The 143,273-nt window shown below is 41.5% G+C and overlaps 8 protein-coding genes and 1 long non-coding RNA gene across 32 annotated transcripts in view; 2 read left to right on the top strand and 7 right to left on the bottom strand.

The window, feature by feature from the left end:
- Positions 1–236: 236 nt before the first annotated feature.
- rfx1a (regulatory factor X, 1a (influences HLA class II expression)) lies at positions 237–18,998 on the bottom strand. 13 transcript variants are annotated; one of them, XM_089019572.1, is made up of 19 exons: positions 18,850–18,998; positions 16,708–16,780; positions 16,405–16,593; positions 15,190–15,302; positions 14,499–14,597; positions 13,179–13,276; positions 12,663–13,098; positions 10,091–10,302; positions 8,972–9,091; positions 8,751–8,884; positions 8,503–8,621; positions 8,249–8,355; positions 6,766–6,917; positions 5,728–5,825; positions 5,462–5,611; positions 5,187–5,395; positions 4,011–4,164; positions 3,885–3,930; positions 237–3,805 (listed from the first exon to the last, which is right to left on the bottom strand). In XM_089019572.1, exons 2-19 carry the CDS (start codon positions 16,757–16,759, stop codon positions 3,645–3,647), a joined length of 2,649 nt encoding a protein of 882 aa, XP_088875698.1. In that variant the 5' UTR covers positions 16,760–16,780; positions 18,850–18,998; the 3' UTR covers positions 237–3,644. The 13 variants fall into 13 exon arrangements, with proteins under 13 accessions (XP_088875698.1, XP_088875695.1, XP_088875687.1 ...); XM_089019569.1 differs by having other exon boundaries at positions 12,663–12,952; positions 13,028–13,098; positions 16,405–16,780; XM_089019561.1 differs by adding an exon at positions 17,182–17,218 and having other exon boundaries at positions 16,405–16,780; positions 18,850–18,981.
- A 219-nt stretch (positions 18,999–19,217) lies between these two features.
- Positions 19,218–27,956, bottom strand: lg17h17orf75 (linkage group 17 C17orf75 homolog). The gene is made up of 10 exons (XM_089019577.1): positions 27,634–27,956; positions 26,757–26,831; positions 25,272–25,397; positions 24,101–24,233; positions 23,975–24,031; positions 23,351–23,470; positions 22,111–22,175; positions 21,900–22,039; positions 21,722–21,825; positions 19,218–20,784 (listed from the first exon to the last, which is right to left on the bottom strand). Exons 1-10 carry the CDS (start codon positions 27,774–27,776, stop codon positions 20,575–20,577), a joined length of 1,173 nt encoding a protein of 390 aa, XP_088875703.1. The 5' UTR covers positions 27,777–27,956; the 3' UTR covers positions 19,218–20,574.
- Positions 27,957–28,962: 1,006 nt separating this feature from the next.
- Positions 28,963–34,858, bottom strand: LOC148885292 (zona pellucida sperm-binding protein 3-like). The gene is made up of 10 exons (XM_089018398.1): positions 34,459–34,858; positions 32,801–32,916; positions 32,626–32,729; positions 32,377–32,551; positions 30,987–31,104; positions 30,831–30,913; positions 29,612–29,763; positions 29,378–29,533; positions 29,213–29,314; positions 28,963–29,156 (listed from the first exon to the last, which is right to left on the bottom strand). Exons 1-10 carry the CDS (start codon positions 34,783–34,785, stop codon positions 28,990–28,992), a joined length of 1,500 nt encoding a protein of 499 aa, XP_088874524.1. The 5' UTR covers positions 34,786–34,858; the 3' UTR covers positions 28,963–28,989.
- Positions 34,859–35,386: 528 nt separating this feature from the next.
- On the top strand, positions 35,387–39,352 carry LOC148885293 (uncharacterized). The gene is made up of 4 exons (XM_089018867.1): positions 35,387–35,820; positions 35,912–36,259; positions 37,535–37,641; positions 37,722–39,352. The coding sequence occupies exons 1-4, from the start codon at positions 35,772–35,774 to the stop codon at positions 37,953–37,955; spliced, it is 738 nt and encodes a 245-aa protein (XP_088874993.1). The 5' UTR covers positions 35,387–35,771; the 3' UTR covers positions 37,956–39,352.
- A 497-nt stretch (positions 39,353–39,849) lies between these two features.
- Positions 39,850–83,192, bottom strand: LOC148885294 (trinucleotide repeat-containing gene 6C protein-like). Of its 9 annotated transcripts, XR_016118006.1 has the most exons (22): positions 83,077–83,192; positions 78,681–78,778; positions 77,410–77,431; positions 71,954–72,169; positions 63,424–65,919; positions 60,485–60,676; positions 59,446–59,615; positions 59,286–59,363; positions 58,595–58,813; positions 57,269–57,409; positions 57,034–57,153; positions 56,851–56,934; positions 55,249–55,495; positions 54,515–54,676; positions 54,244–54,420; positions 53,114–53,263; positions 51,668–51,778; positions 50,148–50,366; positions 49,809–49,882; positions 49,551–49,690; positions 47,939–48,389; positions 39,850–47,661 (listed from the first exon to the last, which is right to left on the bottom strand). XR_016118006.1 is itself a non-coding variant. In XM_089018202.1 (21 exons), exons 2-21 carry the CDS (start codon positions 78,741–78,743, stop codon positions 47,999–48,001), a joined length of 5,469 nt encoding a protein of 1,822 aa, XP_088874328.1. In that variant the 5' UTR covers positions 78,744–78,778; positions 83,077–83,192; the 3' UTR covers positions 39,850–47,998. The 9 variants fall into 9 exon arrangements, 8 of the variants coding, with proteins under 8 accessions (XP_088874328.1, XP_088874327.1, XP_088874331.1 ...); XM_089018202.1 differs by having other exon boundaries at positions 39,850–48,389; positions 49,809–49,879; XM_089018201.1 differs by having other exon boundaries at positions 39,850–48,389.
- LOC148885295 (uncharacterized) lies at positions 39,850–86,376 on the bottom strand. The gene is made up of 2 exons (XR_016118007.1): positions 86,250–86,376; positions 39,850–42,952 (listed from the first exon to the last, which is right to left on the bottom strand). It is a non-coding gene; the product is annotated as an uncharacterized LOC148885295 (long non-coding RNA).
- A 1,731-nt stretch (positions 86,377–88,107) lies between these two features.
- On the bottom strand, positions 88,108–139,390 carry LOC148885296 (neuronal-specific septin-3-like). Of its 4 annotated transcripts, XR_016117984.1 has the most exons (13): positions 139,238–139,390; positions 128,795–128,857; positions 108,943–109,677; positions 95,451–95,642; positions 94,170–94,298; positions 93,972–94,053; positions 93,572–93,709; positions 92,430–92,547; positions 92,208–92,303; positions 92,029–92,125; positions 90,783–90,834; positions 90,479–90,680; positions 88,108–88,718 (listed from the first exon to the last, which is right to left on the bottom strand). XR_016117984.1 is itself a non-coding variant. In XM_089017922.1 (12 exons), exons 1-12 carry the CDS (start codon positions 139,257–139,259, stop codon positions 90,536–90,538), a joined length of 1,869 nt encoding a protein of 622 aa, XP_088874048.1. In that variant the 5' UTR covers positions 139,260–139,390; the 3' UTR covers positions 88,108–90,535. The 4 variants fall into 4 exon arrangements, 3 of the variants coding, with proteins under 3 accessions (XP_088874048.1, XP_088874050.1, XP_088874049.1); XM_089017922.1 differs by having other exon boundaries at positions 88,108–90,680; XM_089017924.1 differs by lacking the exons at positions 128,795–128,857; positions 139,238–139,390 and adding an exon at positions 126,304–126,465 and having other exon boundaries at positions 88,108–90,680.
- Positions 103,605–107,640, top strand: LOC148885297 (uncharacterized). The gene is made up of 2 exons (XM_089017925.1): positions 103,605–103,903; positions 105,068–107,640. The coding sequence occupies exon 2, from the start codon at positions 105,069–105,071 to the stop codon at positions 106,527–106,529; it is 1,461 nt and encodes a 486-aa protein (XP_088874051.1). The 5' UTR covers positions 103,605–103,903; position 105,068; the 3' UTR covers positions 106,530–107,640.
- A 1,647-nt stretch (positions 139,391–141,037) lies between the features above and the next one.
- The window catches only part of LOC148885298 (uncharacterized), a 5,371-nt gene continuing 3,135 nt past the window's right edge, over positions 141,038–143,273 (bottom strand). Inside the window, exons 4-5 of the mRNA XM_089017926.1 lie at positions 142,865–142,974; positions 141,038–142,465 (exon numbers count right to left, since the gene is read on the bottom strand). Coding sequence (XP_088874052.1) covers positions 142,379–142,465; positions 142,865–142,974 — 197 coding nt within the window. The 3' untranslated portion in view covers positions 141,038–142,378. The remainder of the gene's footprint in view (positions 142,466–142,864; positions 142,975–143,273) is intronic.

A 143,273-nucleotide genomic window follows, 5' to 3' on the forward strand; every position in this document is an offset into this window, starting at 1 on the left:
AATGACGATTTTTTTGTTTGTCTGTGTTCCGCTGCAATTGACTGGTGACTAGTTCCGGTTTATTCGGTCTTCTTAGTACTCAAGTAGTACACATGCTCCCCCAGTGGTAAAACGATATCCATCAACTTTAAAAATTGCGGTGTCAATTTCTCTTTTCATCTGTGATTTCTTTGCATCTGCATTGCTCGCAATGCTGCAGAAAAAAAGAAACACATGAAGTCGCAGTTGCACAGATTTCCAGGAATACGGCCTGTTGAATTTTATTAGAATTTACTGCGAATTCAAAATGCGTTAACCCTGTGAACGTTTGAGAAAACGGAAGAACAAATGCAATTTTAAAAAGTCTTTAATTAATATACTGTATTTAAAATTAAACATCTGAATTGCATTCTACCACCTCCAAAGGCACAGTCGACCAAATCCATAAAACACTGCCACTGAACATCTTTAGTTTACTAACTTTGTATTTTTTTTAAATAAGAAACAATGCACTTTAAAAAAGACTAAACATTTTACTCAACAATGACATTTCTTTAATCATCTAAACACTGGCGTGATATGTAATCAGCCGGGGTATAGAATTGGGACTACCGAAAAATAATAGATATGCTGGTTTGAGGCTTCCAAGGGCCCTTAAAAACAAATAGGGCCTACTTTGTAGTGATTAAAAAGTCAACGTAAACACAGCACTAGCATCGTTACTGACAGTGTTTCCAAAGATGGGTTGATGAAGCAAAAGTAAGCCATTGGCAGGAATGAAATGTTGTGGAGGATAGAGCAGATACTGCACACTTTAAAACTGCAGGGTGTGTGATGTTCATTTAAAGGACAACCGACGCCTCCGGACAAGTTGTGTCCATAATTTGTAAAATCACTTCGAATGACTTCTACTGAGCGTATTTTACAAAGATTGCACCGTATATAGCTGTATTTTACATTTTAAGACTCGTGCTGAATATTCAGGAAGTCTTGTTTTCGAGTTGGTGACGAGTCCTCACCCTACGTCACTGAAGAAACGCCTCTGACCGAGAAAGCAACACACAATGCATTTCGGGTACTTTGTTTGGTCTGAAAGCTTCGTGTTGATGGCGAAATTAGAAGGAAAACACATAAATAAAGCGATGGTGAAGAGTTGTGTGTTGCACCAAGACGACTATTTGATACTAGTTGGCACAAATTCCCAGCAGACAAATTAGCCCATTTCCAACGGAGCTTGTGCGCCATCTTGTGTATTTTCTGGGACGCTACATTGGAGTCCAGACGCCTCAAAATGACACGGAAGGACTTCTTTAATCGATTACAAACATTTATGCTTTCCTCTTCAGAACTATTTGAATCATATTCATAACTGGATGAGTAAGAAATAAGCATCTTCTCCGAATCTGAAGCCATTGTTTTGATTCTAGAGCAAGGCAAAGACGTCCTGACGTGATGTCACGAACAAGGGGGCGGGACCTTCTGAAACTCGCAATTTCCGGGGTCATTTTGAAGTAGTTTTGGGACACTTTAAGTCATATTTATTGGTGTTTTGCATTTGACTAAAAATATCAGCCTGCATGTTTTGGGTATTTTAGATGCTATAAAACGTTTTTCTGATGTCGGTTAGGAAAAAAAAATGTCAGTTGTCCTTTAAAGTGTGTCACACATTGTACCTCATTTTTCAAAAGGCAATGCACAAAAAAAAGATCTGAAGAGAATTGTGTCAAGACTTGTTGTATGATAAGATGTGCAAAGAGGCGATGTCTTAGCCTACGTGTGGATACATTTTCAGACATGAAAATGGGGATTGATAAAAATAGAACCACACAAAAAAATAATTCACAAAAGGGTTTTTCGAAAATGTGTGACATCACAGCACCTTATACTGCACGACAGGTTCAGTTAGTGACAATAAAATGCAAAAAAAAAAAAGGAAAATTAACAGGGCAATATGTCACTGTTTTTACTCTGGCACTGGGAAAAAAAATCATTTCACACAAGGATAAAATAAGAAAGGTTTGGCACAGATATAAAAAGATCATGAAACGTGAGGACAAAATTAGAAAAATGAGGGCACGATAATGGTTTAAATGAAAAGACAGATGAAGCACTTTGAAGCAAAATCATGTGACATACACTCGAGATTTTTTGCAGCAACACAGGAGAGTCCTTATTCCGCGTCGTGGCTTTATCTGTACAGTACAGGTGAGGAGCATCTGTGACAGGCACTCCTTAGAAAACACCAATGTCTTTTTACAGGTAGTGAATTGAACACGACTCTCATGGGGGAAAAGGAAAGGTCATAAGAATCGCCTTTGAGGGAACAACGAGCCATGACTCACAAACATTTGGCATGATTTCCATGTACAGGTAACATCCGACTTACGACCGAGTTCCGTTCCGACCAAACGGTTATAAATTCTGCTGATACATTTGTTTATGACTGCTATCCCATAGTTGACCAGCAGATAGCTGTGCTTTATTTATCTTGTTGTTGTCACTTCCTGTCCAAGTTTTACTTTCCGCGCTCCTTTATTTCAAGGACAACCGACGTCTCGGGACAAGTTGTGTCCATAATTTGTAAAATGGCTTCAAATGACTTCTACTGAGCGTATTTTACTAAGATTCCACCACATATAGCTATGTTTTACGTTTTAAGATTTTCTCTGAATATTCCGGAAGTCTTGTTTTTGAGTTGGTGAGGAGTCCTCACGTTACGTCACTGAAGGAACGCCACTGACCGAAAAAAAGGACACATTGTAGCAGTCCTTCCATCACGTCAATGTATTTTGATGTACTTGTTTGGTCTGAAAACTTCGTGTTGCACCAAAAAGAGCCAGAAGAGGGCGACAAATCTCCGTGTAAGGAATTAATCAGCCTGTGGAAACGGGCTGATTAATTCCTTACATGGAGCTTTGTCGCCATTTTCTGCCTCTTTTTTGGTGCTACATTCCGCCCCCCTCCCTTTTGCCTCAAAATGGCACGGAATAAATTCTTTAATCGATTGCAAACATGTATGCTTTCCTCTTCAGAACTATTTGAATCATATTCATAACTGGATAAGTAACAAGAAAGCATATTCTCAGAATCTGAAGCCATTGTTTTGATTCTCCAGCAAGGGAAGACGTCTTGGCGTGAGGTCACGAACCGGGGGCGGGACTTTCTGAAAATGCCCAATTCACAGCTCAATTTTTTTGCAGATTTTGGACACTTTGTCATTTTTATTGGTGTTTTGCATTTGACTAAAAATATCGGCCTGCATGTTTTGGGTATTTTAGATGCTATAAAACGTTTTTCTGATGTCAGTTCGGAAACAAAAAAAAAATGCTGTCGGTTGTCCTTTAAGAGGCAGTGTGATCACATTCCAGGTAATAGACACTGCCATTTCAGTAACTGGACAAAATGTCTTCTTATAAAATATACACAAATCGAAGTTAAGATGCGCCTTGCATCTTTTTGTTTTTTTGGGGGGGATCCGTTTCTTCCAATTCACTTATGTATAAATGTAATCCATCAAACAAGTGTGTGTGCGCATGTGTGTGTGTATTTTAACCAGAGCGAGACAAACACTAAGCGGGACAGACTGCGGCAAAAATGTGCACAACATTTACAATAGCTGCTGTATATACTATACACATACGTGTTCAAGTGGTCCTAACGCTGTTTTAGTTGTCAGCTGGTCCGGTAGTGAAGAGAACCCGTTGGTCGGTTCTGGCCAGCTTGGCAGGAGGCTCCAGAGATTCTTCTCCTAACACGACAGCATCCGACGGTAAAGACAACTCCTGGCTTTCCTCGTCGCTTTCTTCTTCTTCTTCGTCTTCTTCTTCTGAACCACACACATAGAAATAAAAATGTTGTTAGAACGTGCATGAGACGCAACTGGATTAAGATCTGAGCGAGGTTACCTTTGTCACCATCCAGCATGATTAGACCTCGTCCTAAACTGGCAAACTAAGTAAAAGATGGAAGATTTCTTATCATGACTTTAGGATTAAAATATTTCTTGTCGTTTCTGTGTGTGTGTGTGTTACCTCTCCCATGACGGCAATGGGGGTTTCTCCTCTAGCCTGGGCTACGCGATGCTCTATCAGATAGTACATGTACTCATCATACAGAAGGCGAATCAGATGAAAGGAGCCAAAACTGGCTGCACTCCGCAGGGTAAGATCCCGAATCACCATGGAACTGGAGAACAGATGGGAGTACAGTGATACCTCGTCTTACGAACTTAATCGGCTCTGAGACAGAGTGTGTAAGGCGAAAAGTGTGTATCCCAAAAATTAATTTCCCATAGGAAACCATTAAAATGAGAATAATCCGTTTCCAGGTCCCCATAAAACATAATTTTCGACTAAATAAGCCTTAAAACTACACAAAATATACCTTATTATTATTATATGTATAATAAATGTGCTATGGTATTATAATTAAAGAAATAAACTGTACTGTATAATAAAGTCATTATATTTCCCTCTGTGAAAAATGATCCCTTGTCGGTGCTTTCTCTGCGATAATTTTACCTAGTTCCTCATCAATTGTGTTCTCTTTAGCTGGGTTGATAGCTTTTTGCATCAAGTGTACATATGGCTTGTGCAGGTTATTTGTGCAGCCTGATTGATGGGAATTGTAACCTTGCAGTTTACACTCTGCCTTTGAACTATCAAAGTTGAAATAAGTCCAAATTTCACTGTTTTCTATCCATTTTGTCACTGTCTCTCTGTCGTCTGCCTGTCTCTTTAATGTTTAAACCACCTCCCCTTACTGCTGCGTTCTTGACCAATCACGTGGCTTTAACTGAAAACTGGGGGCGGGGAAGAGAGGAAAAAAAAATTGTTGGGCGCCATTTACTTTTTGGGAGAATGGCTTCACTCTCTCTCTGTTTGCAAACCCCCCCTCGCTGCGGCTCTTCTTGACCAATCACATGGCTGCAACCGACGACCGGGGGTGGGGAATAGAGGACCAAAACAAGCCGGCTGCCATTTTCTTGTTAGGAGAACGGGCTCGTTCGCAAACGACACATCACTCATTGTGGCAGCTCCATGTGTATCCCGAAAAATAGTTTGTATGCCAAGGTAAAATGTTCATAAATTTAACGTTCGTAAACCGAAAAGTTCGTAAACCAAGGGGTTCCTAAACCGAGGTATCACTGTACTTCAGGATAGATGGTAAATGTAACACGTTAATGCATCTTTTCTAGTGCGCCTTACCTGTAAAAGGACCACTTGAGCAAGAACAGCTTGGCAGCCTTCTGGAAGGTGTGACTGTGTTGGTGCGGTTTCAACACCTGGGAAACCACACCATCCAACCAGGCGGCCCATTGCTCCAAGGAATTCTGCTGCTGGAGGGTCATTTTAAAGTCCTGTTCCAGTCGTTGCACGACGCGGTCTTCACAGCGGCACACCCACGAGGCTTGTTCCTGCAGGGAGTAGACAGGAAGAGGTCATTTGATGGTCGGATCGGATCGAAATGACAGGATGTTCACCTGAACGTTCGCAAAGTCAACACGGTTGAGGTCAGAGAGCATTTGATTGATCTGGGCAGTGTTTTGGAGGACGGCGCGAGCGGCCTGGGCCAGGTGGTTAAGACTGGTGTAGCGCCGCAGGGTTTGGGCAAATGCGTTAGCTGATGTTACCTGACAGAACGAGAAAAAGGTCAATTTGTACGCTCTTGATGCGCATCACTGTATCAGAAGCCACTCATCATTTTCCGTTTCAATCCATTGTCGCTACAAATAGAGTAGTCATGTACCTTGATGCGAACCATTTCCTCGGGAATGTTCATCATTGCGTTGGTCAGCCAGCTTTCCAGGCTTTTGGCAAAGTTCCGAATGGCTTGAGTTAAGGCACCTGAGGGCAGAAGGAAAAAAAAGTATTATTCTAGCCATCATAAAAGCAAGCAGTTAACTCATTCACTGCCAGATGTGCAAAAATGTGGCCATTCCAGTGCCAGGGTTTTTGTCATTGTCACTCAAATTCCAGGACCTACAGAATTTTGAGTTTTAGGACTACATAAACATTCAATGCAGCGTAAGAAATCTTAGACTCTCTTCTTTCATTAGAAAAAAAAATAGTTAATTCCTAAATTATATGGGGTCTGGGGTTATCTGAGCTTGAAATGAGGGCAGCTGTACAAAATACAATGCAATCCATACATATAATAATAATAATACATTTCATTTCTAAGCGCCTTTCAAAACTTTAAAACTTTCAAACGTTTTTTCCGTGGGTGAGCAGCGGCAGCCACATGCGCCATCGTTCAACCCAGAAGTAAAATAACTCAAATAGATAGAAAGCTAGCTAGCTATCCAATAGATAGCTAGTAGCTAGCTAGCTATATAGATAGCTAGCCAGCTATATAGCTAATAGATAATGTACTGTAGCTAGCTAGATATTGGTTTATATAGCACTTTAACAACAGCTGAAGCTGGAACAAAGCGCTAACGTGGCAAAAAGGGAAAGGCTGCCCCCTTGTGGAAGGGAAAAAAACATTGCCAGAGGTCTTGACAGCGCTTTGTCGGCACCAAAACAAGAAAAAAACAAAACCAGAACAAATTCGGGAATGGCGCTTTACGTCATATTTTCAATTCCCATTCGTGAATGGCAGTGAATGAATTAAGAGGACTGTTTCTAGATGAAAACCAGATAACTTCACTAGAAATTAAGGCCATTTGAAAGAAAATACAGGCTAAAACACGAAGAGATTCCTTCCTGGTGATGTCTGTACAGTATTTCAATCACATCGACATCGCAAACTCGCTACACAGCCATTTCTCTTTCAATGTCTTACTGGGGATTGGTCTGAGGACATCAGGGATGAGGATTTCCACCAGGCCCTGATAGAGGCTGTTGTCACAGTCACGGCTCCATCGCAGCACCGGGTCATACTTGCACAGCAACACCAGGCATGATTTCGGGAGACGCTTTTCTGATTCATCGTGACTGGCAACATATGCAGAGCTTTAATTAATATACAGGTAACATCCGACTTACCGGCGCGACTTACGACCAAGACCTCCAGACCCTATTTTAATGTTTTTTATTCTACGCCTGGCACCGCAAAGCGCTAGCAGGCCGGCAACGCGTACGACAATTTTGGCCAGCCAGCCAGCATCTCACTCTCGCACAGCAATGGACCGTGTGATGGCACCAGAGGGCGGAGTTCGCGAGTCATTTAGCCTCAGAGTCTTTATTCAACATTTTGAATGGATTTTGACTTACGACCATTTTGACTTATGACCGTTTGGTCGCAACGGAACTCGGTCGTAAGTTGGATGTTACCTGTATTTCTAAAAAGGTATTTGCACATGTTGCACAAATAGCATCTTAGAATGTTCCCCGTACACCTTATCCTGCGTTACGGCAATCAGTGGTGGATTTGCATCGCAATGCGATTTGTTAATGTGGTTCAATAATCCTTAAAGGACAACCGACACCATTTTTTTGTTTCCTAACTGACATCAGAAAAACGTTTTATAGCATCTCAAATACCCAAAACACGCAGGCTGATATTTTTAGTCAAATGCAAAACAGCAATAAAAATGAGTTAAAATGTCCCAAAACTACTTCAAAATGATGCCGAGTTTCAGAAGGTCCCGCCCTCTTGTTCGTGACATCACGTCAGGACGTCTTGCCTTACTCTAGAATCAAAACAATGGCTTCAGATTTGGAGAAGATGCTTTCTTGTTACTCATCCAGTTATGAATATGATTCAAATAGTTCTGAAGAGGAAATCATAAATGTTTGCAATCGATTAAAGAAGTCCTCCCGTATCAATTCGAGCCGTCAGGATTCCAATGTAGCGTCCCAGAAAATACACAAGATGGCGGCCAAGCTCCGTTGGAAATAGGCTGATTTGTCTGCTGGGAATTTCAACTAGTATCAAATAGTAGTCTTGGTGCAACACAAAACAATTCACCATTGTGTTATTTATGTGTTTTCCTTCTATTTTCGCCATCAACACGGATCAACACCAAGTTTTCACACCAAACAAAGTACCCAAAATGCATTTTGTGTCGCTTTCTCGGTCAGGGGCGTTCCCGACGTGACGTCAGGCATCGTCATCAACTCGAAAACAAGACTTCCTGAATATTCAGCTCGAGTCTTAAAACGTAAAATATAGCTATATGCCGTGGAATCTTTGTAAAATACGCTCAGTAGAAGTCATTTGAAGTGATTTTACAAATTATGGACACATTTTGTCCGGAGGCGTCAGTTGTCCTTTAAATTACTACCCTCATGTAATCAGTTTGGGAGAAGTTTGAACCACTCACACAGCCAGTGTGGCATCTCCAGCCTGGCTCTGACTGAACCTCCAGAAGCTTTTCCAAAGGGTCTCCACAAGGGTAAATTGAAGATTGACCATCACGTCCAGTATGGCCTGAGAAGAGGAAAATAAAAATGAATTATACCACATCCTGAACAGGATCTAAACTACTTAAAAGTGTTTATCCATTTGCAGTTCTTCTACACAACGTTATGAGATCATTCAATCTCTTGAAACCAGTTAGGATCATTCCTTGATTACCTCACAGTGTTCTCTGTAGAGCAGCTGAAAGTTTTTGATGTGATCTAGTTCGATACCCTCGGGCGGGGACTTCCCCTGGAGGTCAATATCTGGGAACTCGGGAAGTGTTCTGGTTGCATCTGACCATTAGGACACATAGCATGAGAACTCAATTACAAAGCTCATTAAAGAAATGGGAAGGTGATTTACCACTACAGTTATATAACAAAAAGGATTCTGTTTTGAGCCACTCATACGAAAGAACTAACCAAGGAACTGCTGGTACTGCTGAACCTGGGTGCTGATGTCCACCTGTCCAGAACCTTGCTGCTGAAGTTGCTGCTGTCCAGCTCCTGAAGCTGTCCCGTTGGTCATTCCCTCCACTTTATGCACAGGCTTCAACCTGATTGAACAAAAATACACGATATCATAACAGCTCAATCACCGAGATCGAAACATTGGGGGATCTCCGCCAATGTGACGTGTGTACCTCTGCTTTTGAGAGAAAGGCTGTTGCCTCATAGCCAGATGTTGCTGATCTTCCATGAGGCGGAGAAGCGAAGAGCCTGCCTTGATTCTTAGACCATAGTAGTGATATTTTGAATTGCCCCTGTCAGTTCCAGAAAATGTCATCAATTTCACAAATTCAATCTCCATTGGAAAAAAAAACGCCCATTATACGGGGCAATATAACTAAAAACAACCTCTTCACTATAAAGAATAACTTCAAGTGATGAAAAGGTTTCTTCGGTCGTCATCTGTACTTCTTTAAAGGTGTCGGACTGATAGAGAATAGACACAATAGAAGTGATCATTTAAAAGTTTCATGCCGCTGAACACAAGGCCCGCAATGGAAGTACAGAAGATCTGGGGTCAATCTGAGGTGAACAGACTGTCATTTTCATGTAGGAGATCTGGCCGTGGACTAATTTAGGACTTGGTAAACTCCTTCACAGGAAGAGGTCATTAGTCAGGTTACAAATCTATCCGTTCAGCAACCAATTAAAATGTCTATGTTCTGTTGTTTTATAGTTGTTGGTGCTTGGGACGTCCAGGGGTGTGGTATTCAAATCAAGAAGACTATGTTTTCCGAATGTATCACTTCAATGTGCATATACTCTCAATAAATAGCTTGGCAGAGGGCTGCAGAAGTTGGACGTCGGTCATGAATGGCTGCGTCCCCTGCCGGCAGTAAAAGACAATCTTCCTGTATTCGAGCCTGTGTTCACAGTGTCCGAACACACATCTCTGACACGGATGAAGTTTTTCGGATTGAGGAGCGAAACTTCAGACACCTTCAAAGAAGTACAGATGATGGCTGAAGAAACCTTTTCATCGATGGACCACTCGTGTATGACTGAGAGCTTACATAGACGACGAATAACTTCAAGTGTTAATTTAATAGATTTACAGAGTCGTTCCTCTGGTGTCAAACTCACAAACCTTCACACATGCTGTGGTTTCATAACAGTCCACATTCCCTCCCACACAAAGAATAATTTCCCAAGGCTTTCAGATGTTGTTTATCTCATCAAGATTGATGCCGCAGTATTAAAAAAAAAAAACAATCAAGGCGCTACTTGTAATCTTATTTGCATTTACATCTTACCGCGTGCCAAGGCGTCGTGTACGTAGTCCCATGAAAACCGATCGAATGAGTTTGCCAAAAGAGGCAGCGTTCACAGGCTCGAGTTTCTGTTCCTGGCAATGCAGCAGATAGTGGCAGTAGAGGGTCGAGCGTGGCAGACTGACTCCTTCAGCAGTTTCGTAGTTGTCCAGCAACCACTGTACCTGACCGGCAGGCAGGGCAAATGCAGGCGACTGATGCAATTAGCAACGATAAACCGGTCCAACGTTCAAAACATGCACATATGGTACTTCTCACAGAAAGTTTTCGATTGGGCTTTTGGGTGAAGGTCAAGTTCACCTTCAAAACTCTATGTTAAGTGTATTTTGGGGTTCATCCGGGAATCACTCAAAAGCCCGTTATCCTTTACTTGTGGTAAGTAGTTGGAGATGGATGTTTTTCGAATACACACTGCATGCACATGTATTTCCAATTCAATATAAAGACGCTCCCCTACTTACGAACATTCAGGTTACGAACAACGGTACATACGAACATTTTTGTAGTAAGATATGTAGTATTCTCTCCAGTTGTACATGTACATATCTTTCTAGAGCATATATTTTATTAAATGTTTATTTTTCAGGACAAACCAATACAGGTTTCTTATACAAGCCTTAATAATAATAACAATAATAATAATACTCATACTACTACTACTACTACTAACAATAATAATAATAATAATAACATTTAATTTCTAAGCGCCTTTCAAAACTCTCAAGGTCACTTTACAGTCACAGGACCAGTTTTTCTGTGGGTGAGCAGCGGCAGCCACATGCGCCATCGTTCACTCAACCCGGAATAACTCAAATAAATAAAAAGCTAGGTAGCTAGCTATTAAATAGCTAATAGATAGGCACCCGTCTTTGTGTTGTCATATTTGTTTATTAGTTTTGTTTTTTTTTACTTCAAGATGGCGCCGCAAGAGTGGCTGCCTTTCCAGCAGCTCCTGTATTTTGTTTTTTTTACTTCTTTCTTTCCTTTCCTCTTCTTTTCATAACAGCTATCTGGCTGGCTATCTATTAGCTATCTATCCCGCTAGCTGGCTATCTATTAGATATCTATTGGCCGGCTAGTTGGCTGGCTATCTGTTAGCTATCTAGCTGGCCTGCTGGCTATCTGTTAACATACTTATACATCTTTACTTTGTATTACCTTAAACATACTGCATAAGCCTTTAGCATATATTCCATACAAAATATAGCACTGAAGCAACTTACGAACAAATTCATCTTACGAACGACCGTTCGGAATGTATCTCGTTCGTAAGTTGGGGAGCGTAAGAGCGGCAGATCATTTTGAAATGGGAACGCAAATATCTTGGTTTTTGCGTGCCGTGGCTTATAACATTGGTATGCAATGAAATTAATGACCTGATGGAATGTCTGCCAGAGACCAGTTGGGCACCGTTATGGAATTCTAAATGACTAGGAATGGCAAATAAGATTTTGGGGCATTTCAGGCATATCAAAGGTGCCCCTGTACATGCACTGAAATGAGATGAAAGCAATGGGGGTCATGATTTGTTGCTGTTGTTTTTTTTTCTTTGAGTTGGAAATCACAATTAAAAATATAATACAGTGATACCTTGCCTTACGAACTTAATTGGTTCCCAGACAGAGTGTGTCAGGCGAAATGTGTGTCTCCCAGAAATTAATTTCCCATAGGAAACCATTAAAATGAGAATAATGCGTTCCCAGGTCCCCATAAAACATAATTTTCTACTTTCTAAGCCTTAAAACTACACAAAATATACCTTATTTTATGTATAATAAATGTTCTATGGTATTATCATTAAAGAAATAAACTGTACTATATAATAAAGTCGTTTTATTTACCTTTGTGATGGTCATTGATGGCTTGATGGAATGGAGTGGCCGGTTTCATCAGCATTAAACACTTGATGAGGAACGTAACCTTCTTCTTTCACCATCTTGAGGAATGATCCCTTGTAGGTGCTTTCTCTGTGATACTTTTACCTTGTTCCTCATCAATTTTGTTACGTTTAGCTGGGTTGATAGCTTTTTGCATCAAGTGTACAGATGGCTTGTGCGGGTTGTTTGTGAAGCCTGATTGATGGGATATTTTAACCTTGCAGTCTACACTCTGCCTTTGAACAATCAAAGTTGAAAGTCTCTCACTGTCATCTGCCTGTCTCTTTAATGTTTAAACCACCCCCTTCACTGCTGCGTTCTTGACCAATCACGTGGCTTTAACCGAAGACTGGGGGCGGGGAATAGAGGACAAAAACAGTCTGCTTTGTTGTCAAGAACGGGCTCGTTCGCGAACGACACATCACTCATTGAGGCAGCTCCGTGTACGAAAAAAGTTTGTACGCCAAGGTAAAGTTCGTATGCCAAGGTAAAATTTTCATAAATGTAACGTTCGTAAACCGAAAAGTTCATAAGCCAAGGGGTTCGTTAAGCTAGGTATCACGATATTTTTAATTGTGCTTTCCACTTGACGACATTCAGCGCATGGCACCAAAATGGTTGTGCAGATGAAAAAAAGAGAATGAAAAGAAATTCCTTCACTCGGAGCCTCTGCATACCTTCTTGTCTGCCGACGGCACGCTACTCTCCTCGCCCTCCGTTATACTCACAGTGGCCGGGGAAGCGCGGGCGGTGTGGGCGTAGCTCTGACTGTTGCCGCTTGACCCGCCACTGCTACTGCTGCTGCTGCTGCTCAACATGTAACCCCCTTGGATCACATAACTTCCCGTAGCAGCGCCATTAGTTCCTGCCCCATCCCCTGACCCATTTGTGGTAGCACCTGCGGAGGCCACCGTAGTCCCTCCCCCTGTCGCACTGCTAGGCTGAGCCACAAACATGGACACGGCTCCTGTTGTGCCGGTGGTCACAGAGACAGTTAGAGGGGTACCAGGGGTGGAAGCCTGAGTGCCTGAGGTCGCCTGACCTTCGTAATACTGCCCAGCAGTAGTCTGGGTATACAGGGCTGTATCAGTATAAGGGAAGGTGCCGGAACGACTGGACGGGAAATAAAAAAAAAAAACATTTTAGAGTAAAAATGTTTTCTTGCTAATGCTAGCTAGGAAATTGATTCTCACATTGTGCTGGTGGTGTAGTTGGTATCACCTCCTTCCACATATTGCACCTGGTTGGTGTACACATGTTGCACCTGCACTGGTGCTAGCTGCTGTTGGACCTACGGGAACACAAATGAATATTTATATATTTCGACAACGCCTATGAGCGCTTAAAAAGTTCGATATAAGGGCCGACCAGTCAAATGAAAGAACAAAATCATAAAAACATTGAAATGTTCCGCCTGTAAATTGTATCTTCATTTTCACAACCATTCACTAATTCACTGTCAGACGTGTGCAAAAATGTGGCCACTCCAGTGCCAGGGTTTTTGTCATTTTCACTCAAATTCCAAGATCTGCAGAATATTGCATGTCAGGACTACATAAACATTCAGTAAAGCGTTAGAAACCTTAGAAATAATAATACATTTCATTTATAAGCGCCTTTCAAAATTCTCAAGGTCACTTTACAGTCACTGGATAAGTTTTTCTGTGGGTGAGCAGCGGCAGCCACGCGCGCCAGAGTTTACTCAACCGGGAATAACTCAAATAAATAAAAAGCTAGCTACTAGATTGCTTATAGATAGCCAGCTAGCCAGCTAGCTAATAGATAGCCAATAGATAGCCAGCTAACCAATAGATATCTAGCTAGCTTGATAGATAGCTAATAGATAGCCAGCTAGCCGGATAGCGCCTTTCAAAGCTCTCAAGGATCTCACAGGATAGGTTTTTCTGTGGGTGCGCCAGCGTTCACTCAACCCGGAATAACTCAAATAGATAGGAAGCTAGCTAGCTAGCTAATTGATAGCTAATAGATAGCTGGCTATGTAGCCAGCTAGATAGCCAGGCAGCTAATAGATAGCAAGCTAGATAGCCGGCTAGATAGGTAAGAGATAGCAAATCGACAGTAAAATGTTTTTGTCAACTTGCTGTGTGCTTATCTGACTTTGTCTGCAAAAGTGGAAAATAATCATTAACTGATGAACACATTTAACTCCATAACTGCTATCTCCCTCGCGTCTCTGACCTACTTGGTTGGAGCTGGTATCAGCAGGCAGCTGGCGAGTCTTTCTCCATGTGCAAAGAGAAGCAGTAGAATGGCTGCTGATAATGAATGTTGTCCACTGGGATCTAGATGACTTTGCCAGTCTGCGATCTGCTCTGAGGCCTAAGATCAGTCCTTACACTGCGTGATGTCTTTCTTCCATAGATACTCCTCCCTGACTAATGCTGTCTGTCACTCCACTGCTAAAAAGGAGCTATAATGCCACCACTTAAGATGATGTGGATAAGACTTTTTAATTTAATATCAAGTTTCACAAGTTATTATGATGACCTTACCTCTGGGCTGATGTGGACTGGCTGTAAATTGGTGACATTGAGTTGTGTGCCCGACGACTCAGTTTTGGTTATCTGTGAGGTGGCCTGGACCACTGACCTCTGTGCAAACAAGGATAAGAGGAGCTTTAGGTGTTGCAAGGGAAAGCATACTGATAGAGAATAGACAGAATAGAAGTGATCATATTTAACAGTTTTAAGGTTAGTTGGCCGCCGAACGCAAGGCCCACAATGGAAGCACAGAAAATCTGGGGTCAATCTGAGGCGAACAGACACACAGCCTGTTAAACTGTCATTTTCCTGTAGGTGATCTAGTCTGGCCTTGGACTAATTCAGGACTTGGTAAACTCCTTCACAGGAAGAGGTTACAAATCTATCAGTTCATGGAAAGGACAACCAATTAAAATGTCTATGTTGTGGTTTTTTTTAATCGGTGTTGGTGCTTGGGATGTTCAGAGGCGTGGTATTGAAATCAAGAAGACTATGTTTGACTAATGTCTCACATAAATTTGCATATACTCTCAAGACATAGCTTGGCAGAGGGCTGCAGAGGTTGGGCGTCGGTCATGAATGACTACGTCCCCTGCCGGCAGTAAAAGACAATCTTCCTGTGTTCGAGCCTTTGTTCACAGTGTCCGACCGAACACACATCTCTGACATGACAAAATGTGTTTTGCACGAGTGACCTGTTCACCTGCTGGGCTGTTTGGACTTGCTGAACGACCTGTGTGGGAACTCCGGTTTGCACGACAGCTGGAGGGGAACTGGAGTCGGATACACTGTCGTTTGAGTGAAGGGAACCCTCTGCTAGACAATGAAAATGTATGAGATGGCAATAAGATGATGTTCGTATGCAAAAGAAACTACCGTTGTACTATTTCTGCGTTTACTGTATTATATTGTTTTAACAGTCATCAATTCTCAATATTGAGCGCTATTTTTAACAATCAACCCGGTACACAGTTTGACCCATATTTTCTCAGTAATGTAAACACGTATTATGTATTTAACTCATTCACTGCCATTTACAAACTTATTCTTGCTGTGGCGACCCCTAAAAGGAAAAGCCGAAAGGAAAAAAAGAAGCTATATATGTAGCTAACTATTAACTATCCAGTTACCTATCTATTAGCTAGCTAGCTTTCTATTTATTTGACTTACTTCCGGGTTGAGTGCGTGTGGCTGCCGCTGCTCACCCACAAAATAAATATCCTGTGACTGTAAAGTGACCATAAGAGTTTTGAAAAGTGCTTATAAAGGAAATGTATTATTATTATTATTATTATTATTCGGGAATTGAAAATAAGACATAGAGCGCCATTCCCAAATTTGTTCGGGTTTCGTTTTTTCATGCTTGAGTGCCGATAAAGCGCTGGCTATGGCCTCTGGTAATGTTTTTTTCTTTTCCACAAGGGGGAGCATTTACAAGCATTTCCCTTTTTTCCATGTTAGCGCTTTGTTGCAGCTTCAGCTTTTGTTAAAGCGCAATAAAAAAATATGTATGTATTGCATTGCAATTTGGACTGCCACCCTCATTTCACGCTCATACAACTCTAGACTCATATAATTTAGGAATTAACTATTTTTTCTGATGAAAGAAGAGAGTCTAAGGTTTCTCATGTCGCATTGAATGTTTATGTTGTCCTAAAACTCAATATTCTGTGGGTCCTGGCATTCAAGTGACAATGACAAAAACCCTGGCCTGGCACTGAAGTGGACACATTTTTGCACGTTTAGCAGTGAATGAGTAAATATATTTGTTGATGTTGATGTACAGAATAAGAACGCTTTTAATAGTACCACAATGGGCAAAAATAAATCAACACAATAGTAGAACGGAAAGGGATTTAAAAAGGATTAGGAGCTGCTGTAAAGATGTCATGAAGGTGTAAAATGTGTGGCACATTACCTGTAACTGTAACAACGATGTACTGAGGAGCACTTTGGCCATTTCCAGATTGTGTGGGAGAGCCTTGGATTTCAGCCGTTACATAATGTGTTTGAGCAGGCTGAGTCTGAGCAGCAGACTGGGTTTGAGTGCCACCGCTGGGCTTTTGAGTGCTGATGGAAGCGGCTTGTTCGGTAGGTGCAGTTTGGGCTGTCGGGGTGACAACGGTCGGGGTAACTACAGTGGTCTGAACCTCAGCCAGGAACTGAGGGCTCGTTGCTGATGTGGAACTGGCATCGGGCTGTCCAGAGGTGACAACGGTACCTTGGGATGGGGCCGTTGGCTGGATTTCGCCGACATAGCCCGAGGTGGCCATTACACTGGCTGCGTAATTACCCTGGAAGCAGGAAACAAGTACATCGAAATAAGTTAGGGACATGTACTGGCTGTTTGGAGTTAAATTTTGCACGAACAAGACAGTATGTATGCTGAACACAGCCAACTTGAAGCTTCTTTCCCTTTTAGTAGCAACGAGTGATCAATAATTAAGTCATGTAGACGAGAGTGCAGTTTGTCAAATCCAAAGGAACTTTTGAGCAATGAGAACCCATTAGAAGGTCATTCCCTTCCCACGTAAAGTCTCTGGAGAGCACGCATTTGAAATACAAGTTTGAGATAGTTGAAGCTGTTTCCCTATTTGTTCCATGCCATTATACTTGTGAAATACTGCTGCTCAATTAATGATACAGCAAATGTGGAAGCTACCAGCGAGGCGGAGTATCAGTAGTGTCTTATTACCTGTAATGTGATCACACTTCCTCTTAACTGTGGTACACTGTCGAAAAACAAATATGATGCATTGCTTAACGCATTCACTGCCATTCACGAATTTATTCAGAATTGAAAATATGATGCAGATTCCCAAATTTGTGCTGGTTTTGTTTTGTTTTTTTTCATTCTTGGTGCTGATAAAGTGCTGGCCATGTCCCATGGCAATGTTTTTTTGCCTTCCATAAGGGGGCATCGTTTCCCTTTTTTTTCAGCTTCGGCTGTTCTTAAAGCAATAAACCAATATGTGTGTATTACATTAAGGATGGCTATATAGCTAATGGATAGCTAGCTATGTAGATAGATAGCTAGATAGCTGGCTGCCTCTATGGCTCTGTTGGCTATCTATTGGTGATCTATCAAGCTTTCTATCTATTTGAGTTACTTCCGGGTTGAGTGAACGCTGCCGCGTGTGGCTGCCGCTGCTCACCCACAGAAAAAAAAACTTTTTCTGGGACTCTAAAGTGACCTTGACAGTTTTGAAAGGTGCTTATAAATGTAAAGTATTATTATTATTATTGACAGCTGTCCTCATCTCAAGCTCATTTAACTCCAGACCCATATAAATTAGGAATTAACTTTTTTTCTGCTGAAAATAGACAGTCTAAGGTTTCTAACACTGTATTTAATGTTTATGTAGTCTTAAAACCCAATATTATGTGGGTCCTGGTATTCAAGTGACAGTGACAAAAACCCTGGCACTGGAGTGGACACGTTTGCACGTCTGGCATGCAATGAGTTAATATTGTGCTTTTGTGTTACAAAAAAAAAAAAAAGAATACATATGGAGGTCCGCTAAAGTAGGCCCAAAGTGGATTTAAAACTCCAAAAATAGGCCACAGTTTGAAAAAGAAGAACAAGAAGAAACAACGTTAGCATTTCAATACAAACGATAGCATTGACTCTCCCGTAAAATGTTATCAGGAAAAAATGACTCCATTTTTATTGTGTGATATAACCAAGCACCCAGCCAGGACACGCTTTCTTTTTGCCACGCCTCTTCAAGCGTCCATGTCCGCCACATGCCCTCGCTACTGCCTCTCTTGACTATTAAGACAATCTAAAGGAAATATATCACGGTCGTTTTGCTATTAACACATAATGGGATTTATTGTTCGGGCGTTCTTCGAAAAATTGGCCATCTTAAACCGGCATCTCTTTGTGTATCTGACGCTACGTTTGTGGAGACGCAGTAGTAGGAAAAGGACGACGATAACAGCGACATACTGCATGGCTAACTGGGAACTCGTCACTACAACTCAGCGTGGCGGGGTTAAAACAACACGAGCCAGAAGTGGTGTGAAGTCTACTGAGGCTAAAATACCTCTGCAACAGTGCTACCGAACGCCTCAACAACCGCCATTTTGTAACTGTTACCTTTCGCTTTTGACATCGCCATAACAACGGCCCGCAGCATCCGTGGCTGCGTCGTCACGGCGAGCAGACTGACAACCCTCGAGACGAGTGGGCTCAAATGGCCGCACTCAGGAAAGCCACGCGACATATTATCGCCATTACGGGTAGTTTGCGGAGTAATATTAGAATCCAGCTGCCTGACATAAACAAGGGTTAAAAAAAGCTCACTATATTTCATCCTGTAATGGGGGTAAAATATTCCACGTGCGCCACGGGGTTCACCTGTGATTCCACGTGTGTAATTCCCGGCGTTAAAAGCTCTTCTTTGAAATTTATGGCCGATTCGGTCGTTGTTGTTGTTGATTCTCGTTGCCGGGTTCTTGTCGCCAGGGCTACCGTGGCTATGGCGCTTCGTCTTCACCAGGGCAACTGTTGCTACCCACCCCGCTCCCTTGCCTCCCCCCATAAGCGGCTCTGATTGGTTGGCTCTGACCAAATTCTCTTAAAGTGACAGTACTAGCACATTTTTACGACAAAGCCGTACACGCCCATTTTAGCAAACTGTCCCCAGGCAGAAACAAGACGATGGCAATGATTGCCTCGCCTATCCCAGCTGTTATTTGGCAGTAGGCTTGTATTGTTTTAAATTAGCCTTTATTAGTCTCACAGTGGAGAAATTTACATTTCACAACAGCGAAAGTGAAGAAAGGAAGAGGAAAGGAAAGGAAGAAATAGCTAAACAAAATACAGGACATGCTTATAAAGGCAGCCACTCTCGCGGCGCCATCTTGAAGCCAACACAACAACAACAAAAAAACTGAACACCAAATAATGTGACAACACAAAACACACAGACCGTCATTCAATCTTAACTCATTCACTGCCATTCAAAAGACTTATTCGGGAATTGTAAATACAGTGATACCTTGGTTTACGAACCCCTTGGCTTACGAACTTTTCAGTTTACGAATGTTACATTTCTGAACATTTTACCTTGGCATACGAACTTTACCTTGGCATACAAACTTTTTTCGTACACGGCGCTGCCTCAATGAGTGATGTGTCGTTCGCGAACGAGCCCGTTCTTCTAACAACAAAATGGCAGCCACTGTTTTTGTCCTCTATTCCCGCACCCCCTGTCTTCGGTTAAAACTATGTGATTGGTGATGCAGTGAGGGCTGGGGGTTTAAACATTAAAGAGACAGGCAGACGACAGTGAGAGAGTTTCAACTTTGATAGTTCAAAGGCAGAGTGTAGACTGCAAGGTTAAAATATCCCATCAATCAGGCTCCACAAACAACCCGAACAAGCCATCTGTACACTTGATGCAAAAAGCTATCAACCCAGCTAAACAGAACACAATTCATGAGGAACTAGATAAAATGATCACAGAGAAAGCATCCACAAGTGATCACTCCTCAAGATGGTGAAAGAAGGTTACGTTCCTCATCAGTGTTTAATTCTGATGTAACGTCACGTCAGGAATCGTTACCAACTCCAAAACAAGACTTAAGACAAGAGTCTTAAAACGTAAAATATGGCTATATGCGATGGAATCTTTGTAAAATACGCTCAGTAGAAGTCATTTGAAGTGATTTTACAAATTATGGACATAACTGTCCAGATGCGTCGGTTGTCCTTTACATGGTCTCAGAGAAGTCACCAGCTGTAGTCATTCAATAATAAAAAAAACAAGAAGTTAAGAGGCCCTGCTATAAAGCTCATTTTGATGACACAACCTTTAAAGTCACCAAAATTGCTTATTCGTGTTGATGTATGTATATATTTTTTTTTTAACCCAGCAGATTTGATCACTTTTTCTCCTAACCCACAGTAAAGTCATACAAGAACCAAACTTCACGAATGTTTTTCTTGTGACAATGAAGTATGTCAACTTTTGACCACAACTGTCGATAAGAAAAAGTAAATTATCCCCTTCTGCCAAAACATATTTAAAAAAAAATGACGGGAACAACAAAAGCAAATACTCAAGTGTCAGAACGGCATTCAGGTCTGCGCCTGCTCTCCGAGGAACTCCTCGAGGACGGCGATGATGCGGCAGGCTTCAGGATGGTCGCTGTGCTCGGAGCGGGCGTTCTGCAGGAGCACGTCGCCGTTGCCGCAGCCCTGCAGGAACTGGCAGCAGCGAAACAGAGCGTAGTGGCTCATCTCAGCCTGACGGACGAAGCGTTTCAGGCTGTTCATGTCTTGGATGGCCTGTGAAGGAAGGTGGGTGTCAGAGATGTTCGATCGGACACTGTGGACGAAGGCTCGGACCCAGAAAGATTGTCTTTTAACTGCCGGCAGGAGACGCAGCCATTCACGACAGACGCCTGAATTCTGCAGCCCTCTGCTATTTATTGAGAGTACTTGGAAATTTAAGTGATACATCAGTAAAACATAGTTTTCTTGATTAGAATACTACGCCCCTGGAACGTTTCTAAGCACGAACAGCAGTAAGCAATAAAACATTGTCTCTTCCATGAACTAATACATTTGTAACCTGGCTAATGAGCTCTTCCTGTGAAGGTGTTTCAAGTCGTAAATTGCTTCGGTGATAAAGGAGTTTACCAAGTCCTAAATTCTGTCCAAGGCCAGATCTCCTAGATCACAGGTGTCAAAGTCAAGGCCCGCGGGCCAAATCCGGCCCGCCACATCATTTTTTTCGGCCCGCGAAAGCAAATCAAACTTGTTAAATTCGATGATGATTGCTAAAATCTGAGCCAAAATTTCATATTTTTGGATGTCAACCACAATAAAAGTCATTATTCTTGACTTCAGATTTAAAAACGAGTTATTCATTAATTTGCTGTGTGCTCTATATGTAATATTTGAAGGGATTTAAACATTCTAATGGGTTCCCCAAATTCAAAACGGCCCTCGAGAGGAAACCATAAATACAATGTGGCCCGCGGCAAAAAATGACTTTGAGACCCCTGTCCTAGATTTAGATGACAGTTTAACTTGCTGTGTCTGTTGACCTCAGATTGACCCCAGGTTTCTCTGTGCTTCAATTGTGTCTTCGAGTCACACATGTTGACTAAGCATATAACAGCATGAAACTTTTAAATATGATAACTTCTTATTCTGTCTAATCTCTATCAGTGGGTTAAGAGAGAGCATGGAGATGGAGGCCTGGTGTGTGTTGTCCCACCTTGAGTTTGAAGTTCTCCAGGATCTGTCTGAGGAGGAAGGGGTTGGCCCGTTCGGCGGCGTTTAAAAAGGCCTGACTCCAGTCCTCGCAGAAGCGGTTACTGACTGCGCAACACAAAATGCACACGGTGGTATAACCGGCGTCCATTGATACGCTTGATGCGTGGAGGACAACGTACCGGTGTTGGTGAAGGTGGGCGGCGCGTCGGAGCAGTCGACCGTCATGTGGGAGTGGACGTCCTCCGACATGGCCTTGCAGAGGGAGGCTACCGTGGAGTCTTGCTGGGACAGACCCTGCAAGCTGGCTGCTTTGATGAACCTGTGCGGTCACGACGCACTCCATTGTTACGCACGTTACGACAAACACAGAGAACGAACAAACCCTCTCACCGAGACACGTCCGTCTTTGTCCTCTCGTCCGCCTCGATGACTTCCACGTGACGATGACTCAGAGCCTGGACAAAGGACAATATATATATATAGCAATGTACATGTACAGTGAGACCTCAACTTACAAACACCTTATCTGACAAACTTTTCGTCTTACAAACGTCAAATTCCTGAAAATTAAACCTTATAATAAGCACTATTTTCATAATACACACCCACCACGGCTGGCGGAGTAATCTTCGGCGGAAGCACACAACCGAACAGCACCAGAGGTTAAGTTACCAACAGTCCTTATGGAAGGTGACTCTCCTTCCACAAGCCATCAACGACCATCAAAAAGGTAAATAAAACTTTATTTTACAGCACAGTTTATTTCTTTAATTACAGTCCTCATGTAATGTGCCTCTCTTTCCAAACAGCAATTCCGTTTGACCTTCGACCTCCAACGCCATTCCATCAAGCCATCAATGACCATCACAAATGTAAATAAAGTGACTTTATGATAACATGCAGTGTATTTCTTTTATTACAATACAATAGCACATTTATTATACATAGAATAAGGTATGTTGTGTGTAGTTTTAAGGCTTATTTAGTTGAAAAGTATATTTTATGGAAACCCGGGAACGGATTATTCCCATTTTAATGGTTTCCTATGGGATTTTTTTTTTTGAGATACACACTTTTCGCCTTACACACTCTGTCTGGGAACCAATTAAGTTCATAAGTTGAGGTCTCACTGTATATATATACACACACACACATTATCTATCTATCTATCCATACACACATACATACATACATATATACACACATATACATACAGTATATCTAAAAAGCTTGTTCCTCACATATCGTATCACAAAATTGGATTTTTCACATAAAAACAAAAAATGCACTCTTAATTAAGTTCATAATAATTAATACGCTCATCTAACCAAGGACAACATATGCACATACTGCTTTTATTTCTTTTTTAAACAAAAAAGGTTATCTTGCAATAAAAATGGATGCCGTGAATCTGACTCAACTTTTGATCATTCCAAATCTGAAAAAAAAAAAAGAAAATATTTGGCCTTCTCACATTGTCGCAAGAGGGAGCACAAAACAATTGAACAGTATAAGCAAAACATAACTATTACATGTGTGCCATCTAGTGACGATTGGTGATACTACGACACAATGACAGCTGACCCCTTTGGTGGATACGCACATCGTCAGATGAAGCGTTAACACTCACGGCATGCAGCAGGAAGCTGATGTTGCTCTGGACCAATTGCACCACGCGGTGAATGTGCATGACCGATTCTTCGTACCAGCGGCTCAGATAGGGACGTAGCTCCGTCTCCAGATTTGGCAGCTGTCACGCACATATACAAAAAAATAAATAAATCAGAATCATATACAGTGATACCTCGGTTTACGAACTTTTTGGTTTACGAACGTTAAATTTATGAAAATTTTACCTTGGCATACGAACTTTTTTTCGGGATACACGCGGAGCTGCCTCAATGAGTGATTCTGAGCCCGTTCTAACAACAAAATGGCAGCCGACTGTCCTCTATCCTTTATTATACAGTACAGTTTATTGATTTAATTATAATACCATAGCACATTTATTATAGATAAAATAACATATATTTTGTGTAGTTTTAAGGCTTAGAAAATTAGAATTTAGAAAATTATGTTTTATGGGGACCTGCGAACGGATTATTCTCATTTTAATGGTTTCCTATTGGAAATTTATTTTTGAGACACACACTTTTCGCCTTACACACTCTGTCTGGGAACCAAATAAGTTCGAAAGCCAAGGTATCACTGTACGAGGCTGGAAGAATCGTTCAAATGTATTTGAGCTTGGTACCTCAGGCGTTTGCAGACTGCTACGCAAGCCTTGAACGTACTTGTCAAGCTCGAGCCTATATGTGCAATCAAGTCAAGGACCATCACCATCAAAATTATTAAAAAAAATATTAATTTTATAAAAAGGATATAAGTTGAGTCCTTTTTCTGTGCCTCCCAAGAAGCAGATGACGTGTCCGTTACTGTCACCATCGGGCTGCTCTGGAGATCGCTCTTGTTCCAGTAGGCAGCAGTAGCAACCCACTGCTTGCTCTGGAAGGCTGCAAAAAAGGCTGCCGATAAAGCACTGGCCAGACCTCTGGCAATGTATTTTCCCTTCCACCAGGGGGCAGCATTTTCTTTCTTCCATGTTTTTTATTGCCACCCCCATTTCAAGCTCAGATAACTGCAGACCCATATAACTTAGGAATTAATTATCGCAAGTTCAGGACCAAGTCTTAACTCATTCACAAATTTATTCTGGAATTGAAAATATGACGTAGACCGCCATTCCCGATTTTTTGGGGTTTTTGTTTTTTTTTTCTTGTTTGGGTGCGGATAAAGCGCTGGCCATGGCCTCTGGCAATGTTTTGATCCTTTCCATAAGAGGGCAGAATTATCCTTTTTTCCATGTTAGTGCTTTGTTGTTAAAGCGCTATATAAACCAATATGTATGTATTAGATTGTATTTTGAACAGACACCCTCATTTCAAGCTCAGTTAACTCCAGATCCATATAACTTAGGAATTAACTTTTTTTTTCCTGATAAAAGAAGAAAGTCTCTAATGCTGCACTGAATGTTTATATCGTCCTAAAACTCAATATTCTGTGGATCCTGGAATTCGAATGACAATGATAAAAACCCTGGCACTGGAGTGGACACATTTTGTGTATATTTTGTATTATTATTATTATTAATATTATTATTATTATTAATAATAATAGTAGTTGTACTATTATTAGTAATAGTAGTATTATTATTACTATTATAATTATTATTCCTATTATGATTCCTATTATTACTATTACTATTATTATGACTATTATGACTATTACTACTATTATTATTACTATTATTACTACTATTATCATTACTATTATTACTACTACTATTACTACTCCCACTCTTACTACTATTACGATTACTATTACTACTACTATTATTCATATTATTATTATTATGAACAAAGGGGCAAGGATATTTTTTTAAATATTTTTTTCCAGATCTTTATTTTTATCATGAACTAAAGAAAAGGCATCAGTAATAAATCATGTTATGTTGCGCAATTCACTGTCAAGGATGAGGGAGTGCGCATCACCTGAGCTCCACGGTGGCGATGTTTCCCATTCCTCCCAGCAAGGCTCCTTTGCTCAACCTTCTGGAGATGTACGCGCGAAGCTCAGGTTCCGCCTCTGCGGGCAAGCTGCTGCCAATCAATGTTAAACTGGAGAGAGTGAAAGGCGCAGTGGTCAGTACGGATACGCGCAGTTATGGGCCAGGAAGAATCCAGGGAAGGCACGAAACAGGAAGCGGATGGAGAAAGCGACACAAAGACACACAATGGAATCCGTGATGTCCCAAAAGCAAAAAAAAATATGTACAGTGATACCTTGGCATACGAATTTAATTGGTTCCCAGAAAGTGTGTGTAAGGCGAAAAGTGTGTATTCCAAACATTAATTTCCCATACGAAACCATTAAAATGAGAATAATCCGTTCCCAGTTCCCCATAAAACACAATTTTCTAGTAAATAAGCCTAAAAACTACACAAAATAGACTTAATTTTTTTGTATAATAAATGTACCTTTGTAATGTAATTCAAGAAATAAACAGTACTGTATAATAAAGTCATTTTATTTATCTTTGTGATAGTTGTTGATGGCTTGATGGAATGGATAGCTTTTTGCATAAAGTGTCTCAAGGAGCTCAGGGTTGTACATCTTGGAAGTTGCGATATTGCAACAGATGCAGACAGAAACTTCATTAATAGCTGGTTCCCTTGCTTGTCCTTTCTCTTCAAATTATTTTAACCTTGTAGTCTACACTCTTCCTTTGAACTATCAATAAAGTTGAAACGAGTCCAAATTTCACTGTTTTCAATCCATTTTCTCACTTGCTGTGTCTCTGTCCCTACTCTACCACGGATCTTGACCAATCACGTGCGCCTTTAACCGATGACTGGGGGCGGGGAATAGAGGGAGGAAAACGCCAGCTGCCATTTCCAGCTTCGTTCACGTCAGATAAAGCTATAAGAACCGGCTCGTTCGCAAATGACACATCACTCATTGTGGCGCTCCGTGTGTTTCCCAAAAAATAGTTCCTATGGCAAGATTATATTCTCGCGAATTTAACATTTGTAAAGCGAATAGTTTGTTTGCTAAAGTGTTCGTAAGACGAGGTATCACTGTATTTGTATTTTCTACTTTGTGGTCACATAACAGTGTTTCCGTTAAATTATTGCTGGTTACTAAAAAATAGAAAAAGCTAGACACATTTTTTTAAGAAGAGAATCGTTTCTTTTTTGGAGTAAAATTGGACAATCGAAGCATGGCCCATCTTCCCAAAGTTGCCCAACCCTGGTGGATTTTCCCATGGAAATCATTCATTTTCAACGCCAACATCACATCTAACAGGTCATTAGAAAACGCCGGAATGCGATGACCACTGAAGAAATAAAAATGCAATGAAAAACCAGATGCAATGTTGCTTCCCATGGCAGCCTGCGGATTTTCACCCAAAAATGAGAGAAGAAAGCGAGACGAGAAGACGGCGGCCGGCAAGGGGCACGCAGCTTCTGGGTTACCTAAAGTCCTCCTGACTGGTTGTGGAATCTGCGCGTCTCTGGTTCCAAGCCACATTTTCCTCAGTAGCCTCCGATCTATGACAATATGCACTCGCATCATCACCTGCTGACTGTATCATTGCACACGTGGCGCTTGTAGATATGGAAGGAAGGCAATGTCAAGTACAAAAAAATGGCCCTTAAAACACCGCGTAGATTAGATTACATTTATATAGACAAAGAGAAACGGAGAAAAAAAAATGATTGAAGTTTACGCTCTTTTTGCTAACACTACAGTTTATAAAGGTGAGTAGGTTGTATTTTTAGAACTCATAGAAGTGGTAGAATATATATTTTTCTCCATAACTGCCAGGTTTCAAGCAAAAAGAAGCATTAGCATATCTTTTTCTAGAGCTCGCAATTTTCTTTCCTAGTATTCAGTGACAGCCATTTTTGATTTCTGACGAAAATCTGCCTGCATTCAATCGTTGATATTTGGTAATTTATATTTTGAATCTTTTATGTCTTATTTAGAATTTCAAAAGCTTTCCAATGGTACCTTACTCGTTATGATCTGCCAAAAATGAAGAAAGTTATGATAGTTTAAACTGTAATGATTTTCATCGTTTTAACTGGCAAAATTAAAAGAAAATAAAAAAAATCCATTATTTCCTTATTTGTCACAGAACACTAATCTATACATCATTTGAAAGCTATTTAAATGCACTTTAATATGGTATTAGAAAATGTGTGATGAATTATTGAAACATTTTGTCACATCCCTAATATAAAGAGGGAGACAGATAGACAAGTAGATAGGTAGATACAGTACGAGGGAAGGATTTAGAGACAAAATAATACATTTCTTTTTGCGAATAAATACAAACAAATAAGTTACCTCGTGCCTTCGTAAAGATAAATAGCATAATAGCAGTTCAGCTGAGTCTTTTGGCCGTACGCAGCAATTTCTTCGCTTTCGAAGTCGTCTTTCTCCTCCACATCAATGGAATCTTGGAATGACGACGTCTGGGATGTAAACATGGTCCTGACGTTGCAGCGGGGAAAAAAACCTAGCAGCCGGCTATACAAGCGTTAGCAAGGAGTTTTTAATTATTATCGACGCTCGGTTTGACCGCTGTGTTGTTTTGAGGACGAAAAATCTCAGATGAGGCAGCCCTATTGTAAATTATAATGGCCGGTGCAGGTAGATTTTTTTTTTTTGTATGCGCATGCGTCAAACGTGTGCGTCCTCAAATGAGTCCGACCGCAACAAATTGGATGAAATTTTAATTGTTCCTAGCTAAAACTGTCATTGAGCGACAGTACTTTGTTGTATGTAATTAGATTGTACATAATTACGATGTATTTTTTTTTTGCATTTATTCGCCCCCAAAAAAAAATACGCTAAATATTCTGAAGCAGTGATTCCAATTATCATGCATGCTGTCCACTTGTCAATGTGATAAAAAGTTTAACACAATGAACAAGGTGGAGGTAAAGTTTTAACCCCTAGCTCGTAGTCTTCCCACAACAGACGAGCATGATTATTTTGTTGTCATTTCTTCACGAGAGAGAACACGTTTATTCAACTTTAAAGGACCCCCAACCTCTAAATCTTAATACCCGAGATAGTTTTGACATGAAAACGTCATATTCCACTTCTCAGACTTGGTCAGAACAAAGCACTTTGGATGCCAAAAAGCTAATGTGTCAGTCAAATCAAGCAATTGAGTTTCAAAATTTGAGTTTCATTACAAATAGTAAAAGAAGCTATTTTCATAAAACAGCAAAATCCATCACTAAATCGCCATGGTGGGGCGAGGTTCAATTTGGATCGTTCGTACAACAGACTTCTTAGGCAACATAGGCTTAGTTATGATGATGAGATGATACCAGAGCTAATGGGGCAATCAGGCCAGTCGTAGACCTCATACTCAGGCAGGACAATTGAAGTAATCAGTCAGGACAATAGAAGTAATTGTGTAGCCGCAGGGAGTGGTCCTCTGCCCCCCCCCCCCCCAACCTGAGAGCAGGGACCAATCATAGCAGAGTCTGTGGCGTCTGGACAGTAGGAATATATATATCGGGCCGAAACTACCAGCACAAGACTTTAGTTTGCTGACGAAGCATCTTAGATAAGAAGCGAAACGTCCGACACCTTCAAAGAAGTACAGATGACGGCTAAAGAAACCTTTTCATCGATGGACCATTCCTGTACGACTAAGAGCTTACACAGATTTCATTAGAAATAGGTTTATTTTCTGTTTGAGTCATTTATAGTGTTTGACGCCTGTGGATCAGTCAAGTTTGAGACCGGGGAGACAGTCACCTCCAGCCCAAGGTAAACCAGTTCCGTGGAGTTGTCATTTTGTGCACCTGGCGGTGTGGGTGTTGATTCAGGAAGTTCACTTTCTACATCACCTAGATCAGAAAATAAAGTGAGACGCTGTTCTTGCATTACAAACTGTCCTGTATACCTTCCAGAGGGATTTCATTTGCGGGTTCAACAAGAAGCACGTGGTCCAAGTCGTCATCCAGTTCTTCGGTGACCATACCAGGAATCCGGCTCTTAGCTGGCTCTGAAGCACAGGTGAGACTTTAGAGTAGAACCTCACATGGTCTTCGTCGAGAACCACACTCACCCTTCAAGTAGTTGAGACCGCTCATCCACCGGCTACCGTAAAGAGCAGGCCTGTTGATCTTTTTCAGCACTGGAGGCAGATCCTCATCAGGAATAGTCTGACTTTTGTGTTCGGGCAGAACCAACATGGGACCCACTTTGGCCTGCTGTTCCCAACCTTGGGGTAAGGAGAAGAATCCATTGATTGATAAAGGAAAATCAATTGGTGGATCCCAATTTGGACGCTTAACCATACCAGTGGCGGGGAGTCTGGTCCTCCAATGAGATTTTCCTTCGGGTTGCTTTCTGAAGCCACGAGGACCAAATTTGGCCTGCTTCGTCTGAACATTTCCGATGTCGCTTGGACAATACCCACACAGGTAGTCGTTGCCGTCAGCTGAACGCCACCTTAAATGTAAGAAATAAAAATGATACCAGAGTTATCTTTTACGTCAACTCGGTAGAACCAGGTACAGTGATACATTGGCTTACAAACTTTACTGGTGCCCAGAAAGTGTGTGTAAGGCGAAAAGTGTCTATTCCAAACATTAATTTCTCATAGGAAACCATTAAAATGAGAATAATCCGTTCCCAGGTCCCCATAAAACATAATATTCAACTAAATAAGCCTTAAAACTACACAAAATATACCTTATTTTATGTATAATAAATGTGCTATGGGATTGTAATTAAAGAAATAAACTGTACTGTATAATAAAGTTGTTTTATTTACCTTTGTGATGGTCGTTGATGGCTTGATGGAATGGATACCTTTTTGCATAAAGTGTCTCAAGGAGCTCTGGTTTATATATCTTCGAAGTTGTGATATTGCAACAACAGACACACTAGAAACTTCATTAATAGCTGGTTCCCTTGCTTGTATGTTCTATTCAAATTGTACAGATGGTTTTTGCGGGTTATTTGTGGAGCCTGATTGCTGGGATATTTTAACCTTGCAGTCTACACTCCGCCTTTGAACTATCAATAAAGTTGAAACGAGTCCAAATTCCACTGTGTTTTCTATCCATTTTCACCATTTCACTTTTGTTTTTTCTCACTTTTGTTTTTTTTTTTGTTTCAAGCTCTGTCGTCTCCCTTTCGTGTGTGTTTCTGTAACCCCTCCCTCCGCTGACTGCTGCGTGTGTCCCCTCTCTCCTCCACCACGGATCTTGACCAATCACGTGCGGCTTTAACCGAAGACTGGGGGCGGGGAATAGAGGAAAAAAAAAAGCTGGCTGCCATTTCAGGAGCTCCAAAAACCGGCTCGTTCGCGAATGACACATCACTCATTGTGGCGCTCCCAAAACATAGTTTGTATGCCAAAATATTCTCGCGAATTTAACATTCGAAAGGCGAAAAGTTCGTTAGCTAAAGAGCTCGTAAGCCAAGGTATCACTGTATTAATAAGTTTAACATTCATAGTTGACCAATTAATAAATTTGGCAACCATAGATAGAAAATGAACAAAGACTTGCCTCCCGTTGACAAAAGTGCACGCTTTGTTGGGTGCTTCCATATCGTGGACGGGTACCGCGTTCATGAGACATGTGATGTATAGCTGAGAGGAACAAAAAAGGGCTCATTTTGATTTTCAAAATGAACAACTCTATTTTCAAAATCAGTCGAATCACCTCTCCTCTGTCTTCGTTGTGGAATCTGAAGGCATCAATGACCAATTGCAGCTTATCATCTTGTGTCCGGGTAAGGAAACGAGACTTTGAGGGCTGAAACTTGGAATCTAACAAGCACCTGTTTAAAAGAAAAATAAAGCCATTGAAATTTTAATTGAATAAAATTGAAAATCGTTTATCCGGGTTTTAAATCATCTAAAGGGCGGCCATTTTCCCACTTGCTGTCATCTGCCATTTTCAGTTGACAGCAAGTGGCAAAATGGCTCATTCAAGGACTACTTTTATTTTGCTAGCTTATGTAGCATGCTAGCCAAGAGATAGATTTGATTGGATTAACCTTTATTAGTCTCGCAGTGGAGAAATTTACATTATACAGCAGCAAAGTGATGAAAGTAGAAAAACAAAATACAGGAACATGTATTGGATTTCTACTTGTGACAATTTTATTTTGAAATCACAAGTTTGACAATAGCCTCATTACCAGGTGGCTTGGTAGCCCAGGAAGTGGCTAGGTGACCAACTCATGCTATTCATGTATTTATTTATGTATTTATTTATTTATTCATCTATGTATTTATTTATTTATTTGTGTGTATGAACTGTATAGTGCCACTTAGCAGTTTTTTTTTTACAACGATACTAGTGCAGCATGTTCTACCGGAAACAAATTCCTTGTGTGTTCTACATACTTGGCAATAAAGATGATTCTGATTCTGATTCTGATTCTGATCAATGTATTTATTTTTTATTTATGTATTTGTTTATGTATATATTTATGTATTTATTCATTCATCCATGTAGCCATTTATTTATCTATGTATCGATTTATTTATTTACTGGTATATTTACTTGTGTATTTACTTGTGTATTTACTTGTGACAATTTTATTTTGAAATCACAAGTTTGACAATAGCCTCATTACCAGGTGGCTTGGTAGCCCAGGAAGTGTCTAGGTGACCAACTCATGCTATTCATGTATTTATTTATGTATTTATGTATTTATTCATGTATTTATTTCTGTATTTATTTATTCATCTATGTATTTATTTATTTATGTGTGTGTATCCATTTATGTATTTTTTATTTATGTATTTGTTTATGTATATATTTATGTATCCATTTATTTATCTATGTATCGATTTATTTATTTACTTGTGTATTTACTTGTGTATTTACTTGTGTATTCACTTGTGTATTCATTTATTTATTCACATCAATGTATCTATGTATCTTTTATGCATTTGTTTATTCATCTATATATCTATGCATTCACGCATCTACGCATCTACTAATTTATTTATTTATTTTATTTTTTTAAGTACACCCAATAGCTGAAAGTGACAGACCCGCTTTATATCAAGACTATTTTCCGTACTATTTCAGCACTTACCCATTCTCAATGAAGACATATCTTGGCAGAGAATGAATGTCAGGCTGCAGCGTGGCCACGCAAGTGTTCAGGAACACTCGCAGGCCCACGTGATGGCCCACTCTGACAGAAGCCTCGAGAAAAATTGGCTGCCCCATAAAGTACACGTTAACAACCCTCTCATTCCGCCAATCATCTGTTAAGATAGTTATGAAACCATATAAATAAAACCAAAATATAAATCATCACTTTAAACAAATAAAGAAATACTTGTCATAATTCTGAGTTTAAAATCCAGCGTTTCCACTGCAGCTTGTGTGGAAATGAAGGGGATCCAAGTGGGTGTGAGGGAAGAACTGGATAGACTATAGCGCCTAAAGACAACCACAACATTGGAATCGCTTCATACGTAGATGTTAACTCGCAGATCAAGAAGACATTTTACCTTGCATAATGACACTCGATTGGAACGACCGCCCCGTCCATTCGGATAAGGCCATCGGGTGACGGTTCGGGAGTGTAGATGAGTAAATTGGTATAAACCAGGGATGTGTCAGTCATCTGTGGACAACATTGAGCGACCAATCAAGAGGAGGAAGTGATGTCAAAATGTGGAGGTCAGCCATATGGCAATGTTTGTCACCTTCCACAAGGGGGAAGCATTTGCCTTTTGTCCATGTTAAACGCTTTGTTCCAGCTTCAACTATTGTTAAAGCGCTATATAAATCAATATAATAATACGTGTACATTTCATTTCTAAGCGCCTTTCAAAACTTTCAAGGTCACTTTACAGTGACAGGATAAGATTTTCTGTGGCTGAGCAGAGGCAGACACACGCGCCAGCGTTCACTCAACCCGGAATAACTCAAATGAATAAAAAGCTAGCTAGCTAATAGATAGCCAGCCAGCCAGCCTGCTAGCCAGTCAACAGGCAGCTAACAGACAGCCAGCCAAGTAGCCAGCCAGCTAACAGATGGCCAATAGACAGCCAGCTGGATAGATAGCTAATAGATAGCCAGCCAGCTAATAGATAACCAGCCAGCTAGTTAACAGACAGACATTTATAAGCGTCTTTCAAAACTCTCAAGTTCACTTGACAGTCACTGGATCAGTTTTTCTATAGGTGAGCAGCGGCAGCTACATGCGCCAGCGTTCACTCAACCCGGAATAACTCAAATAAAAAGCTAGCTAGCCAGCAGCTATATCGCTAATAGATAGCTAGCCAACTCGCTAACAGATAGACAGCTAAGCAGCTAGCTAATAGATAGCCAGCTAGCTGGATAGATGTTAGCGCTTTGTTACAGCTTCAGCTGTTAAATCGCTATATAAACTAATAAGTATGTATTGAATTTTATTTTAGACAGGCGCCCTCATTTCTGGCTCATATAACTCCAGACCCATATAATTTAAGAATTAACTATTTTTTTTCGGATGAAAGAAGAGACTCTAAGCCAGTGGTGTCAAACATACGGCCCGTGGGCCGGAAACGGCCCCCCAAGGAGGTTTGATAAGCCCGCAGGATAACTTAAAAGTGGAAAAAGACGCAATAAACGACATGGAATTCATATTTTTAGTGATGTGCAATTCAAGGACTGTCCACTAGTGATGCTGTTTCGATCAATATAGAAGAAAACAGCAGTTTCAACACACTCATTAGCCAAAAGGCCATTATCCAAACGGAGAAAAGTAGATAAGGAGTGTAGAGTTTTCAATGAAAAATGAACCATGTCATTTTTTTTTTACAGAGATGCATGGGAAACCTTTGTGTTTGGTGATTTTTCAACAAGTCTCGGTATTAAAGGAATGCTATTTGGTTATTTATAGCATGTATGGTATAATTTTAATGGTCCGGCCCACTTGACATCTACAGAGGCCATATGTGGCCCACCATGTGAAATTAGTTTGACATCCTGGTCTAAGGCTTCTAACGCTGCATTGAACGCATCTGTAGTCCTAAAACTCAATATTCTGTGGGTCCTGCAGTTTGAGTGACAATGACAAAAACTCTGAGCGGACATATTTTTGCACATAATCTGGCAGTGAATGATTTAAAATGGCTCCCTCGCCTCAACAAAAGATTAGTGAAACAACATTGAGCCTTACCCAATATTTGGTGCCACAGTCCAGCAACCTGACGAGTATTCTGTACTCACGATCGGAGGACGGCTCAGCACCGCAAGGGCCATTATGGCGCTCCACCCCGAGGCGCACCTCGGAACTGTGGACCGGCAAACCCACGCCAAACAGGTCCGCTTGGACCAGGATTTCCATGGATTCCGGGTGACAGGTCACCTGGACTGTGTCAAGGGGCTGCCGTTTGGGGTCTTTGTGATGGTAACCCGCAAGGTTTTGTTTGGATAATGGAAGTTCACGGCCAGCTAATGACGAGGTGACACCAGACAAGAAGAAAACAAGGAGTAAAACCGCCATTGCTGAGGGGGCTTTGGCCGCAAAAGCTCCTCCTTCACAAACACCTGCGAGCTTCACTGGTCGTCATCTAGGAAGCTTTTTTTTATTGGAGAGCAAGTCATGTGACTTCAGACCTCCGCACCTGAGTCTGATTACCCGCTGATGGCGACCACTCGCATGGACGTGTGATTTTTATGTATTTATTTGGATTTGAGGCGATGATAATAATAATAAATAAAATAATAATAATAATAATATATTTCATTTATAAGCAAATAGATAACAAATAGATAAACACATAGATAGCTACTAGCTAGATAGCTATCTAGATAGCCATATAGCCAGCTAGCTCAAATAAATAAATTGGAAAAAAAATAAATGAGACGATGAAGCGAGGGTCCTGGAAGGGGGAAAAAATAAATGAGACGATGAAGCGATGGTCCTGGAAGTGTAAAAAAACGAGATGATGAAGCGATGGTCCTGGAAGGGTATAAAATTTAAAAAAATGAGACGATGAAGCGAGGGTCCTGGAAGTGTAAAATAAATTAAAACATTAAATGACGATGAAGCGAAGGTCCTGGAAGGGTAAAATAAATAAACGAGACGATGAAGCGAGGGTCCTGGAAGAGTAAAATAAATCAATGAGACGATGAAGCGAGGGTCCTGGAAGGAGGATAAAATAAAAACTAAATGAGACGACCAAGCCAGGATCCTGGAAGGGTAAAACAAATGAGACGATGAAGCGATTTTGGAATGTGGGAGGAAACCGGAGGACCCGGACAAAACCACTCAAGAACCAGAAGTGATATCGTTAAATCATAAAATAAATGTGTTGCAATGCAGAGGACACCCTGCTTTTAACCATTCAAAAAAAAAAAAAAAAAAAAAATGACGGTTGCTAGCGGCTGTGATGTTTCTTCCTGTTTTGCGGGTGAAAGAACAACAAATAAAAGCGAAGGCAGGAAACAGTCACCGTTGCTCCACTTCAGTGTAAAAAAACATCCAAGATGAAGACCAACATTGCGTTCGTTGTCGTCGCCATTTGGCTCTTAAACGGTAAGAAGCGTTGCTCATTTTTTTCGTTTCATATCATGATTTTGGCTCATTTAAATTTTGTGGGTGGATTTTTTTGTGGGTGTGGATGAAGTCAACGCAGATGTGAGCTTCATACGCATGACAGAGAAGCAGTCTTTGGAGCTCTGGTGCCAAATTCAGAAGAACCACAACGGCTCTGGAAGTCTTCACGTGTACCATCGACGCGGTTCCGCTCAGACCACCCTGCTGTCGCTGGTTCGGGGGGGTGACGATGACCTCAGGTTGGATCCCGACTATAAGAAACGCTTGCTGGTGTCCGGAGGGAAAAACATCACACGGGTTAAGGTTATCTTGTCGCACTTGGAGGAAAGGGACTCGGGGCTGTATGTGTGTGAAACGCGAGACGACGGATCAGAGTGGGTTTTCGTCACTCAAGTCTTCTTGCTGGTTGACGCTTCAGGTAAGAAAATTCACTTCCAAAACTAGGGCGTGGAAAATCCGAGTGGACCCTCCGCACCCTGCCCACCACCTTTTCCAGCTAATCTCCTCAGGCAGGCGCAAACATATAACAATAAAGCTATGATTGTATCTATGCTTGTCTGTGACTGTAAAGCGTCCTTGAGAGCTTTGAAAGGCGCTTGGAATAAAATGTATTATTATTATTATTATATTCACAGTCATCAATTCTTTATCCTCTGCAAAGAATGACCCATATTAGTAAGGTAGCCTTGACCGTCTTCAATAAACATGTTCATATTTGTATGATACTACTCCTAGCTGATCAAAGTACACACATATATGCGCACACACCAGGAGTTACATATTGTTCACATATTTATGCTAAGTCGTCAATATGTAGCATATTTTCCGGTGTATAAGGCGCAACCCCAATGAATGGTGCATTTTCAAACTTTTTCATATATAAGGCGCACCTTGAATGAATGAAAAATAATAATAATACATACATACATAAATACAAATCATTTGTAAGCGCCTTTCAAAACTCTCAAGGTCACTTTACAGTCACAGGATAAGTTTTTCTGTGGGTGAGCAGTGGCATCCACACGGGCCAGCGTTCACTCAACCCGGGAGTAACTCAAATAGACAGAAAGCTAGCCAGCTAGCTAATAGATAGCCAATCGATAGCTAATAGATAGCCAGCTAGATAGAAAAGATAGCCAGATGGGCCATATACCTAATAGCTAGCTAGCTACATAGCCAGTCAGACAGCTAACAGATAGCTAAAAGATAGCTAATAAATAGCAAATATGAATTCAGTGTCTTTTGTGCTTTTTTTTCACTTTTAAATTGTCATGCGGACCTGATCAAACCTCCTTGGGGGCCGGTTCCGACTCGCGGGCCGTATCTTTGACACCCTGCTTTAATAATAATAATAATAATAATAATAATAATAATAATAATAATAATACATTTGATTTATAAGCACTGTTCAAAACTCTCAAGGTCACTTTACAGTCACAGGATAAGTTTTTCTGTGGGTGAGCAGCGGCAACCACACGCGCCAGCGTACACTCAACCCGGAAGTAACTCAAATAGATAGAAAGCTATCTAGTTCACTAATAGATAGCTAACAGATAGCTACCTATATAGCCAGCCAGCCAGATAGCTATATAGCTAATTGATAGCTAGCTAGATCATCAGCAAGATGGCTCATAGATAGCTAGCTGCATAGCTAGCTAGCGTGACGTCATTTTCACCCAAAATGTTTGTGCAGGGAGGCCATGTCAGTGCTCTTTGAGCTACGCCCCTCTACTCGTGACCATCTTTTCAGCGACGGGCCTCATCGTGATCACGCTCTCATGGCTTGCCGTGGGAGAATGTGTAAGTAACCCCAAACAACAACAACAACAACAAAATACTCTATTGGGTTCTAGTCGAATAACTTGTAAAATGCGTTTTAGATCAAAGCAAAGCATCCCGTTGCTACCAGACCACCCGCTGTTCCCGTTTATGAGGAAATGACCAGGAAGCAGCCAAAGTCGGACGTCCCCCAAAACAAGCAGGAAGCTCCGGATGAGGTCACGGCGCCATTGTATGCAAACACACTCGCGAGACAAACACAAGACAACTACTACGCCTGCCCGAGACACATCAACCTCGGACAATCATTTATGACCGTTGAACAGCAAATTTAACTAACTCAACACTGATTATGATTAGCTTGATCATATTTAACACGCTGTAATGCGATAAACTAGCCACTGTCATGGCCGCCGAAAGTGAAAGAACTCTTTGTGTTGTCATATTATTTCGTTTGTTCTATTGACTTTTGTTTATGTAGACATTTGTAAGAAATATTGTGCTAAGTCAATTCTCTTTTTCTTTTCTATAATACCGTACAATAGCTATCTGGCTGGCTGGCTAGCTATTAGCTATCTATTAGCTTGCTAGCTAGCTTTCTATCTATTTGTCTTACTATTCTATTTGAGTTACTTCCAGGTTGAGTGAACGCTGGCGCGTGTGGCTGCCGCTGCTCACCCACAGAAAAACTTATCCTGTGACTGTAAAGTGACCTTGAGACACTCAAGGACACTTTACAATCACAGGATAAGAAGAAAAATGTTTTTTTCTGCGGGTGAGCAGCGGCAGTCAGAGGCGCCAGCGTTCTCTCAACCCGGAAGTAACACATATTTACTCAGAATTCCCAATTTTAACTCAGAATTCCGAGTTTTAAGTCAGAATTCTGATTTTTAACTCAGAATTCCAACTTTTAAATCAAAACTCCGACTTTTAACTCATAATTCCGACCTTTAACTCATAATTCCGACCTTTAACTCAGAATCCGACTTTTGACTCAGAATTCCAACTTTTAACTCTGAATTCCGACTTTTAACTCTGAATTCTGACTTTTAACTCACAATTCCGACTTTTAACTCACAATTCTGATTTTTAACTCACAATTCTGATTTTTAACTCACAATTCTGATTTTTAACTCAGAATTCTGAGTTTTAACTCTGAATTCCGATTTTTAACTCTGAATTCCGACTTTTAATTCAGAATTCCGACTTTTAACTCAGAATTCCGACTTTCAACTCAGAATTCCGACTTTTGACTCAGAATTCCGACTTTTAACAAAAAACTCAGACTTTTAACTAAAAACTCACTTTTAACTCAGAATTCCAACTTTTCACTCAAAACTCTGACTTTTAACTCAAAACTCCGACTTCTCACTCAGAATTCCCACTTTTAACCCAGAATTCCCACCTTTAACTCAGAATTCCAACCTTTAACTCACAATTCCAACTTAAACTCACAATTCCAACTTTTAACTCAGAATATTATCAACTTCCCACACACCAAAACAGGGGGAACTTTTGTTGTTTTAAACAGACAAAGGAAGAAAAAAAAAAGCTATTTTATTAATATTTGAAAGAAGCTCCATAGTTCATGAAAACATTTTTTTTTTTTCGGTGCATGTTGCTTGAACAATCACATTCTATGAGGAGAAACATATACAGAGAGAAAAAAAAAAAACATTACAAGCCACTGACTTTGAAAATTATTAAATCTCAGTACAGACATTTTTTTTTTCTGAATACCCCCCCCCCCCCCCCCCAAAAAAAAAAAAAAAACAGCCCTAATTCCAAACACCCGCTGACCCCTCCCCTAAAAAAAAAAAAACAAAACAAACAAACACAGAGGGTGACAGGCTGGAATCCCACAGTGCTTAAAGAGTGAGAGACGCTCATTGTTTTTTTTTTCCGGAATAAACAGCATGGCGATGTAACGCTATGTTGATCGTAATCAGGGGGACGAAAACATCAAAATGAACATTATACATACTAGACCCCCTTGCAATAAATCACCCACACAACCAATATAGGCCATGAAATCGCCATCCTCTACCCCCTCCCACTTGTGCATAGTTTCATGTTCCATTACAACCACAAGCATTCTCGTCTCGTGCGAACAAATATTCCGCAAAAATATTTCATGAAAAAAAAGGTAAGAGAATAATGCACACCGCTCCTGATTCAGTCAGGATGGGACCTCAAGAAAAACTAAACAGCTTTTTACATCTTTTCCAAATTCAGTTTTTTTTAAACAACTTTCAGTTTTGAAATGTAAAGCAATTTTAATACAGTGATACATTGGCTTACGAACTTAATTGGTTCCCAGACAGAGTGTGTAAGGCGAAAAGTGTGTATCCCAAAAATTAATTTCCCATAGGAAACCATTAAAATGAGAATAATCCGTTCCCAGGTCCCCATAAAACATAATTTTCGACTAAATAAGCCATAAACCTAAACACAATATACCTTATTTTATGTATAATAAATGTGCTATGGTATTGTATTAAAGAAATAAACTACAGTATAATAAAGTTGCTTTATTTACCTTTGTGATGGTCGTTGATGGCTTGATGGAATGGATAGCTTTTTGCATAAAGTGTCTCAAGGAGCTCTGGTTTGTCCATCTTGGAAGTTGTGATATTGCAACAGCAACAGATGCAAGCAGACACACTAGAAACATCATTAATAGCGGGTTCCCTTGCTTGTATGTTCTCTTCAAATTGTACAGATGGCTTGTGCGGATTATTTGTGGAGCCTGATTGATGGGATATTTTAACCTTGCAGTCTACAGTCTGCCTTTGAACTATCAAAGTTGAAACCAACCCAAATTTCACTGTTTTCTATCCATTTTGTCACTCTCTCTATGTCGTCTGCCTGTCTCTTTAATGTTTAAACCTCCCCCTCACTGTTGCGTTCTTGACCAATCACGTGGCTTTAACCGACTACTGGGGGCGGGGAATAGAGGATAAAAACAGTCGGCTGCCATTTTGTTTTTTGGAGAATGGCTTCACTCTCTCTCTTTCTGTAACCCATCCCCCGTCACTGCTGCGTTCTTGACCAATCACGTGGCTTTAAACGAAGACTGGGGGCGGGGAATAAAGGACCAAAACAAGCCGGCTGCCATTTTCTAAAAATAGTTCGTATGCCAAGGTAAAACTTTCATAAATTTAACGTTCGTAAAGCGAAACGTTTGTAAGCCAAGGGTTCGTAAACCGAGGTATCACTGTATATAGATTATAACTATATACGTATTTATATATATATATATATAAAGCACTCCATATTCATTTAAAAGTCCATTATTTGGTAATGATGTAACTGCTACGGATTTGGAAAATGTCAGGTATTTTTGCTCCCGCTTCTCAAATCCATAACTTTCAGTGCTTCAATGTAATATTTGTCTTGAAAAAAAAAATGTACATTAAAATGACGTGGAGTGAGTACGCTGGAACCCAGGCCTTCCTGAGACGAGATCCACTTTTTTTTTTCCATGTGTGCAAGATAGTGAGCAATTATCGTTTTTTTTTTGTGTCGTTTTTTTGTTGTTGGTTGTATAAAGTCAAAAATAGTCAACATAAAAACTTAATCCAACATAAAACACACAAGGGGACAACACGGTTCGATCCCAGAGTTCTGAAACACGAGAAGGATTCATTCTGTGTTGCATTTTGAAATATGGAAGCATTTGTCCTCTTTTTGTCATCGTTTATCTATTTTTTTTTTGATTTTATATTTTTATAAACCTGACATTCCCATCGCTTAATTCTTCTGGAAAACAAAAATGTTATGTAAACTGTCAGTGGCCTGATGAGTTACAATGAAAAATGTGAGAGAAAAATAAAATAAAAATAAAATAAAATAAAATAAAATAAAATAAAATAAAATAAAATAAAATAAAGTAGGCACCTCAGACAGCAGAAGTCATTCTACCCTCAAACATCCTCCTTGAGTAACCACGTACACGTGAACCGTCCCGCTTTTTCGGTACTTGTGTCATGTCGTTGGGTTTAGCTGCATGAATGAAACGAACTAAAATGGCCGACACGCTTTGAATGAAACGAACTAAAATGGCCGACACGCTGTCATACATACAGTACAAGCAACCTTGTGCAAACACCCCCAAACACACATACATATTTTATTTTGCCTTTTCAAAGATGATCCTTTTCGCTTAAATTGGAAAATAATATGTTCACATTACATTATTGGCGCTTATTTTGATTCAAGTATTTGTTTTTGTTATTTTATATTTATCTGATATGTTTATGATCTCGTTAATGCTTGGGAGGGTACGTAGTGGGGACACATACGCGTATATTCGCGTATATTCACGTATATTCACGTATATTCATGTACATCTACCCGAGATGCGTCGGAATTTGGATGTGCATATTCAACCCAGCCATTTTTTTTAAGTAAGGGGAACCCTGTGAGGATTTTTTTTTCTGCCATGTCATTCTATAAACAAAGAAAAGCCATTTAGAAAAGCTCCCAAATGTTCTATACAAACACACAATAATACAAATTATTATTTTTTCTTTTTTAAAATTTCTTTTAACCCCTTTGAGGACTTATAAGTATATATATAAAACAGACAAGGTTGCCCACCCCTGCTTTAAATACAGCTTTGCTTAGTCAACTCTTTTTTTTAGGAGCGGTGGGGGCTGTCAGACATCTTGTCTGATCAATGATTGAGACACTTTTTTTTTTTGTTCCAGTCACCTTTGAGTTCGTGCAACAAAACAAAACAAAAAAATCTAACTTTTTTTTTTTTTGGGGGGGGGGGGGGGGTAGACTAAAGAGAGGTAATATACAGTGATACCTTGACTTACGAACTTAATTGGCTCGCAGACAGTGTGTAAGGTGAAAAGTGTGTATCCCAAAAAATAATTTCCCATAGGAAACCATTAAAATGAGAATAATCCGTTCCCAAGTCCCCATAAAACATCATTTTCTACTTTCTAAGCCTCAAAACTACACAGAATACACCTTATTTTTTGTATAATAAATGCGCTATGGTATTATAATGAAAGAAATAAAATGTACTATATAATAAAGTTGTTTAATTGACCTTTGTGATGGTCGTTGATGGCTTGATGGAATTGAGTGGGTGGTTTCATCAGTAATAAACACTTTATGAGGAACATAGCCTTCTTTCACCATCTTGAGGAATCATCCCTTGTATTTGCTTTTTCTGCGATAATTTTACCTTGTTCCTCATCAATTGTGTTCTGTTTAGCTGCGCTGATAGCTTTTTGCATTAAGTGTACAGATGGCTTGTGCGTGTTATTTGTGGAGCCTGATTGATGGGATATTTTAATCTTGCAGTCTACTCTACCTTTGTACTATCAAAGTTGAAACAAGCATTTTATAACTCTGTCGTCTGCCTGTCTCTTTAATGTTTAAACCACTTCCCCTCACCGCTGCGTTCTTGACCAATCACGTGGCTTTAACCGAAGACTGGCGGCGGGGAATAGAGGACAAAAACAGTCGGCTGCCATTTTCTTGTTAGGAGAACGGGCTCGTTCGCGAACGACACATCACTCATTGTGACGCTCCGTGTGTATCCCGAAAAATAGTTTGTATGCCAAGGTAAAATGTTCATAAATTAAACGTTCGTAAACCGACAAGTTCGGAAGCCAAGGGGTTGGTAAACCGAGGTATCACTGTATTTGACCTCCAACACAAGCAGGGTATGGGGGAAGCTAACAAAAAGGGGCAGGGCCCTCAGTGCTGGTGCTGTGCCAAGAAATCCGGGCCACATCTGAGACCCGAAAATACCCCGCGTATCGGTCATGCAGCCTGACCGTCCCACTCTGACTGTGGTTTAAGTCCAGTGTGGAGTAAACAAACAAAAAAAACTAAACAACAAAAAAACAGGCATTAGTGATTGTTTTGTTGAATAACAAGTCTAAAAGTGACTCTGGAAGAGTGGAAGACCCCCCCCCCCCAAAAAAAAAAAAACTCATTCACTGCCAGACAATGTGCAAAAATGTGTCCACTCCAGTGCCAGGGTTTTTGTCATTGTCACTCGAATTCCAGGATCCACATAATATTAGTTTTAGGAATACATAAACATTTAGTACAGCGGAAGAAACCTTAGACTCTATTCGTTCATCAGACAAAAAAAGAGTTAATTCCTAAATGATTTGCGTCTGGAGTTATATGAGCTTGAAATGCGGGCGACTGTCCAAAATACAACGCGATACATACATATTGGTTCATATAGCGCTTCAACAACAGCTGAAGCTGTAACAAAGCGCTAACATGGACAAAAGGCAAATGCAGCCCCCTCGTGGGAGGGAAATACCATTGCCAGAGGTCTAACCAGTGCTTTATCAGCACCCAAACAAGAAAAAAAAAAAATATTCGGGAATCGCGCTCGACGTCATATTTTCAATTTCCAGAATTGGTGAATGGCAGTGAATGAGTTAAGACTTGGTACCGAACTTGAGACGTGTTCCTATTTCAAGCTGGCGCCACCTTCTGGTTGGAGGTCCGAATTGCTCCAATGTGAGGAGACTGGAGGCTTATCAAAACACAGGAGACATGTCTCAGATTTGGAGTGCAGAGTTTTTAAAACATTTTTTTTTGTGTGTATTTTCTATGCAAAAAAAAATATATATTTTGGTTTGTAAAACAGATGTACCCGATAAATAGCGCACAAACTGCTTCTTCCTGGTGGTGGAAAAAAAAAATACAAAATAAAATAAAAAGAGCAGCATGGCCTCCTCCTTCTCTTCCCACCATCCAGCAAGAAGGCATTGTCACATGATGATGATATTTGGATGTCAGTTGGCACTAGACTGAAGGGGGGTCCGGGTGGTTTTTTTTTTTTTTGGGGACGGGAAGCTGCCTTGGTAGATTGAGAGATATTTGGCAGAGGGGGAAATGTTGGGGGTCGTTTCGGTGGTCAATGCGGATGGTTTTGCGAGTTTCCACCTCCTTGTTGTTTTGCATAGAAATGGAAGGCTGCGTCTCAGCGGAGGTGTCTCCAAGTGGAACTGAGTGCTCCCAAGAGGTGAAACATAAAGCACCAGTGTGTGTCGGAATGTGGGTTATCAATGTCCGGATGTTGAGGGGAGCATCTCCACGACCCCTCCCCACCCCCCGCCCATCCGAACCTGACGGACAAAGGAAGCGGGCTCACGTGTGTGTATATGAGTCGTCCATTTTGAAGGAAACTGCATAAAGCCATGATTATCATCCCTTCGGCAATGATTAAAAACAGTGATAGCAAATATCGACAATCATGAAAAAAAACCAAAATGGCTCCATCTCAGAGTGGCTGCGGAGGTTGCCGAGGGCAGCAAAAGTAGTAGTAGTAGTAATAGTAGTAGTACACTGAATACAGGTGGGCTGGTCTCGGGTGGAGGGGTGGGGTGGGGGGTCTGCTTATGGAGCGTCGCGCCATGCAAGCAGGCAGGCACTCAATGGCCACACCAGGACGCGCTTCTCCCGGAATCAAGGCCTTCCAAAAAAAAAAAAAAAAAAAAAAAAAAAAACTCATTCACTGCCAAAATGTATCCATTCCAGTGCCAGGGTTATTGTCATTGTCGCTCAAATTGCAGGACCCTCTGAATATTAAGTTTTAGGACGACATAAACATTCAATGCAGCGTAAAAAACCTTCGACTCTCTTTTGTCATCAGAAAATAAGAGTAAATTCCTAAATTATATGGATTTTGAGTTATGAGCTTGAAATGAGGGCAGTTGTCCTAAATACAATGTAATACAGTAAAGTCTCATTATATCGATATTCTCGGGAGTCTGAAAAAATAGCGATATAACCGGATTAGCGATATATCCGATCCTGCGGCATGTAAATTTTCTCCTTGTGTTCATAGAAATAGTATCGTAATAAGCAGTACTATCGATATAACCGATATCGATATAACCAGACTTTACTATACATACATATTGCTATCTAGCTAGCTATCCAGTTAGCTAGCTGGGTATCTAGCTAGCTATCTATTAGCTATCTGCCTGGCTAACGTTCTGGGGAGCTATCTATTAGCTCGCTAGATAGCTAGCTTTCTATCTATTTGAGTTATTGCGGGTGGAGTGAACGCTGGCGCGCGTGACTACCGCTGCTCACCCACAGAAAAACTTATCCTGTGACTGTAAAGTGACCTTGAGAGTTTTGAAAGGCGCTTAGAAATGAAATGTATTATTATTATTGGTTTATATAGCGCTTTAACAACAGCTGAAGCTGTAACAAAGCGCTTAGAAAGGTATTATTATATTATTATTATTAACATTACTGTATCTATTAGCTAGCTAGATAGCTTTCTATCCATTTACTTCCGGGTTGAGTGAATGCCGGCGCGTGTGGCTGCTGCTGCTCACCCACAGAAAAAAACTAATCCTGTGACTGTAAATTGTCCTTGAGAGTTTTGAAAGTCGCTTAGAAATAAAATGTATTATTATTATTGATTTATATAGCGCTTTAACAACAGCTGAAGCTGGAACAAAGCGCTAACATGGAAAAAAAGGGAAATGCTGCCCCCTTGTGGAAATTAAAAAAAAATAACATTGCCAGAGGTCTAACCAGCGCTTTATCAGCACACAAGCACGAAAAAAAAAAATCAAAACAAATTCGGGAATGGCGCTCTCCGTCATATTTTCAATTCGCGGATAAATCCGTGAATGGCAGTGAATGAGTTAAGATGGCAAGGAAGTTGAGTAGCGGTGGGTGGGTGGGGGGGTGTATTTTGTATTTGTCTCCCTGCTACCCACCCCCCCTCCTACTATCAATATCCCTTCGGTTGTGTTCATTTTGCTACCATGTACAGTCTTGCAACCCCCCCTTCACACAGGGTTCAAATTTAAAGCCACTTAGCAAAGTCAGTCACTTTCCAAATGCTAGCGTTGCTTCTGTTTTTCGCTAGTTTGGTGGCATTGATGGGTGCGAGTGGGCGAGGTCAGCTGGGGGGGCACAGTGGGCGTGGGACGCTCTTGATAAGTGCTATATATGACATACCAGGCCTTTCACATGGACTTCATTCATTTGGGCATTAAAAAAAAATACAATAAAAAAAGGTAAAGAGGCGCCTTTCATTTTGGTTTGATGCCTTTTCTCAACACACACACACATACACACACACACTTGTTGCTAGCTGAGAAGTGCTTTAAAGTGAGTGTCCTTGACAGACAAGCTTGCTACTCTCCACGTACACACACACACACTGGCAGGCGGGGGGCTCGAGGGGGGTCAGAGGGTATTTAGTGGCAGTTTTCGTCTCAGGCTGTTGCAGGAGCGTGGACGGTACAGTCTGTTGTGGCTTATATTGCACGTCGCTTGAAATGGTTTTGTGACAAAAATGGCGGAGGGGATAGGGGGGGCACCCCCCCTGAAGTTTTTTTTCTTCTTCCTGTCTTGAGGTGAAATAAAAACTGCCAGTTGAAGTGCATCCAAGTGTTTGTTTTTTTGTGTTTTTCTTCCTTCTTGTTTGTTACAGCCTCCGTGGTAATAGCAGTGGTTCGTTTTGTTTGTTTGTCCGTCACCCCCCCCCCCATCCCCCAACCCGAACGTGTCTGAATAAAAGTTTTTTAAAAATTTGTTTGCAATGGTTCGAGAACAAAAAAAAATGCACTACAAAAATAAATGGCTTGAACAAGGCGAACAGAGTTGCATCATTCCCTTTGAGAGCGTTTGTGTAGCTGGAGGTGGGGCGGCAAGTGGGGGCAAGTAGGGGCAAGTGGGGGCAAGTGGGGGCAAGTGGGGGCAAGTGGGGTGTCGTTTGAACTGTTTGTAGTTGCGGGGAGTTATGGTTGCTTCCGTGATGCCGCAGCAGCATGTTATACTCTCCTTTCGATTTCCACTGGCTCAGAGATAAGGAGGCGGGGTAAAAGGGTCCATTTGCTTCTTCATTGAGTTGCGGAGTGAGTGAAAACAAAATGGTGGGAAGGAGGTTAAGGCCAATATTAAGTGCGATGAATCCAAAAGAGGACAACCAGTGCTCTGATGTAACTTTTTTGTAGTTTTTTTTAAACACTTTGGGAATGATGCCTTGTCGCGGGTCTTTGAGGTTGTAGTATGATTTGCCTGGAAAAAGGCATCGAGGGGGAATTAAGCAGAATCAAAGATGGCAGCTCGTCACTGTTTCACTCGACGCATGTAAAAAGTAGGTTTTTTTTTTGTTTATATGAATAAAAGACATCTTCCTGCGTCTCCAAGTGTAAAAGCTGTGACTTTTCACTTCACAGAACTGCAAATTGACCCCCCTGATAATCCACTCCCCCCACAAAAAAATAAATGGGGAGCACAGGAAGGCGATGAGGTTGCGAAGATATGGACACGTCACACGCTTTTTTTCCCTCACCTTCATTGGTTACTCCCGTGCTGATTATCTCCATTTTGATTTTCCCGTTCACGTTCTCCTTTATATGGACTCCCCGCTCAGCAGGTCTCCAGGCAGCAGCGTATTGATCGGGCTGGGAGTGCCCATCACCCGCCCCTCCTCACCACCAGGGGGCCCCCATAGGCTGGAATACTGCTGAACGCCACCCCAGAGTAGTTCGCCGCCCGCTTTGGCGCCACCGGAGCCTCCGCCTCCTCCTCCACCGCCGCCGTTGTTGTTATTATTCCAGTGGGGGGCGTGTCCGATGGGGTGAGAGGCTCCCGAACTGGCCCCGCCCATCCTGGTTTGATTGGCGCCCGGAGTGGCTTGCCAGCTGGTCGTCCCGCCGAGCGACTGGCCTTGTGCAAAGAAACGATTGACTTCCTCTTCTCCGGCAAACTCGGCCAGAATGGTGGTGTTCCCGAGCACGCACCTGGACACAATAATAATAATAAAACATTTCATTTATCAGTGCCTTTCAAAACACTCAAGGTCACTTTACAGTCACAGGATCAGTTTTTCTGTAAATGAGCAGTGGCAGCCACACGCGCCAGCGTTCACTCAACCGGGAATAACTCAAGTCGATCAAGTTAGCTAGCTTGCTAATAGATAACTAATAGCTGGCAAGTTCGCTAGTTAGACAGCTAATAGAAAGCAAATGGCTAGCTAGCTAGCAACGGTGAACCCGTTCAATCAGTAATAACTCAAATAGATCAAGTTAGCTAGCTAACTAATAGATGACTAATAGATAGCTAGCTAGCTAGTTAGACAGCTAATATATAGCAACTAGATAGCTAGCTAGGTAGCCAGCAACGGTGACCCCGTTAAACCGGGAATAACTCAAATAGATCAAGTTAGCTAGCTAGCTAATAGATGACTAATAGATAGCTAGCTAGCTAGTTAGTTAGTTAGTGTATTCTTATTCTCCACCAGTTAGACAGCTAATAGATAGCAAATAGCTAGCTAGGTAGCCAGCAACGGTGACCCCGTTCAACTGGGAATAACTCAAATAGATCAAGTTAGCTAGCTAGCTGATAGATGCTGTCTAGATATCTAGCTAGACAGTTAGCTAGTTAGTCAGCTAGCTAATAGATAGCTAGCTAGTTATACAGCTAATAGATAGCAACTAGATAGCTAGCTAGGTAGCCAGAAACGGTGACCCCGTTCAACTGGGAATAACTCAAATAGATCAAGTTAGCTAGCTAGCTAGCTAATAGATGACTAATAGATATCTAGCTAGCTAGTTAGACAGCTAATAGATAGCAACTAGATAGCTAGCTAGGTAGCCAGCAACGGTGACCCCGTTCAACAGGGAATAACTCAAATAGATCAAATTAGCTAGCTAGCTAATAGATAACTAATAGCTAGCTAGCTAGACAGATAATAGATTGCAAATAGATCGCAAGTTCGGTAGCCAGCAACGGTGACCCGTTTTTTTCCGAGACGACGCGCAAGATCAAGTTAGCAAGCTAGCTATCTATTAGTTATCTATTAGCTAGCTAGCTAGCAGACACAAAGACAGCCCCACCCCCAATTAAAAACACATCTCGCGAGGCGCTATCACCACGGATCTGGAAAAAAAAAAAAAACATACATGTGCAGGGACTTCTGAGCCTTGGCAGCTTCGTCCTTGGAACTGTAGCGCACGACGGCGTTGCCTTGTGTCAGGTTGAGGTGGAATGTGATGAGCGGGCCGTGTTGCATGCACAGTGTACGCAGAGTTGAACCGTCAATCTGCCGCAGAGAGGGTGGGGTCAACGGTGCAACGGAACCACAAGCGTGCGTCGAGTGCTCGCAAGCTCAGGGGGGAGGGGGAGGAAGGGGTGCAGGGGGGTGGGGTGGGGGTTCTTACCTGTGGGGTAAGGTTTCTCAGAACCAACCAGCTGCTGGTTCTGGTGGAGCTGTCTGTACTCCATGTGGTTCCTGCTGCAAAAAGGGTTTTATTGCATATAGCGTTGTTATGATTATTATTGTTAGTAGTAGTAGTGGTGGTGGTTGTAGTAGTAGTGGTGGTTGTAGTAATAGTAGTAGTGGTTGTGGTAGTAGTAGTAGTAGTAGTAATAATAGTAATAATAGTAGTAATTGTAGTGGTGGTTGTGGTAGTAGTAATAGTGGTTGTGGTAGTAGTAGTCGTGGTTGTAGTGGTAGTAGTAGTAGTAGTTAGTAGTGTGAATTGTAAATCTTGACATACCCGTGGTATAAGAGCTGCTCCAACCTTGGGACAGACCCAAAGAGTTGCCCCCCCACGTTGAGGACGGCTTGGCGTTGGTGAGGCCGGGCGGTGGGCGGGAGGGGGCTGCGGAGGTGCTCCGGGGTCCCTGTGGAACCTTCCACATGTCATGGGAAAGAGAGGCCTGACTGAGGGAGATGGGACCAGGGGACCAAGTGGATTTCATCTCTGACAGTTTACCTGCATAGACACCCCCCCACCCCAAAAAAATAAATACATTGTACAACAGAACCATCATCAGAATTAAGAATTCAAAATATACAATTCAGTCCGTTTGTGCGTTTTTTTATGTTTTAGTTATGTAACAACAGACAGACTTACTCATATTTCATGCAGATTAAAATGATTCTACCTTGCTTTAATCCACCAAAAAGACCAGGATGTTCAATATTACAGGACAACCGACACCATTTTTTTATTTCCTAACTGACATTAGAAAAACGTTTTATAGCATCTAAAATACCCAAAACACGCAGCTGATATTTTTACTCAAATGCAAACCACCAATAAAAATGACTTAAAATGTCCCAAAACTGGGCAGATTCAAAAAGTCCCGCCCCCCTGTTCGTGACGTCACACCAGGATACTTCTTCACAAACTGCCTTGTTCCAGAATCAAAACAATGGCTTCAGAGAGTTCAGATTCGGAGAAGATGCTTTCTTGTTACTCATCCAGTTATGAATATGAATCAAATAGTTCTGAAGAGGAAAGCATACATGTTTGCAATCGATTAAAGATTTTATTTCGGGCCATTTTGAGGTATCTGGGGGCGGGAAATGTTGCACCCAAAAAAAGGCGGAAAATGGCGACAAAGCTCCGTGTAAGGAATTAATCAGCCCGTTTCCACAGGCTGATTAATTCCTTACACGGAGCTTTGTCGCCCTCTTCTGCCTCTTTTTGGTGATACACAAAGTTTTCAGACCAAACAAGTACAGCAAAATGCATTGACGTGATGGAAGGACTGCTACAATGTGTCCTTTTTTCGGTCAGGGACGTTCCTTCAGTGACGTAACGTGAGGACTCGTCGCCAACTCAAAAACAAGACTTCCGGAATATTCAGCGCCAGTCTTGAAACGTAAAATATAGCGATATGTGGTGGAATCTTTGTAAAATACGCTCAGTAGAAGTCATTTCAAGTGATTTTACAAATTATGGACGCAACGTGTCCAGAGGTGTCAGTTGTCCTTTAAGTCATACTGTTCTGTTTTTCCATGCATAAATAGGAGGGGGGGGGGGGGTCACCAACACCACAGGGAGGCAGCGGAGGGGGTGCACTGCAGGAAAAGGCAAGCTTTTTAACCAGTCCCATTTAATCAAGTGGGATGACTCGACAGGCAGGCTGGGGGTGCTTTCCAGTGAACGTGGTGGGGGGGGGGGGGTTGCGATGTTGTAATACAGGTATTGCAGTTTTGATTTGTAGTTGTTTATCCGCTGCGATATGGGGAGGGGGCGACGGGGGGTGTTATCGGTGAGCCATGTACCTGGTTCGTCTGTCTCCGGGGATGATAGACTGAATGAGCTAGTGTAGGCACTGACTGACCAATCAGAGGAAGGAGGCTGAGCCTCGTTCTGAGATGAAGTGGGGGAAGAGCCTGAGGCCATGGAGGCGGCGGTGGCGCACGAACAAGGACAAAAATGAAACAAAATAAAATACAAAAAGAACAAAAAAAGGGGAGGAAAGCAGCAAAGAGAAAATGGCATAAAAGGAAAAAGTCACGAGAAACGCTAAGAACAGAATTCAAGAGTACAAACAATGATTGGAGAAGCAACTTTAACTCATTCACTGCCGGATGATGTGCAAAAACATGTGTTCACTCCAGTGCCAGGGTTTTTGTCATTTTCACTCAAATTCCAAGAGCCACAGAATATTGACTACTGTCAGAGATGTTTGTTCGGACATGCTGAACAAAGGCTCAAAGACAAGAAGATTGTCTTTTACTGCCGGCAGGGGACTTAGCCATTCATGACCAACGCCCAACTTCTGCAGCTATTTATTAAGAGTATATGCAAATTGAAGTGATAGATTCGGCACCAACATCCATAAACAAACAGAAGATAGACCGTTTAATTGGTTGTCCTTTCTATGAACCGACAGATTTGTAGCCTGGCTAATTATCTCTTCCTGCCAAGGAGTTTACCAAAATTAAATAAATTAAACTAAATTAGTTCAAGGCCAGATCTCCTACATGAAGACGACAGTTTAACACACTGTGTCTGTTCAACTCAGATTGACCCCAGGTTTCCTGTGCTTCCATTGTGGGCCTTGTGTTCGGAAGCATGAAACTTTTAAATATGATAACTTCTTTTCCGTCTATATTTCTATCAACTACATAAACATTCAATGCAGCATAAGAAACCTTAAAAAAAAGTTAATTTCTAGTTTTTTTGGTTCTGGAGTAATAATAATAATAATAATAATATATCTAATTTCTTAGCGTCTTTCAAAACTCTCAAGGACTCAGTCACTGGAATTTTTTTTTTGTTTGTGTGGGTGAGCAACGGCAGCCATTCGCGCCAGCGTTCATGCTAGCCGGAAGTAACACAGCAGCAAAGTTATGAAAGGAAGAGGAAAGGAAAGAAAGAAGTAGAAGTAATATGAGGTGCAAGTATGGGACGGCTGTACAAAATGAAAATGTGGAACCTTGTGGATATGAAAAAGCATTGCCAGAGGTCTAACCAGCGCTTTATCGGCACCCCCTCACAAGAAAAACGAACACATTCGGGAATGGCGCTCCACGTCATATTTTCAATTCCTGAATACAATTCAGGAATGGCAGTGAATGAGTTAAACAGAAGAATGGGCAAGAAAAAGAACAAAGAAGCAAACTAACGGCGCTTTGCAATCGTTAATTCAAGATGGACGATTGAAAAAAAAAAAAAAAAAAAAACAATGTCGATCGACTATAGTGCAAAGTTTCAAATCTCACCTGCACTTCTGTCTCGTAGCAGGTAGCGGTTGACATCTTGGATGTTAGTGTTGATGGTGGGACCGCTTGGGACGCTACCGGGCGTCATGTTAGGATCCGTCTCCGGGTCGATATTCTGGAGACCCTTCCAGGGTACGCCTGGGCAGAACTCTGTGCAAAAAGTCAAATATAGTGATGCCTTGGCTTACGAACTTAATTGGTTCCCAGACAGTGTGTAAGGCGAACAGTGTGTATCCCAAAAAATAATTTCCCATAAGAAACCATTAAAATGAGAATAATCCGTTCCCAGGTCTTCATAAAACATAATTTTCTACTTTCTAATTTTCTAAGCCTTAAAACTACACGAAATATACCGTTTTATTTTATGTATAATAAATGTGCTATGGTATTATAATTAAAGAAATAAACTGTACTATATAATAAAGTCGTTTTATTTACCTTAGTGATGGTCGTTGACGGCTTGATGGAATGGAGTGGCCGGTTTCATCAGCATTAAACACTTGATGAGGAACGTAGCCTTCTTTCACCATCCTGAGGAAATCCCTTGTAGGTGCTTTCTCTGCGATAATTTTATCTAGTTCCTCATCAATTCTGTTCTGTTTAGGTTGATAGGTTTTTGCATCAAGTGTAAACATGGCTTGTGTGGGTTATTTATTATTATTATTATTTATTTTGGAGCCTGATTGATGGGATATTTTAACCTTGCAGTCTACACTTTTGCCTTTGAACTATCAAAGTTGAAACAAGTCCAAATTTCACAGTTTTCTATCCATTTTGTCACTCTCTCTCTGTCGTCTGCCTGTCTCTCATGTTTAAACCACCTCCCCTCACTGCTGCGTTCTAGACCAATCATGTGGCTTTAACCGACAACTGGGGGCGGCGAATAAAGGACCAAAACAAGACGGTTGCCATTTTCTTGTTAAGAGAACGGGCTTGTTCGCGCACGACACATCACTCATTGTGGCAGCTCCGTGTGTATCCCGAAAAATACTTCGTATGCCAAGGTTAAATTTTCATAAATTTAACGTTCGTAAACCGAAAAGTTCGTAAGCCAAGGGGTTCGTAAACCGAGGTATCACTGTATTTGAGCGGGTTGGTTATTTAAGCGGCGACAACAACGTTTTTCGCACCTGGCGGCCAGTTGATGTTGGTCCCATTGGGTATTTTCTCACTACCGCCCTTCCCTTGAGCCCAACTGTCCTGGGCCACGAGAGGACTGGTGGTAGACTCGGAGGTGGACATCAGGTTATAGGGACTGTAGGAGTCATCCAGCTGAGGAGGCTTCCCGGGGGGGCCTAGCGTGGTACCTGTGATGGAACAAAACATGTCAACTTGACTCAAAACGCCAGTTTGGAACAATTACAGCGCGACAATTCTTTAGCGATGGTTCTCATTCCTCACCATGTTTGCTTAAATTGGGCTCCAAGGGTGAGGAGCCCCCAGAGAGGCTTTCCATAGAGTTGGGGTGCGTCCACTGTGACAGGCGAGACTGAGGCTGGGGTGAATCCTTCATCGACATGCCCACGTCCATGCAGTTTACATTCATGTTTGGATTCAGTCCAGCTGGGGAGAAAGAAAGAGAGACGACGTTGTTTTCTAACAATTTCACAATGATTGGACATCTATTAGCTAGCTAGTTAGCTATCTAGCTGACTATCTATCCGGCTAGCTATCTATCTATTGGATATCTATTAGCTAGCTAGTTAGCTATCTAGCTAAATATCTATCCGGCTAGCTAGCTATCTATTGGATATCTATTAGCTAGCTAGTTTAGCTGGCTATCTATTAGCTATCTGGCTAGCTAGCTGGCTATATATTAGCTGTCTATCTATTGGCTATCTATTAGAATTCTGGCTGGCTATCTTTTGGCTAGGTGTCTGGCTATCTATTAGCTATCTATGATCTAGCAAGCTACCTTTTTGTCATTTGAGTTATTCAGGGTTGAGTGAACGCTGACACATGTGGCTACCACTGCTTACCCACAGAAAAACTTAAAATACGTAAGGTTACTAGGTAACTCCGCCCCCCGCACACACATATATGTACAGTGTATATATAAAATCGCACAATTTCACAGCTTTCATGCATCCAAAGTCGCCCCCCCCCCCCCAAAAAAAAAAAAAAAAATCACTTACAGAGCGAATAGGGGCTGTATGTGTTTTGAGTAGATTGTGGCTCTTTGGTCTGCAGGTCGGGGTGGCCCGGAGGTTGGGGGTGGCCTGGAAATAAATCGAGGGTGGATTTGGTCCCGCCGTGATGAAGGCCCGTGTGGGAGTGGGGAGGCTGCTGCTGTTGCTGTTGCTGCTTCATTAACAGAGCCTGCGCCAACTGACGCTGGTGCTGTTGGATTTGCTGCTGCATGTTATTGATTGTACGTGCGACCTGGAATGATCACAGAAAAATATTGGATCTATTTATTTCTAATTCTACATCCACTTATTTCTTTCCATGTCTTTTCATCTATAATAATAATAATAATAATAGATTTCATTTATAATCAGAATCAGAATCAGAATCATCAGAATCAGAATCATCTTTATTGCCAAGTATGTAGAACACACAAGGAATTTGTTTCCGGTAGAACACGCTGCACTAGTATCGTTGTCAAAAAAAGCGCCTTTCAAAACTATTCTCTATGTCCCAGTTTGTCGAGCTAGCTAGCTAGCAAGATAGGTAACAAGAAGCAGTAGATAGCTAGCTAGCCCTATAGCTAGGTCGATAGCTCTATAGATAGCTCAAAAGCTCTATAGCTAGCTCAATAGCTAATTTACAACAGATTATTTTATTACAGAAAGTAAGAAAAGAATCTGTTGTAAATTATATAACAAGTAGACAGTATGAATTTAACACAGTTAGCTCTATAGCTAGCTCGATAGCTATCGCAATCGCTCCATAGCTAGCTCGATAGATCTATAGCTTGCTTGATAGCTCTATAGCTAATTTAAACCAGATTTTTTTCTTACATAGAGTAAGAAAAGAATTCTTTTGTTACAGAGTAAGAAAATAATCTGTTGTAAATTAGATAACTAGACAGTATGAACTTAACACAACTAGCTCTATAGCTGTCTCAATCGCTCCATAGCTAGCTTGATAGCTCTATAGCTAATTTAAACCAGATTCTTTTCTTACAGAGTTAGAAACTAATTTTTTGTAAATTAGATAACAAGTAGACAGTATGAACTTAACACAACTGCTCTATAGCTAGCTCGATAGCTATCTCAATCGCTCCATAGCTAGCTCGATAGATCTATAGCTAGTTTGATAGCTCTATAGCTAATTTAAACCAGATTCTTTTCTTACAGAGAGTTAGAAACTAATCTGTTGTAAATTAGATAACAAGTAGACAGTATGAACTTAACACAACTAGCTCTATAGCTATATCAATCGCTCTATAGCTAGCTCGATAGCTTTATAGCTAGCCGGAAAGCTCGCTAGTCAAATAGCTCTTTAGCTAGCCCGATAGCTCTTTAGCTAGCCCAATTGCTCGCTAGCGAGCCCGATAGCTCTCTAGCTAGCCCAATTGCTCGCTAGCGAGCCCGATAGCTCTCTAGCTAGCCCAATTGCTCGCTAGCGAGCTCGATAGCTCTCTAGCTAGCTTGCTAGATAGCTCGATAGCTCAATAGATAGCCCGATATATAGTTTTTTTTCTTCCCTTGCTTCTCACAATTGAAACGTCTGAGATGTTCACGTGATCAGTGTGAAAATATGGCGACAAACAAAGAATAGTTTCAACTAACTTGTTGCTCTTGTTGTCGAATGGGTCCAGAAACGTTGCGCTGTGCCTGTAACATCTGCTGCTGAATTTGTAAACGCTGGTAAGCCTGTAAAAGTCAACCAGAGTTTCATTCTCGCGGGTAAACACGGAGAAAGTGACGCTTTTTAATCATCGAGATGTATAATAAGTCGAAAATGACGCCCACCAGTTGCAGCTGGTAGAGTTGATTCAGAAGGGTCATATGTTGAGGGTTTATTGGCGAGGTTAAAAGTGCAGGATTCAGACCAATGTTTTTTGCTGCAAACTGTAAGAGCTGTGCTTGAACCTGCGGATCAACACAATCGCCTCACGTTAAAAAATACCAAAAGAACGCACGGCGCTGAGGTGTTCGCGGCGTTTGTGACCGGGAGCTTGTTTTTCAAATATTTCCGTGTATCTACCTGAGGGGAAAGAAACTGAGGCACTTGAGCGCGTAGACTAGGCTGAGAGGAGCCGAGAGGCGGCACTGGCGGCTGAGGAGGCGGCTGGGGCATGGCCCGGGCTTGTGCGGCTCCACCACCGAACATTCCACTCTGCATTTGCTGGACAAACAATTGACGTTTTATGATAGTAATAATACATTTCATTTATAAGCGCCTTTCAAAACTCTTAAGGTCACTTTACAGGATCAGTTTTTCTGCGGGTGAGCACACACGCGCCAGCGTTCACTCAACCCGGAAGTAACTCAAATCGATAGAAAGCTAGCTACCTAGCCAATCAATAGCCAACAGATACCTAGCTAGATAGCCAGGAAGCCAGATAGTGAATAGTTAGCTAGCTAGACAGCCAGATAGCTAATAGATAGCAAATAACTAGCTTACCAGCCACATAGCTAATAGATAGCAAATTGCTAGCAAATAATAATAATAATAATAATACATTTCATTTATAAGCGCCTTTCAAAACTCTCAGTCACTTGACAGGATAAGTTTTTCTGTGGGTGAGCAGCGGCAGCCACACGCGCCAGCGTTCACTCAACCCGGAAGTAACTCAAATCGATAGAAAGCTAGCTAGCCAATCAATAGCCAACAGATACCTAGCTAGATAGCCAGGAAGCTAGATAGTGAATAGTTAGATAGCTAGATAGCTAGCTATCCAGCCAGATAGCTAATAGATAGCAAATAACTAGCTCGCCAGCCAGATAGCTAATAGATAGCAAATGATAATAATAATAATAATAATAAATTTCATTTAAAAGCGCCTTTCAAAACTCTCAACCCGGAAGTAACTCAAATCGATAGAAAGCTAGCTAGCTAGCCAATCAATAGCCAATAGATACCTAGCTAGATAGCCAGGAAGCTAGATAGTGAATAGTTAGATAGCTAGATAGCTAGCTATCCAGCCAGATAGCTAATAGATAGCAAATGATAATAATAATAATAATAATAATAATAATAATAAATTTCATTTATAAGCGCCTTTCAAAACTCTCAGTCACTTTACAGGACAAGTTTTTCTGTGGGTGAGCAACGGCAGACACACGCGTCAGCGTTCACTCAACCCGGAAGTAACTGAAATCGACAGAAAGCTAGCTAGCTAGCCAATCAATAGCCAACAGATACCTAGCTAGATAGCCAGCCTGCTAGATAGTGACTAGCTAGCTAGATAGATAGCTGATAGCAAATTGCTAGCAAATGATAATAAGTTAATAAGTTTATTGCCATGAGCCTGACAAGAAGCTGGATGAGTTTTTTTTTCAATGAGAAGGACGTATATATTTGACTCACTTTATCCATGAAGGATGAGCGGGGATCCGAAGGAGGTTCTTTGGAGAGAAGCTGAGGTCGAGGGCAGCTCAGGGGTTTGTTGAGAAGTCCGTTGTTATAGTCGTGTCCGGCCATCCCCATCCCCCGCTTGTCCAGTTCGGTCTTCTTCTCCAGGAGGGCACTCATGGCCTGGTCCAAGTTCATGTTGTTGCTCTTTAAAGCCTCCTCTGCCGGATCCCGCTGGGGAGCGTGTCACAAGGCGTGTGAATTTCCTCACGTATTTGTCGATGAAAAGATTTCTTCAACCATCATCTGTACTTCTTTGAACCGACACCTTCAAACGTTTCGCTCCTCATCTGAAAAGCTTCGTCAGCGAACAAAATTTGCGCTGGTAGCTCTGGCCAGAGGTGGTCCCTGCTCTAAGGTTCAAATCAGAGGTCTGACACCGCCACCCCTGGCTATTAGGGATGTATATAGGGTTACCAGCACAAATTTAGTTCGCTGACGAAGCTTTTCGGATGAGGAACGAAACATCTGACATCTTCAAAGAAGTACAGATGACGGCTGAAGAAACCTTTTCATCGATGGACCACTTTTGTACAACTGAGAGCTTACGTAGACTCATGCATTTGTGTTCGAGTGGAGGACAGTAAGGGTTCTCAAAAACGAGAATCTTTAAAAGGGATGAAAGCGAATCACGACATTGCCTCACCGGGAAGCCCATGTCTGTGAGTTGTTTGGTAAGACGATTCATAATCCAGGTATCTTCTGCCTTCCCCGGAACTTTGACCTAAAATGTCAGAACATTACAGTCAATAACTACTAATAACAAGTACACACTCGATTTTTTTTTTCCGAACATGTCCTCGTGCCTTTTGTGGGATCTTTTTGGCTGCGTTTCCCCAAGAGTTAGCGGAAGAGTTGCTCTCCTGGGAAGTGGTGTTGTTCCACATGTCCCCGTCCTCCGCATCCCACTGACCTCCGGAGAGGATCAACTCTTCACCGCCACCACCTCCCCATCCGTCTTGCATAGGTTTGGGGGCTGGGGGAAAAAAGGGGTGTTAAAAAAAGGGGATCGTGTAATACATCTGTCGGTCACTAGGGGGCAGGGTAGTTTTGTGGTAATACAGTGAGACCTCAACTTACAAACACCTCAATTTACAAAACTTTTTGTCTTACAAACGTCAAATTTATGAAAATTAAACCTTATAATAACCACTATTTTCATAATACACTGGCGGAGTGATCTTCGGCGGAATCACACGACCGAACAGCACCAGAGGTTAAGTTACCAACACTCCTTATGGAAGGTGACTCTCCTTCCATAAGTCATCAACGACCATCAAAAAGCATCACTTTGCTGCTGTGAAATGTAAATTTCTCCACTGTGAGACTAATAAAGGCATATCCAATCCAATCCAAAGGTAAATAAAACTTTATTTTACAGCACAGTTTATTTATTTAATTACAGTCGTCATGTAATGCGCCTCTCTTTCCAAACAGCAATTCCCTTTGACCTTCGACCTCCAACGCCATTCCATCAAGCCATAAATGACCATCACAAATGTAAATAAAGTGACTTTATGATACAATGCAGTGTATTTCTTTCATTACAATACAATAGCACATTTATTATACATAGAATAAGGTATGTTGTGTGTAGTTTTAAGGCTTATTTAGTTGAAAAGTATATTTTATGGAAACCCGGGAACGGATTATTCCCATTTTAATGGTTTCCTATGGGAAATTTGTTTTTGAGATACACACTTTTCACCTTACATACTCTGTCTGGGAACCAATTAAGTTCGTAAGTTGAGGTCTCACTGTACAAGGTACGGTACAAGAGAATGGCCTTGACTCGACTTGAGTCTTCTTCAGTTTGTCATTTTATTGGGGGGGGGGGGGGTGTACCTGGTTTGCAAGCTGGACCTGTCATGGCAGGGTTGCCCCTACTGTAGTTGTCTTGGGTGCCGTCGCCCCAGCCCGTGGGGCCCCCACTTGCTTTTCCCCAAGCAGATGTACCGTTGTCCACGTTGACTGAATGTGGCGTTTCCCCCCAGGAACTGTCGGGTTTGGTGTGGGAGCTGGGAAGTTCTCCCCAGCCTGATAGATGCAGAAAAATTAATAGTAAAAAAATTCATCGGGGACAAAGTGATTTTATTGATTATACAGTGATACCTTGGCTTATGAACTTAATTGGTTCCCAGACAGAGTATTTAAGGTGAAAAGTGTGTCTTCCAAAAATTAATTTCCCATAGGAAACCATTAAAATGAGAATAATCCGTTCCCAGGTCCCCATAAAACATAATTTTCTACTTTCTAATTTTCTAACCCTGAAAACTACACAAAATATACCTTATTCTATGTATAATAAATCTGCTATGGTATTATAATTAAATAAATAAGCTGTACAGTATAATAAAGTCGTTTTATTTACCTTTGTGATGGTTGTTGGCTTGATGGAATAGAGTGGCCGTTCACCATGAGGAACAAAGCCTTCTTCTTGCACCATCTTGAGGAATGATCCCTTGTAGGTGCTTTCTCTGCGATAATTTTACCTAGTTCCTCATCTATTGTATTCTGTTTAGCTGGGTTGATAGCCTTTTGCATCAAGTGTACAGATTGCTTGTGCGGGTTACGTGTGGAGCCTGATTGATGGGATATTTTAACCTTGCAGTCTACACTCTGCCTTTGAACTGTCAAAGTAGTAACGAGTCCAAATTTCCATTTTTAATATCCATTTTGTCACACTCTCTCTGTCGTCTGCCTGTCTTTTTAATGTTTAATCCCCCCCATTGCTGCGTTCTTGACCAATCACGTGGCTTTAACCGAAGACTGGGGGCGGGGAATAGAGGACAAAACCCAATCGGATGCCATTTTCTAGTGAGGAGAACGGGCTCGTTCACGAACGACACATCACTCATTGTGGAAAAATAGTTTGTATGCCAAGGTTAAATTTTAATAAATTTAACGTTCGTCAACCGAAAATCTCATAAGGTCCGAGGTATCACTGTATTCCTATTTTCTTGCCTAACGCCTAATTGACAACATCAACCAATTTATTTTATCAATTTTTCTCAGCGGGAAGCAATAAATGAATGTTTAGCTGAACAGGATGGTTGACAGAAGGGGGAAAATGGCCATTTAAGAATTGGCACAGCCCGGTCAGTCTTGGCATGACAGTAGCAGTATCGCCAGTGTGCCTGTACCTGTGCCAGGCAGAGTTTCGTGCAGGAAGAGAGCGTGACGTGAAGGCTGCTTCATTTCCAGTTTGACAGAACCAATGATTTGTACAGTGCAGCACATTTAGCACACAGCTGGCTCAGATCCTCTCATAAAGTGGTTTTCCGTTGACTGCAGCTATGCAAAGAGCACGCAGAATTAAGTGCTAAACAGCAGGGGGCATCTGTTCCACCAGGGTTGATCTCAGGACTTTCTCCTCGACTGCTGACTGCTGGGAGGCGCATATACTCTGATCGCGGACTTCCGATAGAGCTTCAAATGTTTCTGGCGATTTTTATTTGGTCAAAAAGCGCTTTGTAAACACCATTCCTGGACTTCCTTTGGCTCCCTCGTGTTTTGCAAGGCAAAGAGGAACATGCCCAATATTGTGCCACGTGAGGAGAAACGCCAAGAAATTGGAGTGCGCCGCTTATCTCATTTGGATAGCTAATTAGATGTAAATCCAAAAAGGGCGGCAAGGTCAAGATATTATCTTTAAGTCTATCACCAGCTTGGAGCTTAACGGCGCACTGCCCTTACCAAGTGACCATCTTTTGTGGTTGACATCTATTGATCATTAAATGGTAAATTAACACAGCATCTGGGAGAAGAAGCCTCATCAATGCCACAAACAATTACAGCTATACCTTGGCTAACGAACTTAATTGGTTCCCAGAAACGTGTAAGATGGGTGTTAGGCGAAAAGTGTGTATCCCAAAAATTTATTTCCCATAGGAAACCATTAAAATGAGAATAATCCGTTCCCAGGTCCCCATAAAAAATCATTTTCTACTTTCTAATTTTCTAATCCGTAAAACTACACAAAATATACCTTATTTTATGTATAATAAATGTGCTACCTTGGTATAATTAAAGAAATAAACTGTACTGTATAATAAAGTCGTTTTATTTATCTTTGTGATGGTCGTTGATGGCTTGATGGAATGGATAGCTTTTTGCATAAAGTGTCTCAAGGAGCTCTGGGTTGTACATTTTAGAAGTTGTGATATTGCAAAAGATGCAGATGCAGGCAAACACACTAGAAATTTTATTAATAGCTGGCTCCCTTGCTTGTATGATCTCTACAAATTGTACAGATGGCTTGAGCGGGTTATTTGTGGAGGCTGATTGATGGGATATTTGAACCTTGCAGTCTATACATTGCCTTTGAACTATCAATAAAGTTGAAATGAGTTCTCACCTTTTCACTTTTGCTTGTTTCTTGTCACTTTTGTTTTTTTTTGTTTCAGGCTCTGTCGTCTGCCTTTCCTGTTCATGTGCAGCTCTGTGTTTCTGTAATCCCGCCCCCCGCTCACTGCTGCGTGTGTCGCCTGCCTCCTATACCACGGATCTTGACCAATCACGTGCGGCTTTGACCGAAGACTGGGGGCGGGGAATAAAAAAAAAGCTGGCTGCCATTTCAAGAGATCCAAGAACTGGCTCGTTCCCGAACGACACATCAGTAATTGTGGCGTTCCGTGTGTTTCCCGACATATAGTTCGTATACCAAGATTATATTCTCGCGAATTTAACGTTCGTAAGGTGAAAAGTTCATTAGCTAAAGCGTTCGTAAGCCTCGGTATCACTGTATTATATATAATGCAAAATAAAATAGGATGTGATCTTACCCTGACCGCTCATGGGGCCCCTGTTGTGCGATGACCCCGACTGGTGCTGCAAAACAGGATCCATGGGCCCACTGGTGGGTCCTGGGTTTTGCGAACTCTGGGGGTGGCTTTGTAAAGGTGCAGGTGGTCCTTGATAAGCGTGTTTGTGAGAATGGGGATGAATGGTGCTATTGCCACCGGTAGGAGCTTTAGCTTTGGACATTCCGGGATTGTTTCTGTCCCACAGGTTGACGGATTTGTTATAGGTACCGGGATCACCCCAGGCGGAGGTGCCATCGTCTATCTCCATCTTGCGCCGGATTGAGGGCGGTGACGGCTCTTCCCAACCTGTCGGTTCAGCAAAGGATTCCTGCTTACTCCCAGTCCAGCCCTGCTTCACGGGGCCCGAGCCACTCCAAGAGCTGATGCCCCCTCCAATACCACCACTGGGTCCATCCTGAGATTTGCCTGCCCAGCCCTGGGGAGGGCCGCTGTGACGCGGACTAACAGGGTCTCCCCAGCCCGCTTTGCCTCCAGCGCCCGGAATCCCTTGCCCCGCTGAATGCAAACCCCAGCCTCGAGGAGTTTCCTTATAGCCCCCTGTTTCTCCCTCCCAGCCAGACGTGGGTGGGTTCCTTTTTCTCTCTTCGGGATCTCCCCAGTCATTTGCAGAGTTGCTCCGTCCACTATTGCCCCAGCTGTGGGATGCTTTAGGCTGTTCTCCCCAATTCTGGTTTGTTGGCATGCCGTGAGAGTCCTCCCTCCCTGTTGACCTCTCTTCACCCCAAGACTGACCACTATTCTTTGGGATGGTGGAGGTTGGAACTCCTTTTGGTAGATTTCCCCAGCCACCTGGAACACTCGGGGGCTTAACGGTGTTGGGTTGATCTCCCCAGCCAGAGTTGGACTGGTTGCTAGCAGCTATATTTCCTCCCCAACCCGAACCTCCCTGAGAAGCAGGCACCTCAGTTTTGATCCCAGTGTCAGTTCTTTGTGGGGGACCCATGTTAGAATTGGAAGGCCCCTGGGGATCAGGACTGGTTCGAGAGTCCCAGGATTCCGTGGCACTGTCATTCTTGGCTTTAGTGTTCTCCATGTCCCACGACGTGTGCTGGCGAACGGGGATCTGTCCCCATCCTGTATTACATAACACCCTGGGGTCAAGATCCTGGGCGGGAATCAGAGGAGCAGAGGTATCCGTGGATGAACGGTGTTTGGACCTGGGATGTCCTTCCATACTGTCACTGCTTCCCTCACTGGCACCGGTCGTGCTCACAGCTCTGTTCCAAGAACTAGTCGGTGGGTCCTGCGGAGGAGAGCCGGGGCCATCCCAGCTTCCTTGGGCATCGTCAGTTTGCTTTTTGCCCCAGTCTCCACCAGTTTGTTCACCCCAGCCTCCAGAATTTCCTGATCCGTTTCCACCCTGGCCCCAGCCAGAGTCCCAGCCAGATAACTCTTTCGATGACGGTGTCTTTGACTCGCCGTCAACTCCCCATACAGAAGAATTATCTTCTCCATTAACCTGCTTGGCCCCTGATGACTGTTGACCCATCGCACCCAGGCCAACGGATGCATTGCCCCAACTTGGCAAGTGGTGAGTGGGACTCTGTAGCTCCTGCTTATTCATGTGATTTGGTCCATCAGTTTTAAGGTTCTGAGGTTCTGAACTGAAAGACACATTTGTGGATGGCGAAGGTTGCGACTCTGATGCATCAGAGGTCATTATGCCCCCCCAGGCACTGCCAATACCCGAGGAGTTACTGTTAGTGTTGGCTGCAGTATAGATGCTGGTCTGGGATGGTGGGGGGCCAGTAGGATTACAGAAGTTTGGTGTACTTTGAGGGAGTGAAACACTGTTGGCTCCCCCTGAGCTGCCTGCCCCTGCTGCACCCACGTCATGGCCCAACACGGGCCATGCAGATGGATTAGCATTAGGGTTCAAGTTCAAGTTACAGTTGGTGTTGGAAGATGACGAAGCGCCCCAACCCCGGCTGCTTCCCCCTCCTACTGGACTGTCATTTTTCCCTTCACTGCTCACTGAGGACTGAGATGGTCCAGACCCAGAGCCCCAGCGATTGGCTGCAACCTGGCTTGAGTGCATGTTGGTTCCAGTATGATTGGCGGGGCTATGTCCAGTGCTGGCCTTACTACTTAGGTGGTTGACAGGGAAGTGGCCTGTCTGGCTATTGGCCCCTGTGGCCATAATCGTACTACACCAACCACGATTAATATTACTACTACTACTACTACTACCACCGTTACTACTGGTACTACAAGTGCTACTGCTGCTGGTCGAGTGACCAGGGTCAGACTCCAAAGAGCATCTTCCTTGAGTGGCCTTATTCTGGCTAAGAGTAATAGAAGGCCAAGCCTCTGTGTCCTTCTGGTCAATGATCAGTTCTTCGCTGCAACTTGTATTCGCGGAAGTTGCAGGATTTGTGGCACTCCTGTCACCTGGCAGGTGTCCCCAAAGGGGATTATCATACTGGGTTCCCTGGCTGCTCTGTGGAGGCAGTTCTGCATTGGAAGAAATAAACAGAAGAGAGAAAGAAATTACATATGATAGGGGGCTAAGGAAGATGCTTCGGGTTAGGTCCATAATCACACCCACATAGGACCTGAAATAACATGGCGACGTAACGAGCCCAGTTCTGTTCTGTATCACAAGCTCTACAAGTAAAAAACACGCAAATCCTGAAACAGAGTCACTGACATTCACTGTCAGACCTTTCACATTTTTCAAAACAATTATTTAAGTGAATCAATGTAAAGATAAATGTGCATGATTTGGCCAATCACATCAAAAACATGCGACTCATTGTCTGGTTTTCTTTCTTCCTTTTTTTCTAATTCCAGCACCAATCATCTTTCATGAGATAGAAATGAACGTAGCAAATTAATGACAATTAACTTGTGGAGACTTTCACCTCAACCGCAACTAAGACAACAATGTTTGAATGTATTTTTCATTTGACACCGTAAGTGCAGATGCGTAGACGCTAGTAATTGGTTTCCGAACTGTCACTGAAATTATCAGTAGCACTAGCCAGAAACGTGAGACGTCCTTAACCTCTTTTCATCAGTAAGGCAGTCAGTCATAATTACCTCAGATTGCCATGACACATGACTTGTCTCTATGCTAGCACGTACACAAGAGCCTCCTTATCTGCCTGTAAAACTGCTCTGACAACTCAAAATAATATTCTGTCAGAATTTCCTCTCCAGAACTTCAGATAGATGCTTACACAAAATAAAGTCTGGTCTGTGCATTGGTCACCGTGACGCCACATCATCAACTCCTTCCCACTCCGACTGTTGCGACTGTTTACGTGCGAGTGAAGCTGACATGCAAAGACGAGCTTTCATCGCAATACGTAGGACACAATCACATTGCACTCTGCGGTCGCATACTTTTTAAAGCCCGCAAACTGAAGTAGGGAGAGAGAGGTAGCGGCGTCGGAGCGAAAAGAGGGCACTGTGTTTCTGAAACAACAGCATGCAGTCTTTCTGTAGCGTCACTCCAAGTGAGAGGAGCAGGACCGCCATTTTCTCAGTCCTGAATTTGAGCCAAACAAGGACTCTGAGCTACCGCCCGCCTCTGCCTGTATGATGTAAAAGCATGCAAGCTTCACACTCCATGTCATATACATAGCACAACGCGTCCCCGCGACACACTCCCGCCGCAAGCTTCAAGACCCCGTTCGTGAGCCGCAAAAACAACCACGCAGCAGAAGAATCGAGGACGGCAATGGAAAGAGCGAGCGATCTTCTGCCGAATACCTGTGGAGAGGTACCTCCCGACCATGGTGCGAGGAACTAGGTTTTGTGCGACATGGGGGCCATCCTTGTCTCAATATGTCTGCTTGCTTCCCCGAGCTTCTGTGGCTCCTCTCTGAAACGCTGCCAAGAAGTTGCATAGCTCTTGCGCGGCATGAGACTCAGCCGCCCCCCCCCCTCCCGCCGATCTACTGCTGCTTGTCTCCCCTTCCTTCCTCGCCCCACATGCTCCGTCCCTCCCACCAATATTGCTTTGACTGGGTCTCGCCGCCTCTATTGCACCCACCATCCCCCTTCGGCTTTATTTATATCATGTTCTATTCCTATCCTGACGACGGATATGGTCCCTCGTTAGAAATGTAAGCCCTTAGAGAAGGCAGGCAAGGGGCTGAGGTGGGGGGTGAGGGGGGGGGGGGCACAGCTGAAGTCATGTGGAGCAGTATTGTTGGTAGATTGCTGACGGACCGCTAAGAGTGAGGTAGTTATACACTCAAATGGCATGAGGTAAAATAAAATAAAGGGGGGTGGTGTGTGCGGTGGGCGGCAGTCTTGGATCTTTTAACCTTTCACTAATTGGCGTCAACTATTTCACCAGAACCGCTCCGTGTGTTATTAGCACCGCCATGCACGATTGGAAAACCTCTTTAATAGTAGGGGGGGGGGGGGGTAAAGAGCAAAGAAGGTGGAATCAAGCAAAACAAATATCACACTGCGTCCCATGACGTCATGTTGGCAATCGATGAATTAAAAAGACATGAATTAAGCACGTGCATGTGGATTCAAATATAGACGCGGATAAGTGTCAAGGGGTTAAATCGGCGCAACACAACAGAGGATGGCGTGCTTGGCAATTAATAGAAGGCATGGGGGGAAAGGGGGGTGGGGGTGGTAGCAGAAAAAAATGGCAGCGGCTCTGCCGGATCAAGGCTGCTATTGTGTATTAGTGATAGCAGTGCCTACGCACCAAAACACAATACATCAATGTTTGGTGGAAAAACAGTGGCTGCAACTTTGTGCCCACCGAACTTCATGCGACACACGGAAGAATCCGCATTCCGTGTGGCATTCAGGAAAAATACGGCGGGCGAGTGCTGCGAAACTACCGTTTGCCATGTAGACAAAAAAAAAGCATAGCTTAAATCGTCTGGGATGATCGTTTATTTTCATGCGTGTCATCTTGTGTTTTTGTGTAATGATCTTAATCTTGGTTTCACTCCCATCTTTGTGACTGCTTTATTTTTGATAGCTGTCCATGTTAAGTTCTTTGTTATAGCTACAGCGGTCGTTAAAGAGCTATATAATGTGTATTGTACATTGCAAGACACGCAGTCATTTATTCTTCAGCACTTTGTGTACCCTTCTTTGTGACATGAAACAGTTCTCGATGAAAGAGGAGAGGATCAAAGTGTCATTTTCAGCAGTGGATCAGGGATATCATGGTGGAATGGGCACGTCTACTACAAGCTAAATGTTGAAAGCAAACACGAAGCTGGAGCATCCATTGATGAAAAGAGATTGTCTCACATCTCCCGTCCCACATAAATCAGCTTCAATTCCAAGCCGCGACAGTTCCACATACGCGTTGGCGCTCAGCGCTGACGCTGATGTAAAAACGAACAGCTTCATGCGAAACTGGGATGGGGTTGGGGGGTGGGTGCATTCGCGAAAGCCCACGTCCATGTTGTCATGCTTTCCACTCCCCCCCGGCCCCTCTACCTCACCGCTGAAAGGATAAACCAGGTCAAGGGCTTTCTCCAACATGCCACTCTTAAAATAGCTCGCTCTCACACGCCTCCTCTTCACAAAAGAGCCTTGGGAAACGTAGTGCGAGCCAAAGCGAACGGCAAACACAAGCAGAGCGTCAGAATCATGGGAACGGCTGACAGACAGACATGTTAGCGACTGCCCGCGGGCTAGTGACGCACTATGATGTTTGTTTGTTAAGGCGGAGATGGCGTAAAAAAAAAATGTGTGCACGCTCCGTAAGTAACTGTAGCGAAGAGAAGATCAAGCGCAGAAAGATTCATTGCGAACGGCGAGTCATTGTTTCATCAGATTCAAAAAAAACCTCCAAACAAGGAATCCTCCAACATTTGCGGAGTCATTAGAGGAGCACGTCAACGCAATCCGGCGTACGCGTTATCCTCTACGTCACAGGTGTCAAAGTCAAGGCCCGCGGGCCAAATCCGGCCCACCACATCATTTTTTTCGGCCCGCGAAAGCAAATCAAACTTGTTAAATTCCATGATGATTGCTAAAATCTGAGGCAAATTTTCATATTTTTGGATGTCAACCACAATAAAAGTCAGTATTCTTGACTTCAGATTTAAAAACGAGTTATTCATTAATTTGCTGTGTGCTCTATATGTAATATTTGAAGGGATTTAAACATTCTAATGGGTTCCCCAAATTCATAACGGCCCTCGAGAGGAAACCATAACTACAATGTGGCCCGCGGCAAAAAATGACTTTGACACCCCTGCTCTACATGCAAGATGTAAATTTGACTGTATAATATGACGCGTTTGTGTCGCGTTTCATTGTGACAGACGCCTTATCCTGGCGTAGCATTCCATTGTGAGCATGCATGTTTGTATTGTTCGAGATTGTATTGTATTGTAATCAGGATTAAAAAATAAAAACACAGACAATAATTGCATTGATTATATTGGGAAATGTATCGGTTTTCAACCAAATCAGGTTTCAAACAGGTTTCTGGAACGGATTATGGTTGAAAAACCAGCATTGACTGTAGTAGAAACCCCAAAATGAAAAATTGCTCCAAAAAAAATACTTGAAAATATTCAGACCCAAGAATGGATTTTCTAGATTGACAGTTAACTTTCTGAGCCAAAGACAAAAAAAAGATAAATCTGATGATCGTTACGGATGAACATACTGATTCGTATTCGAGAGTACAAATACAACAATGCAAATGAAAGAGACGCCAGAATGCTCCAAGCCAAAACAGAAGACCGAATTCACTGTTCACATTTTTTTCCACGCAATCGTCATCTGACCAGTTAGTAGAATAAACACTCTCAGATTGTTTTATAGCGACATGTTGTGCTTCATTTGCACCCCCCCCCCCCCTCCTCCATTTTGTTGAAACGGGACATCGGAACACTCTCAGCTTTTCATAATTATTCCAATGAATTCTGCGGCAAGCACTCCAAGTTTACCGCTAATCAACTCACGATGGAACGTCAAACTTCGAACGTTACGATACGGTACTACTATTCCCTCTATCTGCACGTCTTCATGTCACTGACACGCACAGAGTAAAAGGAGAACCCAGGGAGCCCTATCGAAAAGGGGAGGAGTGAAGCGCTAGCTAGCTTTTTACCGTAAGCTATGACTCACTCCAGCCCACAGCATTGGACCTCTGCCACGCTCGCTAACTCCGCCAATCTTTCGCTTCTTTTGGCTTTCGAGTGATGCCAAGCCAGGCCCACTTAGTCGTCCAGCCAACTCGCTAGGCTCTGTACACCCCCCCCCCCAACCCCCAAAACAGGAAACAGTCAGCAAAGAGCAAGAGGAGGAGGAGGAGGGAATCAAAAGATGTGGGATAACCGTCTCATTGCCATGGCGATAGCGCTGCATTCCCATCACGTTGACAAGAAAATGCCCGAGAATCTGCTTTGGCGGGATATGCAGACACTCCGGAAGCAAGACGCATCAAGGCATACTGTTACGCCAGCTGTGTTTACTCGCCGTTGCCTTCCTCCGGATTCCTTGATTCCCATTTCGAATTCCCAGCCAGACAAGAGGGAAAATAAACAGCGGTCGGACATGCGGGTTACGCTCATCGCATCCCAGAGCTCCAAAAGTAATCAAACGCTCAATTGCAGATCCTATATACAAATATATATGTCAAAGACAGAGAGAGACAGACAGATAGACAGACAGAGTCAGAAAGAGAGAGAAAGAGACAGACAGACAAAGATGGACTAAGACACAGAGACAGACAGACTGAGAGACAGTGAGAGAGAAAAACAGACACAGAGACACAACAAGAGAGAGACAAATACACAGAGACAGAACGATAGTGACAGAGTGAGAGAGAAAGAGAGAGACAGGCAGACAGACAGACAGAGTGAGAAAGAGAGAGAGACAGACAAAGACACAGACAGAACGATAGAGAGACAGAGTGAGAGAGACAGAGAGAGGGAGTGACAGAGTGACAGAGAGACAGACAGACACAGACAAAGACAGACATACAGACAGAGAGAGTCCGACAGACAGAGAGACAAAGACAGACAGAGACACAGAGACAGAACGATAGAGACAGAGTGACAGAGAGAGACAGACAGAGAGAGAGAGACAGAGACAAATAGATAAAGACAGACAGACAGAGAGATGCAGGGACAGAATGATAGAGAGACAGAACGATAGAGAGACAGGGTGAGAGAAAGAGACAGAGAAAGACGGACAGAGACAGAGCAAGAGTGAGAAAGACAGATAGAGAGAGAGAGAGAAACAGAGACAGAGAGACAAAGACAGACAGAGAAACTGACAGAGAGATACAGACAGAGAGAGACAGAGAGAGATAGAGAGAGACAGAGAAACAGAGAGAGACAGAGAGACAGGGAGACAGGGAGACAGGTATACAGGGAGATTGAGGATTTTGGCTGAAATAATTGCTCTCCACAGTAACTTGAAAGTAGTTTTCACAAATCTGATGCTCCCCTGGCACAGACGCATGATCCACGCCAGGCATGACCTCAAAGTCAACCAACACGAAATACAAGAAACAACGAGCCGCTCTACTGACCCGAGTTCAGGTTCGTCGAGGGGGAATCCGATTGGACGGCGGCGTTGAGCGACTGGCCCCTCTTCAGCAGCTGCTTTTGCTCTTGCAGGCGAAAGCGCGGGGGCACCTCTCTGGTCGGATGGCGCTGCTGGAGCGGAGTTTGCGAGGCGGCGTGAGGTTGACCTCCGCCGAGGGCGCGCTTGCCATCGCCGGGGTTGAGCTTGGCGGAGTCTGGCACTTCGAGAGGGGGGGAAGAAAAAGCAGGAATTCGGGTGTCAACGTGATGGAGAATAAGACGTTATCATAGTTAAAAGTTTCATGCTTTTATATGCTTCGTGAACTCAAATACACAATTGAAGCACAGAGAAACCTGGGGTCAATCTGAGGTCAACAGCTTGTTAAACTGTCATCTTCATCTAGGACACAGGTGTCAAAGTCAAGGCCCGCGGGCCAAATCCGGCCCGCCACATCATTTTTTTCGGCCCGCAAAAGCAAATCAAACTTGTTAAATTCCATGATGATTGCTAAAATGTGAGCCAAAATTTCATATTTTTGGATGTCAACCACAATAAAAGTCATTATTCTTGACTTCAGATTTGAAAACGAGTTATTCATTAATTTGCTGTGTGCTCTATATGTAATATTTGAAGGGATTTAAACATTCTAATGGCTTCCCCAAATTCATAACGGCCCTCGAGAGGAAACCATAACTACAATGTGGCCCGCGGCAAAAAAATGACTTTGATACCTGTGATCTAGGAGATCTGGCCTTGGACACAATTTAGGACTTGGGAAACTCCTTTATCACCGAAGCAATTTACGACTTGAAACTCCTACACAGGAAGAGCTCATTAACCAGGTTACAAATTTATTAGTTCATTAAAAAGACAATGTTTTATTGCTTACAGCTGTTCGTATTCTAATCAAGAAAACTATGTTTTTACTAATGTATCACTTAAAGGACAACCGACGCCTCCGGACAAGTTGTGTCCATAATTTGTAAAATGACTTCAAATGACTTCTACTGAACGTATTTTACAAAGATTCCACCGCATATTTTACGTTTTAAGACTCGCGCTGAATATTCCGGAAGTCTTGTTAGAAGGCACTTTTCAATGAAATGTATTATTATCATCATTATTATATGTCGGTCGGATATATTATGAGCGTCGAACACAGTGGATAACCCCCCCGACCCCCCGAGCACGTATTGTTACATAATCTGCACGCTAGTAAACAAGAATGTAAACAGGAAGTCATAAACAAGCTTGTCGCGTCCGCATATTGCCCGAGGAGATTATTGGATGTAAACCGAGAGCCGACGAGATGCTCTCCCACTAACCCCGCCCCTACCTCACTTTCACCGTCATGATAAACAACAGGAGTCAAATAAACTGACTCTCCATGATTTCCTCGTGTGTGCATCAAAGCAATGAATAAATGGCGCGGGCACACACACACACGCGCACACACACACACACACACACACACACACACACACACACACACACACACACACACACACACACACACACACACGCAAAAACAAAGCGTTACGCAACACTGAGGCCCACGCTGGAGGGTTGGGGGGGGGGGGTACAGGATGCGGTCGTAGAGCCTACAGCCAGTCGCTTGTTCACCGACGCGTTTGCTCAAAAAATGGCATCGGCGCTTGCGTTTTGTTTGCCGAGTGCGTCAAATGGAACATTCCCACCCCCCTGCACTGTAACCTTGGAACGATCCGGTGTCCCCCTGCATTTGTTGGCTGAGAGATCAGATGCTGAAGCTTCTAAATCTGATGTCATTGCAGGCCCAGCCACCCCTTTCTTGTTCACTAGCGAGAACCCACCCCCCCAACCCTGGTCACTGTTTTTGTAGCTGCGGACTTTAGAGGAGGCACTTGCATGTAAAAAGCGCTTTAATAACAGTTACGGAGGCCATTTTTAACACCGTCGGGACCGTGACGTGTGACGTTTAGTCTTCTGGAAGCTTTGGGGGAAGGGGAGGGGGATGCTCTGTCAGCCAATCAGAAAGGGGAGATAAAAAAAAACGAGTGAGCGCTAGGAGGGCGGGCGGGATTTATTGAGAAATAGGAGAGCAGATCTACAGGAATGGAGGGAACGCTGAAAAGAATGGTGTGTGTTCAAGACCCCACAACCCCCTTTGCGATCTCCACAGTCCGACTGCCGGAAACCAGCTTAGGTTGAAAATCCGCTTACAATTAGAACACGGCTCGCCGACAGAACGCCACGTTGTTTTGGAGCCTTGTTTGAAAAAGAAATGTGTCAAAGTAGGTGCGATTACGGTTATGAAATTAGTTACCTTGCTAGCTAGCTACAGTAAAGTCTCGTTATATCGATATCGGATATATCGATAGTCCCGGTTATATCGATATTTTTTCGGACTCCCTTGAATATCGATATAACGAGACTTTACTGTATTTGCTATCTATTAGCTGGATAGCTAGCTATAAGCTAGCTAGCTAGTTGAGCCAAAGATAGTGACTGTGGGCACCAGGTAGCAAGCACCTCCATTTAGAATATTAGTAGCCTGTTCTAAAAAAAGTGATTGGGCACCATCAATGTCAACAATCTTAGCTATCTATTAGCTGGCTAGCTATCTATTAGCAAGCTACCTAGCTAGTTGAGCAAAAGATAGTGACTGTGGGCACCAGGTAGCAAGCACCTCCATTTAGAATATTAGTAGCCTGTTCGAAAAAAAATGATTGGGCAGCATCAATGTCAACAATTTTTGCTAACGATTAGCTATCTATGAGCTAGATAGCTAGCTTTCTGTCTAGTTGAGTTACTTCCGGGTTGAGTGAACGCTGTCACATGTGGCTGCCGCTGCTCACCCACAGAAAAAAAATATCCTGTGACTGTAAAGTGACCTTGAGAGTTTTGAAAAGCGGTTATAAATGAAATGTATTATTATAATAATAATAATTATTATTATTATTATTAGCACAGGGACAATTTCGGACCCCGGAAGTGTAGCCCCTGCCCACCTCGAGAGTCAAAAGGGATCAGTCACCTTCTCCGACAGCCTATTTGCTCAAGCAACGTCGGCAGCTGTGCGGAGAATTCCCGCTTCATCAAAAATGCACATCAAACCGACGCCTGCGGGCGACGTGCGCCTCACACGAAGGAGGCTAGCTCAGTTCCTGCTTTCAAAAATAAAAGAATAAAATAAAAAAGGGATCAGAATATTTTATTGATAGGTATTATTATTATTATTATTTTGTCCATATTCGCACTTTGTTCCAGCTTTACCATTATGTATATATTGTATTTTGGACAGCAGCCCTCATTTCAAGCACATATAACTCCAGACCCATATAACTGAATTTTAATTAACTCTTTTTTCAAAAACTCTCATGATCACTTTACAGTCACAGGATACGTTTTCTGTAGGTGAGCAGCGGCAGCTACACGCACAAGCGTCAACTCAACCCGGAATAACCCAAATAGATAGCAAGCTAGCTAGCTAATAGATAGCTAATTGATTTCTGGCTAGGTAACTAGCTAGCTAGGTAGCCAGCTAGATAGCCAGCGAGTTAACTCGATACCTCGCTAGATAGCAATATGTATGTATTACATTGTATTTTGGACAGCCACCGTCATTTCAAGCTTATATAACTCCAGATCCATATAACTTAGGAATTAACTGCACCTTATAGTGCAGAAAATATGGTACTCTTGTGGTGGCTTTAATCTCTATTCCCTTTATTATTTCGTTTCATTGTTTAATTCGAATGAATTTGATGAAAGGGTGATATGAAGTCGTGATGTTATTTGTAATGAAAAGCTGATAAAGGAGGGTTTTTTTTTTGGGTCGTCTGCACTAAAAGTCTCTCGGAGGCGGGGCCTACAGTCTTTAAATACAGTGTCGCATTTATTCGTTTCTAATTAAGTATTTTAATCACCCTCTCTGGTGAGACACGGACGGCACTCTCGTTTGAAAGCCCTGCGGGCACGAAGCCGCCATCCCCTCCCCCACAAAAAAGACATGTCGTCATCTCATCGCATCAATCGTATTTTTTTTTTCTTCTTCACTTTTCTGCATTTTTTTTGTTTATGCACCTCCATTAACTCATTCACTGCCAGATTATGTGCAAAAATGTGCCCACTCCACTGCCAGGGTTTTTGTCATTTTCACTCAAAATTCCAGAACCCACAGAATATTGAGTTTTAGGAACTACATAAACATTCAATACGGCATTACAAATCTTAGGCTCTCTTCTTTCATCATAAATAGAATTAATTCCTAAATGATACGGGTCTGGAGTTATATGAGCTTGAAATGAGGGTGGCTGTCCAAAATACAATGAAATACATATATAGCAGGCGTGTGCTGGTGTTCCGTTGCTATGGCGCTCGGGGTATTCCTGCAGGTGTTTATACCGAAGCCGCAACATCCCTCGTCTCCTAATTAGCTCCCGTCGATGCTATGCGCTAACATCGCAGCCACGCAGGCTCGTGAGGTCACAGATGGACGTTTTTTTTTTTTTTTTTGGGAGGCTCTGTTATATTTATCTCCTTCCACAATGATGCCCCGTTGCTAAGAAATAGAACCGCATCACATTAGTAAATGGATACTAGCTCCAGATATTGATCTCAGCGCTTCTTCTTCTATGAGTTAATTGATCTAGAGCAAAAAAATAAATAAAATGGAAACGGCTTTTTAATAACATCCACTCCCTACTCAGCCGCATGCTCTGCTCAGAATAGAACTATAGAATAATAATAATAATAATAATAGCAATAACAGTAATAGCAATAGCAGTAATAGTAACAGCAGTAAAAACAAAAAATAAAACAAATAAAAAATACAATACAAATAAAAAAATAAATAATAAAATAAAATACATTAAAAATAAAATAATAAATAAAAATAAACTAAAATTATAATAAATGAAAATAAAATAATATAGTATAATACATAAAAAAAATAAAATAGTGTAAAATGAAATAATAAAATTGTAAAATAAATATAAAATAAAATAATAATAAAATAAAACAAACACAGCATAAAATAAAAGAGTATATTGAAAAAAAAGGATATATTTAAAGTATATTGAAAAAATAATAATAATAAAAATAAACTAACATTTACAGTAACCGAAGTGCTTATAAAGATATTTACGTTAACCTATTAACCCCATTCCACTCAAGTTGGATCAAAATTATTGCTATTATTGCTATTATAATTACTATTATTTTTAATATTTTTTTCTTCTTCATCTTTTTTATCTTTCTTATATGGCACAGTGAACAGGACATCGCATAAGTAGATGTGCAAGAAATGTAAAACTTTTATTTAGATGGTTATGTGATCTGTGTTTTGTTTTGATGTCTGGAACAGTTGATGCTCAATGTGACCGTGTTTTCCCTTTTACAACAGTTCTAAAAAACAACAACAACAACAATAATAATAATAATAATAATAATAATAATAATATTATAAGCGCAACTGACCTTTGGTTTTCTGTTCGGTGTCCTGAAAAGTAGAGAAGAAGAAAACAAGATTAAAAGGTGCATGACATAATATGCTTATGTACTAAATTTGAAAGGCTGATATCATAACCCTAGTGGCATAATTGGCTCAGTCATTTCTGAGTGATCTCAGAAAACAAGAGTAAAAAAAAAAAAACAATAATAATCCGACAAACATCTTTTCAAAATCAGTTGTTGTGGATTAAAAATGAAAAGAATTGCATAATGAATGAATCTACACAAAGGGAAAAAATGGGGGCAAGCAAATTGGCATTGATATTAAAGGACAACCGACACCATTTTTTGTTTCCTAACTGACATCAGAAAAACGTTTTATAGCATCTAAAATACCCAAAACACAGGCTGATGTTTTTAGTCAAATGCAAAAAAATGAGTTATAGTGTCCCAAAACTACTTCAAAATGACCTCAGTGATGCTGAGTTTCAGAAGGTCCCGCCCCCTTGTTCATGACATCACGTCAGGACGTCTTTTCCTTGCTCTCCAATCAAAACAATGGCTTCAGATTGGGAGAAGATGCTTTCTTGTTACTCATCCAGTTATGAATATGATTCAAATAGTTCTGAAGAGGAAAGCATACATGTTTGCAATCGATTAATGAAGTCCTTCCGTATCATTTTGAGGCGTCTGGACTCCAATGTAACTCCCAGAAAATGGCGTCCAAGCTCCATTGGAAATGGTCTGATTTGTCTGCTAGGAATTTGTGTCAACTAGTATCAAATAGTAGTCTTGGTGCAACACACAACGATTCACCATCGCGTTATTTATGTGTTTTCCTTCTAATTTCGCCATCAACATGGATCAACACGAAGTTTTCAGACCAAACAAAGTACCCAAAATGCATTGTGAGTCGCTTTCTCGGTCAGGGGCGTTCCTTCAGTGACGTCACATTAGGCATCGTCATCAACTTGAAAACAAGACTTCGTGAATATTCAGAGCAAGTCTTAAAACGTAAAATATAGCTATATGCTGTGGAATCTTTGTAAAATACGCTCAGTAGAAGTCATTTGAAGTGATTTTACAAATTATGGACACAACTTGTCCGGAGGCGTCGGTTGTCCTTTAAGGCAAGTAAAAAAAAAAGGTTATTAATTAATCAAAAGATGAAAAGAGTTTTTGGCTGTTGCTAGAGTGAATGCATCGTCAGAAGTTCCTCAACGTGACACGATCCGTTAATTGACAGCTGTCCGTCAGTTTGGGAAGCCGTATTTCAAAAAAAGCCGGCCCGGGCTTACCTTCTTGGGAGCGACTTCTTTCTTTTTCTTTTCGTCTTGATTTTTCTTTTTCTTATCTTCCATCAAACGATTCTCGACTTCTTTGTCGCTTCTTCTCCCTGTTGGAAAAATCGGGAAGAACGTCGGGATCATTTCGACGCCATTGCGTGTTTTGTCGGGCATTTGAGAACTTCACTGGTAATGGGGTAAAAAATTTAAAAAAAATCGTAGTTTTCACTGAACCTACAGTAATACGGTTAAGGGTAAAAATAATAATCTTCTTCTTCTTTTCCTTTTGGCTTTTCCCTTCAAGGGGTCGACACAGCAAATCAGTGGCCTCCATCTTGAGAGGTTTGATCCACATGTTTGTTTTAGCCAAGCTTTTACGTCGGATGCCCTTCCTGACACAACCCTCTGTATTTATCCGGGCTTGGGACCGGCACAAGAAGACATATGTCCCTTTGTGGCTACAGAACAAGCAACATTACAATATAATAATAATAATAATAATACATGTCATTTCTAAGCGCCTTTCAAAACTGTCAAGGTCACTTTACAGTCACAGGATAAGTTTTCTGTAGGTGAGCAGCGGCAGCCACACACGCCAGCGTTCCCTCAACCCGGGAGTAACTGAGATAGAAAGCTAGCTTGCTAATAGATAGCTAATAGCTATCTTGCTAGCTATTAGACAAGCAAGGGAACCTGCTCTTAATGATGTTTGTAGCGTGTCGGCTTGCATCTGTTGCTGTTGAAATATCACAACTTCCAAGATGTACAACCCAGAGCTCTTTGAGACACGTTATGCAAAAAAGCTATCCATTCCATTCGCTGCTGTGAAATGTAAATTTCTCCACTGCGAGACTAATAAAGGCAAATCCATCCATCCATCAAGCCATCAACGACCATCACAAAGGTAAATAATGCAACTTTATTATATAGTACAGTTTATTTCACTAATTATAATTCCATAGCACATTTATTATACATAAACAAAGTATATTTTGTGTCGTTTTAAGGCTTAGAAAATTAGAAAGTAGATAAATTATGTTTTATGGGGACCTGGGAACGGATTATTCTCATTTTAATGGTTTCCTGTGGGGAAATTAATTTTTGGGATACACACTTTTCACCTTACACACTGTCTGGTAAACAATTAAGTTCGTCAGCCAATGTATTTGGCATGAATATGTGCATGCGTGAGCAGCCATTAGCAAGGAAGATGCATGCTAACAAAACAACGCTGGCTAATAAGCATAGCATTGTAGCGGAATTACCGCCACCTCCCCGCCCTCCCGAGAACAACGAGATTACAGTGGGGCATCCCTCTTAAAATCCAGACACTCGCTGTGACGCCAATGGCAGACCAAATGAAAGCAGAAAGAAGCGGCGGCGTACGTGACAGCAGGTGGGGGATCGGGCAGGAAATGGAGAGGGATGTGGGGGGGGGGGGGGGCTAAGGGGGGAGTGGGTGGGGTGGGGTCAATGCGTACAAGGTGAAAATGTACATCTGTTGACATGTTTACTGTGAGGATGGAAAGGCTTCTGTGTTTTCGCCATTCGATAAGACTGTTTTGTAGGCACTGGGCACAGTACCAGGAATGCCAAAACGCTGCAGACCAAACAAGCGCGCGGTGAACCTTTGGGAAAACGTTTAGCAGCGAACGCATGCGAGCAGCTGCAAAAGCAACGGCGCGATTTTGCCCCGACAAAGAAAGAAACGCCGCCTGTTATCACAAACCGAAGTCTCCCGCTAGTAACATGTGACTCAACGCTGTGAAACGATGCAAACCGCTAGTCGAAAAGTGGCTTACGGTCACCTTGACGTGAAGACGTCGCGAAACAAACTACGGGCGGCTCCTCAAACCAAACCGCGAGGCGAATGGGCCGTGCGTTCTTCTGCAAAGAGGATTTGGGCTCAAGTACTTGAAGCTATTCTCAGGACAGAGCACGTTAATGCTTTCTGACAACGACAAAGGGGAGAAAGCCATGGCGCACTCTCAACCAAAGCCTGCACGGACCGTTGCATGCACCGCAAACGGCGAGTGATGGCCGCAAGAATCAAAACAAAGATGCGGAAAATCCAAATGGACCCTCTGCACCCTGCCCACCACCTTTTACAGCGACCGATCCATGCGCACCAAATCCAGCAGATTTTTAAACAGCTTCTTCCCCCGTCGCCTTTAACTCTCTCAACAGTAACCCAAATATAATAGTAATAATAATAATAATAATAAATTTCATTTTAAGCGCCTTTCAAAGCTCTCAAGAACACTTTACAGCAGGGGTGTAAAAGTCATTTTTTGCCGCGGGCCACATTGTAGTTATGGTTTCCTCTCGAGGGCCGTTATAAATTTGGGGAGCCCATTAGAATGTTTAAATCCCTTCAAATATTACATATAGAGCACACAGCAAATTAATGAATAACTCGTTTTCAAATCTGAAGTCAAGAATAATGACTTTTATTGTGGTTGACATCCAAAAATATGAAATTTTGGCTCAGATTTTAGCAATCATCATGGAATTTAACAAGTTTGATTTGCTTACACGGGCCGAAAAAAATGATGTGGCGGACCGGATTTGGCCCTCGGGCCTTGACTTTGACACCTGTGCTTTACAGTCACAGACAAGCATGGGTACTATAATAAATAAAATATAATCACGAATACAATACAATAAATAAAATACAGTTATAGATAGAAACAAGAGAAAGCTACACAGAAGTGAGTTCCAGAGTTTGGGGGCAGAGCAGCTGAAAGCCCTGTCCCCTATCGTGCTGAGACAGGCAGGGGAGGGGGGGGGCATACAGAGGTGGAGGGAGGAAGAAAATATAACAGTATAGTACCTCTGTGCAATTTTTTTCATTATGATACTAGTGCAGCGTGTTCTACGTACTTGGCCAATAAAGATGATTCTGATCATGTAACAACTATTTCATAAGTTTTCACCCCCCCCGGGGGTGATGATCTGACCAAAAATGAGACTTTCTTAGCAACGTGGGAGGTAGCAGGGTAGTTTACTCATCTCGTATTGTATTGTATATCGTATAGTAGCTAGCAAGTGGTCAAGTGGTGACGACTGTGGCTTTGGTTACTCCAAAAAGTTTGATCTAAAAATAATACTACACCCAAAAGGGAAATAACTTTGTTTTTGAAGTTTTGAGACAGCAAAAAAATGCATTTGATGGCACATGGGGTCATTCTGACCCCAACATTGCAACTGTTGTGAAAGTGCTAGGTAGATAGCTTACAGATAGCAACACGAGCCAGCGTTCACTCAACCCGGAAGTAACTCAGATAGAAAGCTAGCTAGTTACTCAATCGATACTAATAATCCATTTAATTTATAAGCGCCTTTCAAAACTCTCAAGAGGACTTTACAGTCACAGGATAAGTTTTTTCTGTGGGTGAGCAGCGGCAGCCACACGCCCCAGCGTTCACTCAACCCCAAAGTAACTCAAATCAATAGCAAGCTAGCTAGCGAATAGATAGCTATTAGCCAGCGAATAGATAGTTATTAGCCAGTGAATAGATAGTTATTAGCCAGCGAATAGATAGCTATTAGCAAGCGAATAGATAGCTATTAACAAGCGAATAGCTATTAGCAAGCGAATAGATAGCTATTAGTACTTGAGACGTAAAACAAAATGGCAGACCAAACAATGAACAGCCCTAAAGATCGTGTAAACAAAACAAACACCGGAATAATAATAATAATAATAATAATACATTTCATTCCTAAGCGCTTTTCATAACTCTCAATGTCACTTTACAGTAACAGGATAAGGTTTTTTTTCTGTGGGTGAGCAGCGGCAGCCACACACGCCAGTGTTCACTCAACCACGAAGTAACTCAAATAGATAGCAAGCTTCTCCAGGATGTATTGCATTGTATTTTTGCACATGTCTGGAAGTGAATGAGTTAAAAATTAAAATTTTCAATGATGGGTTTATAAAAAATGGATTTTTTTTAACCCCAGCTTTAAATATGCACTTATGGACATAACTGGGCTATTGCAAAAATAATAAACACAACGAGAAGAACATAGCAACTTGAGTCGCCAGAGAGGAAAGTCGAACTCAGAACTTTAGCCCGCAAAGCAAAAGTGTTAACTACTCGTTGTGCATGTTTTTTTTTCCCCTGTACAGTTTATTGAAAAAAAAAACGTTCAAAATTACACCAAGTATGAAACTTAGTCCCAGTTAACCAGCTGCAAAATAAAAATAAAAATACAGCGGCGAGCATCTCACTAAAATATTTTCACAACGACGCTATTTATGACTTCATGTCAAAACATTCGTCCATGATTCGCGGGCTCGTTGACGTATTCACCCTCGGAACTCCGCATTTTGGACGAGCTAAAAGGTTCGTGCAGAGAAAAACTCGAGCTGAAAAAGAAGGAGGGGGTTAAAAAGTCCTACCGTCGAAGCTTTCAGTCGTCCTTTCTCGTCCTTTTCGTCGTCTGCGGCAACGGCGGCGTCGTCGGAGCCTGTGCAGCCATTTTGTAGTAAAGTGATCGACTAAAGCAGCTCCACAGTTGAAGCTGTTTGGGAGGGGGGCGGGGCTGGGGCTGAGGGGGACGAGAAGGAGGAGCTTGGCCTCTCACGTGACCTTCAATAACAAAACAAACTCACTGGTCCTACTTTGCTGTAGCTCCACCCCCACCACCCTGGCGTTGCTATGACAACTGCAGCCCCCTTCATCACTCTCTTCTCGAGGGAGGGGGGGTGTGCTTGGAGCCGGCGTGGACTTGTCGACCCCCTCTACCCCCCATATTTTTAAACATAGCTGGGAGACGGATTGAGCATGCGCAAGAGAAAAAAAACCTGAGCTGAGATAAACACCGGCACGTGTCAGCGGCGAAACATCAGGCATGCAGTGAGAGATTTTACCAACAGAGGTCGCTGTTATTTATTTATTTATTTATTTATGTCTTCATGAATTAATTTATTTATTAGCAATTTACTTATTGAACTGTTTATTTCACAATGTATTTATTTAGCGATTTCTTTATTTAGATATGTATTTATGCAACTATTTATTTCACAATGTATTTATTTCGCTGTTTGTTTATTTATTTAATAATAATGATACATGTCATTTATAAGCGCCTTTCAAAACGCTCAAGGTCAATTTACAATCACAGGATAAGTTTTTCTGTGGGTGAGTAGCGGCAGCCACATGCGTAGCAGCTACATAGCTAATAGATAGCAAATAAAGTGATTCAACTATTTATTTATTGCAATACATTCATTTAGCTATTTATTTATTTCACTATTTATTTAACTATTTATTTATTTCACTATTCATTTATCTACCTACCTAATTTCAAGGTCAGTAAATATAATTATCATTATCATATTTTATATTTTATTTATTATTATTTTATAACGTATATTTATATTATATAAATGATGATCATTTTCCACTTTCCTTCCTTTTCTCCCCTGCGAGACTAATCTAATTTAATCTAATCTACAATTACTGTGGTTGCACAAGTGTGAGAAACCTTGTATTGGCTATTTATTAGCTAGATAGCTAGTTTTCTATCTATTTGAGTTACTTTCGGGTTGAGTGAACTGGCGCGTGTGGCTGCCGCTGCTCACCCACAGAACAATCTATCTTGCGACTGTAAAGTGACTTTGAGAGTTTTGAAAGGCGCTTGTAAGTGAAATGTATTATTATTATGATCATTATTATTATTATTATTATCATTATCGTAAATGGCTGAACTCAGAGAGAAAATGGCATCAACCTCTAATTTCTTCATTTCTTCCCTTTTCCATTGGGACTTTTTCTTCGATCCTGGACTTCGAGTCTTCATGATTTATTGCCAAACGGATTACGGCACTTAATAAAACATGCCTTGAAGCAAGAAAAAAAAATGCCTATGGGACTGAGAATATTGACTTCTATTATCCTATAAGCACAGATAACATTTATAGCATTGAAACAGTTACAGTACGGTTAAGCTAATAGTAAGATAGCTAGCTACCTTGAATGCTCAGATTGATAAACACACATAAATAAATCATTTAGATGGCAATCATTTGGTTTTATGGGGACCTGGGAACGGATTATTCTCATTTCAATGGTTTCCTATGGGAAATTAATTTTTGGGATACACACTTTTCGCCTTACACACTGTCTGGGAATCAATTAAGTTCGTAAACCAAGGTATCAATGTATATAGATGTTGGTCCTAAATGGCACACAAAAACATTTGTCGGATTAATACCATAGAGCACCCCCAGCGTACAGCATCTACGTGTCATAGTGATAAATGCCTCCCTTCCTGTTAGTGACCTCCAAAGTCGCATCGGCGAAAAAACGCCGCCATCATGCCTCATTTGTCCGATGGCTACGCTACGGCGAGGAAAGCACTCAGGCAGAACTAGCCACCGCGGCGCTAATCACAAATGTAATCACACTGGGCTAGGCTGGAGATTACACACAAACTTGAATTCAATTGCTAGCGGGGACCGAGTGTAAATCTTCCAGAAATTTTCCCAACTTTTTTTCTCCAAAATAAAAGCATCTTCATCGTCAGCCGATAGCTCTCCAGAGATAAAGTGCCTCACATCATCCAGCCGGGCCGTATCAATCTTCCCATCATGGCCGAGGCAACCTCGATTCTACGACCCGGCCTATAATAAACACATTTATTATTCATGAATGACCATTTTTACCCACTTAATTATTCAGCAGGTCTTAATTATCCCCGCTGATAATCTTTTGCGGGGTCGTGGCAAATGAGACGAGCTATCAGTGATGTTATTTCAAGGTTTTCGCAAGGGGATGGACCGGAGAGGACATTGGGAGAATTGAATGTGATGAAGGTGCAAAGAGAGGACAATTGTATGTCTATTTAGATTAATGGCACGATACAAGGCGAGGCAGATGAATTCAAATAAGCACTGTGGAGGACCACGCAGTACTGATAACATTAATAATCACAAGCTTTTGTCTGCGAAGGCAATGATAGTCCTTCAACGGAACATAAGAAGACAAAAAAAAAACGGATTAATTTGTGGGCAATTGTTGAGAAATAATTGTAATCAAATAGTGATACCTTGGGTTACGAACTTAATTGGTTTCCAGACAGTGTGTGTAAGGCAAAAAGTGTGTATCCCAAAAATTAATTTCCCATAGGAAACCATTAAAATGAGAATAATCTGTTCCCATTAAAGATACATTTTCTACTTTCTAAGTTTCTAAGCATTAAAACTACACAAAATACACCTTATTTTATATATAATAAATGTGCTATGGTATTGTAATTAAAGAAATAAACTGTACAGTATAATAAAGTCATTTTATTTACCTTTGTGATGGTCGTTGATGGCTTGATGGAATAGTGGCCGGTTTCATCAGCATTAAACACTTGATGAGGAACGTAACCATCTTCTTTAACCATCTTGAGGAATTATGCCTTGTAGGTGCTTTCTCTGCGATAATTTTACCTTGTTCCTCATCAATTGTGTTCTGTTTAGCTGGGTTGATAGCTTTTTACATCAAGTGTACAGATGGCTTGTGCGGGTTATTTGTGGAGCCTGATTGATGGGATATTTTAACCTTGCAGTCTACACTCTACCTTTGTACTATCAAAGTTGAAACGAGTCCAAATTTCACTGTTTTCTATCCATTTTATAACTGTCGTCTGCCTGTCTCTTTAATGTTTAAACCACCTCCCCTCACTGCTGCGTTCTTGACCAATCACGTTGCTTTAACTGAAGACTGGGGGCGGGGAATAGAGGACAAAAACAATCGGCTGCCATTTTCTTTTTAGGAGAACAGGCTCGTTCACGAACGACACATCACCCATTGTGGCAGCTCCGTGTGTATCCCGTAAAATAGTTTGTATGCCAAGGTAAAATTTTCATAAATTGAACATTCGTGAACCGAAAAGTTAATCAGCAAGGCGTTCCTAAACCGAGGTATCACTTGTATCATATTTTAGCGGAAAACAAAAAAAAGTGTATCCCCCCACACCACGCATATGAACTGGCACGACATGGGCTGTCACATGAAAGCGCAGACAAGTGATGGAGCAGCAACCCGAGTTAACGTGACAAATGTAGCGCACTGAGGCTTATGAGAGGATTGTGCTTCATTAAGCGATAAAGAAGATGGGAACGGGACTAGTCTCTTCGTGACATGACATTTAAGTTGCTGGGGCATCAACTGACATTGAGCCAGAGTTTCAAACGCCCCCCCCCCCCCCTCAATGTGATTCCTCTCCCGAGACAGTGACGAAGATAAACAGGGTAGAAAAGTTGTCTGCAGACCTCTGCTACAGACTGAACAGCAACATCAGACATGTTGCGTCTTCAAAGCTCCCCGGTTCGTATCGTACTAAATATAGAAGAGAATCAGAGCGAAGAAAGTTTGGGATCGGGTATATCATTTTTTTTTAAAGATGAACCTCAAATGAACTCGAAGGTGGATAGTTCAATTTGATTTGACCTCCTCTAAACACCTGAAATGAACCCTTTAAAGGACAACTGACACCATGTTTTTGTTTTCTAACTGACATCAGAAAAACGTTTTATAGCATGTAAAATACCCAAAACACGCAGGCTGATATTTTTAGTCAAATGCAAAACACCAATAAAAATGACTTCAAGTGTCCCGAAACTATTTCAAAATGACCTCGGAGATGGAGAGTCAGAAGGTCTCGCCCCCTTGTTCGTGACGTCACACAAGGACGTCTTGCCTTGCTCTAGAATCAAAACAATGGCTTCAGATTAGGATAAAATGCTTTCTTGTTACTCATCCAGTTATGAATATGATTCAAATAGTTCTGAAGAGGAAAACATAAATGTTTGCAATCGATTAATGAAGTTCCCCCGTGTCAATTCGAGCCGTAAGGACTCCAATGTAGCGTCCCAGAAAATACACAAGATGGCGCCCAAGCTCCGTTGGAAATGGGCTGATTTGTCTGCTGGGAGTTTGTGTCAACTAGTGTCAAATGGTAGTCTTGGTGTAACACACGACGATTCACCATCGCATTATTTAGGTGTTTTCCTTTTATTTCGCCATCAACAGAAAGTTTTCAGACCAAACTAAGTACTCAAAATGCATTGTGTGTCACTTTCTCGGTCAGGGGCGTTCCCTCTGTGACGTCACTTAGGGCGGCGTCATCAACACGAAAACAAGACTTCCTGAATATTCAGTGTGAGTCTTAAAACGTAAAATATAGCTATATGCGGTGGAATCTTTGTAAAAGGCGCTCGGTAGAAGTCATTTGAAGTGATTTTACAAATTATGAACACAACTTGTCCGGAGGTGTCGGTTGTCCTTTAAGTCATTTTTATTGGTGTTTTGCATTTGACTAAAAATATCATAATATAATATATTGTAGATGCTATAAAACGTTTTTCCCGATGTCAGTTAGGAAACAAAAAAATGGTGTCGGTTGTCCTTTAAAATAGAAAAGGAAGACATCATCATAACAACAATGATCTTTATTTCTTAAAATAAGATAAAGGACGTTTTGTTATCAATAATACAGGTACAAAAAAAAAACACATCAAGGAATACACAAGAACATGGCCGCCAGGTAGAATTAAGCAAGACGTGAACTGGCATATCTAATGAAACAGGGCTTTCTATAGGTTGAAAACAATGGCAACTCATGAAAAGTTATAACGCTAACGTTTTCCAATAAATAAGGCACAACTGGATGGCCCTAATAAGGCTGCCTTTGGAAATTTTATGTAGAAATTGGACTGACAATATTCACATTTGACCTGGTGCATAAATACATAGTCATCTTAAATCACTCTCATTTGATATTTCTTTGAATTAAAAAAAAATGGCAGTTCATAATGAGGGAAAATAAGTGTCACGTTTGACATGACACAACATTACTTACATGTGGCCAAATCAGAAACGCACCTTGTGGCTGTAAAGTGAGAGTCATCCGGACATATGTGCCATTTTTAACTCGTGTTCTCACTTCCACCCTTTTTATTGAATTTCGGGTGCACCGAAAGATGATCCTGCAACACATATGCACCCCCTTATGCAGTCCTCACACACAGATAAAGGGGGCGGGGCCCTGGAAAAAAAGTGTAAAAAGTGGATGAGATTGTTACGTGCACCTCCCTCCACTAGAGGTCAATGATGTGCATGAGTGCGATGCGTAGCGGGTTGGGTGTGTCGCCTGTGGTATCAATGTGATGTTGGACGGTTGGCGTTTGAGGGTGAGTATGTATAATGTTTAGTTGTTTTGTGTCAGAGATATGACAGTCAGACACTGTGGACGAAGACCCGAACCCAGAAAGATTGTCCCTACTGCCGGCAGGAGACGCAGCCATTCATGACAGACGTCTGAATTCTGCGGCCCTGTGCCAAGCTATTTATTGAGAGTACATGCACGTTAAAGTGATACATTAGTAAAACATAGTTTTCTTGATTATAATACCACGCCCCTGGAACGTTCTGAACCCCAACAGCTGGAAGCAATACAATATTGTCTTTCCATGAGCTGATAAATGTGTAATCTGGCTAATGAGCTCTTCCTGTGCGGGGTGTTCAAGTCGTAAATAACTTTGGTGATAAAGGACTATACCAAGTACTAATTTCTGTGCAAGGCCAGATCTCCGAAATGAAGCTGAGAGTTTAACTTGCTGTATCTGTTGACCTGATTGACCCCAGGTTGTCTGTGCTTCAATTGTGTATTCAGTCTCACATGTTGTCTAAGCATATAACAGCATGAAACTTTTAAATATGATAACTTCCTATTCTGTCTAATCTCTATCATTTTGTCAATGTGACGTTGGAAGGTTCGCGTGCCAGGGTGTGTTTGGATGATGTTGAGTTGTTTCACTGTCGCGCTTGTAGCGGTTTTGGTCCTGCTTGCACCGTTCTGTTGTGTTGTCCCAGGACAATCACAATCTATGGGCGGTGGGTCTGCCAAAGGTCTCCCAAGACCAGACCGTTGGCCGTGTTGTTCTTTGGATTGACTAGCGTCAATAAATTCTTGAATTTTCCAGAAGCAACTTGTGTCTGGTCTCTCTTTTATGTCTTTGGCTTTGCCGTGCCATAACGTAAATTGGGGGCTCATCCGGGAGTATCAGAACCCCGCGATTCATCATCACCATGCACTCAACGCTGATTACCAAGACTCGCACCGATAGAACTGAACGTCCATTGGAGCATTTACCTACTCTAATAACTATAACTTTGCGACAAGTGATGCCCGATCGCCCTGGTGCCAATATCGAGACAAAACCCGGTTTTAACTTGGTTGTCAGGCGGCTTACGTCTTCTTTATCCTATCAGTTCGTGGCGTCATATCCGAGACCTAGGTTATTGTCGTCCGACCAATGATCCTGCCCGTTCCTTGACATTTAGAGCGTGTATTTCAGCCGGACTGGAGTCCTTGATTCGGCACCATACGACTGTCGAAGGAGTTGAGCGTATGCGAGAGGTTCTGATTGAAGTATGTGGTGATTTGACTGACAATGTGCTCAATGTTGATGCGGGTTCGTACACTCCAATCTGTATTGCGAGCACGTTTGTCAATGGCGGGTCAGGGTCTTCGCCTTTCGATCGGAGTTGATTTTTCGAGAAGCAACTTGTGTCTGGTCTCCCTTTTATGTTATTGGCTTCGCTGTGCCGTAACATAAATTCTAAAAGGATTAGTTTTGAGCGTCAGTCCCTTGCTGGCACTGAGAGTGAAACCGTAAGGGAAGTGTAGGCAAAAATAAAAGTGGCGATTGTGGGGAAGGGATGGGGGAAAAAAAAAATCATTTTTTGTGAATGTGGTCCACCATAGTGAGAGAAAAGTCACTTGCCTTTTTTTCTGTAACCCACCTTGTATGGAGAGGGTCAAAGTTATTAAGAATCAGGGTGAGGAGGGGGGAGGGGGTCCTATATCTCATGGGCGGTAAGATGATGTTCCGGCACGCCGTTGGTGTGAGGCGGCGGCGCTGTGTTGTTCTCATTGAGGCGCCTGACGCGATACACTTCGTAGTGGATGCTGCTGGTGATGTCCTTAATGTTCTGCATGTGAGTTCTGGAGAAAGAAAAGCACAATATACGGATGATGTGATTAATGAGTAGCAAAAAAAAAAAAAAAAAAAAAAATAGATATATATTTACAGAAGGCTTGGCCTACCTGATGAGGAGATCTCTTAAATAGGCGAACTCACAGTGGGCTACGTTTTCAACTGACGGTAGAAGGAAAAAAACGTGTGGTTAAGTGTCAGTATAAGACAATTGTTATCATTATGTCATTATTGGAAATCATCCTTGCAGTATCTATTTGATATTAACTATCTATTAGCTATCTGGCTGGCTATTTAGCTATCTAGCTGGCTATCAATTAACTATATAGCTATCTAATAGCTATCTGTTAGCTAGCTATCTAGATAGCTTTCTATCTATTTGAGTTGAGTTTTTATTATTTCAAGCTCATATAACTCCAGAAGCATACCATTTAGGAATTAACTCTTTTTCTGATGGAAGAAAACAGTCTAAGGTTTCTTACGCTGCATTGAATGTTTATGTAGTCCTAAAACTCAATATTCTGTGGGTCCTGGAATTCGAGTGATAATGACAAAAATCCTGGCACTGGAGTGGACACATTTTTGCACATGGTCTGACATTAGTTATATGGGTCTTGAGTTATCTGAGCTTGAAATATGGATGGCTGTGCGAAATACAATACATTTATAGTGATTTATATTACGCTTTAATAACAGCTGAGGCAGTAACAAAGCGCTAATACGGACAAAAGGGAAATGCTGCCCTCTTGTGGAAGTGAAAAAACATTGCCAGGGGTCTGACCAGCGCTTTATCAGCACCACCCCTGCAAGACAAACCAAAACCTGAACAAATTCGGGAATGGCGCTCCACGTTCATATTTTCAATTCCAGAATAAATTCGGGAATGGCAGTGAATGAGCTAAATTGCACAAGAGGGAGTATCTTTGGTTTTTTTTGGGTAACATCTATCAAGCTCTCTTATTCCATCTCAGTTGCAAACTCAGACTCCGCAGCGATCAAGCTAATTGCGCATAGCTGCAATGCGTCGACACAGCAGGAAATTAAACTTCCTTTACGAGACATTCGCAGGCACGACTGCGTGCCTCCTATCTGTAGCGATCATGTCATTAAGTACACAAGTAAAAACTGTTAACTGATATTATCGACGACAGCACCCCCACTTCCCGCGTCAGCTGCCGAGCGCATGACACCAGTCACAACAGTGCATTGTTTTACTGCAGACTGTCTATTGGACTGTTTATTTTTTGGGGTGGGAAATTCTTTTCACACAGTTTTAAGGACTTGGTATGTCAGTTTTTGTCATTAAACGTGACCGTGAAAAACCGCACTCATGTCCCTTTGCTGAGGAAGTCGTACCTTCAATAGTTCCCCACTTGGTCTTCCTCCCCAGCAACCTCCTGCCGTTGACTTGGTACTCCTGATCGCTGCCCACGACGGCAAAAGGAATCATCTCCTGAGCAGACGTAGAATCACATGATGTCAAGTGGAGACTAGCAGGAAAAAAAAAGAATAATAATAACTTTCGGGATCCTCACCCTGATCTTCTCATTGATCATTCTGTCCTCGGCGTCCTCGTCGAACTCTTTCTGCGGGTAGATGTCGATCCCGTTGGCTCGCAACTCTTCCCGGATCTGTCGAACAATAGTTACTAAAGCGCTCAAGGGAAGGAATTAATTCGGCTTGAATATTAAAAAAATAAATACAAATATAAACAAAGATATAATTCAAGGTTATTGATTTTGGATTCGGAATCTTACCTTCTTTTTAAAGAAATCCCTCTCCTCTAAGGTGAGTGTATCCGCTTTGGCAATAACCGGAACGATGTTGACAACCTTACTGAGACGCCTCATGAACTCCACATCAAGAGGCCGCAGACTTGGAAGAAATAAAGGAACAAAGAAAAAAAAAAATCAAGTTAGTAATGTGCAGTACACAAATGCACCGCCAGAGGTCAGGAACGCTTGTGAGCTACTTTTCCCCCCTTTGTGACCGACTGTGTGGAGGTTTGCAGAATTGGTGACCCCGTTTACAGAGCTCCTGCATGTTAGCGGTAGCGGACTGGATAATAACCCTTTAACAGATCAGCCGCGTCAAAAAAACAAAACAAAAAACTGAGCACTCGGGGGGGAAAAAAAATGAATACATCTGAAGCTCCAAACTGGACCGTGATATTTAGTGTTTCTGCTCCAGGTTGCCTTTTTCCATTCGGCCAACACTGAGCAGCTGCCGGTCCACCCAATGTGACAACTGCAATGATGCCTTACTGGATGGTGGGCACACGGGAGGAGGGGCGATTCACACTCACTCCACAGTTGAGTAGATGCCAGCCACAAAAAAAAAAAAAAATCAGCGCCGTCTCTCGATGTGACATTTTGACCACAAGCAGCTTTCTGAAATATTTCAGAACACTATTTGGCGGTAAATTCCGACAATTTCTTGTTGAACACACGAGACCTTGTACTGCCATTTATTCTAAATGCACATCAACACAATGAAGGGTGTGTAGTGTGCGTGCTCTTCTTTCTTTCCGGTATTTGAGGTATCAGGACAAAGAACCTGGTGCCCAAAAAGAACATTTGGAAACGGTAGTCCCTGTGTGTGATGGTCCGAAAAGTGGTCCCCAGAAAACATGAAAACGCATATGTGTGTCTGTGTGTGCCTGCTCTCGTTTCTGTGTAATTGTGGGGACACAAACTGTTTAAACAGTCACATCCTGTGGACCTCAAACGGTCAAAACAAAAAATGTTCGAGGTCCACAGGACAAAAAACCTGATGCCCAAAAAGAAAATTTGAAATGGTTAGTCCCTGTAAAATGATGGTCCGAAAAGTGGTCCCCACAAAACATGAAAATGTGGATGTGTGTGTGTGTGTGTGTGTGTGTCTGTGTGTGCTCGCTCACCAGTGTCCTGTGGGCGGGATGAAGTATATGCAACAGTGGACTCTGGAGTCCGGGATCCTCTTCTTCCTGTTAATGTTTATTTCCTCTTGCAGATATGCTTCGTACTGGTCGTTAATAAATTTCATGATGGGCTGCCAGCTGGATGATGGAGAGGCAAGATGAGAAATGGAGTGGGGGGTGGGGTAACCACATCATAAAAGGGTCCAAGGGATGGCAAAGGAAAAGTATGACGATAACCATAGAACTGGTTACTGGTCCAGACTACCTAGTACTTAATTTCTCTCTCTGTCATCTCATTAATATGAACATGAGTTGGTTTTACGATGTCGAGCGGCGTACGTTAGCTTTGAGATGTTCCACCACTGTTTACGTTCAATGTAATTAAAAAGTGGAAATGTACCAGTTCTCATTGTTTATCTGATCTCCAAAGCCAGGTGTGTCGATAACAGTCAGCTTCATTCTCACTCCCTTCTCCTCGATGTCTGAGCAAAACAAACACACACACAAGGTCACTCCATGCCATGTCGACGAGGTTCTTCAAGTCTTTACTGTGGTTAAAAAAATAAGGGTGCGGCAGATAGACCCTAGTGGACTATACCGTGACTGATGGATTTGATTTCAATCGTCTTGGGGATCTTCTCCTGGGCGGTGGCCATGACTGATTTACGACTGACTTTGGACTTGAACAGGGTGTTCATCAGAGTCGATTTGCCCAGGCCACTTTGTCCTGTACGAGAATACAAAAACAATAGAGTAAAAAGTTGAACGTTCTCAGACACATCCGAGAACAGAGCAACGCGACATAACGTTAGGCTTGTAAAGTTCAGACAGGGGGGTGGGGGGGTTTCAAAGCATTTTGCACGTATGTGTTAAGTGCATGATCACAGTCATGATGCGAATGAGGCGTTAAGCGGCCCCACCACCGCGTCTCCAAGCTGATTACGGTTCATTTGGACTGCACCGTTTTCTATCAGACTTTGATTAGAGAGGAAAAGTAACATGATGGCTGAAGAACAGAAGCAGGTTGAAATAAGACGAATTGCCTGCACTTTAATCCTATGACGACTGATGCCTTTGAAAAGACAATTGTTATCATTATGTTATGATTGGAAATCATTCCTCGCAGTTAAACAGAGTATGGCGTCTACAATTATACCTTTTTAGCCTCGACGTAAAAGGTGATTTGTCTTTAACTCCTTCACTGCCAGGCGATGTGCAAAAAAATGTGTCCACTTCAGTGCCAGGGTTTTTGACATTTTTACTCAAATTGCGGGATCCACAAAATATTGAGTTTTAGGACTACATGAACATTTATACAGTGTTACAAACTTTAGACTCTCCTTTTTCATCAGAAAAATAGAGTTAATTCCTAAGTTATATGGGTCTGGAATTATCTGAGCTGGAAATGGAGGCAGCTGGACAAAGTACAATACATATGCTCCCCAACTTACGAACAAGATACATTCCGGTCGTTCGTAAGGTGAATTTGTTCGTAAGTTGATTCAGCACTATATTTTGTATGGAATGTTTAATGCTTGTATCAGTAACCTGTTTTGGATTGTACTGAAAAATAAACATTTAATAAAATATATGTTCTATAAAGATATGTACAGGTGCAACTGGAGAGAATACTACATATGTTATGTAACAAAGCGCTAACATGGACAAAAGGCAAATGCTGCGCCCTCGTGGAATGGTAAAACATTGCCAGAGGTCTGATCAGCACTTTATCGACACCCCCCCCCCGCAAGCAAAACCAAAACCCCGAACAAATTGGGGAATGGCGTTCCACGTCATATTTTCAATTCCCGAATAAATCCAGTCCTTCCAATTTTCAAATACAATTTCTCCACAACGACAGACCTTTCTTCTGGCTTACCTACAACCATGATGTTCAGTTCGAAGCCTTGCTTCATGGCCTTCCTCCTCATCTGCTCCAAGATGGCGTCAATGCCCACGTAAGTGAAATCCACCACAGGGGCCGCGGGCCTGTCTGTGTACGATGCCGTGGCTTCAGGTGCCACCGCGTCGGCCATGGTGATGCCGATGGGACTCGAAATCACTTCCAGCCCTAAATAGACAGCAGAGGGGGAAAGGGGGAGGGGGGTTAGAAATAATAGTAGTGCTCCTAGAATTGGGGATGGGATGACACTGCTGTGTTAAGTGGTTTTGAATTTTATAACATGCCCTTTTAAGCGACCGTGTCAGTCACACCTATGGAAGCAGCTTTTCATTGGCCTCCAACACCACTTCCCCATCCTGTTCCAGGCGTCAGCAATTTAACGTGACTTACTTCCCTCCACTCCCCACCCCCTTGCATTCCTCTCCCCCCTTGTCCATGTCTTTCAAGCTCACCCCTTTTTTCCTCCTCCTGAAAAAGAATGATTCCGCAAGAGATAGGCCTTCCTCCTTGCAGTGATTTCGATTTCAAATATATAATAATAAATTTCATTCATAAGCGCCTTTCAAAACTCACAAGGACACTTTACAGTCATGGGATTATTATAAATATAAGTGAGAAAATTTAAAGGCCTCTACAAACACAGCTTCCATCATTTTTGATGTCTTTGTGATGCTACAAAGACATAATGAGATCATTAAAAAAAATATTACAACTGAGTGCATACAAAATTGATCAAAATAAATTTGATAGTTTGAGCCAGACAAAAAAAACTTTTGTCTTTGCTAGCAACCGATGGGCGAGTACGGAGTATTGTTTTGGTTCAATAGCGGATTTACCATATTTCCCGGTGTATAAGGCGCACCCAAAAGCCTTCATTTCCTTCAAAAGATGACCCTGCGCCTTATAAGTGGGCGCGCCTTATAAGTGAAGTAATATTGAGCCACAACAGGTCTCGCAACTACTGTCAGCAGCCACCGACTCCATTTCCCCCTGTATAAGTAGTGCATAACCCCAGCCTCTACTGTAGCCTCTATGTTATTAGGTATTGTACCTTATATTTGGAAAACTTGTATATAGTTATATATTATACAGTAAAGTCTCGTTATATCGATATTCAAGGGAGTCCGAAAAAATATCGATATAATCGGGACTATCGATATATCCGAACCTTGTTTGCATGTAATTTTCTCAGTGCGTGCATAGAAATAGTATCGATATAACCGGGACTATCGATATATCCGATATCGATATAACGAGACTTTACTGTATCTGGAAAACTTTTTGCATCCATTGAAGGTTCCGTTCCGACCAAACGATCGTAAGTCAAAATGGTCGTCAGTCGAAATCCATTCAAAATGTTGAATAGACTAAGGCTAAATGACTTGCAAACTCCCCCCCCCTTTGGTGCCATCAGACGGTCGATTGCTGTGCGAGAGTGAGCTGGCTGGCTGGCCAAAATTGTGGTATACGTTGCCGGCCTGCTAGCGCATTGCAGTGCCAGGCGTAGAATTAAAAAAAAAAAATTAAAAAGGGTCTGAAAGTCGTGCATGTAAGTACAGGTAGTCGTAAGTCGAGCTGGTCGTAAGTCGGATGTTACCTGTATATGGAAAATACACCATTCATTATGGGTGCGCCTTATACACCAGAAAATACGGTATTTTACGGTATTGAGTACTTGCAAAGGGTGTCGATAAAAACCACCAATATACTAAGACAAAAATATTAAAAAATGAGACTGTGCAAGTCCTCCTCAGCTGTAGGTGGCACTATAGGCCAGCTAATTGACATAAGGCAGCAAATTATAAGCGTATATTGTTCACATTTGTACATATTTTACATATTAAACCAAAATTGAGTTTTTGGAGTCAAAATGATGGACTGACCGATTACGACACCCTTTACATCTTTCATTAAGTTGATGCGCAGTTTCATTGTCGCTCGTCTTTAGTTTCCGAAGGGATTTCCCCTGTATCAGATTACGTGATGGCATGTTTCCTTTGTTCCGTTTAACAAACAAAACGAGCGAAAAACTATTTGAAAAAGAGGATGACGCCTAAGCGATACTGTTCTAAAACATTTTTTTGTCTTGCCTTCTGAACTTATTGAGTTGCATTGTTTATTGGGAACTATCACTCAGCTTTCTGCTGCGGTGCAAAAGCTTTTTCGGGTGGGGGGAAATAGTTTTGAGTAGGAAGGAGTGTAAAGGGGAAGGAGGCGGGGTGAGGGCGTAATCCGATGTTCAGAGGCTACGAGATAACGGAAGCAAAGAAGGGTAGAAAATAAGATGAGGGCTTAGGTCAAAGATGAGTGTGGATGGAGGAAAAGAGTGATTCACTTCATTTTCTCCACCCCCTTCCTGAAAAAATGCAACCAGGTGAAGAAAAAAAAAATTTCCATAGCAAAAGTGCAGATGTGGTTGAAGCCACAAGGACAAACAGCTGGCCAAAATGTTGTTTTTGACAGCATAGGTGAGAAGGTCAAAGGTTACGTTCCCACTTTAGGCCTATGACGATAACTGAAGTCCCTCTCTGACAAACTAATGGCTTGATCTTTTCCACAAACTACATTGGACGGTTTGAGACCAAAGAAAGCATGCGAGCTAAACATGCTAGCAAAAGCAAAACATGCTAGCTAGCTAAACATGCGATTTTACTAGTTTTCAGGATTAAAATCTGACAAGAAATACGCGAATCCCACAAAGACTCTGAAGAGTTGATCACACACGAGATCGCCGCTTTCTACAAATCTGTCAGATAGCCAATCAGGGGGAGGAATCGTTTTTTTTCCAAAGAGCATCCAAGTCAAACACACATTAGCGGACAAGTCCACTAAATGGGTCATTTGGATCTTTTCTCTGCGCTAAAAGGTTTTTTATGGGCTCCCTTTCTAGACATCATCTCCTTTCGTCTTTAATTTCTCATCCCCAGACAGTACAAAAGGAAATCCCATCTCATTTTAACAAGGCAAAATTTGGTCTTAATTAAGACCTAGATGTTTCGTAGCTAATATCAGTGTCTGAAATAACGTTTGCCCAGACGCCCGGGGCGTGCGACTTTTATATCGGGCGTACAACTTACAAAACGTCTGCGCCCGATTGGCCGACATCTTCTTCAAGAAAAAAAAAAATAATACGATTTTTTTTAAGATTTCGAAATCCGAATAAATTATTCGGATTTTGAAATCTTTGTTCGGTTTGGATATTTTGGAATTTCGCTTCGTTTGGCAACTTGCATACTCGGCACGGCAGCCAATCAGAAGCCTGCTTCGTGCTTCCCGACTTTCCCGAGCGATATAAGGTCACGCATTAGCATATCATTTTCCAAAGTAGATGCACAGAACCTCAGCCACAGATGATTCAAAAGAAGCTCAGAAAATTTATGACGCTACAAAACGTAAATTATCCAGTGACTGTAAAGTGTCCTTGAGAGTTTTGAAAGGCACTTAGAAATTAATGTATCACTATTATTATTAAAAGCATCGTGGAAAGAGGAGTTCACGTTGCTTGCAGTAGACAACGCAACGCAAACATTCCATTGTGCAACATGACGAACACTGTATGGACAAGCGACAATTGGAGCAAAATCCTCAGCAAGGGATATTTATAATAAATTAAGCAAGAGAGCATTTGTGGTAGGCACATCCTTAATAAAAAAAGAATCCTTAATACTTCGCAACAATGTTTTTTTTTTTGCGATTAGTCGTCTTATTGTGTTTCAAGTTGTGAAAAATGGGGCAGGCAACTTTTCAGAGTTGCCTGCCCTGGTGTCCGGTAACTTTTTGTCATGAGTTTCAGACACTGCTAATATCTCAATGGTGACTTCTCTGGTGAGTCTGGAACTGCTTGTTTATGGCAAGCAACCCCCTACTCCTCCCGGGTTTTCGTTTGTGTTGATCATATATGATTCAAGTGGACCAGAATGCATCAGCACAAATAAAGCGACTTTGCTCGTTTCACTCATTGGCCATAAGAATGTAAACAGGAAGGTTAGCTCAGTGGACTGTGAAGCGACAAGCAAATAAAAGCGGTCGAAATAAACACACAACAGAGCAAAACTTTTTTTTTGATGTGTTAAGAATTATCGAGTCCCGCAGGTAATATACACACCAGATACGAGCTGCATTTTTAAAAGGCAAGATATAAAAAGGAAACTAAGCAAAGAGGTGTCCAGTAAATCATCACTCTCAAATCCGGTTACACACCACCTGCTAGTTACAACATGATCATGGCTTTCGGCCGTCAGAGGATATCATTTAACACAAGGCGGGATTTGGGAAATGCTTTGAAGGTCAACCAGACACAGAACGGAAATCTGTGCGATGTCATTGCTGATACACCTTTGGGGGGGAAGGTCCCGGTCCAAATGCTAGCCACTAAATCACTATGATCACAGGAAGTTTGGAGAAAATCAGAAGAACGAGTACTCGAGTTTATATTCATCCAAGTGGCACGCCGACGGGGACTGTTAAATGTCACCAGACTGACCTGGAGTATGCCAGAAGCCCGAAGGGGGTCAAAGGGCATCAAGCAGAATGGCTGACTGACATCAAGCGTGGAGCCAAATGGAATGTCACCTCTGTCCTTACATATATCTTACTGGTGTCAAATACATCAAACGGGTATTTGAAAAACAGACTTAACGCAGTCCCACACCAAAAGGCACAAAAAAGGTGTGTGTACAAGTTTACGGCGACCTTTTAGGTATTCTATCAGTGAAAGGGATGCCTTTCAATGACTCTGAGTGTCCACAAGAATGCGTGCTACATACATGCTAGTGACACAAACCAGAGGCGGGTGACTTTCTTAAAACTCCAGAGGCCGGTGGCAGTTTTCCAGCGGTTCATTGTCAGATGACTCCGTAATGGACCCTATAGGGTCAATATGTGACAATGCATGAGAGAGTTTGAAAAATGAAGTCAATTGTTTCCCCGTCTCGAGGGAAAAAGTTCATCCAAGCTTATTTGACCAAGAGCCATGCTGTCACATTGCAGTTGAGGTGAAAAGTTTACAGGAGAGAGCTCGATTTTGCGGAATCAAATGTTATATCGCATGTTGAAGGAATGAGTTGCAGTATTGGGATGCAACCAGCAGAGGCGCTGTTTGGTCGGTCTTAGCTAGTTTGTTGTATTAAAAAAAATGTCCATGTCACAGCAACTTTGCAGGATACCAAAGTCACATGGGACTGAAATCAAGAAGAGAAAAAAAAACTAAAATATGAAATTTGCCAATTAATTTCCACATTGAAATGCTAATGTTAGCCACTTTAGCCACCGACACATTCATTTAAACGGCAATGTAGTAGGTACGCTCCAGTGACCTATATTCCACCGCGATTGTTTCTGTCCGGTGAAACGAGCGCACTCTGTACTCGCAGTCGTATATCATTGCATTTTTGTGAAGTACGTAATCGTTTTTCGTGGGATTTTCCAAGCTATGCAGTTTATGATGACATATTATACGTTTCCCTCCATGCTGGTTCTTGAAATTTCTGAATACGACAACGAGAAACAGGGAAAACAATTGATTGAAGTTTACGCTCTTTTTGCTAACACTACAGTTTATAAAGGTGAGTAAGTTGTATTTTTATAACTCATAGAAGTGGGAGAATATATATTTTTCTCCATAACTGCCAAGTTTCAAGCAAAAAGAAGCATTAGCATATATATTTCTCGAGCTTGCAGTTTTCTTTCCCAGTATTCAGTGACAGCCATTTTTGATTTCTGACCAAAATCTGCCTGTATTCGATTGTTGATATTTGCTAAATTATATTTTGAATCTTTTTTTTGCGTTTTTTTTGTTCTTGTTTAGAATTTCAAAAGCTTTCCAATTGTATATTATTCATTAAGATCTGCCCAAAAAAATTAAGTTATGATAGTTTAAACTCTAATAAAGAACTCTGTCACATAATTTTATTGTTTTAACTGTGTAATTACAGGAAGAAAATTCGCTCATATTTCAAAAATTTTAAATTCCATTATTTCCTTATTATTTGGCATAGAAGAATACTCTATGCACCATTTGAAAGCTATTTAAATGCACGTTAATATGGTATTAGAAAATGTGTGACGAATTATTATTGAAAATTTGTCACATCCCTAAATGTAATGAATACTATTTTAGCCCGTGGTTGACACAATTGTCTTTCATATAGACAACAACCCCCAATAAAGAAAATGCCTGATGAGTTTGTTAAAAACGAATCAGTTAATTAAAAAAAAAAAAAACATTGAAAGCTAAGCAAAAAAATGTGAGGGGGCGGGGGAAATATAGGTCTTCACAGGCCTGACTGACACACACACCAACCCACACACCGCCGTGTGCAGCTATGAAGACTTGTTAAGTGATCTGGTAATGGATCACCATGAGAAAAGAAAGAGCACATGTCACAAATACTACTCAAAAGAGAAAACAAGCAGCGGGAGCTCACAATGGAAAAGCGTCCATATTTCACACAGCCACCGGTACTCAACAAACATGCCGCTTTTAGATGAGAGTAGGCAAAACTGGAGCAATTATAATCACGGGCCATGTGCGCACAAAAACACACCAAACTTGAATGCAAGTTTTTTTTCTTCAAGGGGGCATCAACACAAACATTTATATTCAGGTTTATGATACTAATGAAACTAATGAAATTCTTGTATGAAGTATGCATAGAAAGCAACATTTAAACCTACTTACCGTGCGTGTGTATTGTCCCTGGCTGCCGTGCAAGTGTGTAAGTGAGTAAAGAGGCAGAAGTTTTCTGTGGCTCTGAAAGCTCCCCCGCAGGCCACTCCCACCCTCGCTTGTCATGTGAACCAAGACGCCGAAGCAACAGGAGACACCCACTTCCTTTATCTAACCCCCCCCCCCCCGGGCCTCAAAACAATTATAAAAAGGGAAAATCTAGCCGCGTCAGATCACCTGTGTTAAAAAAAAAAGGATATTGGATTTCTGGATCTGAATGATCAGGTCGGGATTATTGACGCATCGACAGCACACACACAGCCTTTGGACTAGCTCACAAGCAACAGTGAGAATTTTCCAAACCCAAATTCATCATCTTGACATCCTCATCTTGGTCAAATGTGAATGTCAAAACACTCAATGTACTCATTTTTCACCGCAAATGAGTCATTTAATTTAAAAGTGGGAGCAAGACGATCAGTTTTGACTGATAACTGCTCTTACAATTGTGAGGAGAGGAAGCAGCTGTGTGGTATGCCAGCCAAAGTTTTGATTAACCTTTGAGGCATATTTTAGGAATTAAATGTATTATTAGCATTATTTTCCCAGAAAATTTCATCTGGACTCTAAATTAGGAGAGTTTGGGGAGCGAGCAAATCTGCCTGTAGATCTTTCTTTAAGACACATGATGAGACATGATGAATTAAAGACATGTGACCCACGCTTGCTTTGTATAACAGTACACGGGTGACCGCTCTCGGTCTTCGGGAGGAGGTTGTTGGTAAATGGAAACTAGTTTTTGTGAGTGCTAAAAAATGTGAAGATTGATTTGGTCTACAAAGTAAGGTAAGGCTTCCATGTATACCAGGTATTGTGAGGTTGTATACCAGCGAAACCGCACCTCCTGGTGGTTGGTAGACGAATTACAACGGTGCAGAAATAATGAAAACAAGGCCTGATGCTATAATGGAGCCAGCTATTTTTTCCCCAGAAGCACTAAATAGGTAGCCACACATGCACTTCCAGAGTAGATTTTTATTATAATTACATGTTTATTATTAAATTATTTGAACACAATCAAAAAAGGGGCTCCTGTGCATAAACAGTATCATTGATGCATGACACAAAAGTGCTGAGTGAGAAACTAAAATGAAGTGCATGAAGTCATTTTGTGTCTTCCACAACCTCCCCAAAATAATAAAAATAAATCCAGCAAAAATTCAAAATTCAGATCCTGTAAACTATTCCAAACCTGCAAAAACAAAATACACTAATTTGGTGTGCTCACGTACCAAAGTGCAGTATAAGAATTGTAATTGTAAGGAATTGTATTTTTGTTTTGCAACCCAACCAAAAATCGACAATTAAAACAGATCTGGCCCCCGTGCCAGGGGTTTGACACCCGTGGCTTAACTCTGAAATTTGAGACTTTGTTCAGAACAAGGTCTGCGGGATCCTTGATGTTAAGATTACACGCGATTGTCAGAGTGTTTTATGTCACGCATGCCAACAACATGTCTCACATCCGTCGGTCTAACTGTGTTGTTTCTCATTCCACAGTGTACAAAGTGTGCAACCCTTACATCACAGTCCCAACGATGGATATTCAAACAAGAAATGTCACATGCTTCCCAATTCGGAAAAAGGAAATTGAAAGTAAAGGGGTTTTTGTGGCTCGGTGCCCAGTTTTGTTTCTAAGGTAATCGTCACTCTGCAAGCTCACAGCAAACAGCTCAGATAAGAGGATAGTCGCTGACGGAAGGTAAGAGATCTTTTCTGATTTTTGCCTTTTTCAATTGAACGTGATTCTTTTTAAACTGAACGTGATTGACAACTATATTAATATTTCTTTCTTCAAACAGAGAGTTGTCATTTGTTTTCTCTAACAATTTCAGAGATTTGTTCTGTGGCAACCGCGCCCAACAAACTATTCTCGGGCACGCAACTTGGCATTGTTTAGCTATTTACTCACCAAGGCTTGTTTTAATCATGTCAGGTTTGCAAGTGATTAGAATTTTTTTTCAGTCATTCACTGCCAGACGTGCAAAAATGTGTCCACTCCAGTGCCAGGGTTGTTATCATTGTCACTCGAATTCCAGGACCCACAGAATAGTGAGTTTGAGACTATATAAACATTCAATACACCGTAAGAAACCTTAGACTTATTCTTTCATCAGGAAATAGTTAATTCCTAAATTAGATGGGTTTGGAGTTACATGAGCTTGAAATAGGGGTGGCTGTATAAATTACAATACAATACATTTGATTTATAGAGCGCTTTAACAACAGCTGAAGCTGTAACAAAGCACTAACATGGACAAAAGACAAATGCTGCCCCATTGTAAAAGGGAAAAACACTGCCAGAGGTCAGACCAACGCTTTATCGGCACCCCCGCAAAAAAAACCCAAAACCCGAACAAATTAGGGAATGGCGCGCTACGTCGTATTTTTATTTCCCAAATAATTTTGTGAACGGCAGTGAATGAGTTGAGTACCGTATTTTACAGTGTATAAGGCACCCCCAAAAGCCTCGGATTTTCTTCAAAAGATGACCCTGCACGCTGGTGCGCCTTATATAGAAAGTCATATTGAGCCACAACAGGTCTCGCAATGACTGTCACCAGCCACCAACTCCATCACCCTAAGTAGTGCGTAACCCCAGCCTATACCAGAGCGCCTTATGTGGTGTGCCTTATGTATTGATCTATTATATTTGGAAAACTTGTTTCATTCATTGACGGTGCGCCTTATATATGGGCAAAGTTTGAAAATACACCATTCATTAGGGGTTACGCCTTATACTCCGGTGCGCCTTATACACCGTAAGATACGGTAACTCAAGTGTTCTAGAAGAAAAACTCAACTCAAATAAAGTCCGATCAAACAGTTCAAGCAATAACTGACCCTCCCTCCCCACTCTTTGCAGAATGAAGGTGTCTGGAGGTTTTGCACTTTGCTGTGCTGCTCTGCTTCTTTCCATCGCCTCCGTCTGCGCCCATCAGAGGCTCAACTCCATCAACGATTTGAAAAAGGTCAACTTTGGCCAAACGGTGCCCAAACACAGCCTGGTGCTGCTCCATTGGTTTGCCAACACGGTTAACATTGACAACGACAATGTCATATGGCTGACCTTTGACGCAAACCTCGGAACGTACGGTTCGCATCACTACGGAAACTACGAGCGGCTGTTGAATCCACTGCCTCAGGGATACCGCTACTACACTGTCGGTAATCTCTACCAAGGCCGAATGGATCTTCCCGATTATGTCCTCGACCCACCAGATGAGGCGTACCGAGGAAATAACCGAGACCGAATCATATTCCGAGTACGGGAGGGCGACACAGGCTGGCAAAACGGTGAGATCATCGATGAAGTTTATATCACGCAGCATTACGACAATTCCAACAAGGGGACGCGTTATGATCCTGATCACACGTACCAGATCACAACCAGCCTCTTAAGGCAATTTAGAGAGTTTTCGGCGGAAGACAACCAAGGCAAATCATTGACGGAACTCCGGGATGAATTTGGAAGCAACGTCGACGATTCACAACTGAACTCGTTCAAAATCTCCTGGCGCGAACTGGCTTGCCTCGGATTGCTGTTGTATATGGTCGTGGAGGAAAAATACCAACGGCACAGAAGAGCGCAGCCCGCCGCCAAAAGAAACGTGCAGCCCGACGCCATCATCAATATTCCGGATAACAGAGAAAACCGCCACGTTGCTGGAAGAAGCTGGCCCGAAGCACACACTCGAAGACATATTCACCTTGAAGTGACGACAGGAACGAACGGAAAAGCCAAGATTCTTTGGCGCGGTGTTCCCGAATATCGCCTCATAGATTGTGTGATGGTGGCGCTGTATAAGGACAATGACGCCCAGAAAGTGATGTATTCTCACGTGATTAGTACCGATTCGGGCCACGTTGACACCTCCGTACTCCTGAACGTTGGCCTCCAGGCCCGGCTTCATATGGCAAAGACAAAGTTCTGTTTCTGGACGGTACCGGCTCAGGAGATATGGAGAGGAGAGGAGTTTGCAAATCCGGAAAAAGTTCGGATCGTCGGCTACGACGCCAGCCTACAGCTGTTCGTGAAGGACGGCAAGGCCTGCGCTCGCTTATTTGTCAACAGGTCTTTTGAAAATTGGAAAACGGAGTTCAAAAACTCTTGGGTGGGCTTCTATGCCAATTCAGTCAAATCCAATGACGAATACGAATGGTGGCAGTGGCAGTGGGCTACCAAATTCAAACCGGGGTCCGCTCCTCATGACCACAACCACCATGTTTACGAGTATCACTCAGGTATGACGATAGCCTCGGGAGTCCAAGCGCGATTCATTCTCAGGAATGACATTGTGATGGCGCAAACGTCAAGCTGGAGGTGAACGTCAATTCCCAAAATGTGACACAACGCTAAGGATAATGGCATAATCTTAGTAGTTGAGCGTAAGCACCTGGATGTTGATTGATCTGTATCAATGAGTAGCTTGGAAATTTGCTGTCGACATGATCTACTGTACAAAACTTAATTGTCGTATTTTCCGGTGTATAAGGTGCACCGGAGTATAAGGCGCACCCCCAAAGAATGGTGTATTTTACAACCTTTTCCATATATATGGCGCACCTTCAATGAATAAAAGGTTTTCCCAATACAGGTAACTTTCGACTTACGACCAGTTTGACTTACAACCACCCTTACTTACGACCATGAACTCCAGAACCTATTTTTTTATTTTTTTTATTCTACGCCTGGCACCGCAACGCGCTAGCAGGCCGGCAACGCGTACGATAATTTTGACCAGCCAGCCAGCATCACTCTCGCACAACAATGGACCGTGTAATGATGTGAATGGATTTCGACTTGCGACCATTTTATGGATGGACTTGCGACTTGAGACTCAATATTACTCAATATTATGGACTTGCGACTCAATATTACTTAAATATAAGCCGCACCTGCGTATAAGGCTCAGGGTCATCTTTTGAAGAAAATCCAAGGCTTTTGGGTGCGCCGTATATACCGGAAAATACGGTATTATGAATGACTATTTGGAGGGACCCACGCGCCAACAGCTGAAAACTTGAAGACAATCTTTTTTTTACTGCCCCCCACCCCGAATGACTGTCATGTGGCACCATAAGGCAGATTTGACATTTTTTTGTCAATTCTTTTTCTTATGGGTCCTCCCCCACTCAGTCATATTGTGAGTTTGTATAGATGTCTTTGTAAAATGAAAAGAATAAATATTTTCTAATTGAACTGGAGTGTGAGTTTCTGAGTGAGGACATTTTGTCACGCGTGATATTTCAAGAGGAACTCTTGAAAAGCAGCCCTTTCTGGTTCTGTTGGCCGCCGTTTGTCTACTGGTGCCTCTGTTGACGTGTACAGGCGCAAAACTTTCTGCCCACTTGTCTTGGTATGCAAGTAAAAAAGCGTTATCAGTTATTCGCGGTGTATAAATAGAATACACTAATAGCTACCTAGCTATTAGCTAGCTAGCTTTCTATCTGAGTTATTCCGTCCGGGTCGAGTGAACGCTGGCGCATGTGGCTGCCGCTGCTCACACAACATTTTTTTTCTTATCTTGCGACTGTAAAGTGACACAGACTGACAGTTTTGAAAGGCGCTTATAAATGAAATGTATTATTATTATTAGGTGTGATAATGTAGGAAACAGGAAGTGGCTATGATGTCATTTGTTATGTTCGTCATATCAGAAAAATAGTCATGAGTGTGCCTCCGCGGCTTTAATGCTAATTGTTCTTTAATTTAATTTCATAGTTTTTATTTAGTTAATTAAAAATATTAAAGTATTGTATTTAATCGTTTATTTATTTATTCTTGTATTTATTTTATATTCAGTTATGTGTATATTATTTAACATTAAAACATTTAAAAAATAATCTTTTACTTTATGTTCACAGTTTTGTTAAGCGCTTTGTACTGGATTGTGATCGCTTGAAGATGCACATTTTGTCCACACGGGGGTGCTAAAAGACAGATAGAAACAGGGCACCATACCGGCTATTTTTAACTCCAGTTACAATCAATGTGATGGTCGGCGAGTGGTACCCCAAAACTTTCAAGTACCACATCAAAGTGGCAATTCCAATTTTGAACGCCTCAAAACTCAGAACTCTTGCGATTAAGTCAAGTGGAAACCACCATTAACTCATTCACTGCCGGACATTGGATGACCTTTATTCGTCTCGCAGTAGAGAAATTTGCATTTCACAGCAAAGTTATGAAAGGAAGAGGAAAAGAAAGAAAGAAGTAGAAAACAAAATACAGGAGCTGCTAGAAAGGCAGCCACTCTCGCGGCGCCATCTTGAAAAAAAAAAAAAACTAAATAGCATATAACATGACAACACAGACACAGAGAGTCATTCATTCTTCAGCACTAGCTGTACCCTCCTTCTGACATGAAGCAGTTCTAGATGAAAGAGGAGAGGATCAGAGCGTCCTTTTCAGCAGTGGATCAGGGACGTCATGGTGGAATGTGCACATCGACTACATGTGCAAAATGTGTCCACTCCAGTGCCAGGGTTTTTGTCATTTTCACTAAAATCCCAGGACCGACAGAATATTGAGTTTTAGGCTGGAAAAAAGCGCTAACATGGAAAAAAAGAGAAACACTGCCCCTTGTGGAAAGAAAAAAAACATTGTCAGACGCCATGGCCAGTGCTTTATCGGCACCCAAGCGTCATATTTTAAATTCCCGAATAAATCCGTGAATGGCAGTGAATGAGTTAAAATAGTATTGCAAGTGTGAACAGAAATGCTTTTTGGTTACTCACGGTCAGATGGCCGAGTCGCGGTGGTCTCCGTGACGACAGGCGGCACCCAGTCGACTCTGCTGTCAACCAGGCAGGGCAGAGGTGCACTGGGCGTAGGAGATGGCAGATGGTTGTTGTTCTCTGTCGCGGCGGCTGACACCAAAGCATCCGGTTGTCTGAAGCTGGGAATCTCCGGCCTGCGAGCCACTTCGATCGGGCTGAAAATAGATGACGGGTGCTCCGCTTTTCTCTGAGGCGGCTCGGGGATTCGAGAAACGGGCGCGGATGAAAGCTGGGCGTCCATCCTCCTGGGAGGTGGCGGTGGTTCGTTAGACCGCCTGATTCCAGAACTGGAATTGGGGTTGGGGGAGCCGTCAGGTGGGGTGCTCCGACTCCCCAAGCTCACCTCGGGTCGCTTAAGACCAAAACGAGTGATGCCGGCACTGGGAGAGTTATCGATCTGCTTGGAGGAAACCTCAATGGAAATTTCCGTTCGGCGAGAAGAACCCGAGTCGGGGTGACGTCCCCCTGATAACTCAATGCGCCTCATGCCCGTTTTGGGGGATCGCGGATTGGAAGAATCGGATGGAGACGATTTGGCGGAGTAGTAGTCAGAGTTACGGGAGCTCAGGTCATAACTCCTCTGGCTGGAAGTGGAAGAGAGCGACGAGCGGAGGGGGTTGGTGGTCCGACGAGATAGAGGTGAGGGGTGTGTGGACGAATCTGTGTCCTCCACTTCAAATGACCTTTTCAGAGCTGGAAAACAACATATTTCTGGTTAGGCATGAAACAAAAGACTCACATGGGCTTGATTCAGCCAGAACCCATCCTACCATAAGTATGCAAAAAAAAAAAAAAAAAAGCGCAACAAAGCAAAGCAAACATGAACTAAAAACGTCAAGTGAGGCAGGGCCGGAAATGCTTGTATTTTAGCGCTCTAACAGAGAAGTGTTTGGTGTTTTTTTTTAAACTCGCATTCTTTTATTTCATCTAAGACGTGCAGCTACTTATGAAACTACAAACCATCACAACTGCAGACGATAGGCACAAAGTGCTATGCGCGTGGAAAATGTACACCGTATTTACATTCCAAGCACCTCCGTATTGCAATGCTTCTTTTTTAACCTGCAATGCTCATCTTCTCTTCTACATACGTGTCAACTTATGTTTTCCCCGTATTTTATACATTTTTTCCATCATTTTGAATTGTGTACACTGTAAAACTTTTATACGACCAAAAAACTGTGGTTATCAAGTCTTTGTCGATGAAGCATGATATGCGTCACATTGCTTTCGTTTGATTTTGTATTTATGTTTACGTATTTGAAGTCCGGCATTTATGTTGCAATCGAGGAATCAACTAGTTAAGAAGAGAAAAACTCGGGTCAAAAAAGAATGGGAGAGTCTCCAAGGTGAATACGCTGGATGGATAAGATTGTCGACAAAAGGTTCTCAGTTTTCGTTCTGCATTCTGTGTAAAAAGGATGTAAAATTTGCTGCAAGTGGATTTTATGATGTAAAGAGCCACTTTAAAACTGCCAGACACGTGAAAAATGTTCCATTGACCAAACACTTCGTACATACAAAAACACAAATTATCTGTTTTTATTCTTGCTATAAGTAAATAATGATGTGTCGGGTTGTGTTTGTAAGGTTTGTTTTCGCTTAATAAGGGGAATTGCCAATCATTAATAAGGGGAGCAAAAGTAATACTCGATCATGTCTTCTTTTCCTTTCGGCTTTTCCCTTCAAGGGGTCGCCACAGCAAATCAGTGTCCTCCATCTTTAGAGGTTTGATCATATATATATATATATATATATATATATATATATATATATATATATATATATATATATATATATAATCGCTGCGTACGGTCGATTATGAAAGGTAAATTGCATTTCCGCTTGTGTTAGCGTTTTTTTATCATTTCAAATAATGTACGGCGTACTACAACCTTTATACGGGAATTGTAATCATTTATAAGGGCAGCTATTAGCCAAGGTTAACAGGTATGCTTAAAACCAACGTTTATTTTTGCAAGAATAAACATAAACGCGAATCTCACCTGTCCTGACGCGCTTCATATAGCTTGACAACATAGCCATTGGTAAAATCCAAGAAAAAACACTCGCTGGATAACAAACAACGCTCGTCGTCGTCCAAACAACAACAAGCGAGCGAATACAAACGGCAAACTGGCGTTTGAAGTTTGTACTCAGAAATAACTTAGAGACGCGAAATGTTAGAGAATTTACGTCCAATGTTTTTCAGTCGCGGTTGGCATTCATTACGAACACCTGTTCACCCGACTGCGCATGCGCAAAAATGGCGTCACGCGCTGAGTGATTGAATTTATTCGATCAAAAAACTTTACGTTTAAAAAATTAAAGTTATATTGAAAACTTGTTTGTTTGCTCATATATTTGTATTTCCTACATTAATATATTAAAAATAAGACTCATATTTTTTTTGGGGGGGTGTCCCAAACCAATTAAAAGGTTAGCTCATCAAGTGTACTTACAACACATTTGCTACACTTTGTGGTACTCGTTTTTAAAATTGCTGTGTATTAACAAAATAACATACACAACATCATAATTTCATTTCATCCCTCACAACAAGCTCTTTATTCATCACATGATGTCATTTCAATGGCTCAAACTGGCTTTGCTACATATTTGTTAGCTAACACCGAGTCCGTTATGCTCTGATTCAAAATAATCTGCTTTAATGTTAATTATTAAACATAAATAAATAAAATGTCCACACATCAAAGCATCAAGTGATAAACTCAAGACTTGTTTGTTGACTTTCATTAAGTTTTTATGCTATTTCCAACCATCTCGGTTTTGATAAAAATATGAGATAGAAGTTCTAGTTAGTTAGCGTAGGAGTGAAGAAACTAATGGCTAGCTAGCTTTCTATCTGAGTTACTTCCGGGTTGAGTGAAGGCCTAGCTAGCTATCTGTTAGCTATCTATTAGCTAGCTTTCTATCCTAGTTACTTCCGGCTTGAGTGAACGCTGGGGCGTGTGGCTGCCGCTGCTCACCCACAGAAAAACTGATCCTGTGACTGTAAAGTGACCTTGAGAGTTTTGAAAGGCGCTTGTAAATGAAATGTATTATTATTATTTAATCATAACTTTGACATAATAACATGTTTGCCTGTTGTTGTGCTAACTGTGGCGTGTTTCGCCCTGTGTTGACAAGAAAGCTAACACGCGGGATGCCTCGTATGGACGAACTGGAGACAGTTGTCAGCTGTAGGTGTGTGCGGCTGTTTAAACACAGCTGGAGTGGAAGGTTAAACACTGCATGTGCAGGGACGTACTTCACTTTTTTTTTTTTTTTTTTTTTTAGCGCTTCCCTGTTTCGGATCTCTTCTGACACTGAACATTTGTGTTGTAGCCTCGTCACCCACAAGCAATCCAGCTCCAGTGGAATTTCCTCTCCCTGAGCCAGCGAGTCTCCCAAAAAGCAAGGAGGAAAAGAGGTCAACGGAGAGAAAAGAGATAAGTGGCAGCTGCAGCGACAAAAAAGAAATCAATAGAAGCCAGATGTTTGCTTGCTAGGTTATCAGAGACGTGTTTACGCTGAGCGCAAAGATCCTGTTTTGCAAAAAAAAAAAGAAAGAACGTGAACTCTTTGAGCTCTTGGGGGAACAAAATGATATTCACCGCATTGGTAAACCGAAGAGCCCAGAAGCTCGCTGTTTTTTGTTTGTTTGTTTTGTTTTTTTGTTGGAAAAGGATAGCATAGCCTGCAATTCCAAGATGGCGGCCGAGTAGGCAGCCGTCTGCAAGTTCTCTCACGAGTCTTACTTTTTTGTTTTTGTTTTTGTTTTTGTTTTTGTGTCAATTTGAACAGATACGGCTTGTTATTCAGCAGTTTTGGCCATGACATTCATCAAAGAGGAGACTGCTGAGCGGTTGCGCCTTTTCAACAGCATGAACATGCCAGCACTGTTTTTGATCGGGAGGAATGTCAGTGCCATTTAACCGTCATGGCTGGACAGCTCTGGGGCGATTGTGCTTTTTTTTGCACCTGTAATGGGCATTATTTTCACAGCCCCGCTTTGTTCAGTGGAAAGGTCGGTGCTGTTGGACAGTCTGCGGCTTGGAATTGAAGCGGATTTACAGTCAGTGGGACAGGAGATGTGAGGCAATCTCTTTTTGTCAATGGATGCTACAGCTTCATGTTTGCTTTCGACATTTAGCTTGTAGCAGACGTGCATATTCCACCACGACGTCTCGGATCCACTGGTGAAAAGGACACTTTCATCTAGAACTGCTTCATGCAACGAAGAGGCTGCAGAAAGTGCTTAAGATTGAATGATATCACATTATTTGTTAGGTATTTTTTTGGTAGTTTTGACTTCAAGATGGTGGGGTTGCCTTGATAGCAGCTTCTGTATTTTGTTTTACTACTTCTTCCTTTCCTTTCCTCTTACTTTTATCATGTTGCTGCTGTGAAATGTAAATTTCTCCACTGTTAGACTACTAAAGGCTAATCCGGGCGCTTTCCGGATTTTGAATTGTACAACTTGGGCGGAGTATTTTCAACTTTCACTACCGCAGAGTTGTGCTGTGTTCTTACACTGGTGAAATGAATGCGTGGGCACGCAAAAGGCCATCCAGGGGAAGTACACATTTCACCAAGAAGAACAGTGGCTCATTTTGTGTCGCACGCACGAGACTAAAAGCATGATTGTAAACCACATGGCCGACATTTCTCCCCCTCACCCCCCCCCCCCCAATCCTTCCCCGGTTGTTTTCTCTTCAGAACGTCGTTTCTCTTGTACGGTAGAGTACCACACAACTTTTTGCATCCCCCACCGATAAAAGTCACAGGAGGGGGGGGGGGGGGGGCCTGAGGATGGACAAGCTGCTGAGAGAGGATGAACAAACAGAGGATGAAGATGAGTGAGAATGTGGTTGGGAGACAAGGGAGTGGTTGCTGGCCAGGTGTTCTCCCTACACTAGGGGTTTCCGAAGCTTTCACAGGGGACCGTTTAACCTCTACTGTCTTAAAGACAATATGTGGAGTGAAAATAATCCATACAAAAAGAAAAGATACTTAAAACAATACATTCAAAACATAAAAAAAATGCATTTCATTTTTGGTATTTCATGTAGAAAAAAAACCCACAAATGACCGAATGTCGCGGCTTGGAATTGAAGCGGATTTACGTGATATGTATCTCTTTGTCATTGGATGATACAGCTTCATGTTTGGTTTCAATATTTAGCTTGTAGTATAGATAGAAAGCTAGTTAGCTAATAGATATCCTACAGATAGCTAGATAGATAGCTATGCAGCTATATAGCTAACAGGAAGTAACTCAAATAGATAGGAAGCTAGCTAGCTAATAGTCAATAGATAGTATTGGGCAGCATTTTCACAGCCCCATTTTGTTCAGCGGAAAGAGCGCTGATGCATATGTGGAACTGCCGCGGCTTGGAATTGAAGCGGATTTACATGAAATGTGGACAATCTCTATTTGTCAATGGATGCTACAGATTCGTGTTTGCTTTCGATATGTAGCTTGCAGTAGATGTGCACATTTCACCATGACGTCCCTGATCCACTGGTGAAAAGGAAACTTTGATCATCTCGTCTTTCATCTAGAATTGCTTCATACAACAAAGAGGGTGCAGAAAAGTGCTAAAGATTGAAGACTGCATGTTTTTGTGTTACTACGTTTTTGTAATTTTTTTTTTGTCGCCGCGAGAATGGCTGCCTTTTCAGCAGCTCATGTATTTTGTTTTTCTACTTCTTCATTTCCTTTCCTCTTGCTTTCATCACTTTGCTGCTGTAAAATGTAAATGTCTCCACTGTGAGACTAATAAAGGCTAATCCAATCCAATCCAATATTCTGTGGTTCCTGCAATTTGAATGAAAATGACAAAAACCCTGGCACTGGAGTTGACACATTTTTGCACATCGTCTGGCAGTGAATGAGTTAACCGTGAAAAACGAGGGATTACTGTACTGTATATGTATATGGCTGGCTAGCTAGCTAGGTATCTGTTGGCTATCGATTGACTAGCCAGCTAGTTTGTCGTCTATTTGAGTTACTTCCGGGTTGAGTGAACGCTGGCGCGTGTGACTGTTGCTGCTCACCCGCAACAAAAACTTATCCCGTGACTGTAAAGTGACCTTGAGAGTTTTGAAAGGCGCTTATAAATTAAATGGATTATTAGTATCGATTGACTAACTAGCTAGCTTTCTATCTGAGTTACTTCCGGGTTGAGTGAACGCTGGCTCGTGTTGCTATCTGTAAGCTATCTACCTAGCTAGCTATATGCTATATATTAGCTATCTAGCTCACTATTAGTTATCTATTAGCTAGCTAGCTAACTTTCTATCTATGTGTGCTTTTACAGCAGCTCCTATAGTTTTTGTTTTTCTACTTTCTTCCTTGGAAATTGGAAATGTCTCCATTGCTGGCTCGTTGGCTGGCCATCTATTAGCTATATAGCTATCTAGCTTGCTAGCAATTTAACTAGCGAGCTATTGGCTATCTATTAGCGATCTAGCTAGCTTTTAATCTATTTGAGTTACTTCCAGATTGAGTGAACGCTGGCGCGAGTGGCTGCCGCTGCTCACACAAAAAAAAAAAAAAAAATCCTGTGACTGTAAAGTGACATTGACAGTTTTGAAAGGCGCTTATAAATTAAATGGATTATTAGTATCGATTGACTAACTAGCTAGCTTTCTATCCAAGTTACTTCCGGGTTGAGTGAACGCTGGCTCGTGTTGCTATCTGTAAGCTATCTACCTAGCTAGCTATATGCTATATATTAGCTATCTAGCTCACTATTAGTTATCTGGCTGGCTAGCTAGCTAGGTATCTGTTGGCTATCGATTGACTAGCCAGCTAGTTTGTCGTCTATTTGAGTTACTTCCGGGTTGAGTGAACGCTGGCGCGAGTGGCTGCCGCTGCTCACACACAAAAAAAAAATATCCTGTGACTGTAAAGTGACCTTGAGAGTTTTGAAAGGCTTAGAAATGAAATGTATTATTATTATTATTATTATTATTATTATTATTATTATTATTATTATTATTATTTGCTATCTACGATTACCCTATGAGAAAGAAAAAACTGTAACCTGCCCCAAGGTCAAAGACATTTTTGTACATTGACAATCAAGTAGAAATACTAATGAAAGTACGTATATTTAAAGGTACCCTGAGATAAGTCATTGTAAGTATAATAATATACTTTTGAAAAGAAAATACGAGGCTCTTTATGGTCAGCAGCACAGCACGCCCATATTGTGAGTCAGGTTCCTGAGGAGAAAGAAGGCTGATTGCAGCCTTTTTTGGGCTTGGCAGCTACGAACTCACAACGGCATTAACACAAAAACAGTACAGAACACTTTTAGAATGTTTTTTTTTCGCCGCCTTTTCACTCCACAATGACAAACGTAAAAAAAAAAAAAACAACACTCCAGTCCCCCAAATCAAACATGTGGAAAACATCGCAAGCTGTCAGGGGGTTACGTCGTCACTGACAAGAGCGAAAAAGGCAGCAAAGAGAGAAAAAAAGCAGAACGCAACTAACCTTCAAAGTCTGATATGATCCCTTCCAAGTGAGCGTTGACTGTGGAATCAGACATGTTTTTTTTTTTTTTTCAAAGGGGGGTGTGGGGGGGTGAGGTAGGGAGTGTGTTTACCCCTGTGAGGGTTCCCTTTCACCCAGCAAGGAAACGTCGCCCAGAGGAGCGATCCAGATTTTAAACAAATCCCAAATTTGGAATCCGGGAGGAGGAGGAGGAGGAGGAAGAAAAACTGCAGAACCGAGCTAAAGGCGTTCTTCTCCGACTCTGCGTACTTTTTTTTCACAACTTCTTTCACCTCCCCTCTTTTTTCCTCCCCTGTGCTTCCCCTCACTCTCTCTCAACTCCCCTCCTCCCCCCTTTCCTCACGTCCATCGGCGCTTCCCTCCCACTTCCAGGGTTTATTCACGGGCCCGCTTCCTGTGACCTCAGTCACATGACTGAAAGCTCCTTTTAGTCAGCTGATGGAGCTGATTTTAATAATAATAATAATAATAATAATAATAATAATAATAATAATAATAATAATAATAATAATAAATTTCATTTCTAAGCGCCATTCAAAACTCAAGGTCACTTTACAGTTACAGGATAAGTTTTTCTGCGGGTGAGCAGCCACACGCGCTAGCGTTCACTCAACCCAGAAGTAACTCAAATAGATAGTTAGCTAGCTAATAGATAGCTAATAATAATAATAATAATAATAATAATAATAATAATAATAATACATTTCATTTCTAAGCGCCTTTCAAAACTATCAAGATCACTTTACAGTCACAGAATCAGCTTTTCTGCAGCCACACGCGCCAGCGTTCACTCAACCCGGAAGTAACTCAAAAAGATAGCTAGCTAGCGAATACATCGCTAATAATAATAATAATAATAACAATAATAATACAATTCATTTCTAAGTGGCATTCAAAACTCAAGGTCACTTTACAGTTACAGGATAAGTTTTTCTGCGGGTGAGCAGCCACACGCGCTAGCGTTCACTCAACCCAGAAGTAACTCAAATAGATAGCTAGCTAGCGAATAGATAGCTAATAATAATAATAATAATAATACATTTCATTTCTAAGCGCCTTTCAAAACTATCAAGATCACTTTACAGTCACAGGATCAGCTTTTCTGCAGCCACACGCGCCATCGTTCACTCAACCCGGAAGTAACTCAAATAGATAGCTAGCTAGCGAATACATCGCTAATAATAATAATAATAATAATAACAATAATAATACAATTCATTTCAAGCGCCATTCAAAACTCAAGGTCACTTTACAGTTACAGGATAAGTTTTTCTGCGGGTGAGCAGCCACACGCGCTAGCGTTCACTCAACCCAGAAGTAACTCAAATAGATAGCTAGCTAGCGAATAGATAGCTAATAATAATAATAATAATACATTTCATTTCTAAGCGCCTTTCAAAACTATCAAGATCACTTTACAGTCACAGGATCAGCTTTTCTGCAGCCACACGCGCCATCGTTCACTCAACCCGGAAGTAACTCAAATAGATAGCTAGCTAGCGAATACATCGCTAATAATAATAATAATAATAATAATAATAATAATAATAATAATAATAATACATTTCATTTCTAAGCGCCTTGAATCAGAAGCATTTTGATCTTTTTTTTTTAAATCTTCTGGTTGATCGTTTTGGCGCATTTGCTGGATTATCGTTGAGCAAATGCGTCTGACAGTTCCAAGGTTGGATGTTTTGAACCTAATGTTCTGTTCTTTAAAAAAAAAAAAAACAATTCCAATCAATCTCATGATTGGAATGAACATCACAGCCAACCTAGTGCTTATATTGGAACTACGGCGTGTCGCGGACATACTGTACCTCGGCATGCAGATTTATCACCCCCCAAAAAAAGGTTGGTTTTTAAGCAAAGCAAAACCGGCAATCGGCGAGCAATCCCATTTTTTTCTGCCACTGGCCCATGGAAAATATGAAGAACAAAAAAAAAAGCGATGATATTCCTGGCTGCGCAGAAAGTAGCACACATGGCTGGACTATCAACACATGAAGTAAGCCAGATTTCAAATCTTTGGCGCGGTTAATGTGCCTAAACACACAAGCAGCCAAAAAAATGAAATAATCTTCCCTTAGACTCATACAAGAAATTCTTTCAAACTTGTCTTTGACGTAAACCACACAACGGGCCATACAGTGATACCTCAGTTTACGAACCCCTTGGTTTACGAACTTTTCGGTTTACGAACGTCACATTTTTATGAAAATTTTACCTTGGCATACGAACTTCACCTTGCCATACGAACTTTTTTATACTGCCTCAATGAGTGATATGTCGTTCACAAACGAGCCTGTTCTTCTAACAACAAAATGGCAGGCAACTGTTTTTGTCCTCTATTCCCCTCCCCCAGTCTTCGGTTAAAGCCACGTGATTGGTCAAGAACGCAGCAGTGAGGGGGGGGGGGGTGTTAAACATTAAAGAGACAGGCAGACGACAGTGAGAGAGTTTCAACTTTGATAGTTCAAAGGCAGAGTGTAGACTGCAAGGTTAAAATATCCCATCAATCAGGCTTCACAAACAACCCGCACGAGCCATCTGTACACTTGATGCAAAAAGCTATCAACCCAGCTAAGCGGAACAAAATTGATGAGGAACTAGGTAAAATTAGCGCAGAGAAAGCACCTACAAGGAATCATTCCTCAAGATGGTGAAAGAAGAAGGCTACGTTACTCGTGTTTAATGCTGATGAAACCGCTACTCCATTCCATCAAGCCATCACCGACCCTCACAAAGGTAGATAAAACGACTTTATTATACAGTACAGTTTATTTCTTTCATGATAATACCATAGCACATTTATTATACATAAAATAAGGTATATTTTGTGTAGTTTTAAGGCTTTTAGATTAGAACATTAGAAAAGTAGAAAATTACATTTTATGGGGACCTGGGAACGGATTATTCTCATTTTAATGGTTTCCTATGGGAAATTATTTTTTGGGAGACACACTTTTCGCCTTACACATTGTCTGGGAACCAGGTATCACTGTACTTGGCAGCGCGGCATAATCCCCACCAGATATGTCAAATTTCTCCAGCAGGAGGCAGCACTGTAGCTACCAATAACCCATGTTGCCAGGGGCAACCGTGTTACACTGTAAACTGATCTCCTTGTGTTGTTAAAAGAGCGACATGTGGAGAATCCCACTCTGAGACACAGCCTCATCCCACCAGTGCAATTCCTCACATACAGTTTCGCACACCCACGCTCACTCGGCGAGTACGCATGTGGCAGATGCGCGCACATGAAAAACGTCTTTTTCAACCGCACAAGAACGTAAATTGGCTTCCTTCCACTGCGTGTCCTTGCAAGTTCAGACGTTACTCATCTGCTTCAAAAACCGTCGCGCCGGAACACCGCTTGAATATCGTTTCTATTGAAGCCAACTGTTAAAAATTGATCTTGGTCAAAGTCCTGCACTTTTCTTTTGGTTAATGAACTGCAAGTAGACAATGGAAATGCAAACAGAAAAATAAGGGAACTGGCTGACAGGGTGGATGGTAGCAGAGGATATTTTTGGCTAACGTTAGCATCCGTGGTGGATCGGCAAGGCCGAAAAAGCCTTCTCTGCTGGACTAAAAATATCAGAATCACGGACTGGTGTTAATTATATTTTGTTCATGAATTCTTATTAACTCATTCACTACCAGATGTGCAAAAATGTGTCAACTCCAGTGCCAGGGTTTTTATCATTGTCACTCTATTTCCAGGAACCATAGAATATTGAGTTTTAATAATAATAATAACAACAATAATAACAACACATTTCATTTATAAGCGCCTTTCAAAACTCTCAAGGTCACTTTTCAGTCACAGGAGGAGTTTTTCTGTGGGTGAGCAGTGGCAGCCACACGCGCCAGCGTTTCACTCAACCCGGAAGTAACTTGGCTAGAAAGCTAGCTAGCTAATAGATAGCTAACAGATAGCTAGCTAGGCCTTCACTCAACCCGGAAGTAATTTAGATAGAAAGCTAGCTAGCTAATAGACTGCTAATTCCATAACTAAGTAACTCGGATCAAAAGCTAGCTAGCTAATAGATAGCTAACAGATAGCTAGCTAGGCCTTCACTCAACCCGGAAGTAACTCAGCTAGATAGCTAGCTAATAGATAGCTAAGTAACTTGGATAGAAAGCTAGCTAGCTAATAGATAGCTAACCGATAGCTAGCTGGGCCTACACTCACCCTTTTGTGATGTAATGTAGGGAAAGATGCACATCTGCTACAAGCTAAATGTTGAAAACAAACACGAAGCTGTAGCATCCATTGACGTAAAGATATTGTCTAAATCCGCTTCAATTCCAAGCTGCGACAGATCCACAACTGCTTCGGCGCTCTGCACTGACCATCCAGACGCAGACTGTCCAACAGGACCACAATAACAATTATTATTCTTGACTGCACATTTGAAAATGAGTTATTTATTAATTTGTTCTACGCTTTATAAGTAATACGTGGAGGAAATGAAACATCCTAATGGTTTCCTCAAATTCATAACGGCCCTCGAGAGGAAACCGTAACCACAATGTGACTCGGGCAAAAAATGACTATGACACCCCTTGCACTAGAAGCAGTCACATAAAAGTAACTGTCGTCGTTTCAGGACTATGTTTCAGTCGTCATTAAAAATCGTTTTAATGGTCATAGTAGCAGCCAATAGTCCTGTTGGAAATATGTAATGGCGTGTTCATGTTTTCCTTTGCATGCCCCCCCCCCCCCTCCCACCGGCACTATTTATCTTTTTCGCCTTCTTCCTCCTTCATTCACGCCGTCTCCTCGGTGAGGACGAGCTAGGTACAACGCCTTATTATGAACGTTGCCGTGACAACAAAGACAACCAGACAGTCCCGTGCACCTAACCCCCCCTCCAACACCCCCTCTGAACACACACACACACACACACACACACACGCACACACACACACACACAATCAATGTACAGCTTTGTCTTATACTATTGGTATGTGTGTGTGTACCCATTCAGAGTCCTCACTTTTACTGTTATTTCAGTTTCAAGTCCACTTTATAATAATACATTTCATTTATAAGCGGCTTTCAAAACTCTCAAGCTCACTTTACAGTCACAGGATAAGTTTTTCTGTGGGTGAAACTAGTTTGTTAGTTTACTTTGTTAGCTTGATGCTAACCCATAATGGGAAATTCGATAGACGAGCTAATGAAAACATCCCGCCGATGTTCCAGTCGTTTTATTGCTTTCTTTTTCAAAGAAGTTGAAGCAGGAAATGCAGTTAGGGGGGATACCCGTGTTGAAATGTAACACTTGTTCTTCTGTAAAAATATCAGAAAGGGTAGTCCTCAGTCCTTATCTGGAATTACCCGCACCTCACAAAAACAGTGCTAGCTATGTGCTATATTAGCTATCTGGCTAGCTATTTGCTATCTAGCGAGATATCCACTATCTAACTGACTGGCTATCTAGCTAGGTATCTGTTGGATATCTATTAGCTAGCTAGCTAGCTTTATATCTATTTTAGTTACTTCCGGGTTGAGTGAACGTTGGCGCGTGTGGCTGCCGCTGCTCACCCACAGAAAAATACATCCTGTGACTGTAAAGTGACACGTATCTTCATGTATACATGTAACTTCATCTGCATTAGCTTTAACAGCGGAAGACTTGACATGCTAGTGTCTATTTGTGTGTGTGTGTGTGTGTGTGTGTGTGTGTGTGTGTGTGTGTGTGTGTGTGTGTGTGTGTGTGTGTGTGTGTGTGTGTGTGTGTGTGCCTATTTATCATGTGCAAAGCTTGTCACCCTGGCATAACTATGGCGACAGCCGTGCTCAGCTTGCCGTCCATTTTATATATATTTATCCTCTTCCGCTTTCTCAGCGTGCCGCTCGTGGTCCGTCTTACATTTGAGTCGTGCATGTGCAACTTAAGACGAACAGCTGTACATTCAAACATACTCGCGATACATTACAGTTTTCTGCCATTTACACTTGTCTTTTTTACATGATGTGTTGTTGGAAATATTAATGTAAAAAAACGTGGCAGAAATGAAAATTAGAAAGTAGAAAATTATGTTTTATGAGGACCTGGGAACGGATTATTCTCATTTTAATGGTTTCCTTTGGGAATTAATTTTTGGGATACACACTTTTTCGCTGTACTAGCGCTATTCTTGTTTGTTGACACCCTGAAAGAAAGTGAGTACTTTTGCCACCTTCTCATGATGAATATCATTGGAAAATATTTCAAACTGTCCCACGTTGTATGTGCTTTCCCCGCCACCGCGCCCACCCGCCGCCCCCCCTGCACAACCAACCACATGAGCGCATGCACAGCTGTACTGACAGCAGCTGTTTTTTTTTCATACAAAATGTGCAACAGCAGCGCACACGCTAGCTTGGTGCGACTTGATCAAATGCAGCACCTGTTGGCAACATGACTACGTACGTGCATAAGCCACCTTCCATGGAAATGATTATCAATAACACCCCCCCCCCCCCCCCCCCCCCGCGACCTCAAGCGCCCTACCAGGGGAATAACTTAAAAGGATGGAATGGACAAGACAGTATTGTATTAGACTTTTTTGTTAGCCTCACTGCGCTCACATATTGTTCTACTCAGTGTGTTGTCATGGTGACCGCCATAACATGGCCGCCACTGGGTTCAACTGCTTGGTCCAAAACTAATTTATGGGGGATATTAACAAAGATATTTTAAGTAAAAAAGAAAAAAAAAAATCAATAAAACTCATGCCAATGATAAAGTGTTCAATGCTAACTATTTGAAACCAAATAAACATAAAAAACAATAAAACATCCCAGAAAAGGCTTGTCAGAATCAGAATCTTTGAATATACAGTAAAGTCTCGTTATATCGATATCGGATATATCGATAGTCCCGGTTATATCGATACTATTTCTATGCACGCACGGAGAAAATTACATGCAAACAGGGTCGGATATATCGATAGTCCCGGTTATATCGATATTTTTTCGGACTCCCTTGAATATCGATATAACGAGACTTTACTGTATATATTCATATTAAATATATATTTCGGTTATTGTTTAGAGTTAATGGCGACAGGGGAAGAAGCTGTTTAAATGTCTGGTAAATTTGGCGCGTATGGATCGGTAGCGCCTTGCTGGAAAAGGTGGTGGGCAGGGTGCGGAAGGTCCAGTAGGATTTTCCATGCCCTTGTCTTGTTCTTGTAATGTGCAAATCCTTAAGAGTGACTGCAAAGTGACCTTGAGAGTTTTGAAAGGCGCTTAGAAATGAAATGGATTATTATTATTATTATTATTATTATTATTATTATTATTATTAAACAGGAATGCGTGTGCCCGTGTGTCTGTGTGTGCGCTGATAAATGAAATGTATTACTATTATTATTACTATTAGTTGTATTAAGCTCATCCTGTCTACTTGATATCTAATTTAAAAAATAAAATAAAATTATTACTATTATTATTACTAATATTACTATTACTATTACTATTACTACTACTGCTACTACTACTACTATTACTACTACTACTATTACTAGTACTACTATTACTACTACTACTACTATTATTAATATTACTAGTACTACTATTACTACTACTACGACTATTACTACTACAATTACTACTATTACTAGTACTACTATTACTACTACCACGACTATTACTACTACAATTACTACTGTTACTAGTACTAGTATTACTAGTACTACTACTATTACTAGTACTACTACTAATATGACTACTACTACTACTAATATTACTGCTACTACTATTACTACTATTACTACTACTACTATTACTAGTACTACTATTATTATATTATGATTATGATGATGATGATTATTTATTATTATTATTATTATTATAACGGCTGCGCTTTGTGATTATTTTCCAAACTTTATGGAATGGAAAAGATGTGGACATAAGCCTTGACATATCACGTTCGAAATCCAACATGAGCAGTCATTTGGAGTCAAGTTTCTCGCCGTGTGGTGAAATAAATCTTCTTTCCTCCTGTTTTTTTAATCTCCGACAACTTTTGGGGAAAGTGTCTGGCTCCTAAGGTCCTTGTGTGTGAATGGAGCTGCTCTACCCCCCCCCCCCCCCCCCGCCTTAACACACACACAAGCACACACTATAAGTGACGCTGTAAATTATAGCTGCTCGAAATAAAATACACACGCCAGACACGACGACGTTGATGTAAACAGTTGGAGAAATGGACGCGACAAGCACGCGGTGGGAATTGGGACGCATTCAGCTGCTGAAAACTTGGCTCGGTTTTTATTATTGTGGATGTAATTTGAGAAGAAATATTGATGAACTATGAAAGATTTTAATTTGACATTGAGTGAACGCTGGCGCGTGTGGCTGCCGCTGCTCACCCGCAGAAAAAATATCCGGTGACTGTAAAGTGTCCTTGAGAGTTTTGAAATGAAATGTCTGATTATTATTATTATTATTATTATTATTATTATAAATGAATCAATTATGTTGGTAAAAGGTGCTTTTTTGTAGGGCTGTAACGATAAATTATATGATAATAAATTATTGGTACTATTCTTTTGTCATATTTTTCTATCATTATTGATCATCTGGGACCGTTCATATTTAATACTGGTGACAGTATTTACCTTTTGCAATTAAATTGATTCATATTTTGATTCAGCTAATATTATTTCATGTCATATTTGTTCTTCTAAGTTTGTATTTTTTATTTTATATTTACAAATGTTTTTTTTAATAAAGCATTATTGGACAACGACCAGAAAAACTATATGTTTAATGTAATAGTTATGTGATGTTATCTCATCTCATACCTAGTAGTAATAATAATAATAATAATAATAATAATAATAATAATAATAATTGCAATAATAATTTTATTATTAATGATAACAATGATAACAATAATAATTTTATTATTATTATTAAATTATATTATATGCTGAAGAAACCGGCCACTCCATTCCATCAAGCCATCGACCATCACAATTGTCAATAAAATGACTTTTTATACTATTATACAGTACAGTTTATTTCTTTCATTATAATACCATAGCACATTTATTATACATAAAATAAGGTATATTTTGTGTAGTTTTAAGCCTTAGAAAATTAGAAAGAAAAATTAAGTTTTATGGGGACCTGGGAACGGATTCCTCTCATTTTAATGGTTTCCTATGGGAAATTAATTTTTGGGATACACACTTTTCGCCTTACACACTCTGTCTGGGAACCAATTAAGTTCGTAAGCCAAGGTATCACTATATTATATTGTATCAGTATATATATATATATATATATATATATATATATATATATATATATATATATATAGTATTGTATGACTTTACATCACGGACGGCAAACTTTTTTCTAGTATTTCCCGTATGCGTGCATCTTATTCCACCGTCTTATTTTTCAAGGACGGGCTGACTCAGGCTTTCGACATCCTGTTGGCCAAAGAGGAACGAGTGACCCACCGAAGCCACGAGGGACAAGAGTAGTACTGTTTCACAACGGCTCCTTCCTGCCCACGCTTGAAACGACGACGGAAAGACAAAACGGGCAAGAGGGAGAGACATTTTATCGAGAAAAAAAATAATAATACTTTTACTCCTGTGTCTGTTAATCGTACACAGTAGCCCCTCCACCCATAAATGAAAGAATGTAGTCAGCAAAGAGCAAAGAATGAGAGAATGGAAACTAGAGGAGGGGGGGGGGGGGTAAAGCGGCGCAAAAAAAGACAGTGGAAGGCGCACCCCGACGAGTCTGAATGAACAAACATGTGTCCTACCTGAGAATTTGTCCCCCTCCATAACCGGATCACTCCCTCCAAAGCCACATGTAGCGTCTGCACTTTGACTTCACTCTCTCTCTCTCTCTCTCTTTCACTCTCTCACTCCCTGCCTGTCTTTTTTTTTTTTTTTTGGACTTCCCTTACTCCCTCCTTCCCTTTCTCACTTCTCCGTTTTTTTGTTTTTTTTTGTCCTCTCCCTCGGCTTTGATTCCTTCAGTGTGACGACATGGCCCATGTGCTGGTCATATGTTGCTCTCCTTCAGATGCTTGACACTGAAGCAACATTGTATCCACTGTCAGCATGTGACGGCTCCACTGGATCCCGCCCGGTCAAATATAGAAGCAACTTTTAAAATTGTTCTTTATATATTTAAAGCGATCCATAACCTTACCTATCTGACCTTCTTCAAATTTCTCAGATCGTCTTCCTCTATACGCCCGCCTGCCCGTCTCAGCACGATGGGGGACAGGGCTTTCAGCTGCTCTGGAACTCACTTCCTCCCAACATTCCTAACATCGATTCTCTTCCCACCTTTAAATCCCATCTCAAAACTCACCTATTTAAAATGGCATTTTCTGTGTAGCTCTTTCTCTTGTTTCTATTTATAACTGTATTTTATTTATTGTATTCTATTGGTGAATTTATTTTATTTATTATAGTGCTTATGCTTGTCTGTGACTGTAAAGTGTCCTTGAGAGCTTTGAAAGGCACTTAAAGGACAACCGACATCTATTTTTGGTTTCCTAACTGACATCAGAAAAACGTTTTATAGCATCTAAAATACCCAAAACACGCAGGCTGATATTTTTAGTCAAATGCAAAACGCCAATAAAAATGAGTTAGTGTCCCAAAACTACTTCAAAATGACCTCGGAAAGTTTCAGTTTTAGAAGGTCCCGCCCCCTTGTTCGTGACATCACGCCACATCATGCCTTGCTCTCGAATCAAAACAATGGCTTCAAATTCGGAGAAGATGCTTTCTTGTTACTCATCCAGTTATGAATATGATTCAAATAGTTCTGAAGAGGAAAGCATAAATGTTTGCAATCGATTAAAGAAGTACTTGCGTATCAATTCGAGCAATCAGGACTGCAATGTAGCGTCCCCGAAAATGCACAAGATGGCGCCCAAGCGCCATTGGAAATGAGCTGATTTGCCTGCTGGGAATTTGTGTCAAGGACAGTTGGGATGGCGGGGAAAAAAATCATTGGCATTGCCGTACCCACTCTTGAGGACTTGCACACTGCAAGAATCAAGACAAGAGTGCACAAAAATCATACTGGACCCTTCGCACCCTGCCCACCACCTTTTCCAGTGACTCCCCTCAGCGCACCAAATCCAACAGACATTTAAACAGCTTCTTCCCTCTCACCATTAGCTCTCTAGACAGTACCCCAAATATAACAGTATTTTGCCTGTTTGCAATTTTGCACAACCCTGTGGAAAAACATGCCGTTATAATCATTGTAGCTCTAGAACTGAACTTACTTGAACCACTATCTGCTTGATACTTTGCACATTGTCGCACAGTTGGTCCTGAGCGCTACATTAAGGAATTCGATTAAATTAGCCTTTATGATTGTCCTTCATATTTATTTGTCATGTCTTTTTTTATGGTGATACTAGTGCAGCATGTTGTACCAGAGAGAAATTACTTATGTGTTCTACATACTTGGCCAATAAAGATTCTAATTCAGACATGAGGGGAGGAGCTTCATATACACAAGCCATAACTCAAATAGAAAAGTAGTGCTCTGGCACCATCTTTTGGCATCTTGGTGCCAAGGAAATTGATGTACCGACCCGTCGAATAGAAACTTTTGTTTTCGCACCACCTCGATGACAATAAAGAACTATGTGAGGGGAGGAGTCCCTTTCTCATGGACGTGTTTTGGCGCCATTTTGTGGCGTTGGAGGCATTTATACAGAGCAGAGTGTTGTCCTGTACAAAAGTAGTACTTTGGTGTTATTTGGTGGTATTTTGACGACAATTAACTATGGTGGCTAATAATTTATAGAAGCATAGCCCTTTTTTAAAACAACCGGGTACGAGGGAAGCCTTTTAAAATGTGCGAAAATACATACTCTGCGTTCTGGCGTCCTCTTGTGGTCAAGGTTGGAAACCGCCGACAAGTACGAGGCCTCGAAACTGATTTTTCGTGTGGACAATATAGCTCGGTACGTGGGAGGAAAATTTTTAGATGGATGACTGCGCCTGTCTGCCTGCCTGGCATCCCATAATTTGTTGCTCACTTGGCAGACATCATTCTGTATTTCCCGACAATGTGCACCATGAACAGAAATGTACAAAAATAATAACGATGGGGTAATTCATTGCGAAAGAGATCCACAGAAAGAGGCCATTTTATACACAGGTACACAGAATTGAGTGGGGAAGTGAGCGCCCATAACAACAACAAAGCATTTTCAATCGTGAATAGCAGCACTTCATAAACTAAACTCTGTGTTTTAAACTCTGTGTACTTACCCGGGCTAAGGATCGTGCCGCCATCTTTCTCCGCCCTCCTTGATCGCGCGCTGGCCGACCTCGCTGTAAATAGACAATGGAGTAAAATCATTTCCATCCATTCATTTTTTTAGCAGCTAATGCTAACAAGACATTTGATATACATAATAATAATAATAATAATAATAATAATAATAATAAAATTAATTTATAAGCGCCTTTCAAAGCTATCAAGGTCACTTTTCAGTCACAGGAGAAGTTTTTCTGTAGGTGAGCAGTGGCAGCCACACGCGCCAGCGTTCACTCAACCTGGAAGTAACTTAAATAGATAGAAAGCTAGCTAGCTAATAGATAGCCAGCTAGACAACTAGCTATGTCACTAATAGATAGCCAGCCAGATAGCTAGCTAGCCAGTTCGCTAATAGATAGCAAATAGAGAGCTAATAGAACGCTAGCTAAATGAACTTATTAGACACACACTTATTACGCAAAACATTGCTACAGTGAGGGTAAATCACAAATAGTCACTTTTGTAATGGTTTGGGAGAACAATAGAATTGAAAGTTGATATTCTTGGATGGCATTTGTCAGATAAATATAGTGTATAATAGTTGTTCGCTTGACAGTATGCAGGCGCAACCACAAATACAACCACGCCGATTCTTTACGACGACTCTAGCTCGCGGCTACGCTTATTTTGTGTATCAAAGCATACCGCCGCCTGTGTGTAGTTGGCATCTATAATTCAAACATTGTGTTAATCAGGTGTTGTTTGGCACAGAAATGATGTAATACCCCACCGCCTGTGGCGCTCTGGTTTAAACTGCGGGCAGAGTACTGACAGGCTGCTAATATGTCTGTCAGTCAAAAGTGTGCCTGGAAATGTGGATAAAGGGTGACACCTGCAGATTTATCTGGGGAAGCGTAGCTAGTTATGTGTGTATGCTTGTGTGCGGGCGGGCGGGCGCGTACGAAAACTGCGCTCACCTGCTCTGTCTTGTCTGAAGTTGCATCAACACAGACATGGCACAAACACACATTTAGCGCAACTTCAATGGGTTATAAAGTCATCTCCAGACACAAAGATCTATGACTCGTTTCCCTTGAAGGGGATTTGCAAACACCCTAGTTATATTTGCCAAATGACAATTTGCGGTACAATTGAGGTCAGGTCAGTGTAAACACAAGATGCATTAGAAGAATAGAGGCAGTGTTCACGCTTGGAAAAATACCAAGGCAGACAAGAACAAACTATGGGTTAATATAGGTCGAACCTGATTGATATTGTTTCCGTTTGGGGGGGATGTGTATGCCTGCAACTTTTAATCAATCTCCCAGGCTAACCAGTCATCCTTTAATACATATCGCTAACTAGCTTTCAATTAATAGTAACCATCATAAAGTCATAGCAACAACAACGGTGGAAATCAATGAACAGGGTGCTAAATAATAATAATAATAATACATTTCATTTATAAGCGCCTTCCAAATCTTTCAAGGTCACTTTACAGTCACAGGATAGGTTTTTCTGTGGGTGAGCAGCGGCAGCCACACGCGCTAGCGTTCACTCAACCCGGAATAGCAATCTATTAGCTATCTATTAGCTGGCTATCTAGCTCTGGCTATGTAGCAGTCTGGCTGGCCGGCTATTTATTAGCTAACTAGCTGGCGAGCTATCTGGCTAGCAATCAATTAGCTATCTATTAGCTGGCTGACTGGCTATCTCGCTCTGGCTGTGTGGCTGGCTATCTGGCTGGCTATTTATTAGCTATCTAGCTGGCTAGCAATCTATTAGATAGCTAGCTTTCTATCCATTTCAGTCATTCCGGGTTGAGTGAACGCTGGCGCGTGTGGCTGCCGCTGCTCACCGACAGAAAAACTTATCCTGTGACTATAAAGTGACCTTGAGAGTTTTGAAAGGCGCTTATAAATGAAATGTATTATTATTAATAACTCAAATGGATAGAAAGCTGGCTAGCTAGCAAATAGATAGCTAGCTTCAGTAGATAGCTAATATATAGCTAGTTACATAGCTAGCAAGTGAGATAGCTAATAGTTAGCTAGCCAGATAGCTAGTTAATAGATAGCCCGCTAGCTAATTAACTTTCAAACGTCACAACTGCCCATAGGTACAATATGTAGGCAGCTAGTTAGTTAGCTTGCTGTAAGCTACAACAAGATAGGAAGTAAGCTAGCAAAGTAGGGCGATGATAATGATGTAGTAAAAATAATTGCTACTTTGTGTGTGTGTGTGTGTGTGTGTGTGTGTGTGTGTGTGTGTGTGTGTGTGTGTGTGTGTGTGTGTGTGTGTGTGTGTGTGTGTGTGTGTGTGTGTGTGTGTGTGTGTGTTTTAAAAACAACTTTTAAAACAGATAGGCGGGCCCGCAGGTGATGTTCATAAAGTTGACTCCCCCCATAACAGGAAACATGAAAACCAGTGCATGTGTAGAAACCTTTAAAAAATACATGAAACTTCTTCCCATAAAACATGAAAAGCAATGTGTGTAGGATCCTATTAAAGGTGACTTTCAGACAGATGCTTCCCATATACCGGTAATAATAATAATAATAATAATAATAATAAAAAGGATTCTGGATTATTTTAAGTTACACTATGTAAATCATTGTTAAATTCCATATTCGTTGTTTTAGTGCTCAAACTGAAGAGCCATCTAAGATAGAAAAATATAGCATCTCAGTACAGAGTAAGTGGAAAAATCGTCATTTAATCAGGCCATATAAACTTAACCGTATGCGAGTGTGAATGCATGTATTAATTAGTGTGTGTGTGTGTGTGTGTGTGTGTGTGTGTGTGTGTGTGTGTGTGTGTGTGTGTGTGTGTGTGTGTGTGTGTGTGTGTGTGTGTGTAGAACATGATCGGTCAAGTGCATGGACTGGACAAACATGTCAACTGCTTAAGTGACTGGCCTCAGATGACGTCAAGTGAAGATAAACAGAGGGGATGGGCTGCGGCATTTCGTCGCACTTGGGATACAAAAAGCACTCGCACACATGCACACACTCACACACACACACTTTTGTGAATGAAGGGTTGCAAAACAAAGCAGTAAAGAAAGGAGGGGTGGTTTGCCAAGCCAAAAAACCACCATCACACACCCTGACTTTATTTGCATTATGAGTTTTATTTGTACAGTATTTTAATTGTAAGAAGGAGGACAACCGACACCTCCGGACAAGTTGTGTCCATAATTTGTAAAATCACTTCAAATGACTTCTACTTAGTGCATTTTACAAAGATTCCACCGTATATAGCTATATTTTACGTTTTAAGACTCGCGCTGAATATTCATGAAGTATTGTTTTTGAGTTGATGACCATGCCCTAAGTGACGGCACAGAGGGAACGCCCCTGACCGAGAAAGCGACTCACAATGCATTTTGGGTAATTTTTTTCGTAATAATAATAATAATAATAATAATAATAATAATAATAAACATTTAATTTATAAGCGCCTTTAAAAACTCTCAAGGATGAGCAGCGGCAACCACACGCGCCAGCGTTCACTCAACCCGGTGTCGGTTGTCCTTTAAAACGCGAGTTTTAACAGGCTGACATCTACATTTGTTCAACACTTATGCGATGGATTTTTTTAAAATGTCTCCAATCAACTGCTAGTTAGCTTATCAGGTTCCATATAAGTGCGCGCCATGTTGGGTTTGTTTTGGTGTGGTCTTTACTCATTTGGAATGCATGCAGGTAGCGCACTTATTTACTTATCTGGTCTGTAAAAACGTTGAAAAATAGATATGCGTCGGACCTTTCAGCCCGTCTCGCTTTGTTTCACGTACGCTTGTCATCTGCATCCACTCATCCGTTCCCTCTCTCTTGTTCTCTTTCGCAGTCTGTCTCTTGCCTCATTTGTAAGCACTGTTGTGAAATATTTGCGGCATAGTCTCAACGTGCGTAATAGGGGCCATAAAAACACACTGGAGGCAGTGTGTGTGTGTGTGTGCGCGCACACAGACAAATGGGCCACCTGCAATTGGTGAAGATCCATGACTTGGAGACATTTAAAAATCCATCGCATAGAGTGTTGAACAAATGTAGATGTCAGCCTGTTAAAACTCGCATTTTAAAGGACAACCGACACCATTTTTTTGCTTCCTAACTGACATCAGAAAAACGTTTTATAGCATCTAAAATACCCAAAACACACAGGCTGATATTTTTAGTCAAATACAAAACACTAATAAAAATAACTTGAATTGTCCCAAAACTGCCACAAAATGAGCTCAAAACTGGGAAGATTCAGAAAGTCCCGCCCCATTGTTCGTGATATCACGCTAGGATACTTCGTCACAAACTGCCTTGCTCCAGAATCAAAACAATGGCTTCAGAGAGTTCAGATTCGGACAAGATGCTTTCTTGTTACTCATCCAGTTCGGAATATGATTCAAATACAGTAAAGTCTCGTTATATCGATAGTACTGCTTATTACGATACTATTTCTATGAACGCAAGGAGAAAATTTACATGCCGCAGGATCGGATATATCGATAGTCCGGTTATATCGATATTTTTTCAGACTCCCAAGAATATCGATATAACGAGACTTTACTGTAGTTCTGAAGAGGAAAGCATAAATGTTTGCAATCGATTAAAGGAGTCCTCCCATATCAATTTGAGCAGTCAATGACAGCAATGTAGCATCCCAGAAAATGCACAAGATGGCGCCCAAGCTCCGTTGGAAATTTGTGTTAACTAGTATCAAATAGTAGTCTTGGTGCAACACACAACAATTCACCATCGCGTTATTTATGTGTTTTCCTTGTAATTTCGCCATCAACACGGATCAACACAAAGTTTTCACACCAAACAAAATACCCAAAATGCATTGTCGGTCGCTTTCTCGGTCAGGGGCGTTCCGAATATAACGTCACTTAGGGCATCATCATCAACTTGAAAACAAGACTTTGTGAATATTAAGCGCAATTCTTAAAAATGTAAAATATAGCTATATGCAGTGGAATCTTTGTAAAATGCGCTCAGTAGAAGTCATTTGAAGTGATTTTACAAATCATGGACGCAACTTATCCGGAGGTGTCGGTTGTCCTTTAAATATATCCATCAACGCTCAAGGGTATTTTAGCTAACTTTGTGTGTAGCAAGTAACTAATTTCACTACTTGACAATCAAGCATACTTGCTACACTGGTGATTTAGTTGCCATGTTTTTGTATCTTACAACACCAGCTAGCTAACTTTGTGCGCGTGTGTGTATATGTTAGCAAGCATTCAGCCTTGGTCCTGAACCTGAACGACACACCTTTCTGTACAGTACAAACAGCATAAAAGTATGTGAATTGAGGGTACTAATAAAGCAGACAATAAAACTTCATCTAACGAGACAGATAAAGATCGGAGTTCCTTTCGAAATCACTTAAGATGTCGCCGGAGCTTTATGACTAGAAACCTCCCTCAGGAAGCATGTACTTAGTCTATGTCATCCACACAGAGACTCCATTATGTGCCTGTTTGCCAAGAAATGTCAGGTCAACGTGCCTTTAACGGTTCAGGGTGTTTTTGTGTTAATCCATGTATCACGTAAATGTGAGTAAAAAGAACAACTGACCACATTGGACACTAAGAACAATCTCGCCTGTATCCGAAATATCTCCACAAAGTGCGAAAGACAGTGGTGGGGGGGGGGGGGGGGGTACTTGGACATTTTGCGTTTCACGTGGGGTTTACAATGAGAACACGAAGGCAGGTGTGATATCGTTTTTAGTAGGGGCAGGCCGTGGATTTCATCGCTAGGCCTTCAGTAGTGCTATGTCTGAATCAATCCAGATTGTAAAAAGTGTGAAGTGATTTACTACAAGTCTACTAGAGGATACCATTAGCAAGGCAATAACTGACCGAGAATCAAAACAATGGCTTCAGATTCAGAGAAGATGCTTTTTTTGTTACTCATCCACTTATGAATATGATTCAAATAGTTCTGAAGAGGAAAGCATACATGTTTGCAATCGATTAAAGAAGTCCTTCCGTCTCATTTTGAGGCATCTGGACTCCAATGTAGCGGCCAGAAAATGCACAAGATAGCGCACAAGCGCCATTGGAAATGGGCTGATTTGTCTGCTGGGAATTTGTGTCAACTAGTATCATGGTGCAAGACACAACGATTCTAATTTCGCCATCAACACGGATCAACACGAAAATTTTCAGACCAAACAAAGTACCCGAAATGCATTGTGTGTCGCTTTCTCGGGCAGGGGTGTTCCAGACGTGACGTGACGTCAGGCATCGTCATCAACTCGAAAACAAGACTTTCTGAATATTCAGCGTGAGCCTTAAAACATAAAATATAGCTATATGCCGTGGAATCTTTGTAAAATACGCTCAGTAGAAGTCATTTGAAGTGATTTTACAGATTATGGACACAACTTGTCTGGAGACGTCGGTTGTCCTTTAGTAATCATGGTGGACTGTTTTTTTTTTTTTTAATGGATCCTACAACCACACACAAATAATTGAGCACTACCATCGAGAGGGCAATGGCATCCATCAAGAGATTCCGGAGTAGTCGGAAATGTCAGTACAGTATATTGTATTTTAATGATTATGCTTAACCGATAGGACCAGAAACATGACTAGCGCTCCAACAGCTGTTCGATTGAACGTTGAACACCATCATTTGGGATCAGGATAACCGCAGAACAGTACGTGGACCTCCGTTTAGCCAAGTCCCTTATTATTCCATCATCGACGGGCTTCTAGGAAGTCAAATTGAAGGTTAGGCCATCTGTCGGCATGTCGAGCCAGATGGCAAGTCAAATGTCTCGACAAACTTTTAGAACTTGACTTCTAGCGTGTAACAATAGCTTTGGGCTCCCACTTGCAAGGTTTTAAGAAACAACCTCGTAGAGGCATTTATTCAGGAATTGAAAATATGACGTAGAGCGCCATTCCCAAATTTGTTCGGGTTCTGTTTTTTTCATGCTTGGGTGCCGATAAAGCGCTGGCCATGGCCTCTGGCAATGCTTTTTCTTCTCCACAAATTGGCAGCATTCCCCTTTTCCCCATGTTAGCGCTTTATTCCAGCTTCAGCTGTTGTTAAAGCGCTATATAAACCAATATGTATGTATTGCATTGTATTTTGGACAGCCACCTTCATTTCAAGCTTATATAACTCCAAACCTATTTCATTTAGGAAATAACTTTCTTTCTGATGAAAGAAGAATCGAAGGTTTCTTACGCTGCATTGAATGTTTGTCATAATAATAATAATAATAATAATAATAGTTCTTGTGGTGGACCTAAAAGTACAGGTGGTGTTTTTTAAGCACCTTTCAGAACTCTCAAGGACACTTTACAGTCGCAGGATTTGTATTTTTTATTTTTTTTGTGCGGGTGAGCAGCGGCAGCCAATCGTGCCAGCGTTCACTCTACCCGGAAGTAAGACAGCAGCAAAGTTATGAAAGGACAACAGCGATACCTCGGATTTTGACCCTAATCTGTTCCAGAAACCTGTTCGAAAACCGATTTGTTCAAAAACTGAAACATAGCTTTCCATTATAATCGATGTAAAAAATTTTAATCTGTTCCAGTCTAAAAAAAACTGTTTTAAATAATAATAATAATAATAATAATAATAATGCATTTAATTTCTCAGCGCCTTTCAAAACTCTCAAGGACTTACAGTAGTCCTAAACCTTAATATTCTTGGGTCCTGGAATTTGAGTGACAATGACAAAAACCCTGGCACTGGAGTGGACACATTTTGCACATGTCTGGAAGCAGCACAACAGGGGAAACCAATGAAAGGAAGCTCAAAGACAATTTGGAATTATTTAATAAGAATTTATGGACACACATAGTCTGTAATTCAGATATTTTGAGGCCAGCAGAGAAGGTCTTGCAGGCCCTGACGGCCCACCACCAAAATCGTTTCTCACTCGTCCACCACTGTACATACTGAAACTTGCAATGACAATGCGTGTACGTGGACGCGCCGCCTCCTCTCAAATACACAACCTCCACGCGTTTGAGAAAAGCAAGACGCACACATACACTTTGTTATTGTGCGAGACTACAAAAAGGAATGTGACATCTGCACACACACACAGGAAGAAGAGATGGCATGAACCAACATGCACTTGGCTCCAATGGAAAATGTGTCAGACGCTAGATCGCACAAAGACTCTGGAAAGAGGACCCGGCAAGAACGGCATTCCGCAGGATAGACCTTGTGTACATTGGAGTGAGCCCAAGCTTAGCTGGAGTAGGAGGAGGTCAATGAGGCTCAGCGGATGGAGGCGCGAGATTAGGCGGTCGTGGAAAAAGAGGAGGAGAAAGAAGGGCTGATAAGAAAGAGAGGAGGAAGATTGATGCTTCAATCAGGATGTGAGGACAGACGAATGAGATACGTTCCGAACGGTTGTTCGTAAGGTGAATTTATTCGTAAGTTGCTATATTTTGTATGGAATGTATGTTTAAGGCTAACCTGAATTGGTTTGTACTGAAAAAAAATATATGGATTGGATTGGATTTGCCTTTATTCGTCTCGCAGTGGCGAAATTTACATTTCACCGCAGCAAAGTGATGAAAGGAATGAAAGTAGAAAAACAAAATACAGGAGCTGCTGGAAAGGCAGCCACTCTCGCAGCGCCGTCTTGAAGTCAAAAGAACAAAAAAAACACGAAATAACAAATAACATGACAACACAAAGACAGAGTCATTCATTCTGAAGCACTTTCTGTACCCTCTTTGTTACACGAAGCAGTTCCAGGTGAAAGAGAGTATCAAAGCGTCTCTTCACCAGTGGATCAGGGACATCATGTTGGAATGTGTATGTCGACTACAAGCTAAATGTTGAAGGCAAACACGCAGCTGTAGCATCCATTGATGAAAAGATTATCTCACACCTCCTGTCCCACGTGAATACGCTTCAATTCTAAGCCGCGATAGTTCCACATACGCATCGGCGCTTTGCGCTGACGCTCCTTCTTATATGCTCTATAAGGATATGGAGGAAATGTACAACTGGACGAAATGTACAAGTGGAGAGAATACTACATATGTGACTACAAAAATGTTGGTATGTACCGATGTTTGTAACTTGAATGTTCGTAAGTAGGGGATCATCTATAATTGGCGCCGCGGCGGGCTCGTGATTGACAAAGGTGATCTTTGTTGTTGGTTGGGTTTCTACATAAGGGGCTGTAAACTTTACATTCTTGTTTTTATGACGTCACGTGAGGACTTTTCTCATCTTCTAGAAAAGTTCCCCATGGCTCTGTTCTGGATACTCATCAATTTTGATGTGTGTCGCATAGTGGTTTTAATGGCTGCTTGAAGCTAAATTTATTTTTCATTTATTAAAATTTATTTTATTTTTTATTAATTCATTTATTTTTAAAGAAATAAAACTTCAAGAATTAAATACCGTGCCCAATTAATCTCTTCAATAAATAGAGCGAAAACTGTACTTCATGGCGACTCGGGAAAAATAAATAAATCGACAAACATAATAATAAAAACAACAAGTTTCATTTATCGATGGCTAGTGAGATAGCTAGCGAGATAGCTAGCCAGCAAGCTAAATAGCTAATAGATAGCAAATAGATACCTAGGTAGAGAAACAAACAAATAAATAAATAAACAAACAAACCCTTTGCAGTTCAGTTATAAGCATCTCAACTTCTAAACTATATGGGTCTGGAGTTATCTGAGCTTGAAATGGGGGCGGCTGTACGAAATACAATGCAATACATACATATTGGTTTATATTGGGAACAAGGCGCTAACATGGAAAAAAGGGAAATGCTGCCCTCTTGTGGAAGTGAAAAAAACATTGCCAGAGGTCTATCCAGTGCTTTATCGGCACCCAAACAAGAAAAAAGAAAACCCGAATAAATTCGGGAATGGCGCTCTGCGTCATATTTTCAATTGCTGAATAGCAGTAAATGAGTTAATATCTTTTTTTTTTAGATGAAAATGTTCCATACATTTTGTATCATGAGCGAAAGAGCTTCGTAACCATCCATCCATCCATTTAATAAGCCACATATGCTCACGGAGGATGCGGGGCGTGGTGCCGCCTATTCCAGCCATTTTTTGGGAAGTAGGCGGAGTACACCCTGAACCGGTTGCCAGGCAATTGCAAGGCACACATTGGGGAAAAAAAAACAACCATTCACACCCACAGTCACAATTTAGAGTGTTCCATTAACCTGCTATGCATGTTTTGGGTATGTGGGATGAAATTGGAGTACCCGGTGAAAACCCACAAAGACACCTGAAGAACACGCTAACTGTGAAGTCGACCACTGGATCACTTAAATAACCACACCCGTAAAATCATGAATGTTTTTTTTTCTCCCAAAATATGAATTCTAAAGTATATACAGTAAGTTTTCCATAATGACGAAGCATCTACCGTACCACGTGCGTATGAAACACATCCATCAATAGCATGCAGGTTAGTAAGTAACACACTTACCTGAGTATGAAGATTTCTTCATGGTGGCAGGCAGACGTTTGTATGCTTCAAAAAGTTCAATGCTTCTTTTTTTAAGCGTCTTTCCTTTCCGGTCTTCACTCCAATTGCACTGCGATACGTTTGAAGGTGTGTATTCCAGTTAACTGTGCACCTCTTTGGAGAGCAAGAGAAAAAGAGAAAAAAAAAAGACAGTTATGGACACAATCACACCTGCGCTCCTGCGTCATGACGCACGCCCATGTGGCATGAGCGGGAGTGGTTTGGCTCCTAAACGTTGTGCTATTCCGGGTTTAGGAGCCTTACCTAAAGGACTGATAAAATGCACAAAATGGAAATTATATACACGCATCAGTTAGTTGATAGAGTATACATGTCAATCAAAGACAAAATGAGGATTAGAAGAGCTTTTGGGATCTAAAAAAATTAACTATTTATTGTAACTCTGCTTTTGGTAAAAACTACTAGCCAGCTAGATAGCTAATAAATACCCAGCTAGATAGCCTAGCCAGCCACACAGCCAGCAAGATAGCCAGTCAGCCAGCTAATAGATAGCTAATTGATTTCTAGCCAAATAGCGCGCCAGCTAGTTAGCTAATAAATAGCCAGCCAGCCAGACTGCTACATAGCCAGAGCTAGATAGCCAGCCAGTCAGCCAGCTAATACATAGCTAATAGATTGCTATTCCGGGTTGAGTGAACGCTAGCGCGTGTGGCTGCCGCTGCTCACCCACAGGAAAACCTATCCTGTGACTGTAAAGTGACCTTGAGAGTTTTGAAAGGCGCTTAGAAATGAAATGTATTATTATAATTATTGTCATTTTCATTCGTTGAAGGTGCACCTTATAGTCCAGTGCGCCACATATATGGATAACATTCGAAAATAATAATAATTATAATAATACATTTCATTTCTAAGCGGCTTTCAAAACTCTCAAGGTCACTTTACAGTCACAAGATAACTTTTTCTGTGGGTGAGCTGCGGCAGCCACACGCGCCAGCATTCGTTCAACCCGGAAGTAACTCAAATAGAATAGTCAGAGAAATACGTAGACAAAAAGCTAGCTAGCAAGCCAATAGATAGCTAATAGCTAGCCAGCCAGCCAGATAGCTAGCTATTGTACGATATTACAAAAAAGACAAAGAGAATAGATTTAGCACAATATTTCTTACTAATGTCTACATAAACAAATACACCATTAATAGGGGGTGCGTCTTATACTGCAGTGCGCCTTATACACTGGAAAATACGGTACTCACCCCACAAAAAAATCTAATAGTTTGTTTAAGTGTTAGCTTTTGGCAATGAGTCCGAATGGAACCATGTCACCCATCCAACACCACGTGTGTGGGCGTGTGTGTGTGTTGTGGAAACATTCACCTGTTTACAGTCACTCTGAAGGGGCTTCACTTCAATTTCAAGGACAGAAAAAATAAATACAAATTCATCGAGTACCTAGTTATTTATGTTTGTATAATACTGACATCTAGTGGCCACGTCCTGCACAACAGAAATAACGCGTCATCGAATGTTAAAGCCACAGGCACGGAACGAACCCGGTTAATGGCGGTCCCTTGCTGGCCACTTCCGGGGTATGCGATGAAACCGGAAATGTTAGAATCGCAACGGCTCAAAACACCAAGTTTAAATTGTGTGTTGACGACTGACTTGTACCGACTTCTGCTCTCTGGATGAAACCGCAAGTGTTTAGAGTCACAACAGCTCAAAACGCCAAGTTTGAATTGTGCGTTGACGACGGACTCACAACTGGCGTGACGTCAGAAAAAAGGGGGCGGGACCTTCTGAAATTGAAACTTTCTGAGGTCATTTTGAAGTAGTTTCGGGACACTAAGTCATTTTTATTGGTGTTTTGCATTTGACTAAAAATATCAGCCTGCGTGTTTTGGGTATTTTTGATGCTATAAAACGTTTTTCTGATGTCAGTTAGGAAACAAAAAAATGCTGTCGGTTGTCCTTTAAACATAATTAGTTACACATAAACGGTGAGGGGGGGGGGGGGATGCTTACATGTATGATCCTATCTAAGCTCAAAATAACATCAACTTCCAGTAAATCCAACAAATTGATGTTCGTTTACTTTAAACCGAGTTTCTCGGCAGGTGGAGGCTGATGATTATCTCTTGCGCAAAAGCCCTCAAATTGTGACAAACATTATCATTTGCCGTTTCCTGTTACAAGTTTTGGCAGGCATTGAAACTGCAGTCCCTGATCATTATGTGTTTTAGAAAAAAAATACACACACACATTGCGGTATTTGTCGTTTTTAGCCATTGGGCTACGTCTCCAAAAAGCAGGTTCTTGATTTCCGCTCGCTTACATGAAGATGTTCCATTGCTTGTTTTTGTTGTTGTAACACGTAACCCACACGCTTTAACACTTACATGACACGGTCCACAGCTCGCGGCCACAAAAGTGTTGCACAAGCAAAAAAAACGTCCACCTGCTTTTTGCATGCAACCAACTTGATGAGAGGTTTGTTTTGGGACATTTCCGTTGTTGACTCACACAAAAACAAATCAAAAAAAGGTGAGCGGTTTGAGCGAGACATGACTATGTCTCTTTAGCCATCACTCAACATTCAGATATTATCTCTTACTGTAAGCTTTTGCTCAAACCTGACTCATGATGTGTTCGTCACAAGCCTATATTTTCCACCAAAGAAAAAAAAAGTAGTAATTTGGTGGCATCCTGTTGTCAGGGAATTGTGTTAAAGTGAGTTGAGGCATAAAAGTAGAAAATTATGTTTTATGGGCACCTGGGAACACATTATTCTCATTTTAATGGTTTCCTATGGGAAATTAATTTTTGGGATACACACTTTTCACCTTACACACTATGTCTGGGAACCAATTAAGTTCATAAGCCAAGGTATCACTGTATATTGCTTTATCATCATCTCTGGGCATCAATGTGTCAATGAACTAGGTTGGAATGATTGAATTTATTCGGCAATTGAAAATATATCGGAGAGCACCATTACCGAATTTGTTCGGGTTTTGTATTTTTCTTTTGGGGGTGGGTGTCGATAAAACGCTGGACAGACCTCTGACTGGTGCAGTCAGAAGCATGTATGCATGTGGTGTTGCTGGATGGCTTGATGGCAGGTCTCTAACAGGATGTCCCTTAAGTTCGCAGTGTTCCCCGCATCTCCTCGTAAATGTCATTGGTGACTCTGTGCCGTGGCCTATATTTGGCGTGCCATCGTTTGATCTGCCAATGAGAAGCGGGATGATTAATGGTCGCCGCGGTGATTTTGTCAAAACGGAATAAGGTTAAATAGAGGCGCAAAATGACACCGAGCCAGCCGACCAGTTAGCTAATAGATAGCAAATAGATAGCTAATCGATAGCCAATACATAGCCAGGCTAGACAAGTAGCTATAAAAGCGATCCCGTGGAAAAAAAAGAGAAATGCTGTCCCCTTGTGGAACAAAAAAAAAAAACATTTCCGGAGGTCTGACCAGCGCTTTAAAAACTCATGAATGGCGCTCCATGTCATATTTTCAATTTCCGAATAAAATTGGGAAAGATAGTGAATGACTTACTACTGTTACACCTTTTTCTCGCACTTTCCACTATGACATTTTTTTTTTAATTAATATACACATACCTTAGATATGACCCATAGGAGGAAGGCGATGAAGATTCCCAACAGCACAGCAGCTGAAACCACCACGATCACCAGAATATTTTGATTTGGGTTGCCACACTGGTGCTCATCTACGATTGAAGAGAAGAAGATATTGAGGGTAGTGGGGGCGGGGGGTTGGATTTATAATATTCTGTAATCCACTGGTGGATTTGAATTAATAACGATGGGGAGAGGCTCACAGAGAGCAAAAAGGGGACAGAATCGTCGTTGATTGCTGATTTCAAGCACCTGTGAACCCCACTTTTGTAACTCTTTGCCATTCCCACATTCACTTAGGTGTAAATGGAATTTAAAACTAACATGACACAATTTTGATAATTGATCAATTCTGCCTAGCAACAAGTGACCAATATTTTTTATTGCCCAA

The sequence above is a fragment of the Hippocampus bargibanti genome, linkage group LG17 (assembly GCF_051943395.1).
Source record: "Hippocampus bargibanti isolate YZ-2025 linkage group LG17, ASM5194339v1, whole genome shotgun sequence".
Classification (NCBI taxonomy): domain Eukaryota; kingdom Metazoa; phylum Chordata; class Actinopteri; order Syngnathiformes; family Syngnathidae; genus Hippocampus; species Hippocampus bargibanti.

Bases quoted from the DNA above. Each gene is read 5' to 3' on its own strand.
- rfx1a (XM_089019560.1), bottom strand. From the start codon at position 16,759: ATGGCCACCTCGGGCTATGTCGGCGAAATCCAGCCAACGGCCCCATCC. The intron at 5,612-5,727 runs GTACATGACTAC...TCGTTCTGTCAG, and splicing joins AGGAAATGGTTCGCATCAAG to GTAACATCAGCTAACGCATT. The intron at 3,806-3,884 runs GTAACCTCGCTC...TGTGTGGTTCAG, and splicing joins CATGCTGGATGGTGACAAAG to AAGAAGAAGACGAAGAAGAA.
- lg17h17orf75 (XM_089019577.1), bottom strand. From the start codon at position 27,776: ATGTTTACATCCCAGACGTCGTCATTCCAAGATTCCATTGATGTGGAG. The intron at 25,398-26,756 runs GTAACCCAGAAG...CACTCTCTCCAG, and splicing joins ACCAGTCAGGAGGACTTTAG to TTTAACATTGATTGGCAGCA. The intron at 20,785-21,721 runs GTGGGACAACAC...CTTCCTTCACAG, and splicing joins TGGAGAACTTCAAACTCAAG to GCCATCCAAGACATGAACAG.
- LOC148885292 (XM_089018398.1), bottom strand. From the start codon at position 34,785: ATGGCGGTTTTACTCCTTGTTTTCTTCTTGTCTGGTGTCACCTCGTCA. The intron at 31,105-32,376 runs GTAAGTGCTGAA...TCTTTTAAACAG, and splicing joins TATGTCTTCATTGAGAATGG to GTGCTTGTTAGATTCCAAGT. The intron at 30,914-30,986 runs GTGATTCGACTG...TGTTCCTCTCAG, and splicing joins ACAACGAAGACAGAGGAGAG to CTATACATCACATGTCTCAT.
- LOC148885293 (XM_089018867.1), top strand. From the start codon at position 35,772: ATGAAGACCAACATTGCGTTCGTTGTCGTCGCCATTTGGCTCTTAAAC. The intron at 36,260-37,534 runs GTAAGAAAATTC...ATGTTTGTGCAG, and splicing joins CTTGCTGGTTGACGCTTCAG to GGAGGCCATGTCAGTGCTCT. The intron at 37,642-37,721 runs GTAAGTAACCCC...AATGCGTTTTAG, and splicing joins GGCTTGCCGTGGGAGAATGT to ATCAAAGCAAAGCATCCCGT.
- LOC148885294 (XM_089018201.1), bottom strand. From the start codon at position 78,743: ATGGAAGATAAGAAAAAGAAAAATCAAGACGAAAAGAAAAAGAAAGAA. The intron at 54,677-55,248 runs GTAAGTGATTTT...CTTTCTCCCCAG, and splicing joins ATACAGCCCCTATTCGCTCT to CTGGACTGAATCCAAACATG. The intron at 49,883-50,147 runs GTATGTCAAGAT...CCCTTTTTGCAG, and splicing joins GAGCAGCTCTTATACCACGG to CAGGAACCACATGGAGTACA.
- LOC148885297 (XM_089017925.1), top strand. From the start codon at position 105,069: ATGAAGGTGTCTGGAGGTTTTGCACTTTGCTGTGCTGCTCTGCTTCTT.
- LOC148885296 (XM_089017922.1), bottom strand. From the start codon at position 139,259: ATGAAGAAATCTTCATACTCAG. The intron at 128,858-139,237 runs GTAAGTGTGTTA...GTCTATTTACAG, and splicing joins GAAGAAATCTTCATACTCAG to CGAGGTCGGCCAGCGCGCGA. The intron at 93,710-93,971 runs GTACATTTCCAC...TCCATCATCCAG, and splicing joins CAGATAAACAATGAGAACTG to CTGGCAGCCCATCATGAAAT.